At 34.9% G+C, this 119,689-nt stretch overlaps 6 protein-coding genes, 1 long non-coding RNA gene and 1 pseudogene across 7 annotated transcripts; 6 read left to right on the forward strand and 2 right to left on the reverse strand.

Moving 5' to 3' along the window:
• Positions 1–8,202: 8,202 nt before the first annotated feature.
• LOC148200393 (uncharacterized) lies at positions 8,203–8,919 on the reverse strand (annotated as a pseudogene).
• Positions 8,920–19,024: 10,105 nt separating this feature from the next.
• On the forward strand, positions 19,025–31,496 carry LOC124840219 (uncharacterized). Its single transcript, XM_047316231.2, has 7 exons — positions 19,025–19,482; positions 28,068–28,230; positions 28,979–29,179; positions 29,250–29,495; positions 30,139–30,295; positions 30,586–30,808; positions 31,064–31,496. Exons 1-7 carry the CDS (start codon positions 19,152–19,154, stop codon positions 31,396–31,398), a joined length of 1,656 nt encoding a protein of 551 aa, XP_047172187.1. The 5' UTR covers positions 19,025–19,151; the 3' UTR covers positions 31,399–31,496.
• Positions 31,497–35,418: 3,922 nt separating this feature from the next.
• On the forward strand, positions 35,419–37,621 carry LOC124840221 (uncharacterized). The gene is made up of 3 exons (XM_047316233.2): positions 35,419–35,574; positions 35,711–35,966; positions 37,303–37,621. Exons 1-3 carry the CDS (start codon positions 35,529–35,531, stop codon positions 37,349–37,351), a joined length of 351 nt encoding a protein of 116 aa, XP_047172189.1. The 5' UTR covers positions 35,419–35,528; the 3' UTR covers positions 37,352–37,621.
• Positions 37,622–50,512: 12,891 nt separating this feature from the next.
• LOC148200394 (uncharacterized) lies at positions 50,513–51,798 on the forward strand. The gene is made up of 3 exons (XR_015786057.1): positions 50,513–51,064; positions 51,469–51,520; positions 51,662–51,798. It is a non-coding gene; the product is annotated as an uncharacterized LOC148200394 (long non-coding RNA).
• A 350-nt stretch (positions 51,799–52,148) lies between these two features.
• Positions 52,149–55,973, reverse strand: LOC124828748 (protein AUXIN SIGNALING F-BOX 2-like). The gene is made up of 3 exons (XM_047302118.2): positions 54,730–55,973; positions 53,227–53,719; positions 52,149–53,091 (listed from the first exon to the last, which is right to left on the reverse strand). Exons 1-3 carry the CDS (start codon positions 55,179–55,181, stop codon positions 52,318–52,320), a joined length of 1,719 nt encoding a protein of 572 aa, XP_047158074.1. The 5' UTR covers positions 55,182–55,973; the 3' UTR covers positions 52,149–52,317.
• A 14,309-nt stretch (positions 55,974–70,282) lies between these two features.
• LOC124836447 (long chain base biosynthesis protein 2a) lies at positions 70,283–81,495 on the forward strand. The gene is made up of 12 exons (XM_047311609.2): positions 70,283–70,748; positions 70,851–70,916; positions 71,148–71,236; positions 71,501–71,646; positions 71,747–71,871; positions 71,945–72,038; positions 72,373–72,536; positions 73,298–73,459; positions 80,100–80,226; positions 80,305–80,471; positions 80,572–80,679; positions 81,059–81,495. Exons 1-12 carry the CDS (start codon positions 70,623–70,625, stop codon positions 81,152–81,154), a joined length of 1,470 nt encoding a protein of 489 aa, XP_047167565.1. The 5' UTR covers positions 70,283–70,622; the 3' UTR covers positions 81,155–81,495.
• Positions 81,496–94,197: 12,702 nt separating this feature from the next.
• On the forward strand, positions 94,198–102,392 carry LOC124836450 (V-type proton ATPase subunit C-like). The gene is made up of 11 exons (XM_088113602.1): positions 94,198–94,513; positions 94,606–94,674; positions 94,871–94,998; positions 95,091–95,190; positions 99,080–99,147; positions 99,240–99,381; positions 99,590–99,706; positions 99,896–100,021; positions 100,745–100,828; positions 100,909–100,988; positions 101,946–102,392. The coding sequence occupies exons 1-11, from the start codon at positions 94,400–94,402 to the stop codon at positions 102,046–102,048; spliced, it is 1,131 nt and encodes a 376-aa protein (XP_087969728.1). The 5' UTR covers positions 94,198–94,399; the 3' UTR covers positions 102,049–102,392.
• Positions 102,393–112,182: 9,790 nt separating this feature from the next.
• Positions 112,183–114,086, forward strand: LOC148200395 (uncharacterized). Its single transcript, XM_088111205.1, has 2 exons — positions 112,183–113,668; positions 113,998–114,086. Exons 1-2 carry the CDS (start codon positions 112,579–112,581, stop codon positions 114,030–114,032), a joined length of 1,125 nt encoding a protein of 374 aa, XP_087967331.1. The 5' UTR covers positions 112,183–112,578; the 3' UTR covers positions 114,033–114,086.
• The last annotated feature ends 5,603 nt before the right edge of the window (positions 114,087–119,689 follow it).

Below are 119,689 nucleotides of genomic sequence, written 5' to 3' on the forward strand. Positions count from 1 at the left end.
CAATGTTATTATCATGCACAATGACATTAAACATGTCCGTCAACTCCTTCAAAGTGATAGTTTTTGATTTGAACATTTCACCAACCAATCCAACAACTACTTCATCAAACATAATCTCTAAACCACCTATTTCTAAACCTATGCTCATGAACACATTAATAACTGAAAAGGGCACCAACTGTTGACTTACTCTAAAACTATTATCATGCCCGGCCCACCTGCAAACCATAACCTTCAATAATTTCAAATTCACCTCCACAGGGTTATGAATATTCAAACACCACATAAATGGAGTCATCCAAATGCGCTCCACCTGACACTTTCCTAGTAAACGATTCATTTCAATAATGATCGATGAGTCCATCGAGGTAAGAAGCCGCCACTACACAAAAATGATGATAACTTTATTAATAACTACAATTGATACGATAATAAATAATCTATAAAAAGAAAATTATAATTTTTCTTACACTTCGTTTTTTCCCTTCCATTGAAATTGCCCTAACAAGATAACAATCCACACTCGTTATATCATTAAGGTTAATAAAACACCAAAAAGACAATGTAAAAGACAATGTGAGGGCTCGGCCATTTTTACTTACACCAACAACGACGGATAACAATGCTCCACGGCCCCCTTCAGCAGACGGGAAATCCACAACAAAGTAACCACACAGAAAACGACACCCGCCTTCCAACCACACAAATACAACAACACTAGGATTTCAAAGATAACATACATGATACAACGCGACAGAAGATGGAAGGGTCAAGATGGACGAGAGAGCTACAGAAAAGATGGAAGGGTTGAAAAACCTACGCACGTTACGCCCAAAATAAACCGCCAAACCCATTTCTTAAAATTTTGAAATCTTCTTTCAAAAATACCCCTCGGCCTGATAACCTTTTCCTTATTTCTTTTCACTTTATTTACCCAATGCAAAGACGCCACATGGCGTTGTGAAATTGTTGTCAAAAAATGGTTGTCAACATAACATTTTCCTTTTGTATATATAACCGAACCACGTCTAAAGTTGATGAGTAGAACGAACAAAAGTGGAAGGAAATCTTTCAGTTTATGGCTAATGATCCTGAAGCTTTTGATCATTCCATTCAAAAGCCTAGGGTGATTATAATGTTACTTAAGGCTGGTGCACCTGTTGAGCAAACCATTAAGACCCTGTCTGCGTTCATGGAAAAAGGTGACTGTATAATTGATGGTGGCAATGAATGGTATGAGAACACTGAAAGAAGAGAGAAAGCAGTGGCTGAATTGGGTTTGCTCTACCTTGGGATGAGAGTTTCTGGTGGTGAGGAAGGTGCTCGTAATACGAATGTCGATATTCGTGTACGGAAGTTCCCTTCCGTTTAAGAATGCTCCCTTACGGATGCACTCACGGAACACGGAACCGCATCTAAAATAACATCGACGTTGGTGTTGTTGTCGGGCACGTGGGTCGGAAGTGAGTGGCATCCTTCTAAAGCTTCCAATTGCTCGAAAAATGTATAAGTCTTGCTACCGTTGGATTTGCCACAACGACCTTCCTTGGTTCTCCTATGGTACTTGTAAATGTTCTCGAATTTCTCCTTGCACTTCTTCGAACTCCTATTATAACCTAGCTCCGCTAATTTCCTGAATATACAAAAGATTTTCAAATTAATTCAATCACTACGTTATCATCACACAAACAAAAAGAAATGGTTCAACTTAACTATGTTCGACTAGAATGTATACAGTATCGTACATATATGTTTAACATTAGCATTACTAATTAGGGAATAAGCTTGAGAATAATGGGGATTCCAGGGGAAACGAAGAGGGACTTACTTTGAGACTTGGTCCCAGAGAGGGGCTTTGGGGTTTGTATCTCCGAAAGCAACGTCCATGTCAGACCTTATCTTGAGTAAAGCCATTGTTTCCTCTTTAGGCCATCGACTCGCGGCGGAATTCCGGTCACCAACTTCGCCGTCCTCTGCTTTGAGCCCCTCGGAGATCGCAGCGGCGCCCCCCTCCAGGTTCGCAAGAGGAGTTTCCGGTGAATATATCACGACAGCAGTGTGAGGTATAGGAGGAGAACCTAAAGCGTGGAGAAGGGAAGGCAGCTGTCTTGAGAGAAAGAAGATCTCCTTGGGCATGGAGGTCCTTCAAGAGCGTGAGCAAATCCTTGGATTCTAGTTAAGGGGAGTAGCTAGATTATCTTACGTGTATTGGGTTTGGATGGAATTCTGATCATTATTCTTGTTATTGTTTTGGGTTGCTTGTGAGTGAGATTCATATGTTTTCAAAGTGAATGTCACAACAAAATTAATATATTTTCTATATATTAAGGGTAAAAAACATTATTTTTTATATAGATAGGTGATTAATTTTATGAAATACAAAAAGCTAATTTAATCCTATGTATTTGGTATGTGACAATTACAAATATAATACCCAAATCAAATGAAAAAAAGTGGAGATGATATATAGATAGGTGATTAACTTTTTTTATATTTTTTTCTCTTTTTCATGATAGGATGTATATTTATATATATTTGGATAATGATACTTTGACACTATTTTTTGACAAATTTTTAACATCATTTCCGTGTCATCATGTGATTGCTCCATGTAAAAAGGATTAAAAAATTTTAAAATGACTTAGAAATGCTTGGCAATTTGGTGTAAAGTTTCAATTTTTTGTGTTTGTGGTTGTTGTTGGGTTATTTTGACTTATCTTTTATACAATGTTTCTTTGACACTCATGGATTCCAATGCACAACAACCTCAAAACAATGCAAGTAAATGTTGTATTGAAAATTTTGTAGATTCTTTCAATAATATTGGTTAATGGTTGTTTTTGTTGAAAAGTATTTGTAGAAATGGATTCAAGGTTTGCAAAGGAGGTCTTCAGGAGGTAAGAGGAGCTAACTCAAACTTGATTTCTAAAATTTTTTCTGGATGTTGTCATGATGAAGTGTATGGAAAATTGGTTTGGTTAAATGTATGATATGATTTCAAGAGGTTGATTGAAATGGGTTATTACCATGACTTTGATCTATGAATTTTTCTATGAACTTTATGATGAAAGACTTGTGAAAATTGATGAATAAATGTTGGATTGATGGTGGATTTTCGTTCTACCATGTTGATATACATGTATATGAAGTTTTTGATGGATTAGATTGTGAAATGGGATGGAAAATAAGTGAGTTTCAACTTACTTTTTATCAAATACAAAAATTGTTTGTTTTGGTTGGTTGATGAATTTTGGATGGATTGTATGGAAATCTTTGGTAAGATGGAAATATGGTGAGTTAACCATCAATATTTTGATATTGTAAAAAGTTTATGTGTGGAAAATGATAAATCCAAAGGTGTATTTTGATGAGTAAAATTGATGATGAGTTTTTGGGAAATTCACTTGAGTATTGTGCTATTTTAAATCTGTTTTGATGATTGATGAAGGGGTGATGTGTATAAACTATTTTTGGATGGATTTGACACATTTTTGGGGCTGTTTGAGTGCTGGAAAATTATGTAGAAAAATCTGGTTGGTGTGTGACTAAAAGAGTTGGTTTTGCATGAGAAAATTGATATCTTGGTGTTTATGATGATTATGATTGATTGTGAAGTGATTTTGGACTCCAAATATGTTTGAAAACAGGATAGAATGGATAAATCTGAACTAGAATTCGAGATTGTGCGAATCTGTTTGAGGAATGTGTGGTGCAATCTATTTTTTATTTCGTGTTTTATATAATGAACTTTGTTCATTTTTTTCAGGTTGTTGTTGATTTTGGAGTGTCGAAAGAAGAGCTTTGTTATGGTATGGTGAAAGAAGTTGTTCAAAAATATGGTGTGCCATTTAACAAGCAAAATAGAGGAGATAAGGAGAAAATAATTCTTGTTGTAGAAGAACAAACGCGGGTTATTGCCGACATGCAAAGTAGTATTCATCATTTAAGAATGTTGGTTGAAGCCAAAAATGAAGATAAGGGTCGGGAGTTTGGGGAGAGAGCGTTTTGTGGAAGTGAAGATCCATGTCAAAGTACGTCGGTTCAACATTAGCAGCAAACCCCGGGGTTTGAACGTGAGGATGAAATGAAGCAAAGCACAATGTATGATCGAATGAAGGTTGTACCCCGAAGACGGTTCAAGAGTCGGGCGAATAGAACTCCATTTACTGCAGATGGTAGAAGAAAAGAATGAGTAGTTGAATAATTGTAGTGATTTATAAATGTTAAGGACTTCAGTTGACGATGTTCAAGTACAATAGGAAATGTAACTATTAGTTAATATGTTGATGTACAAAGAATTGTTCTTTCCCACTAATTTGAATTGAATTTCATTGTATGAGATTTGTTTTATGTTTCATGTTTGTCGACATGAAATGAAGTTGTTACCCAGGTATTTCAAGTTAGTTGGCCAACCAAATAAGGAGGTCTTTTATGTTCATGTTTGGTATTATGTTGACAAATTTGGTTAATTTTGTAAAGTTTGGAAAAATATTCAAAGTTCATTTGGTTTGATGCATGTTTTGTTGATCTTAGAGCATGGTTGTTGAAATTAATGGAGTGTGGAAATGATACTTGATTTTTTAAGACCGCAAATCTTAGAGGAAGTTAAAATTAGAAAAAAAAAGTGTGGTAAGCGATTACGAGCATCGTGTAATGGATTACAAATCCTTGAAATTGGATTTAAGACTTATTGGACATACAATTGATGTTCAGGCATTGATTATGAAATGTATATCGAACTTCGTACTCAAGGAACCATTCTTTGTGAAACTCATGGTGCAGAATCTGCATTGGTAGCAAAGGCCAAATAAGTGGAGAGATTAGGCAAATGTTTTGCACAGACAGATCAACTTTGAAAATGTCATTGATTTTGAAGTGAACAATTTTGTTTAAGATTTATGGGACATACAATTGATGTTCAGGCATTGATTATGACATTTATATCGAACTCCATCCCCAAGGATCCATTCTTTGTAAAACTCATGGTGTAGAAACTGCATTGGTAGAAAAGGCCAAATAAGTGGGGAGTTTAGGCAAAGGTTTTGCACAGACAGGTCAACTTTGAAAATGCAATTGATTTTGAAGTGAGCAATTTTTGTAAGACTTATTGGACATACAATTGATGTTCAGGCATTCATTATGACATTTATATCGAACTTCATTCCCAAGGAACCATTCTTTGTAAAACCCATGGTGCAGAACTACATTGGTAGCAAAGGCCAAATAAGTAGAGAGTTTAAGCAAAGGTTTTGCACAAATAGGTTAACTTTGAAAATGTCATTGATTTTCAAGTAAACAATTTTTTTAAGACTTATGGGACATACAATTGATGTTTAGGCATTGATTATGACATTTATATTGAACTTCATCCCCAAGGATCAATTCTTTGTAAAACTCATGGTGTAGAAATTGCATTGGTAGAAAAGGCCAAATAAGTGGGGAGTTTAGGCAAAGGTTTTGCACAAACAGGTCAACTTTGAAAATGTCATTGATTTTGAAGTGAACAATTTTTTTTAAGACTTATTGGACATACAATTGATGTTCAAGCATTCATTATGACATTTATGTTGAACTTCATCCCCAAGGAACCATTTTTTGTAAAACTCATGGTGCAGAAACTACATTGGTAGCAAAGGCCAAATAAGTGGGGAGCTTAGGCAAAGGTTTTGCACAGACAAATCAACTTTGAAAATGCCATTGATTTTGAAGTGAACAATATTTTTTAAGACTTATTGCACATACAATTGATGTTCAGACATTCATTATGACTTTTATATCGAACTTCATCCCCAAGGAACCATTCTTTGTAAAACTCATGGTGCAGAAACTGCATTGATAGCAAAGACCAAATAAGTGGGAAGTTTAGGCAAAAGTTTTGCACAGACAGGTCAACTTTGAAAATGCAATTGATTTTGAAGTGAACAACTTTTTTAAGACTTATTGAACATACAATTGATGTTCATGCATTCATTATGACATGTATATCGAACTTCATCCCCAAGGAACCATTCTTTGTAAAACTTGTAACACCCAAATTCTGGGATGCCACGGGTTAACAAAAACTTTTGAAAACTTAACTCTGATACCATTGCAGAATACCGATTGTATAAAAACTTCTATTTATTTCAACATAATTTAGAAAAATTCATAATTCAAATGTAACTATAAAGTGTTCATAAAATTTCATTACAAAACTATTAGTGTTGAAATTTTAATCCCATAGTTCTCCCACATATTTCGTCGCTCAACTTCGCTGTAGCTATACCTGTAACAGTATCTACTCCCGTAAAATATACGATCATCGCAGGTGGAGCCACAACCACCTCATGCAAGGGTGAGCTAATAGAAACAAGTCATCAAAACAACTCATTAACAACTACACTATTAGAAATCAAAGTCACCCGCATATAATCATACAATTATCTCATCAAAGTAACCAAATCACACTCAGACTCACTCGGTCACTCTCCAACTCATACCTAATTTGTTGAAATCATTCACCATATATGTTGAATCACTACCGGTTACTTACATACAACTTTAAGGTTAACTGACACCTCCCACCACTCTCTTAAAGAGCTTCACCGGGACGGTACACTTTACGACACCATTACACTACGACATTTTCCACCACTCTCTCGAAGGCCTCATCGGCAAGTAACCCAGTTCCCACCACTCTCTTAGAGCTTCACCGGACAAGTATATCACTTCCCACCACTCTCTTAGAGCTTCAACGGGTGAGTATACACTTTTCACCCCCCTCTTGGAGCTTCATCGGACAAGTATACACCCCCTACCACTCTACCTTTAGAGCTTCATCGGGCAAATACCAGGGCTACTTTCATTACTCTTCCAAAGTCATTCAACATTCAAACGATATAGCAACAATTTAAAATCACACCCAACAACATAACACCAGTCCGAAAACCATCAAACAGACAATACTGTCATGTTATCTCAATCACACTACAAAACTCTACAATTTCTTGTAAAATAATACATCCCCACAGATAAAAATTAATTTAATTACATACACAATATCATTATAAAATCTAAACCACCATTTAATTAACACTAAATAATTTTTCCTACGTTAAAACTATTTACTTCATTTATTTTATACTTTTATAGTTTGTTCAATTTCTAATTAGATTCTCTGAAACATAACAACAGTGTATATTTCTAAACTAATATTATAAAATAATATTAGAAGAATTCCAATCAAATAACATATTATGACAAACTTTATATAATATATTATTATATAGTATAAAAAAACTACTAAAACTGAATACGTATAAGATATAATATATAATATAGTATAATATATTATATAATATACATTAACCTAAAACCAAAAGAAATCCTACCGCATACGTAACACACGAAAACTTTTTTGCATTTAATTATTACACTATTCCAATTTCTTAAACTTGACCCTACTAACTTACTTTCCATCAACTGGTAATCTCTCACGGTCCTACCTTGCCAATCTATTGCACATACACGTGAATCAACCTTAAAACTTCAAAAGTCATTTTACTTCTTTATTAGGCACATAGTGTTACTACCTCACTTATATATACATGCACTACAAAAAAAAGACATTACCAAAGACCAGAGCTTTCGGAAACAACCCAAAACCGTCAGTAAAAGGTAATTACAGACGGCTTATCGATAATCAAAGAGCCCGCGGTAAATCCATTGTCGCTAACATTTACCGAGGGCTTCCGCCCTTCGGTAATTACCGAGGGCAAAAAGCCTTCGGTAATTACCGAAGGGCAAAAGTCTTCGGTAATTACCGAAAGGCAAAAGCCTTCGATAATTACCGAGGGCCAAAAGCCTTCGGTAATTACCGAAGGGCGAAAGCCTTCGGTAAGTTGGAGGCAGATCTAAGGCACAATTGTATTTCTTATGAAACCAAACTGTTCACAACACAAACAGAACTGCATAACATTTTCCAACCACATACAGACCTGCATAATGTGCATCTCAATGATGCAATCATTGATCAGAAAAACAATATAACATTTGAATCATCCATTAATCCATAGAAAATGTATTTATTTTTAAAACATAAAACAATGTAACATAATGATGTTCTAACATCCAAATCATCCAATTGATCTAACATCCAAATGATCTAAACTCTAAATGTTCTAATATCCAAAAGTTTCTATAACAACTAATAACAAAATGAAACTAATAATGTACATAGTTATCATCAGAATGATCTTCATCATCCTGCTCCTCTATAGATGGCTAGACTAGTGTGGGTTGGACTGATGTCGGCTGGACTGATGAGGGTTAGACTAATGTGGGCTGCTGAGGGACAATGGGTGACGAGGAGGGTCGTGGCTGGGTCGGAGGGATATTGAATTCATCTTGTGAAGTTTCAGGCAACACTCTCATGACCAGGGCCTTAAAGTTTGTAAACTCAGCTCTCAAATCAGTGATTTCCTGGTCACGTTGCTCCAGTGCCTGCGTGAGGCGGACAACGACCTTGTCAGCAATAGTGGTGGAAGAAGAAGGTTGGTGCTTCAGAGTACCTCCTCTTGATGCTGTATAGTTTGTAGCAAGTTGTCCTGCACCGTACACTCGTCCTTTTTTTTTTCCACCAACGATGTCGACCCAGCATTGTGTCCAACGGATGTCGTCTTCTGCATTACTCGCATCATCCGGTGTAGGAGCTGACTCATGTTTAGATCTAACCTGTGAAAGTCTCGTAGAAAATTCTTCCTGTTGAAACATTAATAGAATAACATAAATGAAAAATTAGTAATAGTAATAGTGTTATTTGCTTACATGAGTCTTCCGAGATCTTTCATCAACGAATTGATTAGTGTCCTTCCTTACATAAGTTTGTGCAAAGACTTCATCAACATGGACCGTCCGTCCTAGAGCTTGTGCTTGTAACATAATTTAGAATTACAAGTGTACATATGAAATAGAAAATACATAACTTATATATGAAAGAAAAAGTTATGTAATGAAATTTTACCATACGAATGACATGCTCATGAATCGTTATCGACCCACCAGTATGCAGGGTGCCACCCTTTTTAGATGCTCTGTTCCTCTAGGCTTTGGCACACTTATTGCGAAACTCTACTATATTCCAATGAGCTAGTAAAGAGTTCCAAATTTGCTCGTCCAACCAGTAAGGGCGCTCTCTTGCATTGTGGGCATCCCTAAACATCTCTGACAGCCGATGAGATGCTTTCATGTGGAAATTTCTTTGTATATGTGTTTCATGTTCAGGTTTCCACTGCACCTTCATCTGTAACATTAAACAGAACAAACATTGATTAATGAACATACTAAAATAAGAATGACAATTAGTTTAATGGATTGTTCACCTGAAAGCACTCCCAAAATGACTTTTTGTCGTCATCAGATATTGCTCCCCAAGTAGGCCATGGACTTAAATATATATTATTAATATAGTCACAATTTAAATACCAATTTATCTAAAATATTTTCTATTATTAAAATAAAAAATCATTATAAATAAGAAAATGTGTTCATTCATTACAAAAATAATTCAAAATTTAAAAGATAAAAGAAATGAAATAAGTTGGATGAAGTAGGATTACTGAGATAATCTTTAAGACAGAAGAAACAATTTATAATGACAAGTTATTGACTACAATTTAAGCTACCATTCTCAGGTATACCAGGTTATGTTAAAGCTGTTTAGGTGTCAAAGGATTTAGCATTTATCTTTTGACTATATGTTTTGCACTAGATTTTAAGAAGTCTTCAAGCAATTATTAATGAAGCTCTGTCAATTACTTTCATGCATAGGTGTTGAATTTATTATGTTTATTTCTAGATGTGGTTGTTAAAATTTCATATTTGGTATCATCAGTTTATTGATTCAGTTGAAAATTTCGATACATATATACAAACACACTACTATGCAAACATAATGTGGTCAGATGAAATTGAAGAAGGAAAAGAGAGAGAGAGAGAATTGATGTTCGTACAGTGGATGGTGCACCAGAGAGAGTGTGGTGTGCATTGACAGCATATTAGACAAAGAAAAGGTTTTGTTAAATGAAATTAGAAAGCTTAAATGGCTATTCATCAAGTGTGTGGGGCTCTTCAGATTGATTCATGTGATGGGCATGACAAAGGAACAAGTAAGAGGAAATACCAATATTGCATATTTTGGACATCATTGAGAATGTTTATATGAATGAGTCTATTGAGAGGATGGATAAAGAGAAGCAACAGATAAAAGGTGGAAATCAAATCAAGAGAATCAACAATACAATCAACAGATGTTTCAAAAAGTCGAGCAAAATAACTTAAAGAAGAAAAGTGTGGTGATCTTCATGGAACCAATGGTTCTTGAAAAGAAGAGTTAGAAACTGCAGTTAAAAGTTATGCCTCTGTCGTTACAAAACTTGATGTTGCAAAGCAAGAACTAAGTAAAATTCGGCAGAGGTATGATTTATCCTTAGAAGCAAGAGTTTTTGCTTTCAAGCAAGCAGCAGAAGTAGAAGATTTTGAATATCTTCTTTATTCTCACAAAAATCTCTGATTTCAAATTTGTTAAAATAGCATTCTTAATTCAAGTTGTTCAGTAATGAGATCAATGAACTTGATGGGAAAACATCCTTCAATAAAAGGAAATTTCGGGAGGACTTCATTAAGCGAAGGCTTCCCCTTTTGCTCCCAAAAATAAAGAAAGTTGGTAAAAGCATATGTGCTGTGAATAGTGTAATTCTCAGCATTTGACATGGTTGTGGCATCTTGTACCACTGATCCCATGAGGACGTCATAGATGACTATGACCTTTTTTGGCTTGAGATGAGAGGGATTGAAAAAGTTTTCACAGGCTCTGGAAGATGCATGGAGGCCCCGAATGAAGGAATTAGATGAGATGGGAAATCAGTTTATGTACTGTTTAAGTTCGGAGAAGGGGAAACAAAGGTTGGAACATCAAAGGCATGGAAATGAATGTTAGAAATGGAATTGCGGTGACGAAGTGTGGCTTGGCGAATGTGAGTGACAGTGGAAACGTATTGAACTGGTATGTTGTGTGATGAGATAATGTTTAAGAGATGCAGAAGCTGATTGAGATGGCCTTGTGCAGGGAAAGGTATCGGAACCACCACCACTTGATTTTTCTTACCAAGATTTTTTCTCCATTGGAAGCCATGACCAGGAACTTAGAGAAGCTATTACTCAACTTTAACAATGGATTTCAAAGTACATTTCATATCACATAATCATGGAGAAGTAGATTTGATAAGAGATGATTGACAAAAGTACTTTTGTTTTTTGAGGTCACATTGAATGAAAAAGAGAGGGATATAATGATGACATCACAACAACTGGAAATGATCAAAACAAAAAGAAGATTTCATGCAGAGACTAATCCAGGATTCCTAGATGAAAGAACTGAGAAATTTGAAGTGGCACGCTCCAGGAAAGAGATCTTCGTATTTTTACAAAATGAAACAGATTTATGGATGGAAACAAGATAAATTGGATGCAAGCAAGCCCCTACTCCATTGATCTCAATCATAAGCTATAGGAAGCTAAAGTAAAACCCGCAGTAGACAAAAGAATGAACCAAAGATAAAGATTGATCTTGTTCAAACATGGTCAAGGCATATAGCATATTCAGTTAGTCTCATTAGTCAATTCATGCTCAATGCAAGAGAACCTCACCTTAAATCTACAGCATACAGAGTTAGTACTAACCAACACCTATAATAGTTAGTTACTCACACTAGTGGTGTCTAAACAAGGAAGCAGTTGAATTTAATCACAATTTCTAGTTAAGCATCCAACAATCTATTCATTCAAATATCCTCAACGATCAATATCCAACGAATGTTGGCACCTTCAGAAACTCTAAGACCACACAAAAAGAATACAATTTCTATCACACACAACGACAGAGACAAAACAACATGAAAATGAAAAAAAAGAAAGAAAGCAAGCATCATTCAAGTACAATTTCTTCTCAACAAAAAATCAATTTTGAAAAAAAAAACTTACCTCGAAAGAAAAATGGACGAAGACGCCAGCCTCTGCAAACCCCGACCACGAACTTAACAAGCCCACATCACCCCAACGTTGTCGTCAAGCCAACCTCGATGACCCACCACCACTACCGCAAAACGCCAACTAGCACGACCCACCACCCTGCCAGAAAGACCATGCCACCAACGACCTAAGCTCCACAAAAGAACGCCTTACGGTGACCAAAAACGGAATAGGGCTTTGGTATCGTTGGAGGAATTTCTGAAATTTGGGCAGAGGAGAGGGGGAATTACTGACAATTTGGGCAGAGGAGAGGAAGCTTACGACTTTGGTATCGTTGGAGGAGCATAGGGGAAGGGTTGGAGAGAAGGGTTTTGGGCGACGAAGAATAGGACGAAGACTAAGCCTGGTGGGAAAATGAATTGCAGAGAGGGAACAACTTAAAATTCTTCGAAGACATTACCGAAGGCCTCTAAGCCGTCGGTAATTGACTTCACCACTGCATTACCGAGGGCTCCTAGGCCGTGGGTAAAAGGCCGCCAGAAAAACGGGCATTTCCTATAGTGATGACCCAAGTTAACGTTTTCTTTGTATAATCCTCATGCAGTAGGATACTCACAGCCCATGCACCAAAGTTCCAATATCTTTCAAACTAAAACACTCATTTAAAAACTCTTTACCATACAACCCTGTTACCCATAAGATTATCTCACCTCTGCACTCATTTCTTTGGCCATCAAAAAGATTCAACAAAGGTAAACCAATATATTACAACATCTATATAACAGATACAACAGCCACATTTCACCATGCCTATTTCAAGCCACGCTTACTCTCCTTCTCTCCTTCCTTTTTCAAGCACCCAAATATAAGCATTACTCCATAACACCAAGAACAACCAATACATATAAACTGTATCGCATTATACACACGTAGGACCATGGTCATTATATCAACAATATTTAAAAGAATCAAGACTTCAAGGATGTCTTAGCGAGACGCTCCTTTCTCACGTCCTCTTCCTTTATTACATACAAAGAGCCAAGCCAACTCCTAAATATCCTTCACTCTCTTCTCAAACGCTCAAGGTGTGTGTGGAGGTGGGTTCTAGGGTTTTTCTTTTCCCTTTCATGCGGTTATGAATTGTATCCTTCCCAACTCTAACCTAACTTAACCTTTAAATACCCCTCACAACCGGGCCCTCATACTGGACTATAAATCTTGTTTGAGATACCCAACTTAAAGGCTTATTAAAACCCATCTTTAATTTCATATCTTTCTCTTTCAACTAAGTGGGTCCCACATGGAAAATTTAGAAAAGAATGTCCAAGCAAGGAAAAACACTCCAACCAAGAGTTGAACTCACGACATATGAGCCCCCACACCATAGCATCACCACTAAACCAACTCACTTTGACTCAAACATAAAGGAAAACAACCATATATAATTCTTATTTCATGCATCACATAAAGACAAAATAATATAATTATAATTAAGTTTTAGGTTTAATAGCTTATTTTGTCCCCAGTTTTGGTGAGTTGTGTCAATTAAGTCCCTCCTTTTAAAAAAGTGTCAATTGTATCCCCACTTACTACAATTTGCCTCAATCAAGTCCTTTCCGTTAAGTACACAGAAACGTCGTTAACTTTTTTTCTCTCCCCTCTGCTCCTCTGTACAAACAGCAGTATTTGTCAGACCTATATTCAGATCCTTTTCTTTTGTCTTTGGATTATGTTCAGAAACATGATGAGGACTTTTTTAACAATATTCATTGCATAGAAGAGTGAAACGTTTTTATGTGCATTTACTTTATCCTTTAGTTGGTACAACAATCAATTATATTAATAATTATTTTTATAATAAATTAGATCTTTATATAGTTTATTATTATTAAATCTGATAACAAATATATCATGAAAAAACAAAATTAAAATTTAATTATAATTTTATTTTAATTTCTTTAAGTTACTTAAATTTGATTATGGTAATTATAATTTTTTTAGATAAATAATCAATTTAGTACCATCAACATTAATATATTTTATTTTTAATGTAATAAATAATTATAATTAAAGTTTCAGTAGAAAATTTTATTTTTATTAATTTTTTTTGAATTCTATTGATCTAATTGAATTGTTACATATATTATTAAAGCCAAAAAAATATATATTTATTAAAGGTAAAATTAGTATTAATATATAATTAATTTTTAAAATATATTTTTTATTTTATAAATTTAAAATAATTAGTGATTGTTTCAAAATTAACTAATTATTAATATGTTAATAATGATTATATTTTAATAAACTCACTTACTAAATGCATGCTTAATTATATTGATCATAAAATTTAAACAAAAACAATAAAATTATTAAAAAATTAAATTTTTAATTTTTAATTTTAGAGTAATTAAGAAATAAATACCTTTTAAAAAAATTATAAACTCACTTGTTTTAAAGGAATTAAAAATATATATTTAGATTTATTTTTATTCAATTTTTCAAAACTTTTCTTTCAATTAGCAAGACTTTCAATTTCTTTTAATTATAATGTAATATAATTAAAAAAAATAAGAGTGTAAATATATAAAAAAAAGGCACTATAAAATAATAACTAAATAAAATTATTTTCTTGAAGAGAGTGATACTTATAAAGAAACCTAAGGGTATTCCATTTGGTAGTAAATATTGTATAATTGGTAGAAGAGAGAGAAGAAGAATAGTAGAAGAGAGAAAAAAAGCTGCTGCGTTGCACAGAAAAAGTAGAAAAAGTAGAAAAAGTAGAAAAAGTAGAAGAGAGAGAAAAATAATTAACGCCGTTTGTACGGATTTAACGGAAGGGATTTCATTGATGTAAATTTTATTAAGTAAGGACTTAATTGACTCACTTTTTAAAGGATGGACTAATTTGACATTTTCGAGCGAAACTAGAGACAAAATAGGGTATTAAGCCTAATTTTTATCTACCAATTTAGTACTTTTAACACACAAATACACTAACGAAATAATTTATCTTAGAATAATAAATAAATAGGTAAATAAAATATATTTTATTTTTATTTTCTACGGGTCTTACAAAACCCATGGTACAGAACTGCATTGGTAGCAAAGGCCAAATAAGTGGAGAGTTTAAGCAAAGGTTTTGCACATATAGGTCAACTTTGAAAATGCCATTGATTTTGAAGTGAACAATTTTTTTAAGACTTATTGGACATGCAATTGATTTTCAAGCATTCATTATGATATTTATATCGAACTTCATCCCCAATGAACCATTCTTTGTAAAACTCATGGTGAAGAAACTGCATTGGTAGCAAAGGCCAAATAAGTGGGGAGTTTAGGCAAAGGTTTTGCATAGACAAGTCAACTTTGAAAATGCAAGTGATTTTGAAGTGGACAATTTTTTTTAATACTTATTGGACATACAATTGATGTTCAAGCATTCATTATGACATTTATATCGAACTTCATCCCCAAGGAACCATTCTTTGTAAAACTCATGGTGTAGAAACTGCCTTGGTACCAAAGGCCAAATAAGTGGAGAGTTTAGGCAAATGTTTTGCACAGACAGGTCAACTTTGAAAATGTCATTGATTTTGAAGTGAACAATTCTTTTTAAGACTTATTGGACATACAAGTGATGTTCAAACATTGATTATGACATTTATAGCGAACTCCATTCCCAAGGAACCATTCTTTGTAAAAATCATGGTGCAGAAACTGTTTTGGTAGCAAAAGCCAAATAAGTGGGGAGTTTAGGTAAAGGTTTTGCACAGACAGATCAACTTTGAAAATGTCATTGATTTTGAAGTGCAGAATTTATTTTTACCACTTACTGGACATGTTCAGTCAATGATTAGGACACTTAAGGCAAATATTTTGCACATATTGGTCAACAAAGTTCATGCCATTTAGTGCTTAAGTGCAATAATTTATTTTCAACATTTAATCAACATATAACCCTATACATACCACACTAAACACACATAATGACATACATTTCATGGGGACTGCAGTACAAACGTCCTACACAAAAAATGGTCATTGTTCTATTCAACCCTCTGATAATGAACACCAAAAATAACACAATGATCATTCTTATCTTCAAATTTCATTATTAATAAATGTAAGAAATACATTTCTTTGATCATTTGTAACAAAAAAATATGTACATTCAGACCTAATCAATACATTTTGAAATAGTTCTAAAAAAACCATAAATTACATTGCAATAATCCGTATTGTACAACATCTACAATAGTCCTAAATCTTGCAACACTTCATCCTTCCGCACATTGTTAACGTCCAAAATCCAATCACAAACATACTTCTCCCTAATCTCTTATAGTTCCTCCTGCAAAGAAAAGAATGCAACAATATCAATAAAAAGCCAATGTTGAATCAAAGGTCCAAAACATCAAAAGTTTGATAACCTTACACTTGTGTAATTGGGCATTATTTGCCCTTGTATTTCTCAAAACCATCCCACAACTCCATAAATTTCAAAGCAATAACTCCATAAATTTTACTCATCAAAATACACCTTTGGATTTATCATTTTCCACCCATAAACTTATTACAACATCAAAATTTTGATGGTTAACTCACCATATTTCCATCTTACCAAAGATTTTCATACAATCCATCCAAAATTCATCAACCAACCAAAACACACAATTTTCGTATTTGATAAAAAGTAAGTTGAAACTCCCTTATTTTCCATCCCATTTCACAATCCAATCCATCAAAAACTTCATATACATGTATATCAACATGGTAGAACGAAAATCCACCATCAATCCAACATTTAATAATCAATTTTCCCAAGTCTTTCATCATAAAGTTCATAGAAAAATTCATAGATCAAAGTCATGGTAATAACCCATTTCAATCAACCTCTTGAAATCATATCATACATTTAACCAAACCAATTTTCCATACACTTCATCATGACAACATCCAGAAAAAAATTTAGAAATCAAGTTTGTGTTAGCTCCCCTTACCTCCTGAAGACCTCCTTTGCAAACCTTGAATCCATTTCTACAAATATTTTTCAACAAAAACAACCATTAACCAACATTATTGAAAGAAACTACAAAATTTTCAATGCAACATTTACTTGCATTGTTTTGAGGTTGTTGTGCAATGGAATCCATGAGTGTCAAAGAAACATTGTATAAAAGATAAGTCAAAATAATCCAACAACAACCACAAACAAAAAAAATTGAAACTTTGCACCCAAAAATCACAACCCCTAAATGGTAACAAAAATTTAAAAACAACTTAAACCCACTGAAAATATTTAGAGTTTTATAAGTGCTAAAAGAATTTATATATATATATATATATATATATATATATATATATATATATATATATATATATATATATATATATATATATTAGGACCATTCTTTCACTAGAATTTTTTTTAGCAAAAACATAATAATATGACTTTAAGTTTTAAAAGATAATTAGGAGTATAATTTAAATTTTTAAGATAGATACTACATTAAATAAGTTTTTTTTTTCTCTTTTCGTCTCATGCGTAATTGTGTTCAATTTTTACAATTTTATATAGGTTTTCATACTACACGAAAGCAATTAACGTCAAACGTTGTTTGCTATATAGGCGATGGGTATGAAAAATGAAAACTTTATTATTATAACATTGTCTTTTTCATTATGATTGTAACAACTGTATCAACATATCTATAACATATCTGTATTTTTTTTATCAACCGAAGTCCAATAAAATATATATATTACTTTAAGGTTTAATGTCTCAATAGGTCCCTATTTTTGTTCAGAATTTGAAATAGGTCCCTTTATTTTTTGGCGTCTCAATTGGGTCCTTATTTTTGTTAATTTGATGCAAATAAATCCTTTCCGTCAATTTCATCAAACGGCGTTAATGAATGTGTGACGTGGCCTTACACGTGTCAATACTGTCCTCAGGCCACGTCACACATTCATTAACGCCGTTTGATGAAATTGACGGAAAGGATTTATTTGCATCAAATTAACAAAAATAAGGACCCAATTGAGACGCCAAAAAATAAAGGGACCTATTTCAAATTCTGAACAAAAATAGGGACCTATTGAGACATTAAACCTTACTTTAATTATAATGAAAGAATAATGAAAGAATGAGAAGAAAGTATGATTTCTTTCTCGAGGAAGTTTTGTACCACATTGCTGATAATTTTGGATATCTTTTCAAACCATTTTTGTAATCTATGAAGATCATTCCTAATCGTGATGTATAGCCCGAAAACCATTCAAATGATTATGCTTCCATCATGTGCTACATTTGATAAAGAAGAAATGACATAGAAAGATACTACATTATCAAAGCTACAAATGGGTTCGTCTAGAAACATTACATCAGGTTGAGTTAAAATTTCAATGCCTATGCTAAGTCTTCTTTTCTCTTTGGTACTTATGTCTCTCAAATGCCAATTCCCAAGTTTGCTTTCTACATTATCTTTTAGACTCATTTCAGCAAATACATTTGTTACCACCTTCTCATTCTCAGTTCTGGTTCTTCAAAACGTCAGAACGTTCGAGTCCAACGACGGTGGACACAACTCCGATGAACGACGACAATCCGATGAACACTCCTTTATTGGTGAAGAGTCAATTATGGTCACTGGAGGTTTGTGGGTGAGAGGAATTTCTCTCTCATTCTCATGAGTTCTCTCTCAAAAATCAGAATTCAAATTTTTGAAACTCAAAAATAAAGCCGTCTAAATGAAAATCATGTAACCCCTCTTACTTGCATTTCCACATCATTTTTTATTTTTTCAAATCTCTTCCCCATGAACCAATGACAAGTCAAGTGAAAAAAAAATGTCAAAATATCAATATCCTATAAATATATGTCAAGTCAAGTGAAAAAAAATGTCAAAATATCAATATCTTCTGAATATATGCAAGAGAGGAAATATTTTAGTTTCGCATTACTAAGCCAGCTGTCCTTCACTCATAAATGTATCCGATGGAAACACGAAAAGGTTCGACTTCAGACCCGACCCAAACCATACCCGAAAACAATGATTAAATTAGCTAACGAAAGGCCACACGTCTGCTCTGTTCACATTCAGCAGAAACAGATAACTGAGTGAGGTCAGAGAGAGGAAGGGAAAATGAGACTCGGCGGAGGAAAGAGGAGGCGCGTGGCGCCGAAACCATATGTCGTTTTCTGTGCATTGGTGACTGGTTTGTTAGGACTTTTGCTGCTCACGTTCAGGCCCTTGGAAGATGCTCCTCGCCCTCTCGTGCCTTTCGCAAGAGCTTCGGAGTTCAATGTTTCTTCTTCGGACGGAGGGACGAGCGTGGAAGGCGTACTGGCGTTTCAGCGCGTGGCAGAGAAGGCGTGCAAGACGGTGGAGGAAATGGGGGAGGATTTCGGAAAAAGTGTTGGGATGGAGTCTCTGAGAGTGAGAAAGATTATCGAGAATCATTTTGTTGCCAATGGTTCTTTCTGCACTCTTCACACGCTTTCTACTTCAGCTAAATTTTTATTATTTTAATGCTATAGCCGCATCACTCTCAAACTAGAAAAAAATACAGTTCTTCTGACAATGTTATATTATTTTAAATTTAACTAGAACTAACATTTTAAAATATCTCTCTCTCTATATATTAACTATTTACATGTTTTCTTTTAATTTTGAATATATGCAATATCACTTTTGAGGCTAAAGACTTTATTTTAATTATTATTATTATTATTATTTTGCTAATTATGTTTTTTTCTCTCATCTGAATTTTTATAATTTTACTTGGGCGCCGACTAAACTAATCTTTTCATTTAATTACGGTACTAACCGTGTTAATTTAACCTCATTAATATTGGTCGAGGTAGTATCAAACTAATTAGATTTCCATCAATTTATTTCGTTAACTGTATTAACTTTGCTTATGTGATATTACACTGCCATAGCCAAGTTTGTTATGTGTCGTTTAGGTGACCAAGTTAATATGAGAATACGAAAAATGCACCAACTTATAATTTTATTATTCATATTATTACTATTATTGTTGTAAAATTATTATTATTATTAAAAAATATTTATTACACTAAAACTTTGTATAAATTAACTTAAATAATAGTAATAATAATCATAATAATAATAATAAATAATATTTATTTGATTTTGATATTAGGTGTAAAATGGTGCTCAAAAAGATGGATTCGAGTCTTGTGTGTCTCTTATACTCTGTAGGAAAGTTAAACACAGCATGTTCTGGATATTCTCTGTTGAAATAGGATCTATGATTTAAGATATGTATAGTACTACTGAGAAAATTGTGAATTAGAATGCCTGCAGTGTAACACGCTAGTGGTTTTTCTGTTTTACCGAGCACGTATATGAAGTTTGATAGGTGCTTTTTCCATGTGAAATATAGGAAATTATTTAAGAGATGTTATAGGAGCATTGGCGTCTGGGGATTGAGCAACAATACTATTTTCAGACAAACGTTTAATAGTTTTTAGAAAGTAAGTTTAGGCCTAACTCAACCTTCCATATACGAGGGAAGATTTGCATTCTGATGTGATATTTCTTAATTCTAGGAATTAGACGCAACTCGAAGTACATATATGGAAATGGGAAACCCTATAGGAGAAAGGTCCAGAAGATTAATTAAGAGTGTCTACTAGAAAAGATAAATGAATATCTATGGCCAATTACTTGCCATTCCAAAACTGAAACTAACAATTTTCCTAAGAAAAAGGCAATATCTAACTAACTCAAACTGAATCAGCTAGCAGCTGTTGCTGAATTACATCATTCTTCCAACTTATTGCATATCAATACCCCCTTCTGGTCAACAACCTTGTCCTTAAGGATTGAATGTAGGATATTTCTTCAAGTCATAGTAAAATTTTCAAGTGGCATCGTCCGGAAATTGGTACTTCCGTTTAACTAGAACTTTAGTTATTGCTACTCCCTTTCTTATAACTGTTATCCTATCCAGAATTTCTTCAGGCTCCTTCTCTGCAAAGGCATCTTCAGCTTGATATGGCAGATTGGTGGAAATTACTGGATTTTCTTGAGCTCTAAAATGTGGAAGCCATTATGAAGTTTGAATAGGAAGATCCAACTTATAAGCTACTGCACCAATGCAATCAGTGATTTTATAAGCACCAAAATACTTCGGGCTCAGCTTAGCATTGCTGTTGTAAGCCACTAAAATCTGCTTATATGGATGCTAGTTCACATATAATGAATCACCAATCTGATACTTCTTACCTACTCTATGCTTGTCAGCTATTGCTTCTTTCTCTCGTGATCTTCTTAAATGAAATTTGATTAGCTCCAACATTTCTTCCCTTTTCTTAAGCTTATGTAAACTAACTCCACCTTCAACTCCCTTGTAAGATAAGGAATGTAGATGGGAGGTGGGTGGCCATACATGATGATTTTATAGGGATTTGCCTTGGTTGTTGTGTGATAGGTGGTGTTGTACCCTTGTAAGAGAGTTTCACACATCATCTGAGATAGGTTTCTAGACACGTATTCACCACCTCTCAGACCATCCATCAATTTGAGAACGATAACTTGTTGAAAGCTGAATTTGAACCCCTTGAAAAGTCATAAAAGATTACCAAAACTTACTTGCAAACATAGGATCTCTCTCACTAGTAATGAAATTTAGAAAACCATGCACCTTGAACACATTGTCCATAAATGCCTGAGCTACTTCCCTTGCAAGGTAGGGATGTTGTTACGTTTCTGGGTAAGGTAATGAACCACGACCACAGTAGGTAGAAAAGACAAAGAAAGAATGAAATTCTTTTATTAATGGTAATAAAATTCAGTAAACAAAGGATAGTTGGGAGCATAACCTCCCTTACAAAACAAGGATAGATGGGAGCATAACCTCCCTCACAGGACTGTAGCCGTCTGTTAACAAACTCAATAATCAAAACATAACCCTAACAATAGCATCTAGCTTTATTTATATTAAATATTTCCCTAGAATATAGCTCTATTTACTATAATTATCTTATACTGAATATTTCCCTAGAATATAGCTCTATTTACTATAATTATCTTATACTGAATATTTCCCTAAAATATAGCTCTATTTACTATAATTATCTTATACTGAATATTTCCCTAGGATATAGCTCTATTTACTATAATTATTACTAAATATTTCTCGCCCATCCTAACTGCTACAACAGTTAGGATAGTAACTCTTCAATCGATCGGCTCTAGTTCTTCACCTCTTTCCACCGTTCGGCTCAAGCCCTCACCACCTTCAGCCGTTCGGCTTGATTCTTCACTTCCTTCCACCGTTCGGCTCGACCTCTTCCCCCTTCCTTCGTTCGGTGCCCTTCTTCTCTCATATACTTTCTTCTTCTCTTGTATACCTTCCAACCCCTAACAACATCTATTACCTTATACCCTATCATTACACCCCGCTGCAGAACAACCTTGTCCTCAAGGTTGGAACCGGGTAGCTTGATCTCATGGCTCCTTTTCATCCTCATGTTATCATTTGAAGGGAACCCATTGGCTACAGCTCTCCAATTCAGGTCCGGAGGCTTGGGTGGTGGCAATTCCTCCTCCAATGACTCCCATTCTTCCTTCATTTTGGTCACCTTTTTTCCAGAATCGTAGGCCTTGAGAAAATGGTCTTCGATGTCTTTCCACACTTCAAACAGCTCTCTCCCCTCTACAGCTGTATCAAGAACTGCAAGTCCCCTTTTCTATTCGTTGGCCCACCTCTTCACAAAATCCATCCTTCTCTCCGGGGCATTGATTCTCCCAACCCTTCCCTTCAAAGCCTTCATTCTTCCTTCCATCACGCTTCTCTCCCAATGATCCAACCCTCCTCGTCCGTTCGGTTCCGACCGTCCTCTTCCGTTCGAGTCCGTCCGTCCTCTCTCGTTCGGTTCCAGCAATACTTTCTGGTTCGGATCCGGTCATCCTCCCTCGTTCGGATCCTGCAGTCTTCTTCCGTTCAGATCTGACAGTTCTCTCTCGTTTGGATCCTGCAGTCCTCGCACGTTCAGATCTGGCAGTCCTCGCACGTTCGGATCCGGCAATCCTCGCACGTTCGATTCCGGCAGTTTTCTCACGTTCGGATCCGGCAGTCCTCTCCCATTCGGGGCTTGGACGTATTCTTTCGCTGTCCCCGACTGCTTACTGGCAGCCACCCTTTCAAAGATGGTACCCCCGTTCCGTTTTCCAAATCGCACCACCACTGCCCCCTTCAGACCTTCCCAAGAATGATTCTTGGCCTTCTCCTTCCAGGCTCTGAACCAGTAGCTTGCGCTTCCCTCCATACTGATGTCGGCTAGGCGCACCTTTTCCTTCTCTGTTACACCTTGCCACTCGAAGAACTTCTCCGCCTTAGACATCCACCCCAAAGGATCAAACCCTTCGAAAACGAGTAAATCTACTCTTTTCCTCCAATTTGGTTGCTCCTCCTGGCGCCCATCCTCTCTTCCTCCAATGTCTTCCTCTTGCCTCCTTCTGTTCTCATTAACAGAAGCTTGACTACGTCCGAATGTTGGTCGTCCTGGTTGTGGCCTCGACCACCCAACATCCTCATGATTTCTTGCAAATCTTGGCGCATTGCTGCTGTCTCAACCTTCAATCCATCAACCGCAATTTCCATTGTTTCCAGCCTCCCCTCCACGAGGTTCATTCTTCCCTCCATCTCGGCTTTCACTCCTCCGTACAGGATCCGGCAGGTCGGAACAATTGTTACGTTTCTGGGTAGGAAACGTAATGAACCACGATCACATTAGGTAGAAAAGATAAAGAAAGAATGAAATTCTTTTATCAATGGTAATAAAATTCTGTAAACAAAGGATAGTTGGGAGCATAACCTCCCTTACAAAACAAGGATAGATGGGAGCATAACCTCCCTCACAGGACTGTAGCCATCTGTCAACAAACTCAATAGTCAAAACATAACCCTAACAATAGCATCTAGCTTTATTTATATTAAATATTTCTTTAGAATATAGCTCTATTTACTATAATTATCTTATACTGAATATTTCCGTAGAATATAGCTCTATTTACTATAATTATCTTATACTGAATATTTCCCTAGAATATAGCTCTATTTACTATAATTATCTTATACTGAATATTTCCCTAGAATATAGCTCTATTTACTATAATTATCTTATACTGAATATTTCCCTAGAATATAGCTCTATTTACTATAATTATCTTATATTGAATATATTTTCCTAGGATATAGCTCTATTTACTATAATTATTACTAAATACTTCCCGCCCATCCAATTGCTACAACAATTAGGATAATAACTCTTCAATCGATTGGCTCCAGTTCTTCACCTCTTTCCACCGTTCAGCTCGAGCCCTCACCGCCTTCAGTCGTTCGGTTCGATTCCTCACTTCCTTCCATCGTTCGGCTTGACCTCTCCCCGCCTTCCACCGTTCGGTGCCCTTCTTCTTCTCCCTCACCACCTTCCACCGTTCGGCTTGACCTTTCCCCGCCTTCCACCGTTCGGTGCCCTTCTTCTCCTCCCTCACCGCCTTCCACCGTTCGACTCGACCTCTCCCCGCCATCCACTGTTCGGTGCCCTTCTTCTCTCATATCATTTAGAGATTTAACTATAACTCCATATCATTTTACGAACCTTATGTAATATCTTGCTACACCTAGGAACCCTCTATGTTACTGATAAGTACCCAAATTTATTTAACAACGAATTTGGATGTTCACCCAGAAAGACTAGACAACTTTATTAACAATGAAACAAGCACAATAATCTAAATTGTTACACTAGCCTTGGTCTTTCGAGAGGACTAGACTCTCCCTAGCCTTCCCTTTACAAAACTTCCTAAAATAAAATTGCTAAAAACAATTGTCTACATAGACTTTATAAAAGTCTGAGACAACAAAACCTACACACAGATTGTTATAATTGTCTGTCCCTTTTATTTCTCCTAATATAAACATTTCCTTTGAACCTATCAATACCCCCTTCATGAAGTTTCACCTTGTCCTTAAGGTGAAAAGCAAGAAACTCCTAATTGATGGCAGTAGCATCTTCCTAGCTATTTTCAATAGGTGGGAGGTGTTTTCAATTGTACAAACCACCTTTTTTTTTCCTTATTTTGTAAACTGTATCAAACCTATCAACACCCCCTCCATGAAGGTGCACCTTATCCTCAAGGTGAAAGTCTGGAACTTCTTTATGAATGCAGGCAGCAGATTCCCCTAACTCCTGAATTTCCTCTTCAGAAATAAGCAGCATATGGAGCTGTTTATTTTTGCAAGTATGATGATAGAATACTTAGAGTATATGAAAGAAGAAAGAATAAATGAGTAGGAGGAAAAGGCGGTTTTGTCGGTGAGTTAGTATTAATAAGGGAAAGGGAGTTGTATAAATAGGAGAATGGGTTGTACAGGGGGGATTATTCTTTTTGTATAATGTTAGGTAGAGGCTGGACGTTTGTTCCAATGGAGGGAGAGGACTTCCTAGGAGGTTGAGAGTGTACATTGTTCATTCTTTCATCAATAATATACATTCTTTCAATTCTTGCTAGTGTTGGTGTGTGTTGTTACGTGTGACCGACTTCTTGACAAAAGAAGTCTATCATATGATTAGGCCCAAACTTTTCATCACACCTGAAGCATAAGCCCTTTTTTATCTTATCTTGCAATTCTTCTTGGGACAATTTTCTAAATGGTGCCCCTCCTTGTTGAGTCCCAGTAGGAGACCTATTGATGGTGCTCACACAACCATTGCTCTCTCCACTTCCTCTTTTGGAGTTGGTAAAACCTACTGAATTTGCCCCTTCTTTTGAGTAATTGCAAGTAGGTGACAATTGTCTATAGGTATTACTTTGAAGTTGCACAGTGAGAGAGTCCCCCTTGGCTGTGACTCTAACCTTCTTCCACCATTTGAGCCTTCATCATTAACTCAGCAAGGCTCTTGGGATCATACAACTTAACCTCTACCCTTATTACGTCCTTCAATCCATTTAGAAAAATGCCAGTCAAATAACCCTGCCTTATACCTTTCAAGAACCCCGCATATTGTTCAAATTGTTCAATATATTCTTCCACCTGCCCAATTTGTCTAAGCCCAATCAAGACTTCAAAAGGATTTTGAAGCATTGTTGGTTGGAACCGTTGAACAACTGCCTCTTTGAAAGCCTACCATGTGGGATTTGGATAGCGAGTCTCCCACCACTAGAACCAATTCAGGGCTTTTCCCTCTAAAGCCACCATAACAGCCCTCATCCTCTCCTCCTCCTCATTGACTTCTTTCAACTAGAAATATCTCTCCAACCGGTTAGTCCAGCCATAAGCATCTTCTCCTGCAAAAACAGGAATATCTAGCTTCCTCTATTTTTCCCCAGTCAGTCTTGAATGTCCACTTTCATCCCCTCCGTCATTCATTAGACTGCTCGCACTACCTTCCTTGGCAACAGAAGCACTATCCGCTGTTTGTTGATAAGAGGATGTGAAACATTCCACCAACCCTGTCAGCCCTGTAAGCATTTCCTCCAACCTTTGGAACCTTCTTTGATTTTCATGTTCCTGTTCTTGCACTATACGCTCCAATCCATCCAATCTTGCCTCCATTCTCGTATTAACCATGTCGCAAAACCACCACAGCACCAGGAAAGTGGCTCTGAATACCAATGATAGATATCCAAATTTATTTAAAATTGTAAAGACTTCCAAGATAGGTTCTTGGACAGGAAAACCAGACAACTTTATTAACAATGAAACAAGCACAATAATCTAAATTGTTACACTAGCCCTGGTCTTTTGAGAGGACCAGACTCCCCCTAACCTTCGCTTTACAAAACTTCCTAAAAAAACTGCTAAAAACAACTGTCTACATAGACTTTATAAAAGTCTGAGACAACAAAACCTACCCACAGACAGTTATAACTATCTGTCCCTTTTATTTCTCCTATTATGAACATTTCCTTTGAACCTATCAGTTACTTAATAGGGTGATGTAAAGGCCATTTAACCATAACTTCAACTTTAATGGGGTCAGTGGCCACTCCTTTATTTAAGGCAAAATTATCCAAATATTCCACTCTATTCACAAAAAAATATCATTTGAATCTTCTAACAAACAAGAAGTTATCCCATAGAGTTACAAGGACCAATTTAAGGTGATTCGGATGTTGCAAGTTCTTACTGTAGATGAGAATGTCATAAAGAAAGACTATTGAAAACTTTCTTAAAGACTATTGGAATATTGTTCTTTGAATACGTACTAAATATAGGTACTTAGAAGTTGTGATGGAAAACTGCTATGAGCTGTTTAATTATTAATATTAAATATCTAGATCTTCTTGATGTAATTTTATTCCATAAATAACAAAGATCAGCTGAGAGATAATCAATCTCTTAAACCCTTATTCTTATATTTTTAGTCTTAAGTTATGCTAGTTTTGTGGTTGTCCACCGCCCAACATTGTCCTCTATTGCCACCGTTGGTCACTGTCAGTTGTTTGCCACCAGCCACCGGCCACTAACATTCAGTAAGATAGTGTTTACAAGAATATGATCAAGATACATGAATGAATGCTAATCAATTAATGCTGTTTATAGTTAACCTCCAAAACTGAATCTAACAATTTGTTTAAGAAGAAGGGAATATCTAACTAACTTAACTGAATCTAACTAATTCAGTTCAACAACTGGGAACTGTTGCTGAATTACATTATTGTTCCAGCTTATTTCATATCACACTTAATACTATAAGTTTGTCATATCTCTAGATGATATAACATCTCCAACAACAGTTAATACAGTCTAAGTTTTGTGCTTCTTTGTAGTATGCTAATTATCATTTATATACATTTATTTTACAGTCAAGATTATTTCTCTATACTTACTGGACGTTCTAATCTTGTGAAAATTTTAGTAGTTGTAATTGTGTAATCATTTAGATGAAATATTATATATATATATATATATATATATATATATATATATATATATATAATATACATACGCTCCCTGCATTTCTGTGGAGGATGGTGCTATAGTGTTCAATTAGAAGATGGTTTTTAATTTTGTTTCAGGTGCCTCAAGAGTCAGGGATTTTCCCCCAGAGCAGTTCTGTAGACATGGCTTTGTTCTTGGGAAGACAGCTGAGGCAGGTTTTGGGAACGAAATGTACAAGGTCTTAACTGCTGCAGCACTTAGCGTAATGTTAAACCGCTCCTTGATCATCGGTCAGACCAGGCATATTAGTTCTTTCTCAAGCCTTTCTTATTTTCTTTTTTCGAAGAACCTCTACATTCTCAGTCAACTGAAAATATTGAGTGTCCATGTTTATTGGCTCTCTTATATGAATGTCTGTGGTAGCTGGTAGCTTTGAAGAATAACATGTCCCAGAATTTTTTTGACTGTGCTGTTGAGTCCGGAATTTGTGGTACTCAAGTCATGAGACTCTTATTTATTGGACTGTTGGAGTAGACTCTCTTTTTTATTCTAGGTTATGACGTATTGCATATACCAACCTATCTTCAAGCACTTTTGCAGACACCTTAGATATTTTATGGCCTCTGATATTTGAAAACTAATGCCATTGTACCATTGATATATTTGTGAAACTGCTCTGTTCTTGCAAAAAATAGAATATTTGAATCAACTATTGATCATTGTCGTTAAATTTGGTCAGGACAGTGAACCAGTAGTTCTAGTAATCATAATAAGTTGGGTTGTTGGTTGTCTGAACAAGATAACATGATAAAAATATTCCACAGCTTCAACATGAAAGATTGAAGAAAATTTGAAATGAAAAAAGATAATGTGCTTTATTTAAAGAAAGAAATTAACTAGCTTTAAAAAAAGTATTTAAAAGTGGTCTGACTATAATTTTGATTATCAGACAGAATCCCAACATGCTAGAGCACACTGTTATAAGTATTGTAATAAAACAAGGCCCTGTCTTTCGTTATCTGATTGATACCTTGTTACCACATTTCAGAGGAAAATATCCTTTTGGAGACTACATTTCTTATTCCAACTTTACTTTTACGGTGAAAGAAATTAAGCATTTGTGGAGACAGAAAGGTTGTGAAAGCAAATATGGGAGGAAACTGGTTATGAGAATTGATGATTTTAATAAACCATTGGAAACAAATGTTCTCTGTAGCAACTGGAAGAAATGGAAGCAACCCATCATATGGTAAGGTGAAATTTTTTTGTTAATATATTAGTCTCAAGCATCATAAATGAGCATAAACTTTATGTTTTAGGTTTCAAGGCACTACTGATTCTGTGGCGGCACAGTTTTTCTTAAAGAATATATACTCTCAGATGAGGATTGCTGCTTTCAATTTGTTTGGTGACCCAGAAGTTCTTGGTTTACGACCAAATGTTTTTGGGGAGCTCATGAGGGTTCTCATATCCCCTTCAGAAGATGTTGATGCAGCTGTAAATTGGGTTATTGGTGGTGGGGAGAATCCTGACATCTCATTGCATATGCGGATGCTTATGAATAGGTATTGGAAGTACGCGTTAATTTCATGGAGTGGTAATAATCATGATTGATTCATGAATTATTTGAATAAATTTCTGATACCTTTTTGGAAAGTTTTGCTTTTTACTACTTTTGGAAAGTTAAATTAATATATCTTGGCAGAACACTATGAGGGGCCAAAGAGTATTGCCAATTCAATTCAGTATGACGTTATCGCTTTTCGTTCCATTTTTCTGCCCTCTATTTACTTGGCTTTCATCCAGTTCTCTAAGCCGTAATTAGATAAATATTTTACTCCAAAGATGTCAAATAATTTAGCCTACCCAATGGTACATGATAACAGTGTACAGTACAATAAAACAAAGTAAACATAGAAAACCTAGCCATTTGTTAAAATTTATTAAAATTTACTAAATCATGAGAGATGTTCATCAAATTAAATGTGAAATCCACAAAATATTTTGAATGAATTAATAAGGAAGAGCGTGCAGTGTGTTGGTACATGCTAGCAGTTCTTCTATGTTCATTGTTGATGGAAAATTTCCATGCATTATGTAAGAAAAAAAAGAATCCATGTAGCATAAAAGCATTTTCTTTAGCAGCGGTCAACCTTCATATTTGGTATGGGTTTAAATGACAGTCAGTTTTTGGCATCCCCTTTTCAGGTCTGGAAGAGCTGTGCAGGCAGTGTTGCGTTGCCTGAAAAAGGCCATACAAAGTCAACATCTAATGTCATCAAGACCAAAGGTGGTATTGGTGTCAGATACACCTGCTGTTGTTAAAAGTATCATGTCTATGCCTAACATAAGTGAATTTGCAGAGGTAATTATTCTGGCCATGATTGCTAAACTGCATGCAAATACCTTCTTTAATGTGCAGATGGAACATATACGACTATTGATACTTAATAAAATATTATTAATTCATTACTTATTAATAACGACATTGTTGCGCTATATTAAGAACTGGTTACATGCTTCTTCTTTCTTGAATGCTTTATTGTTTCATTATTCAACCATGTGTTTAATATACGGTGGTTCATGATCCAATAAGCTTTATATGCTGTAAAATTTGTGAGTCTCTAATTCTTGTTCATATCTACTTGCCCCCAGGTTCTTCATTTTGATTATGACCAATTCAAAGGAAGTATGTCTAAAGGTATGCGCATTTCAGATATTAGAAGGAAGGATTGGGGTTCAGCACCAAGATGGGTTGCGTTTGTCGATTTTTTCCTTGCTTCCCGTGCAAAATTTGCTGCCATTTCTGGAGCTCACCGGCGTGTTGGGACTACGTATGCCCAATTAATTGCTGCACTGGGAGCTGCGTACAATCTAGGTATTTCTTGTTATTCACTCTTATTCTTGTGAGTCAAGGTTGTAAGAGGATCAATCCAATGATATTTGAGACTTAAGACCTTAAACGAGAGGGTTATCATGTTAGGCCTTTTGGCCAAAGTATGAGTTTTTCGTAAAAACTAAACGCAAATAATTTTTGTTTGCTAGTCTAAAACTTGATCTTTATGAGCCTTACATGTCAGCACAAAATCTGTTGAAACATACAGCTGAAACGTGAAATTTGTTTACTCTTCAGGGGACAAGTCTGGTTCAAGGTTTTTATTCTTTAGCAGTTTCCAGAGTAATTTGTTAAGGGATGGCCTGAAGCATCAGGTTGGTTGGGGCCATGTGTGGAACAGATATGCTGGTCCATTGAGTTGTCGCAACCAGGCCAATCAATGTGCCTTCACACCAGTTCTCCCCTCTGCTTGGTGGGACGGTCTTTGGCAATCTCCAATTCCAAGGGATATTAACCGTCTTGCCTCTTATGGCATCCGATTATCTGGTCTTGGCAATGTTGATAGCAATGCCCTTAAAAGTCACTGTAAGAAAAGGAAAAATATTGTACGAACCATTACCTTCAAATTGTAGTGTTTGGAAGTCACAATTATATTATATGTACTAACCACAAAATGATCAAGATTAATGTTTCTTAGTGATATATTTAACGTATGTGCCACTTGGGTTCATGTTAGCGGCCAACTCATTACAGGCAGAGACCTTGTTCACTATTCTGGATGGGGCACTTTCCTGCACCTCCTTACACTTCAAAATCCCAATTTTATCCTCTTATAATTTTGAGTTCCGGAATACACAATAGAAACATTCCATAATACATAATTCAGAATATAAAATTGTATTCTGAGTTATATATTTTGAAATATAAAAGATTGTATTTTAGATTATACAATTTGAAATGCAAATTTATATTTTGAATTCAATGACAATTTTAAAGGTTTTCTCCTATACAATCAAGGAATAGTCCTCTGTCAAACCGATGTTTGTACAAATTTTCATGCATTACTTCTCTCCATAGAACTCGATGTTTTGCTTTCTAATTTCATCATAGATTAACATTGACCTACAACATTCTCATTACAAACCCAATTTATTAATTTTAGTTAGAGTCAAATGAATAATCTTATTCTTCTTCATCATACACAACTCCTCAATGGAACAAACATTCCTTAACAGTTCTTGATTTGAAATTCAATGTGCTCTTCTTCAATTTAATAATTTTTCACCAAATGATATATTTGATTTTCGCTTGTTCCATTCCTTAAACATGAAATTATCTTCAAACATACAAATCCAATTCATCTTCTTCAATTTAAACATGTAATTAAAAAAAAACAAGACACATGCCCAAAACAGAGATGATGTGACTCACCATTTTCTCGTAAAAAGATAAATAAAATAAACATTATTAAACAAGAATGTCTGAATTCATAAATTTTTTAAATATAAAAAGCGAACATAATCAAATTTTACAATAAGGATAAAAATCAAATTTTAAAATAAGGATAAAAACTAAAATCGGATTATACTTATAGGTTTGTAAATGTCTATGAATAAAGTTGTCATAACCATTAAAAATCCATAGAAAACCCCATCTTAGTGGATTACATGTGTCAAGGAAGGGGAGCTGGAAATTAGAAAGTGGAAACAGGTGGCTGAAGGAGAGTGGACGTTCGTTTTTGGTGACGGCAGTAGTTAGTGCCAAATTTTCAAATGTTGTGCCACTTCTCTGCATGCTTACCTTCTTCTCCAAATCTCTGAAACCATTTTCCCCTCCTCCTCTCTAAGATTTCTTAATCTTCTCTCTACAAAATCTTACTCTTTTCTTCCTCCGATCATCAAACAGACCACACCTGAGCATTCTCGGCGTCGAGGGCGTTCGTTTGAACCGATCAGTTTTCGATTCCGAGCTGGTAAGTTCATCTCTCCCTTAGCCGTGTGGTTTCCTGGTACATGCAAACCTAGTTTATGGGTTGCATGAATCAATCATCTTGTTCAGAGAGTTTCTGGATTTTCTGTTTGGTTTAGTTTCGGAAGTTGTTGAGCGTTGAGGGTAGAAGGATTTGTAGAGGTGAACCAGTAACCATATTTGTGAGCGTTCGGTCACGTTAAGAGGTAAGGAAAGCTTATATAATTTGATTTAGTTTCTTACTTTGAATGGATGCATGTTCGTTGATTGCTGAATGAATATGAAAAATGGTTGTTACTGCATTGTTGATTGTATGAGAAACTGGAATGTGATTGTGTTTGATGATTTGGTTGATGATGAAATATGGTATGTTGTTTAAAAGTATTGATGATTAATGAAAGACATGAAATGGGTAGGGATGTTGTCGAGAGTCAGTATTGACCATTCAATTATACAAGCGTTCGTTCTCAGTAGCGTTCGTTCTTATTAAGTGTTTGGTATTAGACCAGCGCTCGTTCGATATAGTGTTCGGTTTTCTTGTGGACTCGGTTGGAACTGGATTCTTTCATTTGGAGAGTTCTAGTTGAAGACTAGCGTCTTCGTTTTGTTTTGTAATATTTGTACTTAAGCGTTCAACCAAGGATATTCGTTCCTTGGTATTTGATTATAAACTTCAGTATATCTATATGTATTTGTATATTTCGTTCGTTCTTGAACATTAGTTAAATGATATCTTATATTTATCAAGCCTTTATTCTATAAATTAAGTAGTGCTCGATCTTACACCAAGCGCTCGTACTAAGTAGTGCTCGGTCTTACACCAAGCGCTAGTTCTCATTTCCGTAATCTATCTTTATAATAAGAGCGTTCGTCCAAACTCAATAGCGTTCGCTCTTTACAATGCACGGTCTTCGACTGACATTCAGTTTCCTTTATGTTTAACTCATTAAGAAGCTAAGTATTTATTGGCGTTCGGTTTCTTCATATGATTCTGTCAAGTGCTATTATTTGATGTCCTATAGTATCTGTCTTAATTGGTTTCGGCCAAGAGTCTTAGTACTCGGCCTAGGCTTTATGGTGTTCGGTTTGAAATCTCAAGAGTCAGTTCATTAAATTGGCTCATTTGGAAATAACGTTCGATTCTATTGGTCTCTGAGAAGTATTATTGTATTCGGTCCCTTTCACAACAAGTGAGTAACTCTCTCGATTTGATTAGTTTTGAGTTGGAGACATCTCGGTCTCACTTCAAGTTTTCAGTCTTGTTCTAGGTTAAAAACTAACGTTTGGTATTTGGTATCCTACGGGATCTTTATTCAAATTGGTTAAGTTGAAGTTTTAATGATAAAAAATGATGGAATATGATATGGATGAAATGACTTTGATTATGAAAGAGTATTCTGGGGAGGAATATCTCATGAATGGATATGGAAATTTGTAAAGTATGAATGTGGATAAAGCTAAATTGGTGGTTCATCCTGATATTCCGTGATTACTCGTTTCTCACGTAGAGAAGAGTAAGTCATGTGTGGGAATGACAGGAGGTCCTAGTCCTTATGGTTAATTTGGACAGATATGACTAACCTCGGGTGGTAGCTATTGAGGGTACCCAGTTACTACATCACCCGGGTGCGCAAACGTCGTAGCTACACAGAATTCATACAGTCCGGACAGTCAGAGTCTAGTATTAGGCTTTGCATGAAAGAGTTAATGATTTATTTGGTTTAATTGATTTTATGAAATATGCTGATACATGAATTAAATTACATAAGCTTACCCTATTTGTCTGTCTTGTCCGTTTTGTATGTTCGGTTATTGTCCTGTCGCAATGATCATCCGTGTGGATGTGAGCAGAAGGAGAAGAGCTGGTGGAAGAAGCGCTAGAAGAAGAAAGTTTGGTCGAGGTAGAAGTTAAGACCGAACAGTAGAACCGTTCGGTCAGTAGTCAATTTAATTGTACGATGACCGTTCAATCATCTTTTACCTTTTTCTTTTGTATGACAGTTCGATATAGGCCTTTTGTAAACCGTTCGGTCTAAATTGCTTATTTGTACAGTTTTAACTTTCTCGTTATCCTGTAAGGTCGTTCGGGCCATAACTGTACGTCCTATCTTTTGTAATAACTAAACTGTATTATATGTGGTCATTTTATTATATGATTTTACACTGTAGTTTTGGGATGTTACAAAAGTCATTCATTATTTGGTCCAAATAAATAATTTTATAATTTTTTTGTTTCTAAATATTAAATAGTTAATACATTTTATAAAAGTAAATATTGAATCCCAAATTTATTTTGAAAATATAATATAGTTTGTAATTTTTTAAAATAAGTTCCGGTAACTACTCTTTCATTCTTTTTCAAAAAAATGTCCTATGACCATCTTTCTTGAAAATCCCATTCTAAAAAATTTAATCACGCAGTTAATAATCCTTGAAAGTAGTTAAAGAAGATCTTAATTTTTTTCATGAATTTATTAGACAATTAGTATTGAAAACTGACTTGGTAAAAAGGAAACGAGTGAAGTTTTAGAATTATTTCTTAAGGTTTAAGATTTATGAATAAGATTTATAAAACCAAAGTGTTAGCACACTGAAAGCGTTGCTTGTCTGGAAACGTGTCGAATGATGACTATAGACCCAACCAAGTTACAATTATACAACGGGTCCCACTCACTTTTATTTATTTATTTATTTAATTTTCTTACTCTCTTATCTTTCTCGCAACTATTTCAGGTCGTCTTCTCTTTCTCAGAGACACAACATAACACCACAGTGAGAAAACAAAACAAGTGCAATGAGCAATTTCCAGAGAATATCGCACGAATCCTACCCTCCACCAGGTACACACTTCACACACCAATCTTATACCCTATTTCTGATTCTCTTATTCCATTTTTATTTTTGATTATTACAATTTTTCATCCTAATATTCAGATTCGCGAATTAATTAATTCATTAAATTAATTTTTTGGACAGGATACGGATCTCCTTACCCTCCACCGCAACCGGGTTACCCATCGGCGCCGCCGCAAGAAGGCTACCCTCCGCCGCCTCCGCCGGGATACGGGGGTTATCCTCCGCCGCCGCATCCGCCATATGACTCGTACCAGGGGTATTTCGATAACGGGCGTCCTCCGCCACCTCCTCCGCCCCACTACCACTACCAGCACCAGCATGTGGCGCATCATCACCATCACGAGGAGCGTGAATGCTTTCCGTTCCTCCGAGGATGGTATGCTTTTTCATAGCTTTTTAAGGGTAAAATGTGCTTTAGGTCGCTCAATTTTTTTGTGTAAATTAGTTTTGGTGTCTATCTTATAAAGATCATGACTCTGGTGCACCTATTCTTTACATATTTTATGGAATTTGGGGTACCAGGCTGTGGGAAGAAATTCCCTAATTATTAAAAATATGAGAACCAAAATTATCTTTAAGCATAAAGGCTAAGACAAATTTTAACCTAAATTTGAGGATCTAGAAATTTTTTTGCCTAATTTCTTTTTCCTTCGTTTATTTTATTGCATGGCTAATTGTTTAGAGTATGATAATCTACCCTCGTGGTCTGCTAGTTATCTGTGGGGACATGTTTGAATAAGCTTTTGTAAGGACTGTAGGGAGGAAAAAAAACAATAGCAAAAAGTGAAATAAGTTATTTTAAGATTAAATTATTTCATACATAACATAATTTGGAGAAGTTCTCTCTTAGTTCTTCTAAAACATGATTTTTAACTTTGGAGAAATTTATTTATTCTTCTTTTCATACAAGTGTGTACAAAAGAGTTTATCTGAACAGTTCTTAGTTCTACTCCTGTTAGAATGGAAGTTGTATTTTAACTTGTCGGCATTTTATGGTTAATTAGTTTGAGGGTTTTAACCTTAAAAGTTTTGTCGAATTAGAATGTGACTGTTGACAAAATGAACAGTGATTAAATTTAAAACATATAAGATTAGAAGACGGGGAAGTATTAAATTTTAATTTATTTAATTATCTATATGCAAGTGAGAAGTGTTCAGTTGAGAGTTGGAGGCTTAGGTTTGATTTTGTGGTTTGTGTTGGCTTTGGCTTATACAACACAAACTATTATTTTGTTTTGGTTTATTTAAATCCTCCAACTGATTGGATAGTGCACATCTTAGTATGTATGGAACCGAAAGGATCAACCGTATGTTGGAAAGAAAAATAAAATTTGTAGGTAGATCTTACTTTTCTCAAATATCAAAATCATGGTTATTGAGTCAGACCTAATACATAATTAGATGTGCTAATTACTAACTAGTTACATTTTCACTGATGAGCCTAAGGCATTATTGGTTGATTAATTTAGTTATACTTATTATTTCTAAATCGAGGTTTCTCCTGATATAAATTGTCTTTTCAGATTACATAGTATACAGAAGGAAATGTTTCATGCCCTGAATCTTTTGTGTGCATCTTCAATTAGCTTTACTGACGCATCGTTAATGAATTCCTATAGAATTGCATGAAATCTTAGTTTCTGTTTCTAACTCATCTTCTGTTAGTTTATGTGGTGGTAACAAGAGTAAGAATCCTTCATTTATATGTGCAGCTTGGCAGCGCTTTGCTGCTGTTGTGTGCTAGAGGAGTGTTGCTTCTGATAATGACATTACAAATGCTGTTTCTTCAGTTTGGTGCACTTGGTTATAGCTCTCTAGACATGTATGTGGCTCAAATTCTACATAATAAGAGTGCGAGGTGGAAAGACTTGGTCATTCTCGTAACACTTTGGTCTTTCCCCTCAACCAAATTTCTGGTCTGTGCATAGGTTCTGTGGTGTGGTCTATGTGAATTTATTTGTACGAACACTATATTGGAAATCGTGAAACGTCTCTTATAACAGACAATGAAATGGTTAAAATTGTGACAAATTCCTCGTCTTCTTTACCCTTGAATATCATTTGCCTTTTTACTTAGTATGAGAATTTCAAGTAATTGTGAACGCCACTTTGACTACAGCACTGGATTTAGAAATAGAAAATAAATGGGCTAGTGTTCTAATTGTGTAGATAAATAATACTAGAGGAAACTAAGAATTATTCTGTTTTGTGTTGTAGTGAATTGTTTAGGATTTCTTTTTCTTTGAGGGTTCCTCCCTGCATTTCTCCACCTTTCTCCTTCCATCTCCACATTTTAAAAATACCCTTTTTAACAGATTTTGAAAACAGATTTTGAAACCTGTTGAAGTTTTTAAAAAATTGTTTGACAGATTTTGAAATTTTTTGAAAAATTGTTTAACAGATTTTGAAATTTATTGAATAAATTTCAATTGAAGAAAAAAAAGTGAAGTTATAAGGTTATTTTGAGATATAAAGGTAGTTTTTAAATTTTAAAAAAATATGGAGTGTAGGAAGAATTATGGAATGGGGGAAGGAGAAACCTTTTTTTTTTCGGGGGACTATAGATTATAAGTAACCATAGAACTTTTTTGGGACTTTAGATTAGTATATTTTGTATCAGAATCATACAGTGCATGGTACAAAATTTGTTGGTAACAGTATAGTTGTTAATATGGACACATCCAAGCAGTTTCCTTTTACTTTCGTTTTTCAAACCATTTTAATATTCCAAGCATTTCAAGTGCTAATATGAAGTGTGTACAGTTGTCTTTTACTAAAATTGAGTAGAGACTTATCTCTATGGGTAAGTCTGTATAGCCTCCATTTTAAACAGTATGAATACATTTGATTTAAACTTGTTTTGCTATTAACATTTTTATTATATTAAAATAATATAATTTTAAAAGTGTATGTAATTCATAACTGTAATATTTATATAACGTAATTGTTTTTATTAATTGAAAAATACCAAACTATCTCTCACACACACACACACATATATATATAGCTTTTATTTCATCAATAAATGCATCGTTTGGTAAAGAATTCAACATATATGATCATCAGATGGTGTAAAACATTAGATGTTTTATCAAAAGTTGTTTGAGATATGCAGTGTTTAACCATCTTTTCTTAGGCGATACATTTTGTGAGACACTTTCTTGAATTAACATTGTTTTGAATAAAACATTTTTTAAGCTTTAGTGTTATCATTTAGATAGATGCTTTGGTTCATTAAGAAAAATACTTCATTTTATTAGACGTTATTCATTAAAGCTTTGTCCACTAGACAATATAGTTTAGAAAACATTAATATAAGCTTGAATTCGTCTGTAAAAGATGTTCCAAAATATTTTTCTCTTAGATGTTATTTCTTTAAAACAAACTTTCATTCAAAGCGATATTTAGTTTAATGTTTTTTGTTAAACTTCAAAACTTGAGTTGCTAGACGGTCTAGTCTCTAAACGATCTTATCTTAACCATCTCCCTTTTTTCATGGTTGGAATACACATGTTAAACGAAATAATTTTGAAAATAATTTCAGAACATATGTATCAGAGCGTTTTGTTGAACTTTTGGCAAGCGTACCAATAGTCAACTGTAGTATAATGATTTTTTAAGTAAAAGTGTCGATCCCACGAGGAACAACTTCAATTAAATAGATAAATTTATCTCAAACAACATATGTACAAAGGTATTCAGTCTAATTCATAATGGATTTTCACAATTTATACTACGTTGCGTAAAAGTAGAATAATAACAACAGATAAGTTAAAGAAAGTTTAATATGAGAAGTTGGGATTGAATTCATCTATCTCACTCGTGTGCAATCTGAATGAATATAAACATATAGCAACTGAAATTACCAATATTGATGCAACACACAAAAGTCATTTATACCGATTCCTCGCGTATAAAATTCATAAGATCAATTCCTTGAATATTGATTCCTCACATATCCAACAAACTGTCCAACATTATAATCAAGTGTTAAAAGCAATTGATAAACTGAAATCTATCCCTAGCATCACACGATATCAAGTATTCTTGTTCAGATCAGATTTTAGAAATACTTTCTAGTCAAAACTAAAACCCACATTCATTAAACTATTGATCAAATAGAATCAAGCACTAAGAGCAGAACAAAAATACTAATATTGAATAAAATAGAAATGCTATATATAAATATCACCAGATTACATTCGAGTTCGAATCAATTACATTCAATCCCAAGAGAAAAGATCATCCACTCATGGTGGCCATTAGCATTCTAAGAGATGAAGAAGAAGATCCTATAGCTAAAGTGGAAGAAAAACTCTTTGGGTAGCTCTGTGTCTTCTTTTCTCTGCACTCTCCATCTTCTCCTTTTTTTTTTCTAGCTCATGAGTATATATACTGCCCGAATTCTCGCTTAAGCTAAATTATTCTCGGTTAAGCGAGAAGAAACTTCTTGGAGAAGATAGTCATTCTCGCTTAAGCTAAATTATTCTCGCTTAAGCGAAAATGACTTTAAAATCAATGGCTTCCTGGATGAATCTAGCTTAAGCGAGATCATTCTAGCTTGGGCGAAATGTTGGAGGATTTACTCTTCTCTCTTAATTTACCTGAAATATATACAAAATTGGGATTTCCTTTTAATCAACAACTCAGAAACATGTGAGTACTTTTCATCTTTCTTAGATTGGGGAAAATTGATACAAATGTATACAAGTTAAAACAGAAGTGCCAAAATTCCATGTGAAAATTTACTACATTTTTGCACTCATCACGTTTACAATTTTTTTTTATGATATCGAATTTTCTTTTAAGATTTTCAGAGCATTTGAATATCAAAGCTTGTATTAGAGTATGATGTACGATAGTATTATAAAAAAAATGTATCAAAGCAAATGAATTTTAAGTAACCAAATATAACGCTGATTTTTTTGTTTTCCAAGTATCAAAGCATATTGTTTAAAATTATCATAGCACATGTCTTTTGTAACATCCGACGATTATCATATTATTCAGAATATATAATATATGACTTCCATAAGTCCTAAATCATTTATGCAAAACATGTGTACCAAAGCAAGATATAAATCTTTTATGCAAAGCATGTGTATCAAAGCATAAACAAGGACCTGTGTATCAGAGAAAAATTAAGTATAAATGTTCATACGTGTATCAGAGCAAAAAGTATTCATACATGTATTAGAGCATAAATACATATCTAAGTCATATGTATATTAGAGTATATGAGTAACATGAAAAAAATGCAGCAGATATGTTTTATCTCTTATTATTTTTATTGTTTTTGAACGTTGAACATTTAATGACATTTATTGCTTATTTAGAACAACAAAGTTCATTTTACATTTTCTACCGTTGAGGTAGAGCTTATTGTTAGAAAAGTGATGCCTTATATCTCAACCAATAGGAGGTGAATTGGTTAGCCCTTTAAAAATATGTTCTTTTCAAAAGCTTTTCAAAATCTGAGTTTTCTTGAAATCAATAAAACAAGTATATGAATCAACAATAAAAGAGAAATGAGAGAAAGATCAACACAATGATATATATTGGTTCAGTCAAGCCTACATCTAGTCTTCCTTCAACAATCTTAGTTGAAGGGATTCCACTATAATGATTGAGTTATAAGAATACAAATATATACCCTCTCAATGTACTTCTCACCCCACTCAAAATCACTTATAGTAACAAGATGTGAACACCTCACAATCTTACCAAACCAGAGAGCAATTTCAACTCTTTGAACACCTTGAGAGCAATCCCAACTCTCAATGAAGAACAACACGGTTCTCTTCTCATGGCTAACATGCACAGGAACACAATCCTCTTATTGCAAATGATGAATCTGATCTTCACAGTAGTACACCAGCAGTGCAGAATTGATCAGAATGCTTTCAGCTTAGTTTTCTTGCAAGAATCTTGATGATTAACCCAAATGTGATCTTTGATTCTTCAAGACTTGTTTTAGACGCTCCTATAATCAATACTCAATCAAAAAGTTGTTTATGAAATTGATAGTTCAAAGATTGTATTGAAACAACGCGCAAGATAGTTATTTATAGGATTTTTGAATCCTGACGCACTTTAATCGATTATGCAATTAATGTAATTTGTTAAGTTTTTCCTTTTGCTTTAACAGTTCTACATATGTTTAAGATTTAACAGATTATACAGCGCATGTAATCGATTATGCAATTTATACAAGCCAACAACCAAAAACATATGACTATTATAGACAATTAAGGCTTTAAATGAAATTGATTTTCACAAGATAAACATTTTAACTCATTAGGAAACTTATGTAATCGTTTAAGTGCAACACTTAAGCAAATTTTTAAATCAATTTCTATTCCAAACATATTAATGCACTCATCAAACACATGTTGGCATAGCAACGTGTTTTAATCGATTACCACACAACTATTTTGCCTTTGTTAAGCATATATTTAAATCTGTAGAAATATAACAAATTATATACAATGTCTAATCGATTATTTCTACCATAAATGTAATGTGCAATATGTTTAAACTTATGATTCACTTACAACCAATGAATACATCTATCAAGCATTTCAAGCGCCAACACAGTAATGATAAAACAATTGTTATATAATTTGTTGTGCAAGAAACCATAAAACATTCTTTTGTTCATCATAAAAAACATAGATATATAGGTGGCTAAAGCTCCCCTTATCAATACTTATCATTTAAGCTTTTCTTTAAGATATCAGGCATTGAATAAGAACTTCATCGTTGGACGAAGTAAAGGTTTTAGCTCATCATGATATCGTCTAGTCTGCTGTAAACGCTTTTTGGGTTATTGCCTTTTTAGAGAAAAAGCATTTAGCAAGTTTTGTTTTCTACATGTGTTTGAATTTTTGTTTGAGACTTTTAAAGGTTTTAGTCAAAGACATTGTCTCGAAACCTTTTCACTTCTTGAGAGTTCAACTGATTACATTTGGGTTTAGTATAGCTTACGCATTTAGCATAACTTTCATAGACGCTTTGACTTGATAGTCATTTAGCATTGCGTTTGGAAGTTTTAACTTAGTTGTTTTGCAATTCATATAACCCTAAGTGTTTTCCTAAGAATTTTCTTTGTTGCTAGATGATTGAGGATTTTGAGCCTAACACTTATGTTTCTGTGTATCCTAATCTACTATTTAAGCATTTTCAGATTCTTATCTCATTTAATGTTATTTAATTAAACTTCAAAACATGAGAGTGTTTAGACATATAAGTCTTATAGACGATTTTTTCTTAACAATTCAGATATCATAAAGTGAAATACAAAAACATTATACTCACTCACAAACAACAACAACACCCCGCATTCACAATTAACAGCTAGTCTATTACATCAAGTAACATACAAATTGTGTCCTTTCTAAGCAACTTATCACTTACTTTTCCTGCTCAACAAAGCCTTATGGTCAAGACTAGTTTCCTCTACTTTCCAAAAGCCTTACAAGTAAAAACTTTGTCTGCTTAACAAAGTCTTACGAGTAGAGCATTATATTCAACTCATGCAAAAGCCTTACAGTCGAAACTCAACTCTCCATTTTCCCGACCCACTGAAGCCTTATGGCGAAAAGAAACTAACCAAGATTTATAGTTACAAGACAAAGACATAACATCCAAGCATGTTAACAACAACCACTGAAATAAAACCAAGCATACAGCTCGACCATCAAGAGCAACAGCTCGACCAACACGTCTAAAACTCGAAAAGCACCAACCACAACTCAATGTTACAAAACATAGCTCAACCAACCTCCACATGAGCTCAACCAACAACTCAATTAGCTCGGTAACCACAACTAACAGCTTTCCCAGGGACTAAAACTCTCCAAGTGGGCCTATAAAATAGCCAAAATCAAGCTCCTGAACCCGAAAACTAAGGTCCAAAACAACTTGGTCAGACAGAAGACCGACCAGCATAGGCCAACATAGCCAACACCCTAGCCCAGTACCCTAGCCTGACACCCCAGCCCGACAGCCTAGATAGCCCAAGTTTCGTAGCTCGGGCAGCTCAGTCATCACAAATCATAACACGACATACAACATTTAACAATTAAATACCACGCACATAAACTGACATACATGGTCATAAACTCTTAGAAATGAAATTATGCATGAATAAATCTCTCAATATCATTACTCCAACTTAACATATCAACTACTACTCCAAAAACTAATAAAATAGTCACGACTAAACCATAGATTACCTATTATCAAAATATACTCATCACAACCAGGACTCCATATATTGTCACATACAACCATGACCATTACTAAACCAGAAACACCACTATACCATACCGATTACCATGTATCAACCCCATGTCCAATAATTTAACATAAATGATACTATAATCATAAGATATCCATAAACAACCAAAACATGATTTCCACCAACTCAACACTCTCCATAAACAGCACACATAACATTTATCTATTCCAATTGCAACAACATATGACCCTCAAATCGTAGCACTCAACCAGAAGTATTCATTGCATCGGAAACATCTAAAACACACAAGTTAATGAACCAATTATGTACTTGAAAATTCTTCTCCTACCCTAGTTATAAACCATACTATATCGAACATATATTCTATGCCAATACAACAACACATGCTCACCAACATCAACCAAAAAAGTGCACATCCAATATCACATGAACATCGCACCAACATTTCACAGAACAAAATCATAGAGTTATCACCCCTTACCTTAGATTTATCTTACGCCTCTTTTCTTTACACTAATAAAGTCTCTCTATAGCACTTGCCTTCGCACGATCACCCTCTAGAACTCACAACACACTCACAAACTCTTTTTGTTTTTGTCGTGCCCTCTCTCTCATTTAGGCAACAATATAAAATCCTACCTTACATGTCCTCAGCTCTTCCCGTCATATTTTCATAATAAAAAATCAATTAATGAGAGATTATGTCTGATTGAGGGTTTCCTCTTCTGACTCAAATTACATTAAAACAAAATTTGATATGATGTCCCTGATTACATGTTAGAAACGATAATCTTCCATTACCTTAATTATATCTAACAAGATGTTATGTTTAGGTTCAAGGAACCTGGCCAACCACATTTGTCGCAAAAGAATAATCATGTGAAAACAAAAGAAAGTAAGCCAACAACAAATGTCTAACAGAGGTTCAAACACTAGACCTCCCGCCCAAGCAATCACATCAACCATTCTACTATCTCACATGACTTTGTTAGACACGTGCAACACAAAACATATATCCACTTTTCACATTATCCACATCAATTATTGGCATAATAAAATAAAACAAAATTATTTTATTCACACACAATAAACGAACATGTGACTCCTACACCACAACAAGGCACTCTCACCAACTAAGTTACATGTCACTCGAATACCATTTCTTATTACTTTATATTTAATTTTCTTGGGTCTTACACACATCTTCTATAATTATTAGAGAATCTTTAGAGGATTAGGAGATAGGTTCTCTTCATTGTTTGTACTTCTTACTATCATCATTTATGAGAAGCTAAATCTACAAGTGTTGAAGTAAGATGTAAATAAATTTGAATTCTCTTGTATTCGATAATACCTTCAATTTATGTATCATTTCTTTTGATCTAAAGTTTGTTAATTAATATATATTTATTGTTGGATGAACGAATCACTTGTCTGATCTAATTGGCTTAAGATTGAGTGGAAACTAGTCTTAAGTTGTGATCCAATCAACTATCTTGTAGGCTATAGAGGCTAAGAATAGATTTATGGTGTGTAGCTGAAGATAAAGTCCTAACCTTAATGCAAGTGAGTTGGTTACGTAGTCACTGATGATTCAAATTGAGCAGACTGGCAATAACCTAGGCTCTAGGTTTTAGGAATGGACTTCGAATTACTTTCAAAGAGAACTCCTAGGACTTGATCATTTGAAGCTGCATGTTTGAAGGTAAATCTGATGCAAGAAAGGGAAAATTTGTGAAGTCGATCTTCAACACGGTTTAATCAATCAAAAGTCACTCATTTAGTAACTTAAACCGATTTCCAATTGATTTTACAGCATTATCACCAATACAAATTTGTTTCTTCGCATCAACCGTTTTATAAAAGATCAAATTAGTGGAAACATTGTATGTTATGACAAATCCCTATGGATACGACACTTGTTTACTACAATAACCTAGTATACTTGCTGGTATATTTCGAGTTGTAATCAAACACCGAACAAGTTTTTGACATTATTGTTGGGGTTTTGAATCAAGAACATCTTTGTTTAAACTAGTTTGATCATTATACAAATTTGTATTTAAGTGTAGATAACCTAACCCTTTTAATTTTCATTTTCGTTTTACTATTTTTAAGGTTACTGTTGAATTGATTTTACACTCAATTTTGCCTAAATCATTTGTTGTAATGCTGCTTACCACTGTTTAAGTTGTTGCGTATGTAAAGGAGAAGAGAAAAACAGGTTTTATTGTTTGATCCAGAGGTAGAACACACTTAAAAAGTGCAACAACAAGAATAAAAAATAGAGAAAAACTCTGATGCCACCCTTGCAGCCGCAGACTGAAGCCGTGAACACAAATTTTGATTTGGAAGCAAATTCTGATATGAAAGTCGACTGTTTTAGTGCATTGAACAATCAGAGAATATTACTTGGAGACTACACTCAACAAGGGTCACACCACTTCCCAAGCATAGTTAGACCTACAAAAGGAGTGGAGATGAAGCCTGTCTGTCTTACTAATCACAGCAAATCAATTTGCTAGACTTGATTAAGAGAATCCATTCAATCACTTGGTCATATTTTATGAACTGTGTGGAACTCTTGAAACAAACTCTAATGATGAAGAGGTTGTTTATCTGAGGTTGTTTCCATTTTCTCTTACAAGAGGGTCAAAATTTGGATACAATCTCACCCAAATCAAAACTTAATGAGGTGGGAAAATATGGAAAGAAAATTTTAGGCTATATTCTTCTCACCATCCATATACGTAAGTGTTAAGACTACCATAATAACTATTTCCCAAGAGCCAGATAAAGACTTTTATGAAGCATGGGAAAGGTCTTCATAATATTTTACTAAATGTATAGTTACGGTAAAATGTTTTATTATCCATAACTGTCAATTTCAAATCTCTTCAAAATTCATAATATTAATTTAAAATAAATAAACAAGAAATTTTTTTAAAATGGATAAATAATTAGTTTACTCAACAAATATTAAATATTTTATTTTAATAATGTAACATCCCAAAATACAGTAATTACCATAATTCAGAATTAATTACAATTAACAGTAAACATTTCAGTCTTTACATTAATAAAACGAAGTTCCAAAGCCGAACGGCTTTAATACAGAATTAACGTGCACGAAGCGGAAACAGGGAAAGTCTAGAACGAACGGTTTTACAAAATATTTAACCGAACGTCAAAATGGAATCTAACATTTACACTCCTGACATAAACGAGCGTTCTAAGGCTCGGCTTTGACTTCCACCTCGACCAGATTTTCTTCTTCAATGACGTCTTCCAGAGTGGCCTCGCCTTCTGCTCACATCCACACGGATGATCATTGCAAGACAGGACGAACGTACATATACAATGGACAACACAAGGAAAAACGAAAGGATAAGCTTAAGTAATTTAATTTAGGTTTAATAGCCAATTTAGTCCTCACTTTGGTTGAAAAATCTCAATTTAGTCCTTCGTTATAAAAGTGTTTTGAATTAGTCCTAACTTTTAAAATAGTGGGTCAGATTGGTCCTTTCTGTTAAATATAAGTTAACAAAATTAATGGATGATGATGTGACACAACTTAAAGCTAACGAGGGACCAATCTAACACATCAGCTTTAAGCTGTGTCACATCATCATCCATTAATTTCGTTAACTTATATTTAACGAAAGGGACCAATCTGACCCACTATTTTAAAAATTAGGACTAATGTAAAACACTTTTATAACGAGGGACTAAATTGAGATTTTTCAACCAAAGTGGGGACTGAATTGGCTATTAAACCTTTAATTTATACATCAACATATACACTAACATTTCAATTCACACAAGCACATAACTCAACATATAACATCATCCGAAATATATATATATATATATATATATATATATATATATATATATATATATATATATATATATATATATTCTAGACCGACCGTCCGGACTGTATGAATCTGTGTAGTTACAAGCGTCCTTGCACCCGAGTGATGTAGTAACTGGGATACACCAAACAGCTGCCACTCGAGGTTAGTCCGTTCTTACGTCGCCCATGTTAACTTATGGACTAAGGACCTCCGGCCATTCACACGCATGACTTACCCCTCTCTACGTGAGAAGAGTAATCACTGAATATCAGGATGGACAGCGAGTCTTAACTTATCCACAGTCATACTTTACCAAATTTAATATTCAATATAAGTAAGAGTCGTTCCTCCCTGGAACGCTCGTTCAAATTCCATAATCGTAGAATCATTCAATATAGTGTTCACACATCACCATCTTATAATTTAGCATCATCTTTAGCTTCAGTTTTAAAAGTATAAAATAACGAACGTTCATACTTCTGAAGAACGAAGACGAACGCTAAGAACTAGATTTAGAAGATTTGCTGTCAATCAGAATAACTTAACACCTACTTACACGACGAACGTCAATGCTACCCGAATTAGTTGAACGAACCGACTCTTAGAGACAAAATGAATGTTCAGAATAATTTAGGTACAAAGACTCTAGACCAATCCAAATGGATAAAAATACAACAAGACAATTATTTAATTACACTGAGAACAATCGGTTTATAGGGATAGACTGCCAGTCAATGACCGAACGCGACAAGATACTTTTACTAATATTTTGGACGAATGCTATTTACGCTCATTTAGAAATCAACAGTAAAGACGAGCGTTCAGTATAAGACCGAACACTACTTAGGACGAACGCTAGGTATAAGACCAAACACTAATTAGGATGAACGCTTAGTCTAAGACTGAGAGTTCATTAGAACGAACGCTAGGTATACGACCGAGCGCTGCTTATGACGAACGCTAGGTATAAGACCGAGCGTTACTGATTTTAAGGTATAAGTTATTCATATACTGCTAAGATGAACCGAGCGTTCATACCTAGCATTTCACAAGAGGACGCTCGTTCTCGATCAGAGTTCTTTCCGAATGAAAGAATTCCATTTTAAGTCATTTACTAGGAAACCAAACGGTATAAGACCGTTCAACGACGAGCGTACATTATCAAGGTAAGAATTATCCTATTCAGATTTTTCATCTATTCTAACTCAACATTTATCATACGATTCATAATCTTAAGATTTCATATTCATCATTTAATTCACATACTTTATAGAATTCATCATATTAACCACTCATACTATACAATAATCATCCATTTTTCCAATTCATACGTATCAACCAACACATATCATATTCATTCATGCATAACAGCGATCGTTCAGGCATACTCAAACAACATACATCTCATACATTCAGTTCATATCATACTTGCACACAACATCCAAGTATAAACTAAATTAATAAGCTTCCCTTACCTGGATAGCAGTGTACGTCTAACAGTATAACTTGGACTTGCCCAACTATGGCTTTCTACCCTCCACGATCTTTCTTACGCTCTTCAACTAAGTCTAACCAAGGAAAATTCAGAGAACTCAGTTTATACCCTTGCATGCAACTGAATATTTGTTTGCATGTATCACAGAACCAAACGTCTAGGCCGGGAAACTTACCGGTTACGGAATCGAAAGTGGTTCGGTCCAAAATGAAGCTCACGGCGTAGGGGACGTTCCTACGGTTCTGAAACGTGATCGGAGAAGAGGGTGGTGAGTTACAGTAGAGAGAAGTTGAAGGATTCTAGAGAGAAGGTGGAGAAAATGAAGAGTTGAGTTCAGAGGAAGAAGAAGAGTGCGTGCAGGTGAGTGAGAGAGTTTTTCGAAAATCCAGTTTTGTTCAATCCACGTCCGTTTGGACGAACGTCTCCTCTGCCGACACCTGTACACCCACTTCTGACTTTGGAAGCTTCTAACGTGACAAGTGGCACTCGTGCATGCAGTGCTTAGTGGGTTTTAATTACCCTGAGCAGTGACGTGGTGTGCAATAATTGTGATTTGACATATATTTTACAGTGCTGATTTCCTAGGGTCTTACAAATATACTAAAACATAACAGTTTTAGTGAAAATTCTTATAATCTCGTTAATTCTGTTTGAACTTCGTATGATTCTTTAGCAATCATCATGCGGTTTAAAGCGAAAGATAACATCAATATGTAATTAACAAATAAACTATTACAGATTTTAAATTTACAAAAGCACATCGAAGATTAATTTTTTAACTTTTTTTTCAATAAACAACTTGACCATTATAAAATATCAATCACGTACTAAATTATTTCAACTATTAACAAAATTTTAAAAACTAATAATAAAATTAAAACTTTTATACTAAAATTTGTAACATTTTTTTATTGTACTAAAAATAATAATACTCAAGCTCCATTATTCCCTTCAATTATCACTTGAAATGATTATTTGACCTTTCATTAAAAACATATTTACCTTATAAAACTAGGAAAAAATAATAATTTTAGAAGAATAAAAAATAGATATTTATACAAGGTTTAATGTCTCCTTAAGTCCCTATTTTTGTTCAGAATTTCAAATAGATCCCTTTCTTTTTCGGCGTCTCAATTGGGTCCTTATTTTCGTAAAATTGAAATAATTAGAGACCTTCCGTCAAATTGGACAAATGCCGTTTAAGTTTGGAGTACGTGGCATAGTCAATGTATTATTTTAAATAATGTGGCAGTTTATACATGATTAACGTGTATTTTATAATTTCTAAATTAAAAAATTAAGGGTGAATTGGGAAAAGGAAATTAAAGGTAGTGACTCTTTCTGCAATTGAGGAATGAAATTAGGGTTCCTGAGAGAAAGTTGAAGGAGGCAGAGCCGACGGAGGAGTTGAAGTTTGCCTTGGAGGATCTTCCAACAAGCTGGCTCTTGAGGTCAGCGAGTGTTCTGAGATGTTGTTGCGGAAGAGCAGGATGAAGGAGGCGTGCTTGGAGGCGAGGAGGTTGAGGTAGAAGGTCTTGAGGAGTGTGTGGCACGGGTCGGTGGTGCCCTGGAAGACGCAGACGTGGTAGCCGCTGGCGAAGGAGGTGGAAGGCATGAAACAACAATGTTACGCAGGTCGGGCATTGCAGCAAACACAACCCAACCACAGGAACGAATTGCCTCCCCTCTCAAGAGTAACGAAGCTCATCTCTAATCTCTCTTCCCGCCACTGCAAGCTCATATGATCTCCTCTGTCGAGTTCACGACGGCGAGGCAAAGGCAAGGCGTCTCACGTTGACGACGTTGACAATCCTATCCTTCCCCTTTGTTAGGTTTTCAGGTTTTCTTCCTTTAAGGTATGAGTTTTTTTCTTCTCTCAAGGGTTTTCAGATGATGAAATATTTATGGATCTGGTTCTGTGTTGTGCTAAAATTTTGTTATGGACGCCGCATCTCGTCTTCGTCGCATTCATGCTCTGTTTGTCTGATAAAATGTTTTTCTTTTGAAAGAAGTAAAAAGTTGGGGTTTTGAATTTTTGTTGTGGTACTTGTAAATGTAATGGTATTGTTTGCTGAATGTCTTTGGTTGTTCTCTATGAACATTTGGATGCTGATACGTGTTTTAATTATTTATTATCAATTATTTTTATTTAGTGTTCATGATAATGTTAGTTTGTTACTGGTGTTATAAATCGCAGACTATGTGATTATGGTAGATACAAGAGTTTAATTTTTGAGAAGTTGGTTGTTCTTCGTTTCAGATTCTGGAAAAGTTTTTGGAGATGGAAGGTTTTCATGCCTAGACAGTAGACAGTGAGTATTTAAAATATATATTTGTTGATCATCAAATCTTGAAGAGAATAGAGAACTTTTATACTCCTTTTTTATTAGTTGAATGATTCTAAAAGCTAATTTTTTTTTTGCCATGGATGCGTGATTTGGTTACCGGAGAAGATGAAGGATAGCATTCCAGGAATAATTTGGTTACCGGAGAAGATGAAGGATAGTATTCCAAGAATAATGTTTGGTGCTGACTGTGTTTTTTGACCTTTCCATATATTCTATGAAATAAGATGACCATTTTGTCCTCATTTAAATTTTATTTTTCCTCTTTCACTCTATTTTTTAATTCAAAAATTAAAAAATTACACTTCACATATATTTTTAATGCCACATCATTTAAAAAGACACAGTCAGCATGTCACGTAACGTCCTAATTAACGCCATCTTCTCAATTTAACGGAAAATCCCTATTTGATTCAATTTTACAAAAATAAGGACCCAATTGAGACGCCGAAAAAGAGAAAGACCTATTTGAGATTCTGAACGAAAATAGGGATCTACAGATACATTAAACCTTTATACAAAGACTACAATCAAAACTGTCCTATCATACATGTGTATTAAAATTTAATTGGAATAACTTTGCCACACACATTGATTATTATCTTATTAAAAGTTGTGGTCTTATAATTTATAATTGGATGTCAATAAACTATGTACAAGCAAGGATTAACAAATCAGTGACCACCAACTAAAGTTCCATTAACAGTAAACTCAGTCTAGTGAAACAGCTAAATAAGAACCTAAATAGCCAAAATGCAGCACACCTACAGAGTCCACACATGTTCTGGTGCATCGTTCCTTTTCCCAGCCAATGTTCTGTACAAGTACATCTTCTGTACTTTCTGACCATCTTCCACATTGGAATCTACCTTCTCATTTTCATTAAATATCTCCACATTTAGCCTTTGCATCTTCTCAGCTAGTGCCTTGCAAGCTCCAATGGTGACATCACAGGACGACATCCACAGCGACCGCATAGTTTCATACTTCCCTATGTCCGACAGAAGAGCCGAGTCACCAAAAGGGCTATCTCTTATCTCAAGCTTGCGTAGTTTCTTGCATCCATTCAACACATACATCATTCCCTTGTCACTTTCTCCAGCAAAGGCAATTGACAGCATCTCAAGCTGCTCAGCATACACCCCAATGTAAAGGAAAACCTGATCGGTCAACCAGCCGGATAGTGACAACCGCCGGAGTTGCTTGCAAGACTGCACAATTGCACCGAAACCTTCATCGAGCGGCTGCATTGTATCAGGGTCAGGTTTTGTAGGATCAAGGATGCACAATCTAAAGCGGACGAAATTCGGGCAGTTTTTAGCCACAGTTATGAGGGCAGCGTTTGTCATCTGCTGACAGAAGTACAGCAATGAGTGAAGCTTAGAGCAACCTCTGGAGATGGCAACAAGTCCTTTCTCTGAGACTCCTGCTGGGCCATTTAAACCAATGAGAACGGATGGAAAAACCCTTAGTTCTTGCAAATCTTTGCATGCGGAAGCCACAACACCTAGCCCATAGTCTCCAATGTAATCCATTATCTGCACCACCATAGAGCGTATTGATATTCACCAACATAAGAACGTGTATGAAAAGAATAGACTTAGGTGTGTGTGTGTGTGTGTGTGTGTGTGTGTGTGTATATATATATATATATATATATATATATTATTTACCCATAAACGCTGAAGTTTCCCACAGAAGCAAATTAGTTTTATTAGCTCTCTACAATGAATCCCTGCTGCATAGCTCAGGTTCAAGGCTGTTAAATTCATGCAAACAGGATATATAGTTCTAAGGCAGCCAGGAAGAACTTCAAAAAATCCTGACAAACTGGTCATTGACTTGCACTTTTTAATGGTGTTCTTCAGCCTAGTGCAGACATCAGAATGTGGATCATGGACAAATGACCCAATACCCAAGTCCACTAGTTGAGGTGCTAGCATCAATATCCTTTGGAGTGCAGTGAGGGGCACGGTATGGTTTAACCTTAAGCTTTTAAGGTTAGGAGATCTGGCCACAAGTCTCTCAAGAGCCCCCAGATTAATCTCTCCTTTAAGGCAGGCAAAATTAAGAGATACAAGTGTTGTACAGCAATCAGGAAAGCAGTTTAGCCACTGCCCTCTGTGGTCAACTTCATTTTCCTGCAAATCCAGCTCCCTGAGGAACCTACATTTATAATAGAATTGAGGAGTGAAGACCACATGCCAGACTACACACAGGCCAATCAGAAGAATACATCTTCGAACAATGTTCAATGTTCATCTCTATCTCAGCTTTGCCATGTAAAATATAAGTATTCAAGGGAATGCAAGTATTTATTTCACCTAGAGGATGAACATAATCACAAAAATTCTGTTAAGAGATTCCACATTATTAAACATATAACAAAATTATAGTATATAAATAAATGTAAACCTCACTTCAAAAATCAATTTTATGAAATTTGAATTAGACTTAAATTTCACTTTTTTTAATATGATATCAGAACTATTGAATACCTGTCATAGTCAGATTTGTTGAAATTATTGTCACCTACAGCTTTCTCCTAGTTTCATGCTTGAGATGTTAAGTCCTTGGTGTGAAGAATTGTATTAAAAATCTCGTATTGACTATAAATATGACTAAATTATAATACATATCCACTGTAAATATGGCTAAATTATAATACATAAGTGTGGTCAATCTCATCTTAGAAGCCAATTTTGTGAAATTAAATTAAATTTAAAGTTTTCCTTCTTAAGAAATTCAAAATTGATAATTTAATGAACTTAAGCACAATAAAACACGAGACTCTTAACACCAACCTTTTAGCAAGCCATCATGTGACATATCACATGACTTATATGCAGAAAGACAGATCAATAATCTCGTATTGGATAGCAAACAATAGCCCAAACTGGTAACACATAATGCTCAAAGCAACTGAACTCCTTCTCTACAATCATTAGTCACATACAATGCAAGCCAAAAATTAGCTAATAAATCAAAACTTGGGTGACAAAATAAAAATTAGTAACTAGTTGTTTTCAATTAGTGCTCTTCCAACACTTAAACAAACCCACACGGAAACTAAAGCACGTGAACACATTGACAAGCAACACTCTAATATACACACAAATTCATGATGGTTTCATGAAAGCAGCAGCAAAATATGCAACACAGGTTACTCATCTTACCTACAATTTGCAGCTATAGTTGCGAGGCCAGTGGTGGTGAACCCTTCACAACTAATAAGAACCAGAGACTTGAAATTCATGAAAGAACGGGAAAGTAGATCCAAGCCCTCATCTGTAACCACCATCCTCTTCAGCCTAAGCTCCTCCAAATCAACCCTGCTCTTGACCAGTGCTTCAATCCAAGGATACACAAAACCACCCCAACCGTGAGGAACCAAATTAAAATCTGCAAAATGAGGTTTTCCCTTTAAATTTAAGGACTTTAGCTCAGGAAACCTTTCTATCACTCTCTCAGGACTAATGGAGTAACAATTCCCTATGAACACACTCTTCCTACTGCATCTCTCTAATTTGTGCCAGTTCTTGCACACCAGAGACAAGGCATTCCTGTCTCTCTGTGAAGTCACATAGCCAAATATTTGCTCAATCACCTCATCTGGAAAACAATTCATGTCTCCCTCTCTCTCTCTCTTTCTAAGGCTACGTAATCAATTTCCTCCAAGTCTACCAGAGAATCTTCACCCTCTTACAAAACGGTCAAAGAGAAAAACACTTGCAGAAAACCTAATTACTCGAAAATTTGAAGTTTCTATTTTCAATACATAACCATGATCTCACTATGGAACTCTTTTCAGTTTCCAAAAAAATACAAACCCCCACCCCAAAAAAAGTGGTTTGGACCTAAATAAGACTGATTATTAAAACAAAATAAAAACTTCAAATCCAAACAGTATTGACTCAAAAAAGAAAAAGGGAATGCACAGAAACGAAAACTTTTTACATTTCCCGGCAAGGATCAGAGGAAGGAGTACGAAAAGGCAGAAGCTTTCTTAGGAAAATAAGGAGAAAAAATGAAAAATAAAATGACGGGGAAAAAATAAAAACGGGAAATTATGGTCTACAAAACAAACGACGACGATTACCTGAGATAAAAAAAATGTTAAAAGGGAAATGTAAAAGAAAAGTGAATAGATTTGATAATCTAGAACAGTAATTGCAATTTTACTAGGTAGACCTAACAGTAACCGAAGCTTAGAAGAGGAAAAAAGAAGCAATCCATTTGATTTTTACTTGGTCACATTGTTCAAGTTGAAACTGAGTTAGCATCCTAAAACCCTATTGGTTGGGGCTGAAGACAACACAACCATGGTTACTGGAGCCAAACCACCTTAAATCGAGTCAGAAGGTCGAAGAGAGCGTAGAATCTAACGGCTGGCATCAGTTTTCACGATGGAATAGACTCTGATTTTAGCCGGCCGGAAAAATATTCCTTTGAAGAGAATTAGTCAAATATTTCTTTAAAAATATCTCTTTTTTTTAATTATAAAATGTTTTTAAGAATTCCCAGTGATAATTAAATTTTCAATCATTCGGCTGTCTTGATGTAAAAAGATGAGTACTATATTGACACCAACCAACGACAGTCATTTGACACAGTTGACGTGTCAATTATAATAATTTTTTAATAAAGTTTGGTTTGCATCAGGTTAAAAAGATATAGGTAATTGCGTGATGGTTGTGACTAATAATGTAACCACAATGACATGAATGTGTACCTATTACTTTTTCTACAAAATTTGTATTAGCTTTTTTCTATTAAATTTGATTTTGTAACTGAGGTTTTGTCTATGTTGTTTGTTCTTGTGTTTTCTTTTAATGTTTTGGATTTGTATGGCTTATAACCTTACTTTGGCATTTGGGATATGCCATGTTTTTGTAATTTATATTTGAAGTTTTTGGAAATGGTTTTAAGTTATGAATTTGGTGTATAAAATTTTGCAAGAGTCACCGAAATAGCTAGAACAGAAGTAATCGTCGAGTAAGTGTAGATGCTATTGTTTTAGTTGTTAAATTTAAGTTTATATGTAAAAATTGAAATTGTCTTGTAGTAAGATGTAAAGTGAATACTCATTACATAGTTAATTGTAAGAATTTGGTTGTGAGCATCACTTTATGTTTTCTTTAGCCCTACTAAGTGGAATGTAATGGATAATGTTTTTTCTATTGGACTTGAGTTTACTTCCTCAAACTAATGTTGAATGGTTTAGTACAAGGTTGATGGAGTAACTACTTTTTTGGTGTACGATTCAGTGACAGTCAAATATATAAATGATAAAACAATGGAAATTTGAATGAGGAAGTTTATTCTCTCATTGTTCACTAATGCAAAAACAGCGTATAACGTTACGTGTTTAACGTCCAATCATTAAATAGCCAACGTTAAAAATGATCGGTGGCATTTTTGTAAATAAATGCAATTGTAGAACGTCGACGCCCTATTTAATTCGACGTTCTACGATGATAATTATTTAAACTAGTGCGTCATTCTCTTTCTTCTTTCTTTTAAACCACCAATAGTACGTCGAATCCTCTAGGGGGTTCGACCTAATATTTCTCAGTAAGAAGCCAAAGAGTCACATTTTTTAATTCTTTTTTCTTTTTTCTTTTAAACAACAAATAATGCATCGAATTTTGTAAGGGCTTTAACGTATTATTTGTCAGCTAGAAGCCAAAAAGTAACCCCTTTTCAATTCTTTTTTTCTTTTTTCTTTTAAACCACATATAATACGTCTAATTTTGTAGGAGTTTCGACGTATTATTTGTCAGCCAAAAGTTTCCCCTTTTTAATTTGAGCGGGAGATTAAAAATTCATTCACTTTATCTTAGCGCGCGAGACCCTCTTCTCTTCTCAAACTTTTCTCGAACGAAGTTTGACGACCATCACATGTAATCTTTCTTTCATTTGATACAAATGCATGTTAATTAACTACTTTATGTATAATTTTCATTTATTTTGACCGATTATTTTCGTGTTCTTGTCCTTCATAGGCGCATTCCGTTTTCTCTCTCACTAGTGGAAACACTTTATTCCGACAAACCCACCTTTTGAAGGTTAGTTTTCGTTTTCGTTTTCGTTTTGAAGAACTTATTTGTTGAACTTGTTTGTTGTTGTTTTTTGTTGAACTTGTTTGTTATTGTTATTTGGTTGAACTTGTTTGTTGTTGTTGTTTGATTGAACTTGTTTGTTGTTTGTTATTGATACTATATTACACGTTCATAGTTCATGCTTTATAAAATACCAAAAACTGAAATTTGTTGTTTTTCTGCTTTTCAGGTCTCGTAGAGTTGTAAAAAAGTATTACAATTAATTAAAAAAAACAAAAAAAATTGCTTAACGTCGAATATTAACAAAATTCGATGTTAATTTGATTAACCTCGAATTTTTTAAATTTGACATCAATTTAACGTCTCCCGATATGACGTCGACCTTAAATTCGACGTAAAAGGCCAAAAAACAACGACGTTTTACAATATTTTTGTACTAGTGATTGAAATGAAGAAACTACGTGAAAATTTCCAACACTGAAGTAGTAGGTAACTATTTCAAACGGCATGGGTAACCATGTCTTTCTTGTAGGAATTTCGCTCATAGGAAGTGAAGTTGGATTGAACAAATGGAACAGGGGAATATGGAAGTGATTGAAAAAGCAATGGAAATTTTTATGATGAAGATTGAAGTAGTAGTTAATCCTTTAAGAGGAAAGGTGTAACGAGTTATTCCTTGAAATCATTTTTCCTCATACCCACTTGATATCCTCCAAGGAAGGGAAAATGGATTATTGAAATGAAAAAAAGTATGCAACTCAAAATGTCCATCGACTGAAAATGTGTGAGATGATCTCAGTATGTGGAGAAATGGGTGTAGGAAGATTGGGATTAAGACTTGGAATGACAGAGACGGGTGTAGGAGGATTAGGATCAAGACTTGGAATGATAGAGACAAGGAAGCTATTTGACTCAACTACTAGAATAGGAAGGACCTGTTAGAGGATAGAAACATCATGAATAGATGGAGAGAAGTAAGGAGTCTGTTCAAAGAATGTGACATTGGAAGAGATGTAATACTTCTTAGTTTCAGGAGAGTAACACTGATATCCTTTTTGCAGTCGAGAATAGCCTAAGAAGACACATTTGAGAGTGTGAGCGGAGAGTTTGTCTAGACTTGGGGAGATGTATGAAAGAGAGGATCATTAGGAAACAAAATGGAGAAATGAACTTTATTATCAAGAGAGGATGAATGCATCCTATTAATTAGATAACATGTAGTTAAGATGACATCCCTCTAGTGATAGACAAGAATATGGTCACCAAGCAAAAGGGTACGGGCAGTTTCAACCAAATGTCTATTTTTTCGTTCTACTATACCATTTTGCTGCGATGTATGAGAACAAGTAGACTGATGTAAGATACCATGAGAACTCATTATGGCTAACAATGCAGGATGAGAAATACTCTTTGGCATTATCACTTCTTAAATTTTTGATGACTTGACCAAATTGATTCTTGATTTCATTCAAAAAGGATGTAAAGATGACTAACAATTCAAAACGATTTTTCATAAGATAAACCCAAGTACATCTTGAATATTCATGAATGAAGTTAACAAAATATCTAAGACTAGAGGAGGAGATATGACTAGGTCCCCATATATCAAAATGGATGATGGAAAAACTAGACTTACATATTGACTCAAACCTTTTAGGAAAGGAAGATCTAATATGTTTTCCTAATTGACATGACTCACATTCTAAGGTTTGGAGACCACTACGTTCAGGACACATCTTTTTTAATTTGGATAAATAAGAATGACCAAGTCGATCATGTAACACTTTAGGATTAGGAGCAGCAACACAGGACACCCTTAAACGAGATCCAAAATGGTATAATCTGTCAACTTCATATCCTTCTCCAATCTGTCTCCTCAAACCATGCTCTTGTATAACAAAAGATTTATGATCAAAGGTTATTGAAAAATTTAACATTTTGGTCAACTGACTTAGGGAAATTAAATTAAAAGGACAATTAGGGACAAAAAGGACAGAGTTGAGATTGAGGGAGGGAGACAAGGAAGCATGACCGACTCCTTTAGAGGAAGTTTTAGATCCATTTACAAGGGTTATGAAATGAGGTTTTTGCTCTAATGATGTTTTTGCCTCGAGGCAGCTCCACCAGCGTTCACACATCATTCTTTCGAAACCGATCCAACTTATTTTGCATGTCTTTTACCAAAAGTCATCTTCCAGAGCTTCGTTCACATTAGACAATTCCACTAGGGAGATAATAGCATTTTGGCTTTGTTTGTTGAAGGACATGGTCTTGACATTCTCCTTGATGTCACCAATCACTTTATCCTTTGGGTGGTTCTTCTCCATCAGACGATGTGCTCCACTAGGGTCTCTTTTCTCTTCAATTTCCTCATCTTCAAGTTCTGACGCTTTGGCCTCACCTGGATTCCTAGATGCTTCAGGTACAAACGATGCATTGACATTTTTGGACGTTGTTTCATCTATCTATAATTTTAGAAATTCATTGTTTAGCTATGACGTTTTAAAGTCAGACTCAAAGTCATTGAATTTTACATGAATGACTTCTTCAACCTTAGACAATCTAGAGTTGTAAACTCTAAATGCTTTAGAAGTTTTAGAATATCCAAGCAGAATCCCTTCAACACTTTTAGAATCAAAGTTCCCTAAATTATCTTTGGTATTTAGTATGGAACATTGACAACAAAAAGGATGGAAATATGATATATTGGGTTTTCTATTCTTCCATAATTCATATGGCCTTTTACATAAGATCAAATCTTATATAAACTCTATTTTGAATGTAACAAGCTGTATTGATTACTTTAGTCCATAAGTGTTTAAAAGAGTTAAAATCATTTAACATAGATATGACCATTTCTTGTAAAGATTTGTTCTTTCTTTGGATGACTTTGTTTTATTTCAGTGTCCTTGGAGTTGAAAAATTATGTTTGATGCTAGAGTTTTCATAAAATTTTTAAGATAGTTCATTTTCAAACGTTCTATTTTACACCTTATGAAGGGTGTCATTTTCATGTTTAAGGATTTCGATACATTTAATGTCTCCATTAATGGTTGTATTTTCCACTAGCTTTTCATTTTTCGAAATGAGTTTTTCATTTTCTCTTTTCAAAATATCTAGCTTCCCTTCTAAGTTACTAATTTCCTATTGTAAATCCTTAACACTATTATCAGACGATGCGAGTTTATTTTTCAAAATATCATTTTCTTTTGAATCTTTTTATTTTGTTTTCTTGCAAGTTAAAAAGATTTTGAAAGTTAAAAAGATTTTGACAATTTGAAAGAATTTGACAACTCATGATAAGCTTCAATAACAAAGTGTAGGTTAGTAAAATCTACCTCATCATCAAAGTTGTCTAATGAACATTTGACATTATTTGTCATGAGATTGAATTGTATAACAAGTATTTAAATAAGTATAGAAAATAATGCATGTCATTACACACATATTTAAATAATTATTTTTAAGATGACACTCGTAGATCATGCAAATGTATGTAGTTGTAAAATATATTATAAACCTGAAAATTTAATAAACTTATGTATTTTAATTTAATAGGACTAGATATGACATCACATCTTCATTTTGAACTTGTATTTATTTTTCATTGTGGTTGATGATTGATCTCATAAATAAATTACATTTATGAAAGAATAAAATTTACAATTTAAAAAATATAGTTTTTAAGCATTGGGAGAATTTTATATTACAAAATATTATGTTAATTTATGTAGTAATTCATAGGGATGAAATAAAAATCCATACCCGTGGATATCCGCGGGTAAAATCCGTACCTGCGAATATCCGCGGGTAAAATTTGCTACGGGTATTTAGTATCTGCGGGTAAGAGATACCCGTTTGTTAACGGGTCGGATTCGGATATCACATTATCCATACCCACGGGTATCCATTACCCGTTTGAATAATGAAATTACAATTTTATCCTATTAATTTTTTTTAACTATGTAAAAATGGGCCAAAGCCCAAATCCCTTTTTAGGGTTTTCTCTTCATATTAGAATAAGGAAAAAGAGTTGTCCCCTTCCTTCCCATCCCTCTGTCGTCTAACCCTAAGGAGCTGCCCCATTCTTTCTCCTTCGTCTTCCTCACTAATTAGATTTTCCCTTATGTTTTCCCAAAAACGCAAGAAATCTCTCTCGATCTAGAAGATGTTGCCTTTCTTCTTCCCAAAACCATAAAACTCCCAAAGTTTTGCTTCAAAATCCTCTGGGATTCGTCCTCTCTCACCGTCACAAACAAGTCAACATCTCCTCCCACTAGTGCAAAAAGGGCTTTTAACGTCTGTTATTTTGACCTTTTAACGTCAGACACAGATCCGACGTCTTTGTGGGTGACGTTAATCAGACGTCGGACTGTATATAACAGACGTCTATATAGACGTCAGACTGTATACACTAGATGTCTATATAGACATCTATATAGACGTCGGTCTGTATACACCAGACGTCTATATAGACGTCGGATATGAGCACCGAACATCTATATAGACGTCAGATGTATCTGCGTCTGACGTCTATAGACCTGGAACGTTTTGTCCACTGTAACTCTTTGGACGTCTGTTTGTGCATTGACAGACGTCTATAGACGTCGGGCGTGACATTAACAGACGTCTACTGGTGTTTTTTTTTAAAATTAATTTACTTTTACAATAAAACCACACCTGAAAAACATAAAATTGTCCCAGAACAGTATACTATAATATATATATGCGTTTCAACTAAAGAAAGTTGTAATTAATCTAAAACAATCCAATACCAAAACTATCAAAATATAAACTTAAACTAAACCTAAGTAATGTTCAACAACAAATATAAGTGTTCTTAGCTCCATTTTTGCAGAAGATAAGTTGTCCACTCCTACCTTATCTGCCTAATTGTGTCCTCTGGTATAGGAGATGTACTCTTGAAGCGCTGCAAAATGAAGAAAGATTCATTATGGTTTCATATATGTTCAAAGATGAATTTTATTTGTAATGTATTGAAGGTATGCATCGTTACCTCATTCCAGTCATCTGTAATGGTAGCTCGAATGATGGTCTTAATCCAAGACATGACATAGAAGCCACATTCCCATGAATCTAGCTGCTTGTTACACTAAAATGACAAACTAAATAGTCAAGAATTTAGATCATTCAATAACATAGAAAATGAATTAGAACTATAAATGACTTACAACCTTTGGATACAAAACTTGAACTAGTTGACCTGGGGATTTACCCATAACTCTATTTAGATTGAAAACACAAAGTAAAATTAATAAAACTATATTTATCATAAAAATTTAAGGTCAACATGAAATTCAAAGTCATTTTTGGAGAAACACTTACCCTTGAAGCATGCTTCGCAAGTCATTTTTCATCTTCCTGTGCAGCAAACAAAACCATATAATTCTACATTGTTTGGGAATGATGACCATCAACTACTAGCGAGACCTATCATGAATCATATATAGTTAGTAAACTAATTAAGTAAAATTTAATGAACTTTTACATAAAACAACATATACCCATCAATGTATGACACAAGGTATACGTCTCTATTTGACTCAACCATCCATGTTTGCAAATAATATTGTTTGCTTTCAAGTGTGTTACCAGAAGGTTGAATGGTCTGAGGTTCAACAAATCCGTACATGGAAGACCGACCTTGGTCTACAATGATTGTGTCCATGTACATAAAATAACAAACTTAAGTTGTTAGAAACTAGGAATCTAAATAAAACTAATATGGAAGACAAAATTAACCATCTTACATGCACCATAGTTGAAGGATGGAAATATTCAACATCCTCTCTCCCCCAATGATCTACAATGCATCATTGAATGTGATATATAATGACACATGGGCGGGGGTGGGGGGAGGGGGGGTGGGGAGAGGGGGGAAAACCAATTACTCTCAAATCCCAGTATATTTCTAATGCTCCTCTCTTCAACCTGGTAATCATGTCATTAGCTTTGATAGAGAATCATCCTCCGCTTCAGTCATCTCATCATCTTCATCTATGACTAGCTCATGCATCGGCTGCTTCTATGGACGTGGGAACTGAAAATAAAAATTTCAAAGTTATCAATAAATATTTTTAAATTTATCATAGAAATACTAATAATAAAAATATTATACCTATGAAGTAGCAATGTGTGACATGATCAATGCTCTAGGCCAGACTATAAATGATCCTATGACCTCCCCGACAAAATGAATTTCTGGAGTGGGTACAGGCACCTGAGCCTGGGGATCCTAAACCTCGTCAATCGTCACATGCACGTGCTAGGGTAATATGGGAACACTATGAATAGTTTGCCCTTCCTCAAGTACTCGTCCGACAACCAAATGCGTGGGGGATCCCCATCAACCAACAACTCATACTGACCATTATACTCAGTAGGTTCTACAATAGAGCATGATCCTCTAGTGCTGACACGAGGTGTTGTGGGAGCTTTAGTGGGCAACCCCATAGTGTCCTGTGTCATGGAATGAAGCTTCTCTTCAAGCGCTCTTTGTATTTCTTTTTGTTCTTGTAGCTGCTCCATGAATCGTTGCTCCATTGATCTCATGCTTTGGTTGAGTCTTTCCTCCCACTGAAGATTCATCTACCTTAGTATGTCCTGACTCGTTGTTTGAGTGTTTTTTTGTGTTGGGCCAAAGTAGTCATGAAGACCAATTGCCCCAAGAACTCCACGTACACGTCCTGGGTGCTCGGGCTTTCCAATGGTCGTTGTTAGAATATCGTCCCTACCTTGGCTAGCAAATGTTCCCTGAGTCTGCTACTCAACCAACTCATCCTGCACATAAGAAAACTTCGTTACTTAAAAGACATGCTATGATAAATACACAATTTTAGAATTTGAACTTACAATTATTTGTGAGATCAAGGCAGCTGAGGAAGATGTCATGTTCCTATCAGATTTAGTCCGAGCAACCTTCCACAACTCGTACCTAGAAGGTGCAGGTGCTAAGTCGGGGGACTCAAGCCCCAAGGCCTCCGCTCGACTCTTTCTAATTTTCTTCTCAAGTTTTGCATAACCACCTCGTGATAACAAGTGTGGTGCATCATTTAGCCTTTGCCTTTCTTGAGCGACTAACCTTTTACCCTGTGAAACCATGTATATTCGTTAAGATGCCATTTTTCTCTCATTCTTGGGTGTGATGCCTTTATTTCATTAACGTGTTCTGAAATATAAGGAATCACATCAACATTGTTGTTTAAGATGTACAAATGAGCTTGATCAACTTATTTTCTACTAACACTTTGAATTCTGACACCTCGAACACCCTTACTTTCACATTTTCCTTCATGTATGCTCTTGGGAAGACCCACTGGTTCACAACTTGACATATAACTTGAACAAAATTCAATGGCTTCTTCTACAACGTATCGCTCTATGATTGAAGCTTCTGGTCAATATTGATTCTTGACATATCCCTTTAAGATCTTCATGTATCTTTCAAAAGGGTACATCCACCTTAAGAAAACCGGCCCACATGTTCGAATTTCTCTGACTAGATGAACAATCAAATGAACCATAATATCAAAAAAAGAAGGTGGAAAATACATCTCCAATCATAGTAGTCTTATTCCTTCATTTTCCAATTGATCTAAACCTCGAGGGTCAACAACTTTCTTGCAAATGGCATTAAAGAACAAACTCAGACGTGTCAGAATACCCCTCACAGAAGGAGGTAATATGCCTCGAATAACAACTGGTAACAATTGTTGCATCAATGCATGACAATCGTGAGACTTTAAACCAACTAACTTTAACTTTTGCATAGAAACAAGGTTACTAATATTTGAAGAATAACCTTGTGGAACCTTCACACTTCTTAAAGAGTTACAAAAACTTTGTTTTTCTTTTTTAGAAAGAGTGTGACATGTTGGGGGTAGATAGGTGCGTCTTCCTATTGTCTATGGAACTCAGATCGGATTTCCATGTCAGTCAAATATTGTCGTGCTTTTATTCCATCTTTGTTATTCCCTTTCACGTTTAATAAAGTTCCGATGATACTGTCACAAACATTTTTTTCAATGTACATCACATCAATGCAATGTCTAACATCAAGTTTCTTCCAAATTTTTCTTGCAGTGGTACTTTTATGATGTTTTCGGAACACAATGTCAATGTTTTTGACTTCGTTGTACACCTCTTCACCATTCCGGGGTCTGGACACAACCTCATCCTCAACACTTCCATTAAATGCTTTTTTCAATCTATGATAAAGGTGATTACGAGGAAGGAATTTCCGATGTCTTGTATATATCGTCTTCTGACCATGCTTCAATTGAAGATAACTAGTGTTTTCTTCAAAATAGGACATGCAAAATGACCTTTAACAGTATAACCGCTCAAGTTTCCACAGGCTGGGAAATCATTTATAGTGCAAAACAACATTGCACGCAAACGAAAATTTTCTTCAACATGTGAATCGAACACTTCGACCCCTTCTTCCCACAACAATTTCAATTCATCAATTAAAGGTTTCAAGTAAACATTAATGACATTTCCAGGTTGTCTAGGACCCGATATCATCATGGACAACATCACATATTTTCTCTTCATGCACAACAAAGGAGAAAGATTGTATATCGTCAACATAACTAGCCATGAACTGTGTTTGCTACTTAAGTTCCCATAAGAATTCATACCATCAGTTGCAAGTGCAAGTCTTAAGTTTCTTGGATCTACACCAAATTCTAGAAATGTTTCATCGATCTTCTTCCATTGTGGTGAATCAGCTGGGTGTCGAAGAAGATTATCGCACTTTCTTCCGGCAGCGTGCCATTTAAGGTTCTTAGCATCTTCTTTAACAGAGAACATATGTTTGAACCTAGGTATTATAGGCAAATACCACATCACCTTAGCAAGTGCACCATCATTACCTTCATCACCAGTGTTTCTGTCAGATTTCTTTTTAAAACGGGACAAACCACATGTTGGACAATACTTTAGCGAAGCAAACTCCTTTATGTACAAAACACAATCATTAAGACAAGCATGTATCTTTTGATATTCAACACCCATTGGACATAAAATCTTTTTTGACTCATAATTACGAATATGTAGAGTATTATTTTCTGGAAGCATCTCCTTCAACAACTCTAACAACTCTGTGAAACTTTTATTGGTCCATCCATTCCTTACTTTTAAACTAAACAACTTCAAAGTTGCAGACAGACGTGTAAAGTTCGAGCATCCTAGGAACAATGGTTGCTCTGAATCATTTATAAGAGAATCATACAAATTAGCTCTTCCAAAATTATCTTCACTAACATCACGTATCATGTTCTCTAAATGATCACTCATCCATTCTTCCACATAATCCGTTCCTCGTGACATGGTAGGTTGGTCCAGTACTTCTCCATGCCAAGTCCAGACGGTATAAGTTCTCATTTTGTGGTCACGCACATTGCCTAAGTCTTGCCGTATTTGATTAAGACAACGAACACAAGGACAAAAATATGTCCCATTCACAGACTTTGCATTTTGTTGAACATATTGCAAGAACACCGAAACACCCTTCTCATATTCTTCACTAATGCGACGTTCATTCATCCAGCTTCGATCCATACTATGTTCATAACATACTTCATCAGTTTCAATTTTTTAACTCTCACAAGGTTACTCCCTACCCATTCAGAAAAATTATTTTTCATAATTTGCTAAGTCACGTACAAAGAAGTCTAACATGATAAATTTGATAAAATTTAGACAGCATTTCGCATTAGTCTCCGAAATACACGAAATGAGAGTGGTCACGGATAACCACAATCAAATATGCATCCGGAGAACAACACAAATAATCTGAACCGAAATTTTATCAATCTTATCCATAAACTCCAATGTACATGTTATAGCAAATTATGAAAAATAATTTTCCCAAACTGTACAATCGGACAATTCAAAATTTAATACAAACGATTAAAAGATTAGTCGTTTGTGTTAACTTTCAAATGGGAACTAAGTTTCACTCAATGATTTGATACTTATAATCTAACATAACAATCTAACACAACAAAACTTAATCACATGCATATTCAAAAGCCAATAACACATGCATATTCAAAAGCCAATAACATGCATACCTAAAAGCCAATAATATGCATACACAAAAGCCAATAATATGCATACAAAAACCAATAACATGCATACACAAAAGCCAATAACACCATACACAAAAAGTTTTCAACAAGTAAGCTAACCTTCTTAGCAGATTAAAAACTCAATGGAGGGAAATAGAGGAGTGCATGCCCAAAAACACAGCCCAAAAAGGGTAAAAAACGTAATCCAAGAACACGCCAGAAACTACACCAAAACGCAACGAAAACACATTTTAATCGGAGTAAAAGTAAATTTAAACGGTCCAAAAGAGAGAAAAGGCACCTGGAAATGCAATGCCGCAGAGAGAAAACACGAGGAAGACGATGAACAGTGAGCGTAACTCCTCACGGGTTAGCATTTTGTAGTATATCAGGCTCTAGACGTCAGATGCTTGGGGAGTCTGACATCTATAATAGTATGGACGTTGGGGCCCTTACTAATATGACGTCTTTCCGATTTAAAAATTAATATTTGTGGGAGCATATAAATGTCGGGTATGAGGGTGCCCAACGTCCAGGTTAACTTTTCACCTACCCTGTCAGCCATGTAGACGTCTGTTAAATGGGGGCCGACGTCTATAATATTATAGACGTCAGGGATGGCGGGATCAGACGTCTATATGGCAGAAAAAAAAAAGACTTTTCACCTACCTGTCAGGAATATAGACGTCGGGTAGGTGGGGGGCTGACGTCTAGAATATTATAGACGTCGATCCCGCTACTAACAGACGTCTACATGGACACTTATTTACGTAAATGCCACCAATCAATTTTTTACGTTGGATATTTTGTGGTCCGACTCTAAGGAGTGACGTTAAAGCCCAATTTTGCACTAGTGTCCTTCTGTTCTCTTACTCACGCCGCACATCCCTCCCAACATCTCAGGGTTTGTGATTTTCGAAGAGAAGAAGGAAACGACTGCTCTCTTTGAATTGAAAACCTTAGGGTTTGTGAGTTCTGAATAAGAAAGGAGAATAGAGTTTGGACCAGAATTTGAGCTTGGTAATTGGAAAACTGGTATCCAATGGGTATCCGCGGGATGAAAAAAATCTGCGAATTTTTTTAATGCGGATATCCGGCGGGTAGCAGAGCGGGTAACGGGTATAGTTTTTTACATGCGAATCGAGTTGCGGATAAACACTATCCGTGTCTGACCTGACCCGTTACCATTCCTAGTAACTCATGAATTTTGTTTGAATTTAAATAATTTTAAATAACATATTTTATATTATGTATCATATATGATTTTACATATATAAAATTTTGAACCGACATTGGTCTAACCCTAATAAAAAAGTAGCTATTATTTAGTTTTTTACAACCAGCTATTATATAGTTTTTTACAACTTTATTTTAAGATTAATGGTATAATAATTATGTTAAAGATATAATAAAAAGATAACATAATAGACTTTATATTTTAAGTTGTTAGAGACTTGGCATAAAAAAATACCTATTTTAATAAGATATAATTAGGTACAATTGATTATAAAAACGAATTTTAATACATTATTTTTATAGATTTATTAACCATTTAATGTTTAAGGATACTAATCCAACTGGGTATAATCCACATTCTTGATATAGAAGTGGTTACGGTATTGAGCCTTAATACTTATGTATGTTATAAGTCCTATAGTTAACCTTAGCTTAGGCCGAACGGTTAATTCGGACTTGGGAAGCATATGTATGGTATGTAGGATAGGTCGAACGACTAACAATCACAACTGTTCGATCTACTCCTTGTGACAAAAGTCAAGCTTCTTAATATTGGTCCAGTATAGTCAAACAAATTAAATATTGGGCCAACACTTAAGTTGTTGATGTTGGGCCATAATTGGGCCAACATTTAAGATATTATTATTGGACCAATGCTTTGGGCAAATAAAACAATTAATAAATTAATAACACAATAATTAAAGATATTGATAACTGATTACATGATACCGTTTATGAGTAACAGATCAGATTTAAAGGTAAGTTCGTTTTATTGGACCTGTGTCGTGCCAGTTTAGGGTTCATGAAATAACTTATAAATACAAGGCTAAGCTGCAAAGGTAGGTACGTTTTGCTAAAGTCCTAATACTCAATTGTGAGAGAAAGTTTCTTAAACAACGCCTAACTCGAGCGTCATAATGCCTTTTGTAGGTATTCTCTCCATTCCGGACTTGAAGTGCTTGGAGCACGAGATTCAGAGGTCAAATGATAGAAAGACTACGACAGAAAAAGTGTGTCTCACGGTTCCATTAATTGTATAAAGAAACAATATATTATTTTTATAGATTTATTAATATTTTATTTTCATTATCTAATAACATATTAAGGACGAGGCAAAATTGCTAAGTTAAAAAAAAATTAAAAACAAACTGTTACTAAAATTTTAAGAAATCATTCATTCACATTAAAAGAAATTTATGCCTAAATCTCACTAATTTAAGAAAAGAAATATTATGTTTTGAGAGCGAAATATATTTATGTTGGTTCCTATTATTTATCGACGTCTCGTAAAGCCTTGAAGTCGTAATTATTTTCCTTTTCAAAACATCGAACGAAACCTTGTTTTCTTTCCACCAAAGATCCAATAAAAAAAATAAAAAAGATAAAAATCCAGTCATAACCGCGGGAGGAAACGCTGGTCTAGCCGCCAGGTGGACCTTTCTCTGTTTCCTTCCTTCGTCGTATGGTCCCTTTTCTTCTACTCCCCGATACAACACAGCACCACACATTCGCTTTCCCCAACCCAACACTTTCCATCTTCCAACACCACCGTTTCTCTCTCCCTCGTTCTCTCCCTCACGGGTCCGCGAGACTCGGGTTCGGATCTCCGATCGCCGCCGCACCGCGAAACGAGTTTCCAAACTCAGAATTCAGATCCCTCCAAGTCCCCTCACCATGATAGCGATTCCGTATCTCACCGCGTTGACCACCTACTTCAGCTACGGCTTGCTCTTTGCCTTCGGCCAGTTCAGGGATTTCTTCCGCAAAATCTTCGACTGGTGCAGCTCTAACAATCTCCAGGTCCTTCATTTCGTTCATTTATTTTCTTTTTTTCTTCGTTTCATAAATTTTTAATCATTATTATACTGTAATAGTTTATAATATATCAACGCATTGACTCAGGGTTACCCACCGATCTGCTTGGGGCTCGAAGACTTTTATATTCGCCGTTTGTATCTTCGCATTCAGGTTTTTATTGTTTCACTTTTCGCTTCATTAATATCAAGGGAAATGCGTGTGTGTATTCCAAACATTGAATGTTTATTTGTTCTGTCAATTTTTCTTTTTGCCGTTTGGGTGCGTTTGTGACTAGCCGAATCCCAATGTAAAGTACATTGCAATTCAGATACATGATAATGACTTGCTAAGTGTTTTGCATTTCTTCTTTCTGTATTTGTTTTGGTTTATGTTTTTTCGCAGGACTGTTTTGGTAGACCAATTGCAAGTGCTCCTGATGCGTGGTTTGATGTAGTGGAACGCTTCTCCAATGATAGCAACAAGACACTGAAGTAAAACACTCTGTTTAATTTCCAGGCCCTTCAAGCCTATAAATATGTTTTTATATTTAAGGGGTAGGGGTATACTTTCTTAGATATGATTTCTTTAAACAATGGCGGCAACAAAGTTTAATCTATGATTCGTTGCAAACTATCAAGATTTGTCCACTAGATCGACAATAGCGGGTTGAATATATAATTTTTAACTTCTAATTTAGAGCTTTATCACTAGAAATTTATATGCCTATTGTTTTGTAACTATTTTTCCTAATGCAGACGGACTGATAAACTAAGTAGATGCCTTAACTTGGGATCATACAACTATCTTGGTTTTGCGGCAGCAGACGAATACTGCACACCTCGAGTAGTTGAAACGTTGAAGAAGTACTCTCCAAGCACTTGCAGTACTCGTGTGGATGGAGGTAGGTATTATCTTTGTATTTTAGCCGTCAAAGTGTGATTTTGGTTGCTTGTCTTTACATGTGTCTTATTATGCTCCACTGAATGTGGCTTCTCCAATAGGGACGACTGACCTTCACAATGAACTGGAGCAGTGTGTTGCAAACTTTGTTAGAAAGCCAGCTGCTATAGTTTTTGGTATGGGCTACGTGACAAACTCTGCTATTCTTCCAGTCTTGATGGGGAAGGTTTGTGAAATTTTGTGATTTTACCATCTTGAGATACTTAATGGTTATTCATTGTAATAACTTTCTTTCACAGGGAAGTCTGATTATTAGTGATTCGTTGAACCACAACTCCATTGTTAATGGTGCACGAGGATCAGGAGCAACTATTCGTGTTTTTCAACACAATAGTGAGTATAATTCTGCTGTATACTAAAATAAGTTGAGTTAGTCCTGGAGTCCCTAGCTTTTCAATTTCACACAGTTACAAAAGGAAAGAAGTTTATTTTAAGTTGTGGTTTGGGATTCATCCTAAATTTGTATAGGATAGTTAAATTTCAGTGACCTCATTTATGCTAACAGAATTGAACAGAAAGGGTAACTGAACTAGCTTATGATTAATTATGTTTATATGTAGTTCGAGCACTTGGTTAACTGCTGAGTTATTTTTTAGTTTCTCTCTGTTTGTGTTAATATGGTATGCTCACTCAGATCACAGCATTATTTATTCACTTTTACCTACAGTGCCCTCTCATCTAGAAGAAGTGTTAAGAGAACAAATTGCTGAGGGACAGCCAAGGACACATAGGCCTTGGAAGAAAATAATGGTTATCGTAGAAGGGATATACAGCATGGAAGGAGAGCTTTGCAAACTTCCAGAGATCATAGCTATATGTAAAAAATATAAGGTTGGTTATTATTGTAGCTCTAATATAATATATAAGTTGTATTTCTTTTATTTTTACCTGCTTTTGATGTGCACTTTTCATTTTCTATTTGTGAAAATATATTTAGGAAACTTTAAATATTATTTCCATGTATTTAATTTGTTATATTCCCTGTATCTTGCTATTATTATTAGAATAACAATCCCACAATTTTAGGGATTTGTTCCGTAGAATAGGCTGCTCATTCAATGAGCTCTTGTATATATATCCAATGCATGTAAGGAGACATATAATAGAAAATAATATATTCTCTCTCCTAAATTCAAGACTATTTTATATGGGGCTGTTATTTAATATTGAATTTAAGATCCACTTTTGTGGAAGTCTACACAGACAAGGCTACCAGCAAAGTTTCTGAATGGAATGTTCTAAATGGTTTATGCCTAGGAACACAGTGCTCCATTTAAATTAATTTAAGCTATTGACTCAAATGGGCATGCTATGTAAAAGAAACAAGATTCTGCTTTCCTATGATTTTTTTTTTGCCGGATTAGTTTTGGATAGTCTCATTATTACCCTTCATGCTGCTACTTTTTTCCTTATAAGTCTAGTTCAGAGAAGGGAAAAAGAGGCTGCGGTATTGTATGTTTTCCTTCATTTAACACTCCTTTTCTCTTAGAAGACATTTAGAGGGATTTTGGAAAAACTTTCATTGGTGACTTTTTATTTTCGATGTTACATAGGTTCATTTGTCACTTTCTGCGTTTTCCATTGCTTTATAGGCATATACATATTTGGACGAAGCACACAGCATTGGAGCTGTGGGCAAGACAGGAAGAGGTGTTTGTGAGCTACTGGGTGTGGATACTGCTGATGTTGACATTATGATGGGAACATTCACCAAATCTTTTGGATCATGTGGAGGATATATTGCAGGATCTAAGGTACTTTGTTAAATTTTAAACTCCAAGCTTACTGCTTTTTAATTGAGGCAGTAAGTTGATAAATTAGACAGAGTAGATTTCTGATTTTCTTTCCTGTCAAACATCTGAAAAATAACTATATTAGATTCTTCTATCTTTATTACGTTTTCTGAAAATGTTGGTTTACACCACTCATACATTGTTTTATTTTTAATCAATAATGCTACTATGAAGTAAACAAATAACGGAATAAATCCCTAACTTTCAGCTATAAAATATGTGAGGGTAGCTTTTGGTTAATTCATTTGTATAGACAGGACCTTTGTATCCTGTGGAGGGAGAGTGCTCCCTTGTGAGTGTTGGAGGTGTACATTGTATTCTTTGGTTACAAGAATAATAAACAGGGTGTTTCCAGTAATCTGGGTGTGTGTGAGTGTTTCTTTTCTAGAGAGATTGATTTCTTTACTAAAGAAACCTATCAATAGATGTTGTATGGATCGAGCTTGTTGCAAAATTTGTGATACGAATTTGACTAACATCAAATTGTCAGCATGAGAGCTTCAGATTTTGTGATAGTCAATCTTGGAGTTTAATTTGCTCATGGAAGGTTGGATTTAATGCAATATGGAGAGGCATGATTGAGGCATATCTAATATCTTGAGTGTCTCCAAGTTGTAAGTCATGTAATCTCGCATGCATCTATAAACTATCTTCTGCTTCTTACTCCTCCTTGAGATTCCTTAAATAAAAGCATAATACCTACAAGTGGATTTCCGATTTAATGTTGATGGGCCATCAACGTCGTAGTAAAAAAGATTTTGGCATTGCTTGTCTTCATATAGTAATTTTCAACTTGGTGGGTTCTTAATGTATTAAAGGATGTGTTTTACAACATCCCAATGATTATCATGGGGGCATTCAAGAATTCATTCACCGTCAATCACAAATGTGATTTTTTTATCTTGTCAGTGTTGGGATCTTAAGTCTACCCATAAGACAATGGTAACTTCTTTCAATGCCTCTCCCCAACCTGGTAGAAGCTTCACTTTGGGATCCATAAGGGTATCACTAGGACTACAATCGAGCCCACTGTATGGAAATGGTAATGCTAGATGAGGATTAGGCAACTTCAATTCCCAAAAAATATTTTAGTGGACTTGGCTCTTATGTTTGAACATGACTTAGGAGATGAGATTGAGTTTAGTATGCAGATATTGTTAAAGTAATCTCCTGTAATGACAGTGTCATTAACCTAGATGACTAGGTAAATGCATAATCCAAAAGCAGGTGGCAGGGATAGTTTGCAGGATGAGACCATGGGTATAGGTTGAGCTTCTCTCATCTTATTTTTATGCAAAAGTTCTCTAATATATTTCCTTTGAGTCATCACAACAGTTTTTTCTGAACAATAGTTGATTTCTATTCCCAAAATATAATCAAGTTTACAGAGCTGCTTGAGAGAAAAATTGGAGTTCAGTTTGAGTGAGCTGCGAATAAGGACTAATGTTCCAGTGATGATGATATCATCAACATAGAGCAGTATGTGGACAGTTTGAGAATTTTGCTGATTGGTAAATAGAGAAGGATCACACTTCTGGACCAAAAACCAAGCTGCAAGAGTTGTTTTAAGTTTGTTAAACCACTGTCCAGGTCTTGTTTTGAGGTCATAGATGGCTTTATTAAGTCTGCAGACCAGAGATTTATTTCAGACCTCAAATTCAGGAGGTTGAATCATATACACAGTTATGTCAATAGTGCCATTGAGAAAGGCATTATTAACATCCAATGAAACAAATCCCATCCCTTGGTTAAAGCAACTGTTAAAATAATTCTTATGATAATAGGTTTGATAACAGGAGAAAAAGTTTCATGAAAATCAAACCCATGAACTTGATTGAACCCCTTGGCAACCAATCTGGCTTTATATTTATTAACTGTTCCATCAACATTTTCTTTCACTTGAAAAACCCATTTACAACCAACTACTTTCCTGTCAGGATGTAAAGAAACCAGATCCCAAATGTTGTTGCAAATAAGAGCAACATTCCTGTTTCATAGCAGAAACCCAATTTGGATTTTTCATAGCGTGTAACATTGGAAGGTTCAATATTGGACATAAACAATGAAGGATGAAGTCTAGGATTATGATTACCTGAAATAGGTCTTGTTCGCATATGATGAGTATTAGGAAGCCTAGAAAAAGACTCAAACTCAGTAGGTATAATAGCAATAGGTAGGGAATAGTAGAGACAGTTGAATACTGAGTGAGATATATTTTAAGTATGGTTAGACTTTGAGTGAACAAACAAAAGTTTAGTCAGAGGGGAGATATTAGGAGTAAGACTGAAATACTGAGTAGTGTTAGGAACATAAGCAATAATGTCTCGAAACAAATTAGAATAGGTGAACCAATCTCATTAAAAGGAACATCTTTAGATGTGTAAGTGTGACGAAATTTCAACAAACACAATTATATTATCAACATATACTATTTAAGTAAACACATTTCTTAAGAGGGCTAGGACAATAAAAGACTGAATGATCCGCTTCACTGTGTTTTAGTCCAAATTTTTGAACAATGGAGCTGAATTTTCCAAACCAAGCTCGTGGTATTTACTTGAGGCCATATAGATAGCGACGTAATTTGCATACCATACTAGACTTCCCTTGACCAACAAACCCATGAGGTTGCTCCATGTAAACTTCTTCCTGAAGATCACTATGGAGGAAGGCATTTTTGATATCCAATTGATGAAGTGGCTAGTGATGAATTACTGGCATTGCAAAGAAGAGACAAATAGTAGTCATCTTGGCCACGGGAGAGAAAGTGTCTCAATAATAAAGGTCATAAACTTGAGTGTACCCTTTCTCGACTAATTAGGTTTTGAGCTGATCAACTTTACCATCAGGGGTGACTTTAATTGCATACACCCATCGACAACCAACTGACTTTTTTCCTAGTGGAAGGGGCATGGGTATCTAAGTATTATTTTGGTAAAGAGTCTGCATTTCTACAATCATGGCTTGTCGCCATCCAAGATGATCAAGAGGTTTATTCACAATTTTGGGAATAACAACAAAAGACATTGAGGATAAAAGGGAATAATAGGAAGGCGACAATCTGTGATAACTAAAAATTATAAACGGGATGTGGGTTTCGAGTGGAACGAGTACCTTTTTTTAGAGTAATAGGCCATCCTGAATTATCTTCAATAGGAGTCGTGGTATTAAGTGCAAGGGAAAAGAATCTGAAGTAGGAGATTCACCTTGTTCTTGGAAAACTGGACTATCCATTAGGGTCTCGTGTTGGAGGATATCAATATGTGGTGATGATGGTTTAGTAGGACTTTGATCAAGACTCGAATTGATAGACATTGGAAATACTGGACTCAAGACTGTTGTATGACATGAACATCTTGGACAAATGGGGAGAAGTAAGGAGTTTGTTCAAAGAATGTAGCATTGACAAATATCTAGTACTTCTTGGTTTCAGGAGAGTAACACCATTACCCTTTTTGAAGTCATGAATAGCCCAAGAAGACACATTTGATAGCATGAGTAGAAAGCTTGTCTAATCCTGGAGATATGTCATGAACTAAACATACACAACAAAAAACACGAGGAAAATGTAAAAGAGAGGATCATTTGGAAACTGAATGGAGAAAGGAACCTTATGATTGAGTGAGGAGGATGACATTTTGTTAATAAGAAAGCATGCAGTTAAGATGATATCCCCGGTGATGGATGAGATCATGGGCACTGCGCAAAAGGGTACAGGGGGCAATTTCATCCAAGTGTCTATTTTTTCTTTTTGCTATACCATTTCTTTGTGGTATATGAAGACAAGTGGACTGATGTAATATAACCATATGAACTCAACTACAAAACAAGTGGCATTGACACTTAGGATTTTTATTACTTGACTGAATTGATTCTTGATTTCATTTAAAAAAGATGTGAATGGGTAACAATTCATAACGATCTTTCATAAGATAGACCCAAGTATATCTTGAATATTCATAAATGAACGTAACAAAATACCTAAAACCAAAAGATGAGACACAACTAGATCCCTATATATCAAAATGGATAATAGAGAAACTAAAATTACACTTTGGTTCAGAACATTTAGGAAAGGTAGATGTAACATGTTTTCCTAGTTGACTTGACTCACATTCTAAGGTCCGGATACCACTAAACTAAGTAAACATTTTTTTTTTAATTTTGACAATTGAGGATGGCCAAGTTGATCATGGAATATTTTAGGATTAGGAGCTGTAACACAGGACACATGTAGACAAGATCCAAAATGGTATAATTCTCTAGCTTTATATCCTTCTCCAATCCATCTTCCCACCTATATACCAAAAGCTTTGTTATCGAAGGTTATTGAACAATTTAATGTTTTGGTTAAATGGCTTGATGAGAATGATTTCGAGATCTTGTAGTAGAATGACTGCCCTATCTATTTGATCGAGTTGGTGGGTGACTAGTTAGCAGAATACTGCGGCAGCTGATGTGTTGCTAGATCATATAGAACAAGAGACTCATTTGATTGATAGGATGAATCAGCATGGTAGAAAAAGATATTTGTAGTGTGATCATATTTAAGACAAATTTGATACTGAAAGTTGGCAAATCTGTCACCATGGAGAATTAAAAATTTGTTGAAGAGTGGTATTGTGATCTTGAAATATTGAAGAAGAATGATTGAGAGTAGTTTATCAAAGGAAGAAAGAATTTCTTTTGAAACCTTTTACTACGAGATTCATGAGCAAGAAGGGCCTCAACTTTTGTGATTGGAGGTGTTTCAAACTTGCTTTCAATGACAGAAAGAACTGGAGCATAATCTTAGGGAAGACCCTCGAGAATGACATCATCGTATTCATCATGCTTGACAATACATCCAATTTTAGCAAGTTCATCAGTAATGGACTTAATTTGTCCCAAGAATTCACACAGTTTTATTTTCAAGGGAGTTGGCTTGAAGATATCCGTGGAGCTGCCTAGCACTTGTCTTGGTTTGAGCAAAGAAATGTTCATGAATTTGTTCTCATACCTGATATGAATTTGATCTTGGAATTCTCATTTATCATAAGCTAGATTAAAAACTCTAGAGGCACAATCATCATGAGAAAGGAAGCGCTGAGGGATCATAGGATTAACCACGAATTGGTGAAGTTTGTGTGATTTGATGATGGGTTTAACTTGTTTCCAATGAAGATAATTGGAATCATCAAATTATTTTGATATAGAATTTGGAAAAAAGTGGGAAGTGGATGGGTGGGAACTTGAATTGAACATTGTGGATGAAATTCTGGCTCTTGATACCATATAAAAAAAGGATGTGAACAGAAAGCAGAAAGAAGGTTTAACGAAAGCTGACTTGTATATTATTTCACTCTATTTGAAAAAGAATACAAGAAGAACATATATAGGCTCTAAAGCCTTCTAAACAAATTACACAAACAAAACATAAAACAGAAAACTAACATACAGTTCAATAACTAAATGTTTTACACGAATATCTCTAGGACTGATACTAGAAGACTAGTATATGTGATTGTTTGGCCATGTTTTTGACCTATATGGGGGGTCAGTAGTGCAGGGGATCTGAGGTAACTATTAAAGCTAAAACAACAGACAAAACAAGTGAAACACCGTGATAGGGTCTTAAGAGTAGACTTAAACTAGGAAGACATGTATTTGTATGCATTATCTATGTTCAAAATTTTAATTGAAAGGCTAAACTGATTGTGCATTTCATTTGAGAAACTAGGAAGACACAAGCTCCTATTATGAAGGTATATAAAAGAAGAAACAAGGGAAACAGAAAATGCAGCTATTTGTCGTAATTCAAACAGCTGTGAAATCTGTTAGTAGTTAAGCTTGCTGTTTTGTTGGGAAGTGCCAGGGGTGTCTATAAAAGAATTTCTGAAACTTTTATACGCAATTCTCAGTTTCTTTGTTTGGGTTTTCTTTCCCTTTTTTTGAGTTTCGGATCCAGTTTCTATAAAAAACATACCCAAGTATATTGGGAAACAGCATTAATAAAAGTGACTAAATAGAAATAACATAAAATTGAACATACTTGACTAGAACTTCTAATATTGAATATGTCGAGCAAAAGGTGACGCAACACATTTATTGACACATTTATGGGGTGGCTTAGGTGATACATGTAACTGACAATAATCTTCCAAACTTAGGACAGATGGAGACAAACTTTAGGGGAAGGTTGAGAAGGGGAATTTTTTTATGCCATGAATTGGGATTTTAGAACCAGGTCCTTGCCCCTCTCTTGGATTGGATGATGTCCTGCTTGTTATTTAGACTTTCATCCTTATTTAACTACTGACTCATTTCTTTGGTGAAGTTCCCCTTCGAGGCTGTCTTTCTTAAATCTGCAGAATGGGCTTTCCTTTCTTTACATAACCTTAATTGAGTTGGTTTCATACAAGTACCAGTGAATTTATTTAATATTTCTGTATTAATGTGCTGTTGGGGTACTTGTGGAATGTTTTTTCTTTACATGTGAAAATTGATTTCTGATTTTGTATTTCATGGGCCTCTAAAAGTTCGGATCATGAATTTTCTGTATTTTCTATTATTAGGATGTTTCAATCACTTTCTCATGCTGAACTTCTGTATGTACTACCAGGACCTTGTCCAATACTTGAAGCACGCTTGCCCTGCTCATCTTTATGCAACTTCAATTTCACCACCAGCCGCACAACAAATAATATCTTCCATTAAAGTTATTCTTGGAGAGGATGGTTCCAATAGAGGTTTTTTGGCTTGCATCAATCCAAATAATGTTCATCTACTCTGTTTACCATGAACTAAAGTAAGATGTTTCCATACAGGTGCCCAGAAACTAGCACAAATTCGAGAGAATAGCAACTTTTTCAGGTCAGAACTACAGAAGATGGGATTTGAGGTTCTTGGGGATAATGATTCTCCAGTAATGCCAATTATGCTTTATAACCCAGCCAAAATCCCTGCATTCTCAAGGGAGTGCCTCAAGCAGAATGTAAGAAGATAAATATCCAACTATTTATGCCCCCTGTTCATACCCTATATCATGGATAAGAATGAATCTGTTAATTGATGTTTGAAATTTTTGAATCCAGGTTGCTGTTGTGACAGTGGCATTTCCTGCAACTCCACTGCTACTGGCTAGAGCACGTATATGCATATCTGCTTCCCATTCAAAGGAAGACCTTATCAAAGCCTTGCAGGTGTGTATTTGGATTTTGATTCAATTGTTTTCATCTTGAAAAATACACGAGTGATTAGAATGAGGCTTAGTCCAACCGTGAGGTTGCTGCCTTGTGAACTGGAGCTTAGGGGTTTAATTCCTTAAAATAGCCTCTGCTTATGGTTTAAGATTGCATGCGTCACAACCAATATTCTTTACCATTGTCAGAAAATGAATATTTTCTATTCTACCAGCAATTCAAAATAAATTTCCCTTTTCATCTCCCCTGTTTGTGTAAGATGTCAGGGGTTTATATCCATGTTTTATTTTGTTCGTATAGATATGCTTAGGATTTTGTTTAAAATTGCTACTTCCTTGATGTGTTGTGTGGTAAATTTGCTGTGATTGTTCTTTCATAGGTCATTAGCAGAGTGGGTGATCTAGTTGGCATAAAATACTTCCCAGCTGAACCAACAAAGCAACATGATACGAGTAAAGCTGTGAAGTTTGATTGAGAGAGAACTTTCGAAAAGCAGGAAGGGGAACAAAGACTACTGAAGATAGAGCTGTAGCGATAAGAAGACATATTGGTCAAACGAGGGATTGATTTCAATGCGCTGTATGAATTCGTTGCTTTTTGTTGCCATCTTCGAAAGTGTGGACTTGCCAGGAAGAGCAGATCCATATAATTGCTCTCATATTCAAGTGAACGTATCCTGAAGGGAAATCTGTTCTTATTTTAACCCACCCATTTGATATTAATATGTATAGCTGCAGTTTGTTTATTCACTCCAAACTTATTTTTGATTTAAATTAATCAAGTAAACCTGAGGTTTAATGTCTCGGTAGGTCCCTATTTTCGGCGTGAATCTCAAATAGGTCCCTTTTCTTTTCGACTTCTCAATTGGATTCTTTTTTGTGTAAAATTGTAGCAATTAGGGGTTTGCCGTCAAATTGAACAAACGACGGTTTAAGTTTGGGTTTGGTGGCATGATGACTGTACTGATTAATCACACGTGACATTAAAACGAGTATGAATTGATTTTCTTATTAAAAAATGGATTGCAAAGATGTTAAATCATGTAATTTAAGGACAAATTGAGAAAAAAAATTATGTGCAGCAGCCCTGCAACTGAGAAATCAAAATCAGATTTGGGAAAAAAATTGGACTCCAAATTAGGGTTCGTGGGAGAGAAAAAGAAACCCCAATAATTCCCATTTTCAAGCCCTTCAAAGAAATTTCCAAATCCAATTTCATAACCTAACCCCAAAATTGCAACAGTTGAATTCCAAATCATTTTACAATCTGCAGAAAGGGAATCAAAAACCACCACCCCCAATTCGCGGGCCACACGCGAGAACAGAGAACTCAAAAACCCCAAATAAAAACCCTTGCCACAAAACGCAGAAACCCTCGTAACCGTAGAGGCATCGCCGTCGCGAGTGATGAACGTTGCGTGTGATCCGCCGGTTTCGCATCCTCCTCCCTGCAACCAAAACTAAACCAGAAAAAGAAAACGGAAGAAACTCCCTCCCTTACGACGCGAATCAGTGCAAGAAAAGAGGGAAAGGGAAAAAGAAGAAGAATGTCCAACGCGCTGTCACAAACCACCACAAAAGCCGCTTGGTCGCGCCATCTCCATACCGTCGCCGCGCCATCACTGCCGGAGTCATCTCTCGTTCCTGCGATACCCAGCCATACCCCGGAGTAAGAGAAAGGAAGAAATCTCTCTACGTTGCGGTTAAAGCAAAGGAATAGAAAAAGAAAGCGCTTCCAACGTTGAAATTCTTGATTCAAGCAAAAGAAACAAACGTCCAGAACCCAGAAACTCACCTTCCCCAATTTGATTTCGATTTTGGAATTGCACAGGAGAATAGGCTTTCGGCACTTTGATTTTCCAACTTTGTCCTTGCTTAAATTATATTTCCACTGTGTACATTTAATTTTTTAATTCAAAAATTAAAAAAATATAATTGACACACGTTTTTAATGCCACGTAAATTAAAACTACACAGTCAGCATGCCACGTAATACTCTCCTTAACGGCGTTTGATTAATTTAACGGCAAGTCTTTGTTTGATTCAATTTTACAAAAATAAGGATCCAATTGAGACGCCGAATAAGTCTGGGACCTATTTGAGATTCTGAACGAAAATAGGGACCTACCGAGACATTAAACCTAAAACTGAAGATGATCTATCCCGTTGTAATTTCGAATGTTACTAGTCCTTGGAAATTGTAGTCAGTTTTAGCAATGTTTTACTTCTCAATTGCTACAAATCTAAAGCTATTGACCCAAATTTCAGTTGTATGGATTAATTTATTTCATGCTCACAAAAGTCTCAAATTCGGAAGTTATTAACTTGAAAAACGTTTGTTATATGGATTCCATAGCCTATCCACGCTCACCTCCATTTCCATTTGTTATATTTCTTAATTTAAAGACAATAAATGAAAGCCGGCATTTTAATTAAATAAGTGTACTTTTGGAAAACTAAAATGTATAAAATAAATAGCATTTAAATTTCAGTTTATTAAATATGTTACTAAATAAACGATAGTATACAATTATAGTTATAATATGATAAAATTATGGATATTTTCTCACATCTAAATCTTAAATAAAAGAGGAATTGGTAGACATTCGTATTTAAGGTACACATACAGAAGAAAAGATAGGAGTGCCTTTATAATATTTAATACAGTGTGATAAGAAGAAATATCAAGAAAAATAATTGTGATAACAAACTGTTTGAATCTCTTTATTATTTTTCTCAGATATGTTTTATGGAGTTTATTTTAAAGAAAATTAAAATACAAGTTCAAATAATTCTTTCAAGATCAGACTTATTATCCTTTCATAGATGTACTTCTTTACTTCTACTTAATATTTGTCTTGATGTGTCTTATTACCAATATATGTTACGTTGATTTTAATTTATGTGTATGATAGTAATGCCAAAGTGTCCATGTGAAGGAATTCACATTATGCCTATTTCAATACCAAGGTATCGAAAATTATGTTTTAAAAATAATGTCTACCCTTAGTGACTATTTTATTCTAATCTATTAATTCAGAAAGGTTTCCTATATGAATTTCAAAGCTTATCTACATTTTATTTTATAATATTTACATTCATTTAGTTTACTGTCTTTATATTTGTTCTTTTAAAGGGCCGAGATGTTCTTTACTAGTAATAGGTGTCGACGACTTGGCTCAGAAATGGTGAAGTTTGGTTCTATTCCAAATATCGATAACTGGGAAGCCAAGATCCAAGAATTGAAGAAGGCACTGAAGGAGGTGTCCGAGGAGAAAAAGCATATCTCGAACCAACTAGACATTTTCATGCGTGAAAGACCAGACTTTGTATTTGATAGCTATTCTTAGAAAACACGACGTCTTGATGATGAGAAGAAGGAGAATGAGGTTCAATCGGCTCGAGTAAGAACTTTTTGACGAGAGAGCCGACCGACACAAGGCTGCCAAATGTAACACTTCAATTTTCGTGTTCCTAATGTATATAACAAATAAATATAAGAGTGTTCAAACATCTCTTCATATTTTTCTTTTAATGATTGTGTATATTTCTGAACTTTTGTACTATTATTTGTTATTGGGATAAATTATAACCATTACGGTCAAACATAAACACAACAAACAAAAATTAATCCAGCAAAAATCTTAGTATTAAAAATAAACTCATTCAATGGTATCTGAAATATATATATATATATATATGTTTAATGTTTCGGTAGGCTTTTGTTTTCGTTCAGAATTTTAAATAGGTTCTCTTCTTTTTCCTTGTCTCAATTGGGTCTTTATTTTTGTAAAATTGAATCAAATAAAGGCTTGTCGTCAAATTGGACAACCGGCCGTTTAAAATTGGGTTATGTGGCATGGTTAGTGTATTGTTTAATCAGACGTGACATTAAAAACGAGTTTGAATTGTATTTTGTATTAAAAAATGGATTACAAAGAGAGGAAATCAGGTTTACTTAAGGGCAAACTAGGCAAAAGAAAATAAATTAAGTGCAACCCTGCAATTGAGAAATCCAAATCAGAATGGGGAAAGAAGATTGAAGCTTCGTATTAGGGTTCATGGAAAAAAAATTGTTTTTCGTTTGATTGGAAGAGATTGATAATGAAATGCAGAAGGTGAATTTTAGGGTTCCGGTCTTCTTTTTCTTTTAGGTCTTTTAGGCATAATTTGATTTCGCAATTGCAGGATAAAGGTAATTCCCTTTCCCACCCAACCTCTCTCACAATCAATGTTTCGGAATATTAAAACCATGTATTGTGCCAATTGGATTACAATCACATACTTAATAACGACGAACGAAACAATAAATTAACACCCCAATTCTATCCAGGTCAATCATAATTAAAATCCATGTAAGATGGCATTCAACTTCACATATTGCGCTTACCCTAAAAAGCCTTAAACTACAAGGTCATCAAGACCAGTGATAAATCAGGTAACAAATCAAAGACCCAGAACTCAATTTCATTTTCTTAGAACAAAAGACAGTGATTAAATTAATTGATTAAAAGAAGAGAAAAAGGAAGATACAAAAAAATGTGCGAGATTAACGATGGTCCATGCGATGCCAGGGGAGCAACCGAAGATGGAGAGAACGAGGATCCAATAAAAAAAAGGATGAGGATGTAGGTGGTCCAGATGCCAGGGTACGTGAACCACTCCGTGTTCCGGTTCAGATTCGCCGGTGGCACCGCCTCCCATGAACCCTAAAACTCACCTTCCCCAATTTGATTTCGATTTCGCAATTGCAGAGAAAGGGGTTGTTGCACTTAATTTAATTTGTTTTGCCCACTTTGCCCTTATTTTAATTTTATTTCCCCTCTTTGCACTCCATTTTTTAATTCACAAATTAAAAAAATACACTTCACACATGTTTTTAATGCCAGGTCATTTAAAAAGACACTATTAGTATGCTACGTAACACTCTCCTTAACGGTGTCTTTTCAATTTGACGGCAAGCCTCTATTTATTCAATTTTACAAAAATAAGAACCCAATTGAGACGCCGAAAAAGAAGGGACCTATTTGAGATTCTGAACGAAAATAGGAACATACTGAAACATTAAACCATATATATATATATATATATATATATATATATATATATATATATATATATTTATATATATATATATATATATAAAAAAATATATATATATATATATATATATATATATATATATAAACTTTTAATTTTTTTTTGCCAAGAGCAAAATACATGGAAGTTCACCAAATACTAACAATAGTTACACATGAGATACCCAAAACTTTAGATAGTGAAAATCAACTACTAATTTATTTTAAATCATATCAATTATATAACATTCATGCATCATTTTTTCTTACAACAACCCATTCAAAACACATGGTGACATACACACGAAACAAAACATCATATCATAGAACTATGTACCCAAAAGAATTGAATCATTTTTCAAGCTATAATCACTCAAGGAGCCTCTCTAAAGAGATCCATAACTACTATCATAAAGAGCCAAAAATTCTATATGACCAAAGAAATTTCATAATTTCAAAGATACTAGACATCAACATTTTAATCAATTATAAAATGAAATCAACTTATTAAAATGCTAGAAAATTAACACACATATATCGTAATCCAAATTATTGACACTCAAAGTAGTATCTCTCAATGCATATCAAACAAAAGTACAAACAATAAACTAATTGTTTGATTGGTGTTTAAACCACTGCTATAATCTTCTTTGAATGTTGTAAATGATGGATCTTGATTTAAAACAAATAAGAAACAAGAACTTGAAAAAATAAGAAAACAAAACATCAAGATATATGAATTTTATACTAGTTCACTCTTGTGAGCTACATTTAATTGCATATGCAACTTCAGCATAGCTTTTCACTAACAAAAATCACAATATTACAATTACACACAATCTTTTAATATCAAACACACTTCTTGAAACCCACAACAAGCAACCTACCTATTCAATACCTTATTACAACATGTACGTTCTCTAGAACCACGAAAACAAACATAATGCAAGACAAGAAATGATCAAACTTGAAAAGTTCTCCCTAGCTTTTTCAAGATACATGATCTTGTCCAAGGAAAACAAAAAAGTTAAAGCAATCACAACTTCACAAAGTTACTAACTCCTCTAAATCAGAGAACAAAGGTTTCTCACATGAAAAATGCTTTTCAGAATTGTTCAAAATGTTTTTCAAAGTTTGCACTTTTCATTGAGCCAAAGTCCTGATTTAGGGATATGATGGTTGACACATTTAACTAATTAGTTTTAACTACCAATCGATTGATGTTTAAACCACTGCTATAATCTACTTTAACCCTATCTAGTTTGTTGACTACTAACTTGGCAATACTGAAGTTGCCTTGTAAAGTAGTATTAATTTGATAGCTTTAACGACAACGTATCACCTACTACCAAGATTGTTATTAGTAAAGGACTCAAACATACCTGATAAAGAAGATCAAACACTTCGCTTAAGGAAAGTCCAATTTCTTTGGTAGACACAAGACAATAAGTAAACCAGAAAAATAGAGTGGTGAATTATGGTTCGTCCCTCCCTATTTATAGCAAAACGGTGACTATTCAACTTTTTGGGCTACATCTATTCTAGGAAGCCCATGGACCTTACACTCCTTCATGAACAGTAATAAACTCATGAGAAGCTGACATTTTGATTTATATGCCAAACTGTATTGTTGTCAATGAGGAACATAAGGGATAACTGATTATCACAAGTAAAAGTAGAAAAGGCTTCGTCTCGGCGATAATCGATTATCGCTAAGGATAATCAATTATCACGTTTTCCGAAACCCATAACGGCTTCAAATAATCAATTATCACTTGACATAATCGATTATCTCTAGCAGTTAGGAGTTGTCTTTTCATTTCTTAACCCCTAGCCTATAAATAGAAGCCTCTTAAACCTTTTATGGGGTTACCCCAACTACTAAGAGCACAAAATTGGTTCTAAGGAAGTTCTTGACTTTAAGTCTTAACTTGATCAAGTCTTGAGGAAGGAGAAACTTAGTTTTAGTGTGTTTAAAGGTGCAAACGGTTTTCTGCAAGTTGATTAAGTTGTTGTTCATTCCCTCATGTATCAAAGGAAGGTGTTTTTTTTTCTTATAATTTCATTGTTCATATTGTAACTTCAAAGGAATTTTTACTGAAAAGTTAATCACTCTTTTTTAGTGATTAACAATTAGACGTAGAATATTTTGATTCGAATCAGTATAAAATTTTGTGTGCTTTTCTTTAACTCTACACCTCCTAACTTTAAATTGTTCGAAGAAAGTTCTAAAAGAAAGCTAAAATTTTTAAAAGAAACAATTCACCCCTTCCCTATTAGTTTGTGTCCATTTTCATGCTCTTTAAAACGTTGCACTACGCGATACCAATTTCTACAACATGAAGATGATCCTAGAGGCTATCAACAACCACGAAACCTTTCTATGGACAACATTATTGGAGATATCTCAACAGGGGTAACTACTAGATGAAACTTAAATAACTTCTTCATGATTGTTGCTTTTATTTCTCAGATAGAACCCAAAAACATTAGTGAGGCTCTTCAAAATGATAAATGGTGTGTAGCTATGCAAGAAGAGCTAAATCAATTTAAAAGGAATGAAGTTTGGGAACTTATTCCTAGAGAAGAACATTATCAAGTGATTAGAACAAAATGGGTCTTCCAAAACAAGTTGGACGAGGATGGTCACATAACCAAGAACAAAGCAAGATTAGTAGCTAAAGGATATTGCCAAGAAGAAGGTATTGACTATGATGAAACTTATGCACCGATGGCAAGGTTAAAAACTATTAGATTATTGCTTGCTTATGCTTCTTTGATGAAATTTAAATTGTATCAAATGGATATGAAAAGTGTCTTTTTAAATGGTTTTATCAAATAAGAAGCATATGTTGAAAAACTCTTGGTTTTGAAAATTTTAAATTTCCTAATCATGTTTTTAAATTGAAGAAAGTTTTGTATGGCCTTAAACAAGCACCTAGGTCTTGGTATGAAAGACTTAGTAACTTTTTGATTGAAAATGACTTCTCTAGAGGAAAGGTTGATTCAACCTTGTTCATAAAGAAAGTAGGAAGTCATATTTTGCTTGTTCAGGTTTATATTGATGACATAATATTTGGGTCAACTGATAATTCCTTAAGTGAAGGATTTGCTAGTATAATGCAAGAAGAGTTTGAAATGTCTATGACGGGTGAGTTAACATTTTTCTTAGGACTGCAAATTAAGCAAATGAATGGGGGAACTTTTATTTCCCAAACAAAATAGTGCAAAAAAATTCTTAAGAAATTTAGAATGGATACTGCTAAACAAGAAAACACTCCCATGAGAGCCTCATGTTATTTGGATAAGGATGAATCTGGGTTAGAAGTTAATCAAACCATGTTTAGAGGAATGATAGGATCCCTACTCTATCATACAGCTAGTAGACCAAACATAATGCAAAGTGTTTGTGTGTGTGCTAGATATCAAGCCAATCCCAAAGAATCTCATCTTGTAGCTGTTAATAGAATATTGGAATACATCAAAGGAACTACCTATTTTGGATTATGGTACCCTTCAGATGCAACCCCAAGTCTTATAGGATAGTCTAATGTGGATTATGATGGATGTAAAATTGATAGAAAGAGCACTAGTGGAACTTGTCACTTTCTAGGTTGCTCTTTAGTTTCATGGCATTTAAAGAAATAGGCATGTATAACATTGTCTACCACTGAAGCAGAATATATAGCTGTTGGGAATTGTTGTGTCCAAATTCTTTGGATGAAACAACAACTTGAAGATTTTGACATCTTCCTTAATCACATTATGTTAAAATGTGACAATAAAAGTGTCATCAATCTAACTAAGAACCTTATAATGCACTCCAGGACTAAGCACATTGAAATTATACATCACTTTTTAAGAGATCATATTCAGAAAGTTGATTGCATCATTGAATATATTGATATAATGCAGTACACATCTCCACCAAACCATTGCCTAAGGATAGATTTATGAACTTAAGAGAGAGTTAGAAGTGTTATGTCTTAGAACTCAAATTTTGTTAAACTTTACGTTTTTCGTAAATCATCGCATAATAATCGATTATCTCTAGGTCACAATCGATCATCTTTGAACTAAGAAATGTTTTTGATTCGGTAATAATCGATTATCTCATGTCATAATCGATTATCTCGAGATTTTTTAGCAACTAGGTTTTTCATTCGGTAATAATCGATTATTTGAAGCAATAATCGATTATTTGCGATTTCTGGAAATAATTTTTGAAACGATAATCGATTATCATTAGTGACAATCAATTACCACACATCTTTATTTCAAAATGTAGTCGTTGCAACGGTCCAAAATGGCTAGAAACGACCATAAACCTCTAGTTTGTTCTTTTTCTTTATAAATAGCACCCAATAATCCATTAAAACCCACTTTTGCCCCAAACTCTGCCCAATTAAGCTCTCGAAAGCTCTTTCTCTCATTCTCTTGCAAAAGTCTTGCACTCTCTTCTTCATACTTCTCTATACTTTCAAAATCAATGGCAGATTCTCGTAGAAAAATGCCCACAAGAAGAAGAACTAGAGCTTCTTCCTCTGCTCATCCTCATGCACCTCGCCTTGCCAACATTAATGGGTGGCTCTCTAACACTAAAAAGCATGGGGAGTTTACTCATTTATGGAAGGAGAAGAAAATAATTTCCTCCAAATATGTTAATTTAGGTTGGTCAGATTCTATGGATTTCAATTCCCCAACCTTATGGAAGATCAAGGTTTACAATATCTTGTGGAGGAAAAAGGTTGCATCTATCCCGATCTTCTCCACGTTTTCTATTTCAACCTTCGTGTTCGTGATGGAGTGGCCACAACAAAGGTCAAAGGCGTCAATATCATCCTTGATGATGATATGTGGGCAAATGTAGCCATGCTCCCAATCCTGGATGATGTTGTAAAAGTTCACCTCGGAGTAGATGACTTCAATCGTGTCCTTGCCTACTAATCCTTCTTAAGGAAACCACAACTCCAACTGGGTGTAAACAACTTCTAGTGGGTGGATTCAAAGTTGAAGAACGTCTTATTCATTATCTGATTGTTTAGGTCCTTTGCTCGCACCCCACCAACCATCCCCAATGCTCCGAACAAGATCTTCTTATTATCTATGGGCTTCTCAATCATATTCATATTGATTGGCCCTCCCTCATTGTTGAAACCATGATGAAGGTGTAGAGATATCATGTCTATCATCTACCTTATGCCCTTCTTGTATGTAGAATCCTTGAATATAAAGGAGTAAATGTTGTTAGAGAAAACAAAGTTGTCATCCAAGTTGTCGGTTCTGAATTGGCAAAACTACCTTACGCCAAATGAGTTTTATTGCTCGTGGCAACATTTTTGTGCACAAAGATGATGCTCAACAAGATGATGATGATGATGATGATGATGATGAAGATACTCACAAGGCTGAGCCTATTAATGTAACTAACCCATCTAAAACTGGATCTTCTCATATTCCTTCATCATCCTCCTTTTCCATTGAGGAACATCTTGCCAATCTAACTCGTCAAATGGAGCAGATGACCACTCTCCAACAGTGCAGACATGATGAACTAATGAAGTTGCATCAGTCTCACCATGATTATGTGTGCGAGCATTTAAAGGATTTTGATACTTGGCTTGGAAATATTGAGAGTCACTTTAACCTTCAACCTCCTGATTATCCTCCTAGTCCCCTCTCATTTAAATATAATTGTAATTCTTTTCAGCCTTGCATTTATGTTTCCTTGTATTTTTTAAAATTATGATGTACTAGTCTCATTTATGTTAAATCAAAATTATATTGTCTTTGATTGATAAATTATTTTGTTGAGGGGAGCCTTTATTAAGGGGAAGTCTCTCCTACTTATGGTACTTTTTGTTTATGATAAAAAAGGGGGAGAAACAAAAAATATATTTTTATTGTTTAAAACTATTAACCTTTGTGTCTTGTTTAAAGTAAAAAAGAATGCAGGCTACACAAAAGTGCTTTTAACAAAGATGATTTTTTATCATCATAAAAAAGGGAGAGATTGTTACCAATGAAGAACATCAATGCTTTGATGAAGATTTTGACGATGATACACTTGAAGACTTCAAGGAACTTTTACATACATTGTTAAAACATCTATTGCAGAATCATTTGTATTAGGTTTATCTTTCAATTGTAAGCACTTAGAATTCTTATAAGTTATTCCTTTTTATTGATCTTTCGCGGCAATAATCGATTATCATAGGGAATAATCGATTATCACAAGTAAAAGTAGAAAAGGCTTTGTCTCGGCAATAATCGATTATCACTAAGGATAATCGATTATCACTACAAGTTTTAAATTGTTCGGGTTCGACAATAATCGATTATCACTAAGGATAATCGATTATCACGTTTTCCAAAACCCATAACGGCTTGAAAGAATCGATTATCTCTTGACATAATCGACTATCTCTAGCAGTTAGGAGTTGTCTTTTCATTTCCTAACCCTTGGCCTATAAATAGAAGTCTTTTAAACCTTTTACATGTTACCTAAACTACTAAGAGCACATAATTGGTTCTGAGGAAGTTCTTGAGTTTAAGTCTTAGCTTGATCAAGTCTTGAAAAAGGAGAACTTTGGTTTTAGTGTGTCTAAAGGTGCAAACGGTTCTTTACTAGTTGATTAAGCCGGTATTCATTCCCTCGTGTGTCAAAGGAAGGGGTTTTCTGTTCTTATAATTTCATTGTTCATATTGTAACTTCAAAGTAACTTTTAGTGAAAATTTAATCACTCTTTTATAGTGATTAACAACTGGACGTAGAATCTTTTGATTCGAATCAGTATAAAAATTCTTTGTGTGCTTTTCTTTAACTCTACATCTCCTAACTTTAAAATGTTCGAAAAAAGTTCTAAAAGAAAGCTAAAATTTTTGAAAGAACCAATTTACCCCTCCTTTCTTGGTTTGTGTTTGTTTTCATGCTCTTTAAAACGTTTCGCTACACGATACCAATTTCTACATCTATCACCAAAGGTCACATCATTACACCATTAAAATACTCCTTCAACATTTCAACCTTCGTCACTATGTTCCTTGAGGCTGTGGTTACTATACTCGTAGGGATAAGGCCAAAGATAACAGTTTTTCTTTGCAAAAGCTTCTATTGCAAATATCATAACCGAATACTAGGATTGACATATTGCTTCGGTCACACTGGATGCTATGTACTCTTTACACGCCTTGTAGTCATGTAAAGATTGGGGGTCTGATGTATTAGGTAGGGCTAAAGACCCTTTGACCCTTCCATATAAGGTCAATAGCCTTAAACATGACGACATACTGAGTACCAACGACCAGGTACCTCAATTTGGATACCTGGTACTAGTGTCTTCTAACTAAGAGCATGGATGAACTGTTTAAATGGCTAAAGATTAAGCCTAAAGCAAGTAATTGGACCACTGAGTTTTGCGGTTGATAGACCCACAGGTAGGGAAGACAAAAAAATCCGTGCCCGATGATATCCGCGGATAAAATTCGCGACAGATAGTTGGTATCCGCGGATGTTTACTACCCGCGGATTGCGGGTAGTGGGTTTTTTAATACCGCTTATAAACGGGTCGGGTGTGGGTATTATACTATCCGTACCTGCGGATATCCACTACCCACAAAAAGTAAAAATAAAAATTTAATTTATATTTTATTAAGTTAAATTTAATTAAAATTAACATTAATTTATATTTTATAAGGTTAAATATAATTAAAATTTATATATTTTTTGTAATTTTATTTAAGTTTTATTATAATATTTTATAAAAATATATTTTTTTAAATATTTGCGGGTATTCGTGGGTATCCACGGATATCCGCAAGTTTTAAAATATCCGTGAATATTTTTTAAACGGATATTCATGTGGGTAGCGGGTGAATTTTTTTTTGTCGGATCGAGTTGTGGGTATGCACTATCCGTGCTCGACCCGACCCGTTGTCATCCTACCCACAGGAGTGTGACCTATCTAGTTGAACCCGTGATCAACAAGGTAAAACACTATAAATAAAACATTAATAGTAATTTACTTTTTTTTTTTCATTAATTTAGATTTAACTTGGTAACTCTAATCAATTGCTGATTTAAATGTCGGAGAAAAAAAACCGAAAAGAGAAATCTTTACAATGTCATGAAATAACATTTAGTATTGTAACAAATAATTCATTAATTAATCTAGAATTTTAACCAATTTAATTGTTAATTCTAGTTTCAAACCCAATGAAATTAAAATATTGTTTTCTATAACGTTGGAATATTTTCTTTTTATTTTCAGAAATACTATGACAAGAAAAATTATATTTCTTTTTATGCAGCTTCTCGTATATGACAAAGTGAAAAAAAATAATTGTCCCCTTCACATAATTTTCATTTTTATTAAATCAAATAATTAAAAATTTATTTCATACTTCCATGTGTTAAAATTTTCCCGTTTCCAGTTGTTTCCGTTTTCATCCCTTTCTTCTCCAAAACAACCATTCATGCAATGACGCCCAACTAGAAAACAAAATCTAATTGCACGTTAAAACTGTGTGTGTGAAGAAGCACGATCTATTTCCAATTTCCATCAACCCTCAGACAAACAAACGAACACGGTCTTTCTCTCTGTATATTTCATTTCTCCGCGTGATCAGAGAAAGAAAGGTCGAATGGCGACGAGGTACTGGGTAGTGTCTCTCCCTGTTCCGAATTCCGCATCCACTTTGTGGAACAAATTGCAGGAAGAAATCTCCAAACACTCCTTCGACACCCCTCTTTACAGAGTACATTCTATTTTTTTTCTCTCTCAACGCTTCACATTATATAACTAACTACCGTCTCTTATTTTCTTCTCATTTTCTCTTCTAATTCGCAGTTCAACATTCCTAATCTCCGCGTCGGAACCCTAGACTCTCTCCTCTCTCTCAGCGACGATCTCGTCAAGGTGCGTAAAATTCTCCATCACACCAACAAAATTTTCACTGGTTTCACCTGTTCATGGGTTCCGTTCCAATCCTGGATATTGAGAAAAAAATTACGGAGGAATGTTGTTACGTTGTGGCACGGCTGCGGATTTCTTAGAGATCATTAATTGCTTATTTGTTCACTGTGCTAGATCTGTTTTGTGTGTGTGTGTGCAGTCGAACAACTTCGTGGAGGGAGTGTCACACAAGATCAGGCGACAGATTGATGATCTGGAGAGAGTGTCGGGCGCGGTGACCAGTAGTTTGACGGTGGATGGAGTACCTGTTGATTCGTACTTGACGAGGTTTGTTCGACTGGAAACTGTGAAGACTGTGATTTGTTTCTGATGAATTATTGTTTTGTGATGAAGATTTGGCGGTGCTGTGGTGGATGTAGGTTTGCTTGGGATGAAGCCAGGTACCCGACTATGTCGCCGTTGAAGGAGACTGTGGATGGGATTCATGGTCAGGTGGCAAAGATTGAGGATGATCTCAAGGTTATTCATATTTCTAACGCAGATTTGGACATAATTTGATTTTGTTGTGTGATTTGCGCAGACTATATTTTTACAGTGATGTATATATATCCTGTTGTAATTTAGTGGTCGTGCTAACTATTGAGGAAGGTCAAGTATCTGGTTTTCCTTCTTGATTACTACTTCAAGGTAAAAGATTAGTAACACATTAATTAGGTTGAAAATGAATAAGAGGCTAATGCTTTAATGGTTATTGCTTTCACATTCTTCATGCTTTTTTTTTTTTTTTTCAGTTTTTCTTCTAGTTATTGGAAGAGTTAAGATTAATAAAAGAGACTATATTTAACAGTAATTGAGAAAGCTTGAAAACTCCCCTCATATTGTAACAATTAAAATAAATAAAGAGACTATATTCATTTTTTGTTCTCATATTTGTATTGATAGGATTTTGATACAATGTGTATAGGGGAGATCAAAGATCAATCATAGATACTTAGGTACCAAGATAGGTACAACTAATAGGTAATAACATTTTACCAATTCAACTACTTCCTAACTATATTTAATACTTATTTTAACACTCCTCCTTAAGCTTGGAGCATACAAATTGTATGTACCATGCTTGGAACAAATAAAATCAATTTGAGGTCCCCTTAATGATTTTGTTAACACATCTACAAGTTGATCATTGGATCCAACAAACTCACTACACATTTCCTTGGACAACAACTTTTCCCGAAGAAAGTGATAGTCAATCTCAATGTATATAGATCCTGCCCAGTCAACATCGCCATACCCTGAGACTTGGGTATTACCTTTATCTTCATATAACAAACTTTGTCTTGGAGCCTTTATCTTTATATAACAAACCTCTAGATTCATATCATTCTCCAATCAGTTGACGTGTACCACATTCCTGTATAACAAAGGAATTGATATCATAAGTTATTGAACAATTTAAAGACTTGGTTAATTGACTCAAAGAAATAAGATTGAAAGGACAAGAAGGAACAAAAAGAACTGATTTTAGATTTAGGGAAGGAGAAATGAAACCTGACAAATTCTTTGGGAGGAGATTTTACAGCCCTTGGCTAAGGTTATGAAATGAGGATTTTTGGGAAAGCAAAGGGATTAGAACAAGGAGGCATTACCCGAAATGTGGTCAGAAGTAGCTGAATTAATTATCCATGGACTTTGACCTTCCATGGATTTTGAGATGCAAGTTGTTGAGAAGTTGTGATTTACAAATGATTGTGCTAAGCTATTAGATTTCAACCTCAAATATTCTTGGTTTTCATCATTAGAGAATTTTGGTTTAACAATTTCAGCATTAGAGACATTGCTTGTTTTGTTAGGATAATCGTGCAAAGAGAAACAGGCAGCAGATCCAAACCTTTTCAGTGGTAGAGAAGAACAAAACAACTAAGGTAGATTAGAACCTTAAGGTGACCTTCAACTAGGATAACCTTTCATGACATCAAAATGAAGTTCCAATGGTCATAATAGAGACAGGGAGTTCTGGTGACCTATGATGGTGGCGCAACAAAGTTCCAGTGAGAGAATAGAGAATGAGTACGTTGCAATGCGTGGAGGAAATTAGTTTCTGGGACTAGTGGGGTTAGATGTCACTTGGAAGGACACTCTAGATCTGGTGTTCACTGGAGAAAACTGAGACATAGCAAACAGTGGTGAAAACTGTGCCAGAGAGGATAGAGACTAGCAGAGTGGGATGGAGCCGTTTTGGTTCCAAGTTAGGATAAATAAAAGAGACTGTATTTAAGAGTAATTGAGAGAGCTTGAAAACTCCCTTCATATGTTCTCATATTTATATTGATAAGATTCTGACTCAATGTGTATAGGGAAGATCAAAGATCAATCATATATACTTAGGTACAAAGATAGGAAGGACTAATAGGTACTAGCATTTTCCTAATACAACTACTTCCTAAATATATTTATTGCTTATTCTAACAGGAACAACTATGTTATTTAAGTCATGACAGATGTTCCTATGGCTAGTGACAATTTGATGATGGTTTATAGTGATTTTAGAGAGGTTGGGTGAGTATAACAAAGGGATTTTCAGGCAGGGAGATGATTTCAGTCAGAATGGCTAAGCTGATCTTTTGTATTTCTAATCCTGTTCCATCATTTAATGTCATGTTTGGCATTATTGTGTTTTGGAGTAATTTTCTGTAGTGTTTTATTTATTGATTAGTGTTTGTTGTTTGGTTTTGTGCCTTGTTTGATTTTTGGGTGTGTTAGGCAAGAAAATACAAAATGTTGACAATATGGCAGGATTAAGGGTTTATTATAGGAGGAAGTTTAAAAACAAAGACTAAGAATACAGTTGGAAGGTAGTTTTTGCAGCTAAGTGTTTGCTAGCAAATAGGACCCTTTTACAGGAAGCTTAAAGGGAAAAGGAGATGGTTTTGGAGTTTTAAGAGTTTTTTAACTGGAATAATTCAGTGGAAAAGAGAGTTTGAAATTGTTCAGTAACCTTTGATGCCAATTTTAAGATCATGTTACTAGTTGAATATAGAGATATAACATCACTCACTTGTTATCATTTGTGGTTAAAACATTTTCTTCAAAATCTGAAAGTTTTTGAATTTGGGAAATTAGAATTTATTGTGATTATGAAGCACTTTTCTCATTTCTTCTAACTATGTGTTTTATAATAAGCACATTGAAATTAATTGTCATTTTGTTTGAGAAAAGTTGTTATCTTTGTTGGCTCAAATTTTCAATTGGTAGATATTTTGATAAAATCCTTGATAGGACCTCATTCAAGTTATATGTTTCCAGCTTGGCACATAGAATCTATATGCTCCAGCTCTAGGTGGGAGTGCTAAGATAGTTTATTTTATTTTCTGAGCAAATTGTTTTGTGTTGTATATATTATTAGCCTAGAGTCCTAGGGGTGAACATTATCTTCTATCTTGTTCTCTTGCCTTGTACTTTTGTTGCAAGATACATATCTCTATATACTAGAATATGTATCTAAATATAATTCAAGTTAAGATCTCTCAAGTTTCTTTTCTCATTTTTCTCAAAGTTATCGAGTTTTCCCAATTGCATAATGAATGTCAAGTAATACCTTGGATTGATACTTTTCAATTCCCAAATGACGTTTCAGTCTCCCTAGAGTTTTTATCTTAAACTATTTTGATAAATGTTGACTCGAGTTGTTCATTCCAATCATCACCAATGACAATTATATCATCTACATACACTAACAATATAGTCTCTCCCCTTGAGGTGGGGTGTGTGATAATTAAGGTGCTGTTTCCTTGACTTTGTATCCTGAGGTTTTCATGACTTTATTGAGTCTCTCAAACCACACTGCGGGAGCTTTTTTCCAAAGCCATATAAAGCTTTTCTTAACTTGCAAACATAATTGGCAGCAACTTTATATACTGGAGGAACATCCATGTAGATTTCCTCCTCAAGATCCCCATGCTTGAAAGCATTCTTCTCATCACACTGCTGTAATTCCATGCAATTATCTGTAGCAAGAGATAATATTAACCTAGCTGTATTCATCTTTGCAACTAGTGAAAAACTCTCCAAGTAACCACACATTTGAGTGAAACCCTTAGAAATGTAGTCAATCTTTCATATCTTAGATGCCCATTTTGAACAATGTAGGCTGAATTGAATTTAGAAGTTCTTCCTTTCAAGCCCATAAAATAAAATAAAACTCAAGGCTTTCTATCTGCCATATGAAATTGTTTTGACCATATAATTTCAGTGGGTTTTGCTAAAGTAGTTCCATTCTTGAAAAGATAAAGAAAAAGGAAGAATGCCATTGTTCATTGCTGATGAACAATGTAAAATAAAGAATCCCCATTTTACACTGTGTTGATTAAATTTTCTATTTTGCGCTTAGCTCTGTTTTTCTTTTCAGGTTCGTGTTTCTGAGTATAACAATATCCGCAGTCAGCTTAATACCATCAATAGAAAGCAAACTGGAAGGTGCGAATGTTGTTTATTGGCCGATCATGACTTTTTAATTTAATACTGTTATATTTCTTATCTGACTTGAATGCCCTTTTTGCTTTTTTTAGCTTAGCTGTGCGTGATCTTTCCAACTTGGTAAAACCTGAGGATATTATAACATCAGAAAATTTAACTACCCTGCTTGCTATTGTTCCAAAGTATTCACAGAAGGATTGGCTCTCAAGCTATGAAACATTGACCAACTATGTGGTAAGAGTTGCTACATATTTGCTTATATACTCAGCTGCTACTTACCCAAGATTATTATGAATGATGATTCACTATATTTTTACTCAATTAATATAAACAATCTCTGAATTTAAATAAATAGTTCAACCATGCTTAATTCTGGAATATTCCTGAATACAATCTTTTTGCCTTGGTTTATTTCTAATTCTGATTAAAATAAGTATTTTAGGTTCCCAGGTCTTCCAAGAAGTTGTATGAAGATAACGAATATGCTCTTTATACTGTAACACTATTCAGTCGTGTTGCAGACAATTTTAGAACTAGTGCACGAGAAAAAGGGTTCCAAGTAAGTATATTTTCTCAAGTTGCGAATACTGTCTTCAGTTTTAGAGGATTGGTAAAATTCATATCCTTTTTTTAGATTTACATCCATTAACTTGTTTATGGAAATATATGGGAAAGCATGAGGCATGTTATGCAATATCAATTCGGGGGTTGAAGAAAAGTATTTTAATGGAAATATATCATACTTCAGATTCGTGATTTCGAATACAGTCCTGAATCACACGAGAGTCGCAAGCAAGAGTTAGAGAAATTGATAGATGACCAGGAAAGTTTGAGGTCCTCTCTGTTGCAGTGGTGTTATACTAGTTATGGAGAGGTATTATTCATTATTTATCACATCAATTAATTTGTACAATAGCTGTCCAAACAAAATATTACAATGCACAATATTCAGGTCGGATAGGAGGAAACTGAGCACAGATAATGAAATCAATTATTATGAATTCCTTGAGTATCTGCAATTTACATTTGTATTTACTTTTTTTTGTGTTAATAAAAAATAATAAAATTATTATTATTATTATAATTATAAACATAAATATAAATAAATTTTATAATTTTATTGCAAGTGGTTTTTATTTATTTTGTAGAAATTCTTTTATAATAGGTAGTTATTTGAATTTAAAAAATAGTTAAATTTAAAAAAAAAACGGCCAAAATGTAAAAAGAAAGTTAAATTTTAAAAAAGTGTCACTTAAATAATAAAATAGTAAAACAATTAATTTAATTTTTTCTTAAAAAAAGGCTATTACATAAAGGATAAAATAGAAAACAAAATATGAACACAAGAAAAAGAGAATCCTATATATAATGGTCTAGATGATGCCTTTTCCCTCTTCACCACTGTTGGCACTTTTAGCAGCCCCTTAATTTTTCGGTTTAAATTTCTACATTTTTTATTTACATTTGAAAATTCTGTTATCACTTCTCAGTATCATAAAATATAGTTAAGTTCTGTGATCTCTCTCTTGTTCTTGCCCTGTTATCATAAATGATGTGATTTCTGATTTAATGTTTTTACTTTTTTTATTTACTGAAGGTTTTCAGCTCCTGGATGCACTTTTGTGCAGTACGTGTATTTACTGAGAGCATTCTGAGATATGGTCTTCCACCATCTTTCTTGGTTAGATATAACAACTTTCAGTTTCGCCTTTTTCGCTCCAAATATTTTATAACTGACCATTGGTTCTTGTGGTCATCCAGGCATGTGTTTTAGCTCCATCAGTCAAATCTGAGAAGAAAGTACGCTCTATCCTTGAAGGGTTGAGCGACAGCACAAACAGGTAAGAGACTTATTTCTGTGTATGTAGCTTAAAATAGATATACTTAATTTTTTACGCTACCAAGATTGATTTATGGGAAGTCAATGACATGTTTGGGGTCAAGATACTTTTCTCTTTCGCCCCCTACCTCGTATTGATTCAAGAGAAAATAAGATGCTTAAGAAAATTGCTTTTTTATTTGGCGAGTGTCACTAAGTGTGTCTTGGGCAGTGTTTTAGTTTTACAGTTTCACTAAATGTGTCTTGGGCAGTGTTTTACTTTTACAGTTTCGTGCATCTTTCACATAAAATATGGTAAATGCATTAGAAACTCAACAGGCTTCAATTATTTGGTGATTCCTTAATCCATTATTATTGACTACTTTCAAAATTATTTGAGATGTTGACACTTGGCACTCTTCAGAACCAGATGAGAAAGAGATAGTAAGCAAACGAAATTTGTTACTGCTTCACATAATCTGTCCTTCAGTGTAGCATTTTGCATGCTTGTCAACGTCCTGTGATTTTCTCTCCAAAATATCCAATGCTCCTTTTTCAAGGAAGCATCAATTATACTGTCCACGTCATTACACCATACTACCACATACTTTATCTTTAATTGCCTTCAATTATTGTAGGCAACGCCAACCCATTATTATCGGAAACCGAACTCAATATTATCGTTGTCTTGCTTTTACTACTACTATTATTATAATTATTATTATTATTGCTATCTTTTAATTCTACTTTAATCCTAGCCGTGCAATATGAGGGCGGTATACTAGCATTATGATACAACATGCTCATACATTCAATCATTAATTCCTATGACATACTTCAGCAGAACTTGCATCCTCCATATATTTGATCCACAAGGCCATATCTATAGTTATATTATTTATCTATAATATAGCTTCTTTTTTTGTTTTTAATGTTACATGCTCATGTTGTTATTGTTCCTTTTATGTTTTACGTGCAGTGGTTACTGGAAGACCGAGGATGATGGGGTTGGGATGGCTGGCCTTGTAGCAGGTGATGCTGATGCCCACCCTTACGTCTCGTTCACTATCAATCTTGTTTGAGTGCAGCCAGAAACGAGCCCTATCTTCTTTCAGGGTCAGGAAGGATTCCTTTGTACATTAGGGTCATGTTCCATTCATTTCTTCTTCTTTTTTCCATATATATAATATATAATTTGAGCGCATTCAAGTTTCCAGAAGGATCTGGTGAATTTAAGTGGTCTTATGGTACCAAGTTTTGATCATTAACTTGTATTGAGTTATTTCTTCATGTTTCTCGTCTATGATCATGTAACTAGAGAAGTTACAGTCTTTGTATTTCTTGGTAGCATATCTACAAAATACTACATAATACTTTGTTTGTATCTTGAGACTAATATATATCCATTTGTTTATACTTTTGGATATGGGCTGATCTAGACTAATCTGTGCGGACGTCAACTCCTTTTGGATCAAGTTTATATTTTTTAAAGTGAGATACACTTAGAGGAGTATATTGATAGAATTATGTATTACAAACTAAAATTTGAGATGATAATTAAATATATTTTTATAAACATATTTTAGACATTCTCACAGTTCACTTAGGTTGATATTTGAGAGTAGGATAATGATTTTTCACTTCGTTTTTTTTTATAACATTTTAACTCCACTACGTGTAAAGAAACTATTGGTCTACATAACCCGAATTTAAAACAAAAAAAAACTTGGAAAATTCAATTTTAAGGATTTGGGTTTTGCCGTTTTCCTCATTTTGGTTTAAAATTGATTTTCATTCTCGAAATTGGTTTTCATTGTGGGACTTTTTGGTGGGAGGACATCGCAGCAACCAATCGGTCTATCGGTGTTCATGTCGAAGTGTTGTCGTGCGTTGACCGTGGGTTTCACGCTTTGTGTTTTGGTAATAGGTTCTGGATTTTTTTAATGCTTTCGTGGAACATTCATCGGTTTTAGTGTGGTGGTTACGTCGTTCATTGGTCATCGGTTTGGGTGTTGGTGGTGTTTGTGTTTTGGTATAGGTAATTGGGTCTTTTTTGTGAATGTCTCGTTTTGATATTTTTGCTTTCTTTTTAATTTTTGGACTCTTTTTTCGTCAACATTAAGTATTTCTGAAATGGACAACCTTAGTGAAGTTGGTCAACATAGTCATGGCAGGAATAAGGTATGTAGGGTTATACGATAGTTCAAAACAATTTCAGTTATTTATGTATACGAGTAAAAATGAGTGACGATTTTGTTACTTAATGATCATTGTTTCTTTGTCATAACATGTGTTGTTGAGTATAATTTGTATGTGTACATGTATTGTTAAGCTGTTTTTTTCAAAGAAAATGAGTGATGACTTTGTTGCTTAATGATCATTGTTTGTTTGTCATAACATGTGTTGTTGAGTACACTTTGTATGTGTTGCATTTCATTCAGTCGTGTGATTAGTTTGGATGATTGTCTTTTCTGTGTGGAAGTTGGTGGCCTTTCTGTTGGTGTTCGTAATCAATTAGTTTTTTCTAGAATAAGATTTTAAGCTATTATTATAGTTTTGAATCTGAATTTGACAATCTCACTGTACCAGTTTTTAAGCTCTTTACCCTGCAAGTTTGATGGACGTAATTTAAATGCTGACACATTTGTCCTCTACTACTTGTTTGGTCTATAAATGTCTCTATAGTTATTTGGTTGAGTTGATTTTTTTGCATTGCATTGCTGATTCAATTATCTGTAATTTGAATGCAATAACTTAAATTTTGGACTTATGTTATGGTTGCAATTTGATTTTGAAAATCCCATAGAGTTTTTAGAGTTCATTTCTGGTTTAAATGCTGAGAAATTTGACCTCTACTACTTGTTTGGTCTAAAACTTTCTCTACAATTATTTGATCGAGTTGATTTCTTTTTGCATTGCATTCCTTATTCAATTATCTTTAATTTGAATTCAAGAACTTAAATTTTGGACTTTTTTCGTTGTTGGAGTTTGATTTTGAAAGTGACATACAATTTGTAGAGTTCAATTCTGGTTTAAATGTTGACAGATTTGACCTTTGTTGCTTGTTTGGTCTATAACATTCTCTATAGTTATCCGATTGAGTTGATTTTTTTTTGCATTGCATTCTAATTCAATTATCTTATTTTGACTATAAGAACTTAAATTTTGGACTTCTTTTGTGGTTGTAGTTTGATTTTGAAAATCCCATACAATTTGTAGAGTTCAATTCTTGTTTAAATGCTCACAGATTTGACATCTACTACTTGTTTGTTCTATAACTTTCTCTATACTTATCCGATTGAGTTGATTTTTTTTTGCATTGTATTCCTGATTCAATTATCTTTAATTTTAATGTAAGAACTTTAATTTTAGACTTCTTTTGTGGTTGTAGTTTGATTTCGAATGTCACATAGTTTGTAAAGTTCAATCATAAGGAAGTCATTTGGTATGTTGTCAATCCTTTGTTGTTGGCTAAGATAATTGAAGCTCACAATCTAATTGTCTTGAATTTCTTTTTTGTGTTGGAGGAGGACTTACAAAGTAGATTCGCAACCTTCATGAGGAACAAATGATTGGCAGAGGTTTTGATGCTTGACCATAAGGGTGGGGTTATGTGCAGAGTGTTGATTTCCAAGTCACGTAATTCCACAAAGTTTGAAAAATATGGAAGAAATTTCGCACACAATATGGGTTGAAGGAAGGAGATGATATGGTATTTGAGGTCCACAACAACAAAACTAATATTATTGTTGAAGTTTATATTAATGGATGTTGTTGTCATGTTGTGGAAATTTTGGTGTGAACCAAAGACTTGGTCATCAATTTATGTTAATGTACTTAAATAGTTTATTATAAATAAAAGTCAATTTAGGTTGAAGTGACATTTTTTCATTGTTGTAATTGACAGATATTGATTTTAGGAGGAGATTGAGAAGATACCTAGAGAGGTTAATACTAAGTGTTGTCTAAAGATGTTTATACTTATGTACCTGGAGAGGTTGAAACTCTTGTAACATGGAGAGGATGATACTTGTTACTGATCAAAGTTGTTGATTAGTGAAACTTCTTGAGTAGGTTGCTTAAGAGAATGGACGAAGCTTTGGGTGTAGGTGAACTAGTATAAATCTATTGTGTGAATTTTATCTTTTCCTACTCTTTTACTTTGAATTTATAATTAGTTTGTTATTATATATTTGTGCGTGTAGTTTTTTAATTTTATTTTTCAGACTCTATTCATCCCCTTCCCCCCTTCTAGAGCCACATCACACTAATAAAGCTAACCCAAGTTTTCTTCCGGTGAACTTAATAGGAATTTCAACTTCAAACATGCATAAAACAAATATGTGAAAATAGCTTGATTCTCTATCTCTTCCTTAGTTAAATTTTTCATCATCTACATGTAAAGTCCTACTCTTTTCTTTCACCGTTGTACTTAAGCAAATAAGTATATAAGTTAGAATTAATCAACCTAACATTAATTAAGAGAGTAATCAAAACTCATAAGGTATACTTCATAGGTGAATGATTTTGAAATGATTAATCACACAATCCAATATTTCTCTTAACTAATAGAATTTAACTCTATAATCTTAGTTTGTATCTGAATCTTCTACTTATCCATTTTCTATTTTTGTTAAGCATTTATTCTTTTTTTCTTCATCTAGGTCTTGGAATTTATAATCACATTGTAGAATATGATCATTGATGTATTTCTTTCTCTAAATATTTTTTCTTTTCAATATTTTCATCTACAAGATTCTTGATTATCATTATAGTATTTTCATCTTCAATTTATCTATTCCTTGCTTTCTTGTATTTCTTTAATTTAAATTTCTTCATTCTTCAATTCATACAGTACGGTTGTGACTTTGAATGTAATCTTAGGATATCTTGTTGGGAATCCAAGTGTGAGTCTAAGTCTCACATTGGATAGAAATGACAAAGTAGAGCAGTATATAAAGGTTAAAGACCCATTAATCTATTGTCTTAAGGTTTTGGGTAGAGAGTGGTGTTAATCCCTTATGTGGTTGAGCTCCAATGTTATTGGTGTTTGTATCTCCTTGGTGAACCTCCTCCTTGATAGACACAACAGTGGTATTATAACCGATGGTTTGTCTTGGTGACCAGCTCAAACGAGTATAATGGTCCCTATACCAAAAGTCTTCTTGACAAAGGGTATTCAGGTAAGCAAGTCCCGTTAAGATGAACGATCCTTGGAAAGGGGCTACTCGTGGTTGTGGTTGGTTGGGAATGCTTCCGCTGGAGGGAGAGTGTACCTATGTGGAAGGGACTCACCCTTGAGGGGGAGATTGTTGGGAATCCAAGTGTGAGTCTAAGTCTCACAATGGATAGAAATGAGAAAGTAGAGTAGTATATAAAGGTGAAAGACCCATTAACCCATTGCCTTAAGGTTTTGGGTAGAGAGTGGTGTAAATCCCTTATGTGGTTGGACTCCAATATTATTGGTGTTTGTATCTTCCCGGTGAACCTCCTCCTTAATAGACTCAACATATCCTTCAAACAATTTGAAATCTTCAAAAGACTTCTTTGCTTGTTGTTGACTTAAATCATATAAGATATTCTTAAATATTTGCAATCATTGACTTGTCTGATGTCTTCACTATAGGAAATGTGCGTTTTTCCGGCGGCCTTTTACCCACAGCCTAGGAGCCCTCGGTAATGCAGTGGTGAAGTCAATTATTGAGGGCTTAGAGGCCTTCGGTAATGTATTCAAAGAATTTTAAGTTATTCCCTCTCTGCAATTCATTTTCCCACCAGCCTTAGTCTTCGTCCTATTCTTTGTCGCCCAAAACCCTTCCCTTCAACCCTTCCCCCGTGCTCCTCCAACGATACCAAAGTCGTAAGCTTCCTCTCCTCTGCCCAAATTGTCAGTAATTCCCCCTCTCTTCTGCCCAAATTTCAGAAATTCCTCCAACGATACCAAAGCCATAGTCCATTTTTGGTCACCGTAAGGCGTTCTTTCGCGGAGCTTAGGTCGTTGGTGGCATGGTCTTTCCGGCAGGGTGGTGGGTCGTGCTAGTTGGCGTTTTGCGGTAATGGTGGTGGGTAATCGAGGTTGGCTTGACGGTAGCGTTGGGGTGATGTGGGCTTGTTAAGTTCGTGGTCGGGGTCTGCAGAGCCTGGCATCTTCGTCCATTTTTCTTTCGAGGTAAGTTTATTTTCAAAATTGATTTTTTGTTGAGAAGAAATTGTACTTGAATGATGCTTGCTTTCTTTCTTTTTTTCATTTTCATGTTGTTTTGTCTCTGTCATTGTGTGTGGTAGAAATTGTGTTCTTTTTGTGTGGTCTTAGAGTTCTGAAGGTGCCAACATTCGTTGGATATTGGTCGTTGAGGATATTTGAATGAATAGATTGTTGGATGCTTAACTGGAAATTGTGATTAAATTCAACTGCTTCCTTGTTTAGACACCACTAGTGTGAGTAACTAACTATTGTACTAACTCTGTATACTGCAGATTTAAGGTGAGGTTCTCTTGCATTGAGCATGAATTGACTAATGAGACTAACTGAATATGTTATATGCCTTGGCCATGTTTGAACAAGATCAGTCTTTATCTTTGGTTCATTCTTTGTCTACTACGGGTTTTACTTTAGCTTCCTATAGCTTATGCTTGAGATCAATGGAGTAAGGGCTTGCTTGCATCCAATTTATCTTGTTTCCATCCATAAATCCGTTTCATTTTGTAAAAATACAAATATCTCTTTCCTGGAGCGTGCCACTTCAAATTTCTCAGTTCTTTCATCTAGAAATCCTGGATTAGTCTCTGCATGAAATCTTCTTTTTGTTTTGATCATTTCCACCTGTTGTGATGTCATCATTATATCCCTCTCTTTTTCATTCAACGTGACCTCAAAAAACAAAAGTACTTTTCTCAATCATCTCTTATCAAATCTACTTCTCCACGATTATGTGATATGAAATGTACTTTGAAATCCATTGTTAAAGTTGAGTAATAGCTTCTCTAAGTTCCTGGTCATGGCTTCCAATGGAGAAAAAATCTTGGTAAGAAAAATCAAGTGGTGGTGGTTCTGATACCTTTCCCTGCACAAGGCCATCTCAATCAGCTTCTGCATCTCTCAAACATTATCTCATCACACAACATACCAGTTCATTACGTTTCCACTGTCACTCACATTCGCCAAGCCACACTTCGTCATCGAAATTCCATTTCTAACATTCATTTCCATGCCTTTGATGTTCCAACCTTTGTTTCCCCTTCTCCGAACTTAAACAGTACAGAAACTGATTTCCCATCTCATCCAATTCCTTCATTCGGGGCCTCCATGCATCTTCCAAAGCCTGTGAAAACTTTTTCAATCCCTATCATCTCAAGCCAAAAGGGTCATAGTCATCTATGACGTCCTCATGGGATCAGTGGTACAAGATGCCACAACCATGTCAAATGCTGAGAATTACACTATTCACAACACATATGCTTTTACCAACTTTCTTTATTTTTGGGAGCAAACGGGGAAGCCTTCGCTTAATGAAGTCCTCCCGAAATTTCCTTTTATTGAAGGATGTTTTCCCACCAAGTTCATTGATCTCATTACTGAACAACTTGAATTAAGAATTCTATTTTAACAAATTTGAAATCAGAGTTTTTTGTGAGAATAAAGAAGATATTCAAAATCTTCTGCTTCTACTGCTTGCTTGAAAGCAGAAACTCTTGCTTCTAAGGATAAATCATACCTCTGCCGAATTTTACTTAGTTCTTGCTTTGCAACATCAAGTTTTGTAATGACAGAGGCATAACTTTTAACTGCAGTTTCTAACTCTTCTTTTCAAGAACCATTCGTTCCATGAAGATCACCACACTTTTCTTCTTTAAGTTATTTTGCCCGACTTTTTGAAACATCTGTTGATTGTATTGCTGATTCTCTTGATTTGATTTCCACCTTTTATCTACTGCTGCTCTTTATCCATCCTCTCAATAGACTCATTCAGATAAACATTCTCAATGATGTCCAAAATATGCAATATTTGATTTCCACCTTTGTCATGCTAATCACATGAATCAATCTGAAGAGCCCCCACACGTGATGAATAGCCATTTAAGCTTTCTAATTTCATTTAACAAAACCTTTTCTTTGTCTAATATGTTGTCAATGCACACCACACTCTCTCTGGTGCACCATCCACTGTACGAACATCAATTCTCTCTTTCTTCCTTCTTCAATTTCATCTGACCACATTATGTATGCATAGTAGTGTGTTTGTATATATGTATCAAAATTTTCAACTGAATCAATAAACTGATGATACCAAATATGAAATTTTAACAACCACATCTAGAAATAAACATAATAAATTCAACACCTATGCATGAAAGTAATTGCCAAAGCTTCATTAATAATTGCTTGAAGACTTTTTAGAATCTAGTGCAAAACATATAGTCAAAAGATAAATGCTAAATCTTTTGACACCTAAACAGCTTTAACATAACCTGCTATACCTGAGAATGGTAGCTTAAATTGTAGTCAATAACTTGCCATTCAAAATTGTTTCTTCTGTCTTAAAGATTATCTCAGTAATCCTACTTCATCCAACTTATTTCATGACTTTTGGATTTAGCTTTATATTTATACAATATAAAGAATATATTAAGTGAATTAATATCATTTATAATTACATATTTACTTTTCCTTCATTAGAACAAATGTTTTTACAGTTGACACTGAAATCACTATTATAACCTTGCGAACTAGTTATTAAGTACGTTTATTTCATTCTAACACTATCCCTACATCCTTTCACATGGAAACTATAGACAAATTGTTTTCCCTTTTTTCCTAGAGTATCTTTGAATTAATTACTGTTTTACTAAAATAATTTTTAGGTTTAATCCTTTTCGACATCCCTATTTATGTACGAATGTCTCAATTAGGTCCTCGTTTTTTAAAGTGTATCAAAATGGTCCTTAATTTTGAAAATTGATATCAATTGAGTCCTTTCCGTTAAGTTGGCTGGACGACGTTAAAAAAATTGATGAGTGGATGCTGAGATGACGAACTGACGCTCGTCCACCAGCGAACGAACGCTCGTCCATCAGCGAACGAACGCTCGTCCATCAGCGAACGAACGCTCGTCGACCACCGAACGAACGGTCGTCCAGCAGTAAGAGGTCGATAAGCGTTCGTTCTTTGGTGGACGAGCGTTCGTTCGCTGGTGGACGAGCGTTCGTTCGTCATCTCAGCATCCACTCATCAATTTTTTTAACGCCGTCCAGCCAACTTAACGGAAAGGACTCAATTGATATCAATTTTCAAAATTAAGGACCATTTTGATACACTTTAAAAAACGAGGACCCAATTGAGACATTCGTACATAAATAGGGATGTCGAAAAGGATTAAACCTAATTTTTAATCACTTCACAAATTTTATTAGCCAGTAAAAAAAAGCTAATATAAATTAATATAGAGTTAGCAATCAAGCTATATATGCCAACATTCAGGATACTCTGAATTGAAAGCTTCAATTATATATATATATATATATATATATATATATATATATATATATATATATATATATATATATATATATATTTATTGAAAGGCAACTAGTCTACAGACTTTGTTTTCTTGTTTGGATTTAGTGAAACTAGACATATGTATTCATAAGTAAAAATCTATGCAACCAAAGGAAGAGAAGTCATAACAACTTCTCTGGTTTCATTGCTTTGGCAGAGATTAATTGATGCTTTCTTCATTCTCAAAGAAAGAATGCGAAAAAACTATGCAACACTTCACAGTAAACCATACTCATTTATGTTTTGAATTTAACTTTACCTTCAATAGTCCTATTTGACCAGAGATATTGACAATCCTTGGTGAAGTGGAGAGTTGGAGCAGAGGAAGAAGAGCTTCAGTTACTCTTTCTGCACCAAAGAAATCTGTTTCAACACATTCTTTAGCTAACTCATAATTGATTCTGATTTTTAATTGTCATTAATTATTTGAATTGTATGGCTGCAGAGCTTATGTTATTTTTAATTATTTAAAAGTGTTTATTAGAAATGAAGTTTGATATTGATTGAATGGTTTAAAAGTGTTGTTGAAGTTAACCCAACACCTCACTCTCTTCATACTTCTGACCTGTTAGTAGCACTCTTCAATCTTCCCATTCGAACTTTGTTCACACTTTTGAAAAGTTTAAAAAAGGAAGAAAGAATTAAAAGTAAAGTCTTATGCACCTCATTGGGTCATAGTTTGGTTTATATGAAGATTTTCTTTCTAAACCATCACTTTTTGAGTTAAAATGGAAATGGAGTAGTGATTTTGAGTTGCAAGCTCTTTATAACTCATTTTAGAGTTTAAACACAATTAAAATCATCAAACAAAGTTGCTTGAACATTCAGTTGTGTGTTTAAATCTCTTCCATACGTGTTTTAGCATCAAACCACCCAACTAGGGACTTTCTCTAGTGCAGAATTTTTTTTCAAGCTACTGTTTGATTATTTTCTTTGGCCAAAAGTTGTCAAAATTCAAAGAAATTGGTTTGTTGAATTCTGGTGCACTATGATAAATTTGTTTGGTGATGTTTTAGTTTGTTATTGCTTTTCCTTTTTGGATACTATTAGCTAATGCTTAAACTGTTGCTATGCTTATTAAATTAATGGAACGAAATCTAATGAATAACCCTAAATACTCTTCCATACGTGTTTTAGCATCAAACCACCCAACTAGGGACTTTCTCTAGTGCAGAATTTTTTTTCAAGATACTGTTTGATTATTTTCTTTGGCCAAAAGTTGTCAAAATTCAAAGAAATTGGTTTGTTGAATTCTGGTGCACTATGATAAATTTGTTTGGTGATGTTTTAGTTTGTTATTGCTATTCCTTTTGGATACTATTAGCTAATGCTTAAACTGTTGCTATGCTTATTAAATTAATGGAACGAAATCTAATGAATAACCCTAAATACACTTCTATTTGATGTCTTAGGTGCGTTTTTAAAGGAATTGTGGCCAGAAGGAGAGGAAGATAGTCTACAAAGAAGACTTGATCAGGAAGGAAAACAAAGGCGAAGGTATGGTCACCTAAACTGAAATTGCATGATTATATGTGATATGTTATTTTCATTCTTGTTTCATGAATTTTATGTTATAAAATGTTGTGAATGTCCAGTTTGAATGTTAAGTTATATTGATTGGAGTTTATGATACTGTATATGTCAAAACCGTGATTGGAGTGGTATTAATTGGCATAGTGTATTTTAGGAAGTCTTTTATTTAAATGTGTTGTATTTCTGTAACTGCTGGGTGCTGCCATTAATAGGCTATTTATGTTTGATTGATCCCGTAATGTTAGGGATTTGTCCAGTAGAATTAGCAGTCCATATTTCCTAAAATATGCTGTTGACTTATGTATACAAATAGAGGTTAACAACCTCATAAGAAATAATAAGAAAGAATTCTATCCTAAATTTGAGATGGTATCACAACTCCCGATTCTTGGGAGTCTCTGACCGTGTTATTTATTCTAAATCGCAGCCTTTATTGCTGCTTGACCTTTAACCTAAAACTGCACCAGCCTTTATTGTTGTGCCACCGTCAAGCCTTCATTGCTTATCGTAAGTGCACCTAGTCATGGCTGAAGTGGTGAACCTAGAAACTGGGGACAAAATCCAAACGGCTAGAGAACTGCAAAATATCCATTCCGCTTATAGGTTAGATGGAAAAAACTACCTCAAATGGTCTCAAATTATTAGGACCATACTGAAAGGGAAAGGGAAGATCAGTCACCTGACTGGTAATGCACCGGATGAGATGGATCCTGAATTTAAGTCATGGGATGAAGAAGACTCCATGATCATGGCGTGGCTGTGGAATTCAATGTTTCCAAAAATCAGTGATACCTGCATGTTTCTAAAATCAGCAAGGGAAATCTGGGAGGCAGTAGAACAAACTTACTCTAAGGCCAATGATGCTGCTCAAATTTATGATGTAAAGGTGAAAACCGTGGCTGCCAAACAGGGAGGTAAATCTGTAACGGAATATGCCAATCAACTTAAGTCCCTATGGATGGAATTGGATCACTATCGGGTTATAAAAGCAAAGTGTTCAGAAGACTCAGCAATTCTAAAAGAGTTTATTGAACAAGATAGGGTCTATGACTTTTTGGTGGGTTTAAATCCTGAATATGACCAGGTCCGAATTCAAATCTTGGGAAAGGAGAAAGTCCCAGGGCTAAATGAAGTGGTAGCCATTATTCGGAGTGAAGAAAGCAAAATAGGGCTGATGCTGGAAACCTCAACCACCGAAAGCTCTGCAATGATAGCTGAAGGAGGAACAAGTATGGTTGCCAACCAGAAGAAAAACTGGGGTCCTAGTATGGAGAAGAGACATGAGGAGATTTGGTGTACCCATTGTAACAAGCCACGCCACACAAAGGAAAAGTGCTGGAAATTACATGGAAAGCCCCCAAGCCGAGAATGGGGGCTGAAAGATGGGAGGACCTCAAGCAAAGAATGGGGGCCGAAAGGAGAAGATGGGAAAACCTCAGGCAGAGAATGGGGATGGAAGGGAGGCCCACAAAAAAAAGGAGGAGGGCAAGCATATATTGCTAATGGACAAGGTGCAGAATCTGTCCAATTGAATCATGAAGAGATAGAACGGGTAAGATCCATCCTCAGTAAATTGGAGAAGCCTACAGGTACGTGCTCCTTGACATATTCTGGTAAGGTTCCATTACAGTTTAGACTTAATGTTTCAGATACACCATTTACACACTACTGGATATTAGACACTGGAGCCACTGACCATATGACCCCACTACCTAAATACTTCTCCACATATTCCCCATGTCCTAGTAAGAAGAAAATTTCCACAGCAGATGGAACTCTCATAACTGCAGCCGGACAAGGAGAAGTCCAAATAAGCCTATCCATAACCTTAAAAAATGTCCTTCATGTCCCTAAATTATCCACCAACCTAATTTCTATACAAAAACTCACTAAAGATCTTGCATGTAATGTTGTTTTTTATAGCAACACTTGTATATTGCAGGACAAGAACTCGGGGAGGACGATTGGACATGCTAGAGAATGGAATGGCCTATACTACATGGAGGATCCTAATCTGCCTACCAAGAGTCTCATTTCTAAATCCACCATGACCAATAAAGAGAAGGTTCAACTTTATCATTGTCGTTTAGGACATCCGTCATTTCGAGTTGTGAAAGTACTCTTTCCTTCCTTGTTTAAAAATTTAAGTGTGGAGAGTCTTCATTGTGAGTTGTGTGAGTTAGCAAAACATAAACTTGTACCGTTTCCCATGAGCAATAAGATGAGTCCTTTCCCATTTTCTCTTGTTCATACTGATGTATGGGGTCCTGCTTATGTTCCTAATATTTCCGGTGCTAAATGGCTTTTAACATTCATTGATGATTGTACCCGGGTGACTTGGGTTTTTTTATTGAAACAAAAATCTGAAGTTAGCTCTGTGTTTGTCCAGTTTGTCTCTATGATTAAAAATCTGGGGTCAGTATCAAAAGAATGAGGTCTGATAATGCCAAGGACTACTTTAATCTTGTACTAAACTCTTTTTGCCAAAAGGAAGGGATAATCCATGAGTCCTCATGTGTGAACACACCTCAACAGAATGGGATTGCAGAAAGGAAAAATGGTCACCTTTTAGATCAAACTAGAGCTTTACTTTTTCAAAATCATGTTCCTAAAAGATTTTGGGGGGAAGCCCTTCTTACCGCCACTTATCTAATCAATAGACTACCTACTAGGGTTTTAAACTCAAAAAGTCCCATGGAAGTTCTATCCTCATTCTACCCACACCTTGACCCTACAAATAAACTCCAACCTACAATATTTGGGTGTGTATCCTTTGTACATGTTCATAGTAATGAAAGGGGGAAATTGGATCCTAGAGCTGTCAAATGTGTTTTCTTAGGATACTCTACCACACAAAAAGGGTACAAATGTTTTCAACCCGGTTCAAAACGATTCTATGTGTCCAGAGATGTCACCTTCAATGAACAAGAGAGCTATTTCAAACAACCTCATCTTCAGGGAGAGAATGTTAGAGAGGAAGATGAGACTCTCATGTTCCCAAACATGACGTTTGGGCCTGAAACTGGGACAAATGGCAGCATTGTTGCTGAACCCGTGAGATCTGCACCTGATGGTGGTGGCAAATTTGGAAAGGTATATACTCAAGGAGAGAAAAGGCCATTCTAGAATCTAGCAATGTCCAAGAATCCAACCCACCATCACTACATGAGGTAACACCTTCAAATCCTATAAATTTTGATAATTCTAATGAGTTTGTTTCTGAAAATCTAGAAGTACAGGTGGACCAAACCCTTGATCTACCCATTGCCCTTAGAAAGGGAACTAGAACTTGCACCCAACAGCCACTTTACCCACAATCAAATTTCGTATCCTTTGAAAAATTCTCACCTACCCATAAAACCTTTCTCACTAACCTCAACTCCACACACACACCTTCCTCTGTATCTGAAGCATTGTCTGACAGGAAATGGAAAAATGCCATGGATGTGGAAACGGAGGCGTTAAACAAGAATAGGACCTGGGAACCTGTCACCCTACCTCCTGGAAAAAAACCAGTGGGATGTAAGTGTATATGCAATAAAGTATAGGGCTGATGGGACAATTGAACGGTACAAGGCAAGGTTGGTGGCCAAAGGCTTCACTCAAACCTATGGAGTTGATTACTTGGAGACATTTGCCCCGGTTGCTAAGATGAACACGGTTAGAGTATTATTATCACTAGCAGCAAATAATGATTGGGATCTGCAACAGTTTGATGTGAAGAATGCATTTTTACATGGAGACCTTGAAGAAGAAATATACATGGAGTTGCCCCCTGGTTACAAGGAACAGGTTGCTGCTGGAACTGTTTGCAAATTAAGAAAGGCTCTATATGGGCTGAAACAATCTCCAAGAGCATGGTTTGGAAGATTTACCAAAGTAATGACAGGTCTAGGCTACAAACAGAGCCAAGGAGATCACACATTATTTATCAAACATTCAGCTTCAGGGGGAGTAACAATTCTATTAGTGTATGTAGATGATATTATAGTGAGTGGGGACGACAAAAGGGAACAACAAGTGTTAAGCGAATGTCTTGCCAAGGAATTTGAAATCAAGACACTAGGAAGGCTTAAATATTTTTTGGGAATTGAAGTGGCTCATTCTAAGAAAGGAATCTTCATATCTCAACAAAAATATATTACAGACTTGCTTAGAGAAACAGGGAAGACAAGCTGTAGACCAGCGAGTACTCCAATTGATCCAAATATAAAATTGGGAAGTATGGAAGATGATATTGCTGTGGACAGGGAAATGTATCAAAGACTTGTGGGCAGACTTATTTACTTATCGCACACTAGACCAGACATTGCGTTTGCTGTAAGTCTAGTCAGCCAGTTTATGCACCAACCAAAGGAAGCACATCTACAAGCTGCTCTTAGAATTGTCCAGTACTTGAAAGGGACCGTTGGAAGAGGGATTTTGTTCAAACGGAACAAGAGTGTAAGCCTTGAAGCATATATGGATGCAGACTATGCTGGGTCAGCAGTGGTAGATAGGAGATCAACCACAGGATACTGCACCTTCCTTGGTGGAAACTTGGTGACTTGGAAGAGTAAAAAACAGAGTGTAGTGGCTAGATCAAGTGCTGAAGCCGAATTTCGAGCAATGGCCCACGAAATATGTGAACTTTTATGGCTGAAGATTATATTGGAAGACTTGAAGATAAAGTGGGATGAACCTATGAGGCTATATTGTGACAATAAATCTGCAATTAGCATAGCTCATAACCCGGTGCAGCATGATAGAACCAAACATATTGAAGTTGATAGACACTTTATAAAGGAAAAGCTAGACAGTGGCATGATTTGCACACCATATGTATCTACTCAGAACCAACTTGCAGACATACTCACCAAGGGACTGAATTGCATTAACTTTGAAGGAATTGTCTCCAAGCTGGGAATGGAAAATACCTATTCACCAGCTTGAGGGGGAGTGTCAAAACTGTGATTGGAGTGGTATTAATTGGCATAGTGTATTTTAGGAAGTCTTTTATTTAAATGTGCTATATTTCTGTAACTGTTGGGTGCTGCCGTTAATAGGCTATTTATGTTTGATTGATCCCGTAATGTTAGGGATTTGTCCAGTAGAATTAGCAGCCCATATTTCCTAAAATATGCTGCTGACTTATGTATACAAATAGAGGTTAACAACCTCATAAGAAATAATAAGAAAGAATTCTATCCTAAATTTGAGAGTATACATTGAGTTTTTTCAAACTTTGTTTTGAATTGTTTGAAATTGATTGTCAAATATGTAAGAAGTTTTAAACTTAGAACCTAGAATTCAAACCTCAAAACCTCAAAAGGTCTACTATAAATGCACTAGAATGGTCAAAATTTGCACACTACACTAAACTAGCCTAAGAAACAACAAAGAAACTGTCCTAACAAGTTTAGAACGGTAAAACCTAGCTAATTAGAAACTCAAACTACGAAAACAACCTAGAACTCAAAAATTGGCTATAGGAGTTGCCAATTTTCACATTTTTTCTTGCTGGACAGCCCCTTTGAATTCACTAATTCTGGTCCTTCTCCACTTTGAGCAACTTTAATTCATCAATTTAAACTTGTTTGAACTCTAATTGGGTTGAAAACCAAACTATATAGCAGATTCACCCTTTTAGTCCCCAATTTAACTCAAAAATGAGGTTTGAATATGCTATTTTGCACATAGATGAATCTGGCCTCAATTTGAATGTTCTTACAAGTTTAAAACAACAATTAGGACTTGTTTAAACTGGCAAATAGCACAAAATCACTTGTGCACGAAAATTGACACCCAATACAACTTTTTCTTCTTCAAAATGACTACTACAAATGCACTAGAATGGTTAAAATTTGCAAACTGCATTAAACTAGCCTAATACACTTATAAGAAGCTATCCTAACAAGTTTAGAATGGTAAAACGTAGCTAATTAGAAACTCACACTACAAAAACAACCTAAATCTGAAAATTTGGCTACTTAAACCTAAAAAGTGTACTAAATAGGTGAGAAAATGGGAATTGTTCTAAAGTAACCTAAGAGTGTGTATTCTACACATCCTAACAAGTTTAAAGTTGTTAAAGGAAGCTAAGAAACATGTCAAAATAGATGAAGTAGCTAAATCTCAAAGTTTGCCTACTTGAAACCTAAAAAAGTAGATGAAGTAACTAAAAATCACTACTGAAACCTTACAAAAGGTGTACTACAATTGCAAATTCACTAAACTAGGAAAATAAACTTGAAAGAAACTATCCTAACAAGTTTAGAATGGTAAAACCTAGCTAATTAAGAACTCACACTACAAAATTTTGTTGTTGTCTATTTGATTGCCTAAATTTTGTTGATGTTTATATTGTATGTTCATGTATATTGTCTTTCATTTATTAGGCTACAACTTGATTAAGTTCAATAGTCATTTAAAATCCTATGGTACTACACACATTCTCAATGGAATGAGAAGTGTGAAAATATTATAAACACTTATAACCTACAAAATATGTGGAAGTACTCTTTAAAAGAGAACTTCCGTAATAATAAGTTGTCTCCCCCAACTTCAATACACAACCCCTTAGGATTTCTAAGGCATTTCAATACTGAGGACTTCTCTTTGCATATACATATTGTATGCTTATCACAGTAGTGTTCAAATTTCCTTCCATGTTCGACTTGAGTAGTAATAGGTTGGGGAGCAATACCTGATGACGACAAAAAGCCATTCTGGGAGCGGTTTCAGGTGAACAATCCATTAAACTAATTGTCATTCTTATTTTAGTATGTTCATTAATCAATGTTTGTTCTGTTTAATGTTACAGATGAAGGTGCAGTGGAAACCTGAACATGAAACACAGATACAAAGAAATTTCCACATGAAAGCATCTCATCGGCTGTCAGAGATGTTTAGGGATGCCCGCAATGCAGGAGAGCGCCCTTACTGGTTGGGCGAGCAAATTTGGAACTCTTTACTGGCTCATTGAAATACAGTAGAGTTTCGCAATAAGTGTGCCAAAGCCTAGAGGAACAGAGCATCTGAAAAGGGTGGCATCCTACATACTAATGGGTCAATAACGATTCATGAGCATGCCATTCGTATGGTAAAATTTCATTACATAACTTTTTCTTTCATATATAAGTTATGTATTTTCTATTTCATATGTACACTTGTAATTCTAAATTATGTTACAGGCACAAGCTCTGGGACGGGCGGTCCATGTTGATGAGGTCTTTGCACAGACTCATGTAAGGAAGGACACTAATCAATTTGGTGATGAAAGATCTCGGAAGACTCATGTAAGCAAATAACACTATTACTATTACTAATTTTTCATTTTAAGTTATTCTATCACTCCCTAACATTGCTTTTAATGTTTCAACAGGAAGAATTTTCTACGAGACTTTCACAGGTTAGATCTGAACATGAGTCAGCTCCTACACCGGATGATGCGAGTAATGCAGAAGACGACATCTGTAGGCCCTGGTCATGAGATTGTTGCTTGAAACTTCACAGGATGAATTCAATATCCCTCCGACCCAGCCACGACCCTCCTCGTCACCCGCTGTCCCTCAGTAGCCCACATCAGTCAACCTTCATCAGTCCTGCCGACATCAGTCCAACCCACACTAGTCCAGCCATCTATAGAGGAGCAG

The sequence above is a fragment of the Vigna umbellata genome, chromosome 4, assembly GCF_029865625.1.
Source record: "Vigna umbellata cultivar VRB3 chromosome 4, Vumbellata_1.0, whole genome shotgun sequence".
Lineage (NCBI taxonomy): Eukaryota > Viridiplantae > Streptophyta > Magnoliopsida > Fabales > Fabaceae > Vigna > Vigna umbellata.

Bases quoted from the DNA above. Each gene is read 5' to 3' on its own strand.
- LOC124840219 (XM_047316231.2), top strand. From the start codon at position 19,152: ATGAGACTCGGCGGAGGAAAGAGGAGGCGCGTGGCGCCGAAACCATAT. The intron at 28,231-28,978 runs GCATATTAGTTC...ACCACATTTCAG, and splicing joins TTGATCATCGGTCAGACCAG to AGGAAAATATCCTTTTGGAG. The intron at 29,180-29,249 runs GTAAGGTGAAAT...TTTATGTTTTAG, and splicing joins TGGAAGCAACCCATCATATG to GTTTCAAGGCACTACTGATT.
- LOC124840221 (XM_047316233.2), top strand. From the start codon at position 35,529: ATGAGCAATTTCCAGAGAATATCGCACGAATCCTACCCTCCACCAG. The intron at 35,575-35,710 runs GTACACACTTCA...TTTTTTGGACAG, and splicing joins CGAATCCTACCCTCCACCAG to GATACGGATCTCCTTACCCT. The intron at 35,967-37,302 runs GTATGCTTTTTC...TTATATGTGCAG, and splicing joins TTTCCGTTCCTCCGAGGATG to CTTGGCAGCGCTTTGCTGCT.
- LOC124828748 (XM_047302118.2), bottom strand. From the start codon at position 55,181: ATGAATTGTTTTCCAGATGAGGTGATTGAGCAAATATTTGGCTATGTG. The intron at 53,720-54,729 runs GTAAGATGAGTA...TTATAAATGTAG, and splicing joins ACTATAGCTGCAAATTGTAG to GTTCCTCAGGGAGCTGGATT. The intron at 53,092-53,226 runs GTAAATAATATA...ATGGTGGTGCAG, and splicing joins GGAAACTTCAGCGTTTATGG to ATAATGGATTACATTGGAGA.
- LOC124836447 (XM_047311609.2), top strand. From the start codon at position 70,623: ATGATAGCGATTCCGTATCTCACCGCGTTGACCACCTACTTCAGCTAC. The intron at 70,749-70,850 runs GTCCTTCATTTC...GCATTGACTCAG, and splicing joins GCAGCTCTAACAATCTCCAG to GGTTACCCACCGATCTGCTT. The intron at 80,680-81,058 runs GTGTGTATTTGG...GTTCTTTCATAG, and splicing joins ACCTTATCAAAGCCTTGCAG to GTCATTAGCAGAGTGGGTGA.
- LOC124836450 (XM_088113602.1), top strand. From the start codon at position 94,400: ATGGCGACGAGGTACTGGGTAGTGTCTCTCCCTGTTCCGAATTCCGCA. The intron at 94,999-95,090 runs GTTTGTTCGACT...TGGTGGATGTAG, and splicing joins GTTGATTCGTACTTGACGAG to GTTTGCTTGGGATGAAGCCA. The intron at 100,829-100,908 runs GTTAGATATAAC...GTGGTCATCCAG, and splicing joins GTCTTCCACCATCTTTCTTG to GCATGTGTTTTAGCTCCATC.
- LOC148200395 (XM_088111205.1), top strand. From the start codon at position 112,579: ATGGCTGAAGTGGTGAACCTAGAAACTGGGGACAAAATCCAAACGGCT. The intron at 113,669-113,997 runs GTAAGGTTCCAT...TGTATATTGCAG, and splicing joins GTGCTCCTTGACATATTCTG to GACAAGAACTCGGGGAGGAC.